This window comes from Helianthus annuus, chromosome 15 (genome assembly GCF_002127325.2).
Source record: "Helianthus annuus cultivar XRQ/B chromosome 15, HanXRQr2.0-SUNRISE, whole genome shotgun sequence".
NCBI lineage: Eukaryota > Viridiplantae > Streptophyta > Magnoliopsida > Asterales > Asteraceae > Helianthus > Helianthus annuus.
Window position 1 is genome coordinate 51,211,287 of NC_035447.2, and position 144,179 is coordinate 51,355,465.

General features: G+C 39.3%; 8 protein-coding genes and 1 long non-coding RNA gene across 9 annotated transcripts in view; 5 read left to right on the forward strand and 4 right to left on the reverse strand.

Annotated features, from left to right (window-relative positions):
• LOC110911607 (APO protein 1, chloroplastic) overlaps nucleotides 1–4,369 on the reverse strand; it is a 5,991-nt gene extending 1,622 nt beyond the window's left edge. The window contains exons 1-3 of the mRNA XM_022156239.2: nucleotides 4,195–4,369; nucleotides 2,920–3,052; nucleotides 1,971–2,332 (exon numbers count right to left, since the gene is read on the reverse strand). Of these exons, the coding sequence (XP_022011931.1) occupies nucleotides 1,971–2,332; nucleotides 2,920–3,036 (479 nt within the window). The 5' untranslated portion in view covers nucleotides 3,037–3,052; nucleotides 4,195–4,369. The remainder of the gene's footprint in view (nucleotides 1–1,970; nucleotides 2,333–2,919; nucleotides 3,053–4,194) is intronic.
• Nucleotides 4,370–9,710: 5,341 nt separating this feature from the next.
• LOC110909659 lies at nucleotides 9,711–12,150 on the reverse strand. Its single transcript, XR_004882010.1, has 2 exons — nucleotides 11,297–12,150; nucleotides 9,711–11,204 (listed from the first exon to the last, which is right to left on the reverse strand). It is a non-coding gene; the product is annotated as an uncharacterized LOC110909659 (long non-coding RNA).
• Nucleotides 12,151–12,947: 797 nt separating this feature from the next.
• LOC110911608 (peroxisome biogenesis protein 22) lies at nucleotides 12,948–16,338 on the forward strand. Its single transcript, XM_022156240.2, has 8 exons — nucleotides 12,948–13,208; nucleotides 14,208–14,426; nucleotides 14,520–14,567; nucleotides 14,705–14,761; nucleotides 14,839–14,940; nucleotides 15,044–15,109; nucleotides 15,243–15,344; nucleotides 16,042–16,338. Exons 1-8 carry the CDS (start codon nucleotides 13,116–13,118, stop codon nucleotides 16,138–16,140), a joined length of 786 nt encoding a protein of 261 aa, XP_022011932.1. The 5' UTR covers nucleotides 12,948–13,115; the 3' UTR covers nucleotides 16,141–16,338.
• Nucleotides 16,339–20,865: 4,527 nt separating this feature from the next.
• LOC110909660 lies at nucleotides 20,866–24,717 on the forward strand. Its single transcript, XM_022154497.2, has 4 exons — nucleotides 20,866–21,299; nucleotides 21,840–22,155; nucleotides 22,556–23,089; nucleotides 24,460–24,717. The coding sequence occupies exons 1-4, from the start codon at nucleotides 20,884–20,886 to the stop codon at nucleotides 24,562–24,564; spliced, it is 1,371 nt and encodes a 456-aa protein (XP_022010189.1). The 5' UTR covers nucleotides 20,866–20,883; the 3' UTR covers nucleotides 24,565–24,717.
• Nucleotides 24,718–33,044: 8,327 nt separating this feature from the next.
• LOC110913686 lies at nucleotides 33,045–40,550 on the reverse strand. Its single transcript, XM_022158510.1, has 4 exons — nucleotides 40,538–40,550; nucleotides 39,683–40,420; nucleotides 39,428–39,565; nucleotides 33,045–33,109 (listed from the first exon to the last, which is right to left on the reverse strand). The coding sequence occupies exons 1-4, from the start codon at nucleotides 40,548–40,550 to the stop codon at nucleotides 33,045–33,047; spliced, it is 954 nt and encodes a 317-aa protein (XP_022014202.1).
• A 2,337-nt stretch (nucleotides 40,551–42,887) lies between these two features.
• LOC110913687 lies at nucleotides 42,888–43,232 on the forward strand. Its single transcript, XM_022158511.1, has one exon. The coding sequence runs from the start codon at nucleotides 42,888–42,890 to the stop codon at nucleotides 43,230–43,232; it is 345 nt and encodes a 114-aa protein (XP_022014203.1).
• Nucleotides 43,233–45,916: 2,684 nt separating this feature from the next.
• LOC110911609 (mavicyanin) lies at nucleotides 45,917–47,013 on the forward strand. The gene is made up of 2 exons (XM_022156242.2): nucleotides 45,917–46,111; nucleotides 46,462–47,013. Exons 1-2 carry the CDS (start codon nucleotides 45,937–45,939, stop codon nucleotides 46,872–46,874), a joined length of 588 nt encoding a protein of 195 aa, XP_022011934.1. The 5' UTR covers nucleotides 45,917–45,936; the 3' UTR covers nucleotides 46,875–47,013.
• A 2,193-nt stretch (nucleotides 47,014–49,206) lies between these two features.
• LOC110913688 lies at nucleotides 49,207–98,959 on the forward strand. Its single transcript, XM_035984320.1, has 4 exons — nucleotides 49,207–49,708; nucleotides 49,809–49,879; nucleotides 98,719–98,739; nucleotides 98,945–98,959. The coding sequence occupies exons 1-4, from the start codon at nucleotides 49,207–49,209 to the stop codon at nucleotides 98,957–98,959; spliced, it is 609 nt and encodes a 202-aa protein (XP_035840213.1).
• A 2,718-nt stretch (nucleotides 98,960–101,677) lies between these two features.
• LOC110913714 (extensin-like) lies at nucleotides 101,678–102,166 on the reverse strand. The gene has a single exon (XM_022158537.1). The coding sequence runs from the start codon at nucleotides 102,164–102,166 to the stop codon at nucleotides 101,678–101,680; it is 489 nt and encodes a 162-aa protein (XP_022014229.1).
• Nucleotides 102,167–144,179: the final 42,013 nt, after the last annotated feature.

The window sequence follows — 144,179 nt, forward strand, 5'->3', positions numbered from 1 at the left end:
TTTGGACGAATGTCATAAAACTGGCCAAACCTTAGGGACGAAAATGGCATTTTACTCTATTGCAAATTTTAGGAGGATTTAATGCATTTGTATACTTGGAATGACTTTCAACATGTATGACCCACCCTTTAACTAAAACCATTGACCGGTTAGAAAAAAAAAACATAACTAAATCAACCCATTTATACTCGGGGGCCCTTATAAAACGCCCATCCAAATTAAGGATCAAATCCATGACAACGTTCAAACCACATGAAGCATTGGTGTATTCTTTTACACTTGGGGACCAAATCATAAACTTTTGGCAAACTACAGGGGCCATTCTTGAAATGCTCAAAATGTTCACTAATGTAAACAAAATTGTCATATTTTAACAAGAGAAAAATGCCCGGATAGTCCCTGTTGTTTCACCTTTTTTCACTTATAGTCCCCAACTTTCTAAAACTACCTGAATAGTCCCCAAGTTTTCGTTTTTTGTTCCCGGATAGTCCCTGGGTCTAACTTCAGTTACTTTTCTCTGTTAAAATGATGTGAAATGACAAAAATACCCTTCCTTAAAAGGCCAAACCATAGGGACTATCCGGGCATCTTCTTCATTTTTAATTATAAAACCCCACCACCACACTTCATCTTCAACCTCCACCCACCATCACTCTCATCACATTAATGAAAGATACACTTTCTTAATTTTATCCTTAGGGTCCTAAGTTTTGTTTTTTGTTTTTTACCTAAGGACGGCCCTGACGCGGAACACACTTGCTATACGTACCCTTGGATAAAAGTATGGTTTCTCGACATCGGACCCTCGCTAGACCCTACCAAATAAGGTTAGTCTAGATGTGATACACTGATACTACTCAGTATGGTTATCATTTGTTGTTTTGTAAAGATGAGCAGCACCATTGCACATGGCTCGCATATTCTTTCATGTACAGGAGTTCATAACAAAAGAATTCATAAATACAAAAGTTATATCAATAACATGACAGTGAATTAAATGAATACAAAAATAATGAAAGAATAGCAAAAATAGTCGTAACAATAATGAACAAAATAAATACGAAAACCTCTCCATCATATCAGATCTCTACAGAACCAAAGCCGCAGCAAACACAACCACGGCGACAGATCCAGCAGCAACTCTATTAAACGTAGCAGCACTAGGTGGCGAAGTAGTCGGCGATCCGGTCGGAGTGGACGGAATAGACGATGGAGAAGACCCCGGAGAATCACCGGGAGAAAGAGAGGTAGGTGGAGCCGGTGGAGAAGCTAACGGAGCTTCCGTTGGTGCAGAACTAGGAGTGATTGTTCGAGAAGGAGGTGACGAAACCGGAGAAGCCACCGGAGATACCGTCGGAGAACCGGTGGGTGATATGATGAAAGTGCAACAGATGACGAGGTTTATATACGAGGTTTTGGTCGATTTATGGAGAGATGAGATTAGATCACAGCCATTGGTTATTTCTGTAGGTTTCCGCGTTAGGTTAACCCAGCTTCAACACCGATTTACACGTTTCCACAAGGAAAGGAAACAATCTCAGCACAGAAACAATCTCAGCATAGCACGTGAAGAAGATGCCCGGATAGTCCCTGTAGTTTGCCTTTTAAAGGAAAGGGTAAATTGGTCATTTCACAACCACTTAACAGAGAAAACAAACTGAAGTTAGACCCAGGGACTATCCGGGAACAAAAAATGAAAAGTTAGGGACTATTCAGGTAGTTTTAGAAAGTTGGGGACTATAGGTGAAAAAATGCGAAACCACAGGGACTATCCGGGCATTTTTCTCTTTTAACAATATCATTAATGGGTTCAACAAGAATGTCTCTTTTTCAGATTAAAAGGAATCAACAGTATAGGTTTTGCATTATTTAGTTTAAAGCCACAAACGCGAAGTTAAAACAGCTGATGCATATTTTTTTCTATGGAACACAAAAATCAAAATTAGATTTATATATTTCATTTACAATACCTGCAAGCATGGACTGGAACGACATGGAGAAGTTGTGAAAGTCCTTTGATCAAGATTTTCCAAGCGTCAAGCACATCATAAGCAACGGGAATGAGTTCAGGAACTAGTAGGCCGTTTTTTGGAGGCTCGAGTGGCTTCTCTATGCCCATTTCCGCAAGCTTTTTGTCAGCCCTCGAAGTTTGCAATATCTGTTTTAGAGGGATTGGATACGGTTTTTTCTTATTCTTAGGTAATACAGGAGGAAGATCTGTATTTTGAGGGTGGGTAAACCGTTTCTTGCTGTAACGCCTGTTATGAGCAGGTGTCTGACAAGCGAAAATAGAAAATTTTGATGCTTGTGGCCGATGCCGTTCTTGTGTGCCCTGCAAGTAAACGGTACGTGTTAGCTATCGTGATTGCTGGAACCACTGATCACCGACACCTGAATGTTCTATAAAAATAAAGGGATGAGCAAATGGTACCAGTACCGAATTTCCCGAACCGAAACATTTTCGGTACCGATTCGGTACTGGTATTTATCGGTTTTTACACTCAAATACCGCTACCGTAGCAGTACCGAACCGTACCGTACCATACCGGGTATTTTCGGTACCGGTACCCGTTTTTGGGTATTTTTGGTACGGTACCAGTTGGTACCGAGCTCATCCCTAAAATTAATCACCCCTATATCATGTTCAAGACTAATATTCACACAAAAAAAATTGTTATTTATTGCCGATCAACGATCAAGACGTGAACTTAATATAAACTAAGAATAAACATAAGCATAATTGCATAATTCTTATTGGCTAATATATGCATCTTTGACCGATAAAACTAGTTAACATACAAACATGAAGAAAACTGAATCATCATGGTCAACTAAAGTTAACACCAATGTTCAAAAGTTAACTGAAAAATCGAGGCAAAAGTGGAAAAATAACAGTGAATCATTCATGGTTAAGAGTACCTGGTGACATCTATCAAAGAAGAGGGAAGAAATGCTATCGTTTGCCTGCTTCCAACGTGTGGAAAATGACCCCAGAATTGTTGGGGATGGACCACCTAAGCTTAGAACATGCTCCATTTTTTTTTTCAATAATCTTCATTGTATATCACAAAAAGGAAGAAACTTAGAGCTCATACACGGTAAATAAAGGTAAATGTGAACAACAGTTACTACATCATAACAAGATTTCAAATTGGGACTTCAATTTGTTATGTGGAAGATGGATGGTATACAAGATTGATGCTTTTCAGCTTCAATTTTAACTAATAACTTCTCATTAAACAGACTGCTTATCAAATTCAACAAGCAATTCGATATTACAACAAGCACTCAAAATGAAATAAACCCTAGAAAATACACATCAGTTTTGCATAGGGGTGCAAACGAGCCGAGCCGAGCCCGAGCTTGACCAGGCTCGAGCTCGGCTCGATTCGAGCTTTGTTTTCAAGGCTCGAGCTCGGCTCGTTTGTATTTTCTCAAGCTCGAGCTCGGCTCGGACTCGGCTCGTTTATTATCTATTAATTAATATATTAAATAAAAATAATATAAATAATAGACTTTTTAGGCTCGCGAGCTCGATAAGTGAAGCTTGGGCTCGGGCTCGGGCTCGTTTAATAAATAAGCTTATTTTTAGGTTCAAGGTAGGCTTGTAAACAAGTTTGAATAAGCTCGGCTCGACTCGGCTCGTTTACTCTAAGGCTCTCGATAAGGCTCGACGAGCCTAACGAGCTTCACATGTGAGGCTCGAGCTCGGGCTCGATAAACAAACGAGCTTTATTTTAGGCTCAAGCTCGGCTCGGGCTCGATAAGGCTCGGCTCGTTTCGAGCTTTTTCTCGAGCCGATCTCGAGTAGCTCGCGAGCTGCTCGGCTCGTTTGCACCCCTAGTCTTTTGCATATGGAAATTACTAGAAAAATTAGTTCAGCTATACCTAGATACATACAGCAGGTTCAAATCTGAATCAGTAACTGCGAAAAAAACAACTGACTACTAATCAAATCCAATACTATAACAAGCACCAAAATGAAACAAACCCTAGAAAATCCACATAATTTTGCATATAGGGTTAACATCTGTATTAGATATTCAATTTTTTTCTAGAAACATGAATTATTCAACTATACCTAAATAGATAGAGCAGCTTCAAAAAATATCATATTAGGAGAAATGGAGAATATTTGCGAATCAGTAACCGCGAAAAAACAACATCAAAGTTTGAAAAAAAAAAAAAAGTTACCGGAAGAACGGAGACGCCGGAGATGGAGAAAATATGTGAGATTTTCCGGTGAAGAGAAGAAGAAGGGGCCGGAAATTTTCTGGTTTGAATGAGCTAGTGGTTAATGGAGTTGTAAAAATATGGATTTGATGTTAATAAGGACCTTATATTATGAGAGTAATGAAATTTAGACCCATGTAGTGTAAGGATTGGGACATATGATACCTTTATAGGCTCATACATTTGAGTAGTAAAAATGGATTTGACTGAATTGGATGAGAAAATCAATTTGGTTTGGTTTTGGGTAGGGTTGTTTAATGAACGAGCTGATTTGAGCAAGTAATGTTTCAGATTTGAACTCATAACAATATGAGCTGAGTTGGGTTTGATTGTAACGTTTGCGCTGAGTTGGAAAACTAAGTTTGTATACGTTTTGTACATGTTAACTCTTTGATTAGTGACTTAAATTGTTTATATTTTTATAATTTTATACATGTCTCAAGTAACAACTTAGTGAAAATCTCAAATTATACAAGTTTTTAAAGCACATCGCCACATGGATGAGTGACGATTACTAGCAATTCTTGCTTCATGCAACCGAGTTGCAACATGCAACAAACTTTTGAGGGCAGATTTATGGAATTAGCTCACTCTCGCAAGATCGCAATCCCTCAACATCAATTACCAATATATATGAAAAACGATCGATATAAATTTATCTGAGTAAGCTACTGCCTTCTCAAACTTTATTAAAATGTTTACATGAGCTAAGTAGCTTGAGTCTAGGTACAAGTGGGTTGCGGATTCTATATTAAACCTAAATAAAAAATTTCTTCAAGGGGATATACTCATATCCGGTGGTTAATTGATGTAATCCACGACTAAAAACTAAGAGTTCAAATTTTGTATAGTGCAGGTTGTGGTGTTTATCGTAAAAAAAAATAGGATTTGTAAGGAAGAATAAACTAAAATTGTATTTTAATTTAAAGGGTTAAAGTTGTCTATTCATCAAAGAAAGCAGTTAATATTTTAAAGGATGAATTAGAAGTTTTGTCATTTATCTTGATACATTTTTTAGGTGGTGTCCTTTTTCAACGAATTTTGACAGGTTTTGTCTTTTATAGGGAAAATTGTTGCACGTCTTGTCCTTTAGCTCTAACCTAGTCAATTTTGTTTGTTAAATCTGATCATGTGACTTGCATGTGAGGGCATTTTTGTCATTTCATCTAAAAGGACTAAATATGTAAATAACTTAAATACTCAACCATTGTAAATAAATCAAAATGTTATCTCTCTGTCACTTAGACTATCCACCACCACCATCTCAACCACCCACCATCCGCCTGCACTGCCACCCCTAACACCACAACCACCCATCTGCACTGTCGCCCTTAACAACAAAACCACCCACCCACCATCAACCACTCACCCTCTACCAAATCCTGCAATCACCCACTTCCCTCAAAATTGAACAAGATCTAGTTACTAATAACTCGATTTGACATAGAGCTTTTAACCTAATGATTATACAAAATGAAACATATGAAGAATAATTACTGATTGCGAAGAACATAAGTTGTTTTGTTGCTTGGTCGGAGATACGGTTTTTCGGCGAAATTCCAGCATGAATACAAAAGTTTAATCGAAGGAATTGAGGGTGATACGATGAGTGGAAAAGATTATTTAAAATGGAGTTATTGAAGGGGAAAGGGTGGGAATAGAATGTGTGGCTGACGCCGGGCAATTGGGATTGGTTTGTAACAACTCTAAAAAATATTATCATGATAACCCGTAATCAAAACCTAGAAGTGTGTGCAACGAAACTTGTCTACCTAACTTAGCGGTTAAGAAAACTTAACGGTTGATGAACCAACCCACACAAAAGTACCCCTATTAGACTCACAACTAAAAATCGAACCAATTGGATCAAGACCCAAGCATACGCGATAAGTATCGGCACGAAAATCGAGAAAAACGCATGATTGGGCGAAAAAGGCGGCCGAGGACACGTAGCAGACCTATGCCAGGTCGACCCTCCCGGCGACACGCGGAAGAGGACAGGGATTCTACCGCGACGTGCAGGAGAGTCCAGTTTTGGCTATATAAAGGCAGTCTGGGAGAAGTTCAGTTGCACCGTTCTGCTCGCAAAACGATTCTCATACTCTCTCGTTCTACTGTTTCTTTACCTGGAGCCCCTAAACCCCGAAACTCCGCCCCGTTATCAGGGTAATAACTCTAATCACTGGTACGGTACTTTGTCCAATCGATTGAAACTGATCCAACGGATGTTTAAGTGATGCCTGTATACGGCTATACTTTGTCATTTGTTGTGGGTTTTGATCTCATGATTTATCGTTAAAGTTTGAATTGGGTTGATACACTGATACGTGCTGCATTGTGTTTATTAGGAACCCAAGCTTAATACCAGGAGGCTATGATAATAAACCCTAAATCTGCAATGTGAGTCATTCTCTTTTCTCAGATGCTTTCAAAACCCTAAATGTTTTATAGTTGTATTTACAGTGATTAAGTCTTTGTATTCCTACTGGGAAACTACTGTCAGAATGTGGGGTTTTGTATACATTACTTGATAATCTTCGCTATTGGACAATGGGTTAGCCAATGAGTGATATGACCACAGTCACAGGAACTGCCACCGAGTGACAAATACTCTTTAAAATAGTTTCTTTACTATTAGACAATGAGTTAGCCAATAGTAATTTGGTAAGATAAGCAAATGTAAAAACTCTAAATGCTGTAATTATAAGAATATGTTTTATACAAATGAATGAACTCACCGATATTTCTTGTTGACCAAATGTTTTTAAAACACGTTTCAGGTAACTTACTGTGAAAGTAAAGGAACATGTTATGAAGCATTGAAGGCTTAAATAAAGTGGCTATGTCACCAGATCAAAGAACGGAAATTATGTTTTGTCAAAATAGGGTTTATCCCTATAAAAACCTTTGTTTGTAATGTGGGTTTTATCCCAGTTGTTTAACGTTAAAAATGTGGTGTTTTACAAACTCTGAAATTTTCCTACCTACGATCCTGATAAAATTTTTTGCTGCGAATTTAATAAACACCGGTACCATCTGACAGTTCACGACTCCCACCCAGGGTAGGGTCGGGGGTCGTGACATGGTTGGTGTGGAGGGCTTGGCCGTTTGGTTGAATTTCTCATAAGTCGTCCAGTTCTGAGTCATTGAAGATGAAGGAGAAACCTGTGGTGTTGTCGGCAGAAATGATGGATACCGTGAGTAGAAGTTGTAGTGGAAGAAGATGGGGTTGGATCAAAATCATAGTTGAAACTATGAGAGTAGAATTGGTTGTTGAAATGGAGAAAATTTAATTTTACTAGGGTGCTGATTTAGATATTATGATTTGAGTTTGACTCAAGGAATCATTGGGGTGAAGGAATCATTAGGGTGATCGAAAACAATGAACTCTTCCAGTTTGACCCGTCTATGCTCCACGCAACCAATCCCATCTAGTTCGATTTTGAGGGAAGTGGGTGGTTGCAGGATTTGGTGAAGGTGGGTGGTTGATGGTGGGTGGGTGAGTGTCTGGATATGGTGTTAAGGGCGGTAGTGTGGGTGGGTGGTTGTGGTGTTAGGGGCAGAAGTGCAGGCGGGTGGTTGAGGTGGTGGATGGTCTAAGTAATAGAGAGATAACATTTTAAATTATTTAAAATGGTTGAATATTTAAGTTATTTACATATTTAGTCCTTTTAGGTGAAATGACAAAAATATCTTCACACAATCAGATTTAACAAATTTTTTTTTTTGAATGAGCTTATAAAAAACAAAACCTGTCAAAACTCATTGAAAAGGACGTGTATCAAAATAGACACAAAACTTGTAATTTTTCCCATTTAAAACTGGAGTTAATTGCTCGGATGGTCCCTGTGGTTTTTCATTTTTTCATGTTTAGTCCCCAACTTTTCAAAATAGCATGTTTGTTCCATGTGGTTTGCTCACCTGTTATTCGGATAGTCCCTGGTTGGATGACAGTTAGTTTGCTCAGTTAAGTTTGTGTGAAATGTCTTAATTACCCTTTATACTATATTAAAATACAAAAAAATAATTAATAAACAGTGTAGGGCCCACTCCAAAACTACCCAACCCTTTTCTTCTCCACTCAAACCCAAACCTGCAAACCCAAACCTTCCACCTCCACTTCAAACACCTTCCACAAACCTCTGGCCACCACCCTCCCATAACCTCCGGTCACCACCACTTCAATCACCATCGTATCACCACCCACCACCCTCCCATAACCTCCATTCTCCCACAACTTTTCTCCGGCGAGTTATCTTCTCCAACGCCAACGTGAACTACAACCACAACCGACTTCCGTGAAAAACCTTAATCACCGCACCCCACCTACCAACCCTCCCCTCCCTATCATCATTGTCACCCACCATAAACAACCCCCTACAAAGACACTCATCTTCAACCTCCTGTCCTTCACCTTATACCGTCGCCGTTGAAGAATTCCGGTTTAATCGCTTTGATCCCGTCATAACTTCCTTCACAACTAACAACAACCTTGGACATATATTCATACAACCCAATTACAAAACCAATAAGTTTTATATAATCTATAAATTCCTACAATCTACAAACTCTTTTAAATCAAATTTGAAAAGGAATATAACATATATTCCAACAAAGCTAACTTTCCCTCCAATTTGGTAAGTTGTAACATTTGCATTTAAAGTGAATGAAAATTTAGATCAATCCTCACTTGTTCTATACCTGTTAATTTTAACAAGAGAGAAAAAAAGAGAGGTTATGGCGGAGATGGAAAGCAACACCGAATTGATTCAGCTCCAAAACTATGGTGTTGGTGCGGGTGACTTGAATTTTAACGAGATCCAACAGTGGTTCTTGAATTCAGATTTGTATTCATAATCGCAATCAGGTTCGATTTTACACGCACATGTTTTATCATCCTGGTTGCCGGTGTAACGCCTGTCATCGGTAGACACCATTGACTTCATCGAGGGGCCAGACTCCAATTTGTTTCAGTGTTAGCGGATTTTGATTGTTGTTTTGTGAGGCCAGACTCGGTAGTTATGTAGCGGTATTTTCGATGGATGATGGTTGTTTTAGAGATATGGATCAACTAAGTTTAGGTGATCGGAGATTGGTGGTGGTGGGGAAGACAACTGGGGAGTGGGTCTGGCGGTGAAGAAGAAGAAAAAAGGGGGTTGGCTTTAATTTTATATTTAACTAGGTTAGAACCCGCGTGTACACGCGGTTTAACAAATAAAAACACTTTCAATTTGTTCAGATTTAATCAAAATTAATTTAAATTAAAATAAATTCAATGTAAATAAAATAAACTTAATAATACATAGGATAGGTAAAAAATACAACAAATATTTCAAATTTCACTAAAAATTTGCTTGTACACCATATTTGTTGTTGAGTAATTGACCGTTAGTATGACCTGCAACTAATGACATGACTGAAGCACAAATATCGACCGTGAGCAAAGCAAAAGCATCTTTGAATACACAAATATGAGATTTCACTAAGAACTTGAGGTTAACAATAATAGAAACACCGTCTTCATACATCTCAGCTTTAAAATATAACAAAGCTAAAATGTATTGAAAAATAAAACCTAAACAAACACAGTAGTGTTGAGTTTTCCCCTAGTACAACTTCAATTTTGCTTTGACTCTTACTCTTTGGAGACTGATCACAAATTACTGTAACACCATAACAATGAAGCTGGTAATTTGTATAAACAACTACAAAAAATGAGATAGTATTCGCCTGAGTATATGGTCTCTGCTATTTCTAATTGCTTGTACATCTTAACACACACGCATTTTAAAGGAAAATAGACCTGCAATCGGCTGGAATCACATATTCTGCACATGTTCCAACATCACCGATAGTTCCATACGGTTCCATATTAATTCAGATTGGGATTGAGGATTATTCACATCTCCACTTTCGAGTGCTTGTTTAATCATCTTTATACCAACATTAAGAACTGCATGAAATGACGGACCTAAACCTCTTCCACTAATAGTATCAAGCAAAACTCTACCCTGTTAACCATTAAAAAATGATTAATTTATATAGTTTGCTAAAGAAACTCAGTATTAACACCTTAACAATAGATTGACATAGTACTTTCACAGCTCCAAGCCTCCAACATCAATTCTTTCCAAGCCTCCAACATCAATTCTTTCCCACCTGATACAATTACTAAATGAATAAAAATAATACCATACAAAAAGCAATATTAACACTTGGTGTCTCACCTGGTACAATAACTAAATGAATAAATAATACCACACAAAACCCTCCAAATCATCTTATTCAGTTGCCCAGATTTTTTATATGGTTTATAGATACAAACACAATACCTCACCACCAGATTATCTATTGAACTTTTGGAATTCATATAAATTTTCTTTAAGAAGTTCAGATACGATTAACAAATGATCCTGAAATACATGAAGATAAAAACATATTAAAGCAAGAATCATACCAAACAATGATGAAACAATATAAGCCAGTAGCAACAATATGTTCACTTACTCTGAGAAGATGGTATCGATCACCAGGATCCTGCTTGTTGACAAATTTCAGAAACTTTATTTCATATCGGCTTTGGTAAAAAAAATTCTTTATTATTTTCAATAGTTTTCACACACAAATCCATGCCGGAATTAAGATAGCATGCTTGAATAGCTTTCCTAAATGCAGCAGATCAAAAATACTCGGATACATGATTACAACCAGCAATTACCATATTGAAAACTGTTTGTTCAATTAGGAAACCCATGCAAATCGCCTCACGGCATCTGCAGTTCCATGGACTAATTCATTCCAGTTTCACCATATGTTCGAGTAGCAGTGAAAACCTACAACAATCACACAATTCTATAAAACTCTTAGAATGTACAATCATTTATGTTGGCATCAAGTACATAGGACCTACAATCACATTCTTACTCCTGATATTTGAAAATTCTTGGAACATACCTCCCCAAAAGTTCACACTGGTGCCAAAATAAGATTTGAATCATTAATAAACATTCAACAAAAAAAGTGACCAATAAACTCTTTGAATAAAAAAAAAGAAGAGAAGTACCTGAAGAGAGGCCGATACCAGAAAAGAAGATGGATTACCGTGTACTACACGGGCTAGACCATTTAATTTATATAGATCATAAGTGTATAAATAAAATAGATACAAAGAAAGTACATATTCCTAAAGATAATTGTATATGATGTTAACATATTAAATATGTGTCGAATTACACGTATAGCATCTACATAAACAAAACTAAGCTTAAAAATTGGTACATCCATAAAGCACCGAATTCTTCTTTGATTCCCAGCTTCCATAGCGTCTTTGATTTCCTGCAAAAGAAATTGCATACCCATGTAATCATTAATGACAATAATATTCGCACTAACCCATTATATAGATCATATAGTATGATATATAATCACTTACCTTTTTTGACCCGTTCCACCACTAATAAAACTGAGAAATATGTTACTCTAGCACTTGAACTAATAACTCATTATATTTTCTTCTAATTACACTTACCTTAACACAAGCCAACAAAACCCACCAGCGACATTAGGCTTTATGTACTTATATAAACAATATAAACCACTAAAAAGACTTGCTTTCTTGTATACTAAAGGGATGTGTGTACAAAATAACTCAACCAATCTTCTTAATAACAAAACATAATTTTTAAAAATCTGAATATAGAAGTGATTGATAAGCTTGGTAAGCTAGTAATAATATTAGTTGATGATAAAGTGAAGTGCATTAACATTTGAGTAATGTTTACTTAAGAAATAAATACAAAACTGGTCAAAATATAGATACCATAAAGAAACGGGTTAAACGGGTTAATTCGGTCAAAATATAGCCTATTCTGAATGACTGTGTTACAACCTGCTAATTCAAATCTGGATGGGCATAATAATTGTGGGGCCTACTTGTTTTAAGTTATAATCAGATTTTTTTTTTATTTATTTATGTTAAAAGGAAGAGTAGTTAAGTTATTTCCCACATAGTTAACTGAACAAATTAACGCCCATCCAGTGTGGGGACTACCCGATAGGGATGAGAAATAGTACCGGGTACCGGTACCGAATTTATTGAACCGGGTACATTTTCGGTGCCGATTCGGTACTGACTTTTGACATTTTCGGTACCGGTTCGGTACCGGTATTTATCGGTTTTTACACTAAAATACCAGTACCGTACGAACAACAAGTGAGCAAACCACAAAGAACAAACATGCTATTTTAAAAAGTTGAAGACTAAATATGGAAAAATAGCAAACCATATGGACAGGGTGTACCTATCTACACACCCATTTCACTATCTAAACACCAAAAAAGGTGTTTTTTGTCCTTACATGCACACCCTACAGTATCGAACTGTGGCTAAAACGCGGCGTTTTGGTCCGGTTAACCAGACAAAGACTGACGGGTGTCTGACGGGTCTGTTGACCGGACCAAAACGCCGAGCTCCGGCCGCGTTTTGGTCCTGTCAACCAGACAAAAGACTGACACCCGGTCTGGTTGACAGGACCAAAACGCGGCCAAAGCTCGGCGTTTTGGTCCGGACAACAGACCCGTCAGGCATTTGTCTGGTTAACCGAACCAAAACGCCACGTTTTGGTCACAGTTCGACACTGCAAAGTGTGCATGTAAGGACAAAAAACACATTTTAGTTTGGCCCCTCTAAAAACTGTGAAAATATAGCTCCTATTTTCATTCACATTTCTTCCTGCACATTCTATCGGCATTCTGCCACATTATCCACCACAATTCGTCAATCAAAACCCTCGATCGAACGCCTCTTTTAATCAGGAAAACCCTTGAGATCATAACATTTTGGTACTTCAATCAAGCTTTCAAGAGTTGTTGTACATACGGCCATGGCTGATAACTCAAAACCCGATTTCTTACAGCTTATTAAGCGAATTGGGGCTTATCTATCCACCAAGATCTCAAAAATATTCGTCACACAGGTTCCCAAACTTTATTTTAGTTATGTCAAGAGTGGATGATTTTGTTATACTTGATTTCCAACCGTTAGTTTTACTAAATTAGGGTTTAATACTTGAATTGAGTTGCTTTTATTTCATTCTGATCATGCTTTGAATAATTATAGAATTTTTTTTTTGGAAAATCTGATTAGGGTGTGTGAATTAGGTTATGGTTGGAATTCTCGAATTGATGTACCTTTCGGTCGTCAACTTAGTAACCCATGAAGCAGAACTACTAGTAAGTAGGGTTGATCACAGTCCGGTTCGGCCGGTTTTGACAGAAATTTTGGGCCCAACCTTCATACTGTGTACATACAATATACTCTTAAAATGAAAAATAAGTAAATTATAAGTGTGAATAGGCTAGTTCCAAGTTTGGGTAAACCTTCATACCATTTAAACCGGCATACTTTCTTCGGTTTGGCCGACTTTCTACTGGTGAGGCATTGCTTTGGGATAGTTGTGACACGGCGCGACCTGAGAGATACGTAGTCATAAGGCAGGCCCGACTTTAAATACTAATAATGCGTTTTGTGAGATTTGACTATGGAATGCATTGACCGTGGATGAGAAGAAAACTCCAGAGTTAAGCATATACGTAGGTGGGAGCATTTAACTAGGGAAGTTTTCACTCGGGTAACCACAAACAAAACTGTGACTCTGTGAGCTCCTAGTGGGAAAAGCAGACACTATTGATGATAACGGCCATTAACGGGGGCCGAATGTTACCTAATAACCAAACTCTTTTGTAAAAGTTTGTGCTCAACTGCTCATCCAAATGTTACAGTATAGCTTGTATAAGTTGGACAAAGAAAGTATGTATTATGGCAAATTATTTAAGCCATAGATACACTGCAAACTGAAGTAAATCATATGTTTTAGAAAAATAGAATATAATGAGTTTGTAAGTTCTTAAATTTTCAATGATCGTTATCTTTATAATCAAGTTAGATATTTTAATATTATAAAATCTGGTTTCAGGATTTTCGATCTGTTTGGGCTATAGCAGGATTTGCTGTTGCAGTCATTTTCACATACAGAGCGTTAAGAACACCTAATGGATCTCGAAGAAGACAAACCAAAAGTCAACCGCCCTCACCTAGCACTTCTGGATTCAATAGTCATCCAAATGAAAACTCGTTACCTTCTGAAGATTTAAGAGCACAAAGTACAACCGCTGGGCCAATCCAACCTGCAAATGTATATTCAGATTCGATAAAAAAAGTTTACTTTTTTTTTATTTTTTATTTTTTTTCCCCATGTAATATTGCTTCTTTTTTGTTGCTGGTTCAGCTTACTTTGGGACAAATAGTCAGGCAGAGACTAAGTGACGGAAGAAAGGTATGATTTTAAAATCACTTCATCTCGTCATACCTTATACGCATGTGATTGCAAGTCTATAATCCTGATTTAACCTTTTTCTTATTAGCAGTTCTTACTTGATCATGTTTTTAATAATATTGATGAATTTTGTGAAGGTAACTTGCCGGTTGCTTGGTGTTATTCTGGAGGAAACCACTCCCGAGGAGCTTCAGGTTGTGATAGTTAATTTTTCTGCATACGTTAAGATCCGAATCAATCGATTAATTCTGATTTTGATCATGTCTGGCAGATTCAAGCGACGGTGAAACCCTCTGTTTTGGAAGTTCTAATAGAGATCACAAAATATTCTGACCTCTATCTCATGGAAAGAGTTTTGGATGATGAAAGTCAAGTATGTATGATCGCATACTTCCATTTTCAGAATCTTTTATAATAATTGTTTTAACAATTTTTGAAATTACTTTTATTTCTCCTTTTTAATCATGTCATTGCAGGAGAAGGTTTTAATGGCTTTGGAAAATGCCGGGGTTTTTACATTCGGTGGCTTGGTTAAGGACAAGGTAATAACCAACAACTTATTATAATTATCAATACCTTGTTGACCAATGGGATAAGGTCAAACGCAGCTTACTGTTGCATTACTGGATATATTATTGATTTGTTAATAATTTATATTTAAATATGTAATTGCAGGTGCTATTTTGTAGCACAGAGAATGGAAGAATGTCTTTTGTTAGGCAGCTGGAGCCAGATTGGCATATAGATTCAGATCCGGAAATTACTTCTCAGTTGGCGGTATGTATATACACGTTGTTACAACCAAGTTTTAACATATTCTCTGAAATATAAGTATGATATTCTATTTATTAAAACATATGATACGAGAATGTTTTTAGGGTCAAAAAGTCGTTACCGTATCGCTAGTAGGGGTGTATACAAGCTGAACCGCTTGTGAGCTACTTGAGACTGGCTTGCTAAAAGCTTAAACCGAGACAAGCTTATTTGTTCTTAAGCAGCTTGATCTCGAGCCTAAATTGGAGCTCATGTACCGCGCTTTGATTAAGCTAGCAAGCCTAAACAAACTCGTTATCTGTATAAATATAATTTATTTTATTTAATATGATTAAATAGAAAATTGTTGTTCCATGCATAATTATGATAAAAGTAACTAAATAAAGTAAGTAAATATTTAATAAATAATGAACGAGCCCCGAGCTTAGCTCAAACTTGAAAATTGCTCACTAGCAGAGCTCGAGCTATAGGCTTGACTCGACTCGTTTACACCCCTGTTAACTAGTATTAAATTTGAATTATTTTGGAGATAAAAAGACCGTAAACATCTAAATCTTATTTGAATTTGTTAAGCCATTTGTTTGTTTCAATCTGGTAGGTATTGCCGTATTGGATGTTTATATTCCTAAAATACATGAGGTGTACAAGTATACATACTGATACCGACTGATATTTTATCTTGCTTTTTCCTTGCTCACAGAGGTTTATCAGACACCAACTTCACATTTCGATGAAAACGGAACGAATTGCTTCAAATGTTTACAGTTCTTCATCGTTGGAACAGTTTTTCATGGTTTGATTTTAAAAAAAAGTCAACACACGCACAGCTGTTTCTCGTCTCGTGTAATGAGCTTATATACATGTGCAATGAATCTGGTCCCAGATTATGTAACTTAAACTGGTTTTGTGTCTTGCCTGTAATCTCTTAGGTAGTTTGTATTAGACAGAGAAAGAACATGGTACATACCTTGATCAAGCAACCTTATTTTTGGATGTTTCCTGATCCCAAAAACTTTTTAGATGATGTTTTAGGACTGCGTGGTTCGTTACTAATTCGTATTTCTCGACATTCTTGCTATTAGAGGTTGTTACGTTATGCGCGCCACACTCCTTAGATGCTCGATATGGTTGAAGGTTTAACTGATTGAATTAACAATGGACCAAAGCAACATCACATATGAAACATTAAGGGGCATTTGGTTCGTTAGAATTTAATAGAGCTAGAATCTCAGTTATATTCGTAATATGTTTGGTTCACTTTGTTGGTTAAAAAAATCATTATCTTTTTTTTTTTTTTAACAACAAACAGAAACTTCATTATTCTCATCAAGAAAAAACATCCCACAATAAGTAGCTATGCGGACATAGATACAAACTCAAGAGACCAAGGAAAGAAAAACTGGAACATACATCAAGAGAAAACCAAACCAGGGAGCCTTATACATCAAGGATCGAAAAACTTCTCCACTCATGCCAGGTTATCCCTTGTATCTTTGATCTTCTGCTAATCTAGTCGAAAGTTTCCTCCTTTATCTCCTCAACTAATTTGTTTACCTCCATTGTCGCGCCGTTGAACACTTTTTTGTTTCCATTCTTTCAAAGGTTACATGTGGTTGAGAGATAAATGGCAAATATCACTTTAGCTTTCTTCCTAGGCCAATCTGTTCTATCCAATTCTTTTAACGACTCCATGTGATTTCTTGTTGTGATTTTAAGCCATAACCAGATTTGAATCCATACCAACCTCGCAAACGGGCAATGAACAAACACATGCTCAGCCGATTTAGATGATAGACCACACACTTTACATACCTCCAATGCTATTTGCACCCCTCTTCTCCTTAAAGCTTCAGCCGTGGGTAGCTTCTCGTCGAAAGCTCTCCATATTAATAAATTCGATTTAGGCGTTGCTATTCTGCACCAATCCAAACTATTCGGTGCAACGTTTATATCAACAATTCCCCCCATCTTTTTCTAACTTCCTTTACCGAGAAACCGTATTCTACATTTCCCTTCCAACTCCATTGATCTTCCCTTAACCCCATCGATTGTTGCAGTAATTGGCTGTTTAAGCTATTAATTTCAGTCTTTTCCTCGTCAGAGTTCGGTAACCTTCGCCATTGCCAGTCCCATATTACGCCACCTCCTCCGTATTTGTAATTCTGGAACACTGAAGCCATTTTGTTTTTCGCTAACCGAAAGATAAGAGGGTATTCCTCCTTTAATGGTCTGCATATTGCCCATGTATCTATCCAGAAGAGCGTCTTATCTCCCCTCCCAACTTTGCTTTTTAAACACTAAATGACATTTATGCCTTCCTTTTTAAAATCTTCCTCAACTCCCACAATTGCTTTCCAAACCCCGGGCAACGTTTTTTTCACTGGAATGCTTGATGTTACGCTTCTATTATGATGTATTGATTCAATCGATTTGACCCACAACTGATTTGGCTCTTCTTTTAGCCTCCACCGCCACTTCATTAGTAGCGCTAAATTCATCTCACGTATCCCACCTACACCTAGTCCACCCATTTTCTTTGTCGCCACAATTTTTTCCCATTTTACCCAACGAATTTTGTTTACACCTCCACACCCGTCCCAAAGGAAACGTCTTCTAATACCCTCCAATGTTTTTATTACCGCTTTCGGCGCTTTATACAATGATAAATAATGATTTGGAATACTACCCAATACCGACTTTATTAACGTGAGCCTCCACCGCAAACGAGAGGAGCCTTGCCTTCCAGTTCGAAAGCCGCTTATTAAACTTGTCGATCACTTCCTTCCAATTTCTAATTCGGTATAGTTGGTCGGAGAATGTAGGGGTACTAAAAAAATTTCTCTCAATTTCCTTGGAATAAAGAAATTCAACATTCCTTTTAAACAGTGAATAAATTCAACCAAAAGAATTGGAATCTCTGAGTCCCTTATCACCATCCTACCATTGTCACCTCTGTCTCCCCCAGTGGCGGATCTAGGATTCCGACCAAGGGATAACGTTTTATAAATAAGCCGTAACGAAATCGAAAAAACGTCAAATTTTTCCAAAATTTACACTAATTTTTCCAAATTTTTTCCAACCAAGGGGTAGCGGGGGTTACCCCTACCAAAGAGGTAGGTCCGCCCCTGGTCTCCCCGCCAACATGACAACTAACGTTTACGTGGTGACCACTGCTGCCAGGACCTGAGATTCGGCCTCACCGTGGCGCAAAAGTGAAAACAATTTTTTTTTTTTTTTTTTTTTTTTTTTTTTTTTTTTTTTTTGTGATCCAAGGGCCTAGAAGTGCAATGGCACTAGGGGAATGAATGTGCATTCTATGAGCTAATATGATTATCTTAGGTTTGTACTTTGTTACGTATTTGATATTTAACTTAGACATCGTTTATAATATTTTTAATAAAAAATAAACAAAATTAAAACTCAACCCTCCCATCATCTTTCACTCTACTATATCACCATTCACACAAACCTTACACTATCATTCGGTGTCAAAACCAACCAAAGATCCTCCTTCCCCAAATTTATACTCATGATTCGTATTTTGCCTTTTTGTATCCCCTATATTTGATATTCTCTTTGCATAATCCTTTGTAGTCTAAAATTCTTGGGCGACACTGAGAAGGTGGTAAGCGTCTATCTTAAAACAAGAACATCCAACAAGGGTTCTACAATGTGGGAACATGGTCGACATAGAGGCTTGAATATATAGTTTTATAAAGAGATATAAACATATGACGCTAATTGACTAGGGTTCTACCAACAACGATTTGATATAAGGATACAATGTAACTTGTCATGGTCTCTATGTCGTCTTCGATATTAAGAACTAACAAAAGACCACAATAGTGAGGTGCAAAAGCAAAGGTGAGCAAGGAAGCAGTTGATGATGATTGTTTCCTTAATATAGGAGAAAAAGGATTTGCTATTAACTTTTTGTTTAATGATTGTTTCCTTAATGTATAGGAGAAAAAGGATTTGCTACTAACTTTTTGTTTAAAATGAAGGAAATCAATATTATGTTATTATAACTGACGAAAAAACAAGTTGTTGCTTTATGAATGTACGTTTACGTTTATTAAAAACTAAACGTAAAAGAATCACTAAATTAAATTTGATAAAACATTAATATATTAATGTCATCTTAAACAGGATTTAATAAATTCATTAATATTTTTAAAATTGTTTAATTCCTACGTAACAAAGGTACCGCAATGAATTAACAGTTTAATACATTTTAAAAATCTGGTCTATTGTATTTTTGTATTTAGTCAGCGGTCTCCATTGATGTTGACTTTTCTTTCTCATCAGCATTGATGTTGATTAAGTCAATTTAATCAAGTTTTTCTTTAATATAAATACTAAATAAAAAGTTTTTATAAGATAACTATTTAACCAAAGTTTAATTATTTTCTATACCCATAAACCTTAGTTTATATTTATAAATATTTTATTTATATCCCACCGACGGACCCTTTTTCAGGTGTCACTAACTTTTGGTACTCGGATTCTATCAACTTGATTAAATATACCTCGGGTCGGATTGGGTCAGTCAAACTATTTAACTCAAAACCTAGCATTATTTAAATTCAAGATCCTAACCAACGGTTATATAACTTCGGTTATGTGAATAAGTTTAGTTTATAAAGATGTTTAGACAACTTCTTTATAGGTGTCTTTATCAAAAAACCTAGAGCGTCACTCGGGTTTCAGCTCTATATATTATTTTCCATCACGACTCCCATCTCGTAAAGGTGGGTTTGCCCCTCCTATAAACTTTACCCCAATGAATGTCATCGACTATTCAACTATATGACAACATTGGGCGGTACAAAACAAAGATATACATTTCAGCTGATCGAAACATAACATATGTTAGTGTAAATGAAGATTTCTAAAAGTTTTTAACCCCAATACATAGAACTTTGACCAATAGAAAGATGACACACGATACCATGATACAAAATTTGAAACTCAAAATCTTTTCAATAACGATTATCTAGTCGTGAACCCCACCAATAACAGTCTCCATGTTTAGGTTGATTTATACTTTTCATGAAATTATTTGCAACTCTTAAGTAACTTTATTTTTATAGATTTAATAAACAGTTTCAAACATTAAATCAACGCTATATTTGGATTACTGACGGACCACTAGAGTATCATCGTGTTATCAGTGGATCCACCCGAACATATTTATCTTCACTAGGCAATGATGTCTATACACCAATTTTGAAGGAAACCCAATAAATCTGTAACCCCCCCCCCCCCCCCCCCCCTCCTCTTATGTAATGATCCTAAGCCTTATCCAGCCTCTAAAATTATTAGAAAAAAAAAAAACACTAACTAAATCACCACCATTGACTTATATTAACTACTCTATTCTACCTTCAACTCTACTTCTCCAAATAAGCATGTTCTCAATCTCTTCATCTACACTCCATAACTTGAAACAGTTGAACCCTTAAAATCATATTATAAATCAACCATTAACGCCATTCACAAACAGTTGAATCTGTACGTCAATCTTCATACCCATTTCACCATGTTCAATTATCGACTAATAAACCTCATTTTCACATGTTCTTCTCTTGGTTTAATCCTTTATCTCTTCTTCTCATCATTTTTGCTTCTACCCAACACCCGAATCTTGTCGCACGCAGCTGATCAGTTCTCGTATCCCACTTCCATCGATCACATCGTGTTTGGGATCGCTTCGAATGCAAAAACGTGGCCTGAAAGCAAAGAATACGTTACAATGTGGTGGAAACCGGATAACATGCGAGGTTGTGTCTTTCTTGATGTTCCGTTGGATGATAGTAACACCTCGCTTCTCCCGCCTGTTTGTATATCCGATGATACTTCGCGCTTTCGCTATACTTGGCGTGGGGGTTTCCGGTCAGCCATACGGGTCGCTCGGGTCGTCTCCGAAACCGTTGCATTAAACCATACAAACGTCAGGTGAATTCAAGAGTAAGAAGTAAACGTAAAAAATGTTTTTTTTTTTTTTTTTTTTTTTTTTTGAGGCGGATAGAATATATAAAACCAGACTAGCAAAAGTTAAGACGGAAAAAGATTAAAAAATGCTTATAATTTTTTAACGACTTATAGAATATATAAAAGTCGGACTAGCAAGAAGCTAGACGGAAAGAAGTAAAATATACGTCTTCTTTTAACTGCAAATAAAATGTATAAAAACATGACTAGCAAGAAACTAGATGAACATAAGTAAAACATGCTTATTTTTTTTAACGGCAGATAGAATATATAAAAACCCGACTAGCAAGAAGCCAGACAGATAGAAGAAAAAAAACACTTATATAGAATATATATAAAAACCCGACTAGCAAGAAGCCAAACAGATAGAAGAAAAAAAAACACTTATATAGAATATATAAAAACCCGACTAGCAAGAAGACAGACAGATAAAAGAAAAAAAAACGCTTTATTAATTAGCATTTAAAAACGTTTGTGATTGATTCTTCGGTACTATGTGTTCAGGTGGTTTGTTTTTGGGGACGATGATACATTGTTCTTTCCAGAAAATTTGGTGAAGACGCTATCGAAATATGATCATGATCTGCCATATTTCATTGGGTCGAACTCGGAGAGCTTTGTACAGAACAGACTCTTCTCATTTTCGATGGCGTTTGGTGGAGCTGGATTCGCGATCAGTTATCCGTTAGCAAAAACGTTGGCGAAGGTGCTTGATTCGTGTTTGGAGAGATACCCTCATTTGTATGGAAGCGATGGGAGAATTTATTCGTGTTTAGCTGAACTCGGAGTTGGTATTACTAGAGAATCTGGTTTTCATCAGGTAAAACCTTTTCGTAAAATTGAGGCCCTTTTCGTAAAAATAAATAAATAAATAAAGAAACAAACAAACAAACAAAATTGCTTTAGATCCTATTATTCTTATATCATGTTTGTGTATACATCAATCTTAAAGACAAAATAACCTACATATAATATATTTTTTAGAGTTTGGTGGGGCCTAAAGAAACGGGAGCCCAAGGCCCTAGTTTTATTTCACTGCCTTGAGCCGGCGCTGGTTTTTGGAGGGTGTTCTTATCCAAGAACACCTTCCAAAAAGGAAAGCGGTGTGCCGCATATTCTTTTTGGTGTACAATATATATAGGGAGGGATGAATTGTTAAAAAAAAATGGTGACGATGCGACAATTTTTATAGGTGTTTTTGAGTTTTCTTATTGTTTCAGATGGATATGGCGGGAAATCCATTCGGAATATTGGCAGCACATCCAATGGCACCATTGGTAAGTCTTCACCATACCGATTACCTAGACCCGATTTTCCCAAAAATGACGAATAGAGACGCGATACGCCATTTGTACAAAGCCGCAGAGTTAGATCCTCACCGGATCTTACAACAAACAGTTTGCTACGATCGTTGGTTTTCATGGACGATTTCAATCTCATGGGGATACGCGGTTGAGGTGTTTGATACCCATGTGCTCTTGCCGGACGTGCTTCGAGTCCCTGAAACCTTTAGACCGTGGCGAAAAGGTAGCTTGTTGAGCACGTTATTTAGTTTTGACACGAGGGAACATGATGAAGATCCTTGTAAAAGACCAATGGTGTTTCATATGAACACTACGGTTCGCGATGGAGATGAGACTATAAGTATTTATAGAGCAATGGAAAAGGGGAATTGCACAACCACCCTTGGATCTCCAAGAGAAATTGAATTGGTCAAAGTGCATGCTCAAAAATTGAACCTTAGCATGAAACAGGTAACATGAACTTACTTATAACCTATGTATGACTTGAGAGTCTTCATAAACCGTTGAAACTAAAGAAAGTCAGTCAGCTTGTCTCGTTTCAGATTTATGTTTTGACCTACGGTTCGGCGTTTCATGAACTGGTTTTATCCAGGGGCGGAATCAGAGGGGGGTCAAGAGGGTCCGTTGACCCTCCGGTCACCGGAACTTTTTGAATTTATATTTATAAATTTTGAGTTTTTGAAGAACAAACTTAGAGATGGACCCCCTAATTTGAACCAATGTACAATATAAGCTTATGATGATGACCCCCTAACTAAATCGTTCTGGTTCCGCCACTGGTTTTATCATTTTGAAGAATTTAACAAAAACTAACGATTTAAGAAAAAGTTTTAAAATTAGGTTTATTTGTAAAAACCGAATCGTCAAATCGCTGAAACCAGTCAGTCCGATCAACCCACCCAACCCTACGGTTTGGTTTGTCTGTTTTCTCAAACAGTAGTTAGTCAGGGCCGCCCTTGAAAATCCCTAAGAATTCGAGAGTGCTGACATGGGGGAATATAAAAAACGGGCCTCTAGTTGGACTTTTTTCTTTTTGTTGACGCCAAGTTTTGTTTTATTAATGAGTTTAAACATAAATTTAAATGTTTAGTTTACAACATTATTGGGCTAATGGGTAATTGGGTTCAATTTAAAAATGGATTTGATGGTCTAATGGGTCTAAAGACTAAACTAATTAAAAAGTTAATGCGTTTAATAAAAAAAATGGTCTTTAAATATTGTAGTGTTTTATTTAATAAAAAACTATATACATAATATAAAAAAATATTAAAAAATATAATACCATACCCCCCTCCCTCCGGAGAGTGGGGGCTTTGGGCGATCGCCCACTTAGCCCCTCCCATGGGTCTCCGCTGACAACAGTTAGCAGTTTAAGGCAATATTTTTTTTTAATCAATATCAGTGAATCGGATCGTAAACTTTCTTAGCTAGGATGATAGAATTACGAACTTATGGTGCCATTATACTTCATTTAGTTGCACTCTACGCATCATAAGTTGTATCATCTATATTGGACTAAAAATAAATGAACTAACTAATTTGAATTACAAAAAGAAAAACAATTCAGATCGCTTAACTGCAAAACTGAACTGTTTTGCATGCTTAAGCCGACCCAAGCAACTGACTTGTTTAGTTTGTTGTTTTTTAAACCACAGTCAACATATCAACCTAAGATTGTCATGACTTCACTAAATCGAGCCGCACCAGACCTTAAACACCCTTGCTAATACAAATACCAAGTTGCTATAAAATGAACAAAAAGATTGGATATTATAAAAAGAATCACTATAAATATGATTATTTGGGTTGTTTTTTAATAGTTGGTGACGCCAAGACGACAGTGTTGCGACGTGTTACCATCATCGTGGCGTGAAGAGTTGGAAATTGGCATAAGGGAGTGTCATGAAGATGAACTGATTCGGTAGTATTCATTTAATAATATGTTATGTGTTAATGCAAGGGTGTTCACGGTCCAGTTAAAAAGCGTAGAACAATTCAAATTAGTCATTAGGTTGGTCTTGTAGACAATTTATTTTTAACACTTTTGAGTGTTGGCTTGAATATTTTTTAAGCCGTCCTAACCGGTTTGAATTGTGGCTTATACTGAAACCTGCTGAATAAATAGCAAATGATCGATCAAACAAATCAAGAATGGATTACTAATTTATCAGAGTGGGGGAAAAATAATATTGAAAAGGTTAAAAGTTTGATGAAAATAAGAGATATAATAAAAAGATGAAAATAAAAAAATAGATTTTTGTAAAATTGATTTAAATTAAAATAAAATTAGGTGTTACATTGATAAAATTAAAAAGAATTGAAGGGTATTTTAGTCATTATATTGATAATTTTGGTGTTAGTACCCAAAGGTGTTTCAAAATTGAAACCATAAAACCTAAACCTTTTAAAAAAAAACTTAGTACCTAAAGGCGAAACTAGATATAAACCATAGGACCCATTTGTGAAATTAACTCTTTATTTAATTACTTGTTTTTTCATTTCTATGAATTAAGAGAAAATTTTGTTTTAAGAATGATTTTTTTTACTAAGGCTTAGCGGGGTGGGTTGGGCTCAGGACCGGCGAGCCAGGTCGGGCATCGTCCACACCGTCGCCAACCGCGTCGTCCACGTCGCCAACGTCCTCCCTCGGCCTTGCTGAACGGGCCAATCTCTTTTTATCTCAAACACACACATATGTCATTATTTAATTTACTTATAAGGCCAAAATTTTATAGTACCAAAATATCTTTTTTTTTCTACTTTATAAAGAGTGTCACATGTCAATATTACAATCCTTTTTATACTATTTAGGTAAAACCCATTTTTTAGTGGATCCTTCCACTATTTTAATGTTATGTGATCTTAAGTCTTTACAATATTTTAATGTAACGTAGTCTTTACGGTATTTTAATGTAACGCGATAATACAAGATACTTTTGTTGATAACCTACCTGGAAATAATCATGGGCTTAGGGAGGAGTACGATACTTGTAATAGTGTCTAATGTTAAAAAATGATATAAATCATATGATTATGAAACTCCGGTTTTGGACAGAATTATTCATAATAGACTTGTGTATCATATGAGTTGAATAAAGAAAATATTAAATGGTTAACAATGAAAATATATGAATTTTATTATCAAATAAAAAACACACGAAAAAAATTAATTATAGAGTAAAAATTTGCATATTGGTAAAAATAAATCATATTATCTTGAATACTATATATAATTTATCACGTATAATTTTTTAAATTCCTTTTTTACCTCTAAACTTATGGAGACGCCTCTACATACAAATTTGGTTTTACCATGAGTTTACCATCATCATTGAAGGGGTATGGTCTCAAAAACCCGCGCAACCCTTCCTCCAGGTCGGCGCGACAGACCATACTCCTTAATCAATTACACTTCCGATCTCAATCCCGCACGGGCTGAGCAGCACTCGCCACCGTCGCGCGCGGTCCAAACGAGACAAACTAACAACTTAGCATCTAGAAGTGGAGCCTCCAAGCGCCCATACCTTGCGCAGGCCAGTTCCATGTGAAACATGAGCCGCGCAAGGACGCGGCGTAAAGACATCTTAGAGTACAAAAGGTACAAGTGTCAGATGAAAAGAGCCAATCCATATCATCCAGGCTCTGCTCAATCGTGCTCCACGATCATCTGACATGCAGGAGACAAAAGGTACTCAAGGACGCCAACGTGGCACCAATCACGGGGCAGAGACACCTGCCCCACGATCTCCACTAACTGGCTGATGACAGAGACCGACAACAGCGACACGTGGCTCTACTCATGGTGCGCCAACACCGAGAGGCGTCCAGAACACACTAACGGTCGACACCAGTGAGACAAAAGGCATATCCGTTCTACTGTCGTCTTCCGGCCCAAGGCCCATCAACCCACATCCTCTACACCACTCCGGCTATAAATAGAACACTTCATTCACAGGTTAATTCATTCTATTCCCTCCACTCTCACTCATTACTCACTTTAATCTCCTCGAGATAGTTACTTATTCTCACGCCGGAGCCTGGTTAAGAGGGAAACCCCCACATTACCCTCTTAACGAGCTAACAGTGTTTTGTTTTGCAGGATAATCAGTCATTAAGGAGCTCAAGAAATCAAAGAAGATTAATCCTTATGGTAGAAACATAAACCAAACTAATTAACCCAAGATTAGTTCCGTGTTTCTTCATTGGCGCCCACCGGTTTTTTCTACAAACCACTTTCATCTTCTTTTCTTTGAGCTTTTTGCTGTTTTTCCTCCGACCACGGCTGGTCAAGGAATCGTTCCCGAATTTGGATTCGGAGCAAACGCACATGTGACAGTGGGGGAGGACAATCAGAATGTCCAAACCCAGCAAATCGAAAAAATTGGTGAAATCGAAGTCACCAACACTGGGGACCTCGCGCGAGTCTCACTCGCATTATTCAGTCAGCTACCCCAGGAAACAATGGTGCTGGATCTTCAAACCCAGTTACACCCCAGAACAGTGCAGCGCTACTAGGGCTACCCGAGGGTGACACTCCAGCCTCGTGGTATGCCAAACAGACTACCCCCATCGATGCGGCGAATCAATCTTCGTGCGCGAATCAAGCAATCCTAACGACAGAACCATCCTCAGAGATACACATGGTCAACGGACCAAGATATAGCGCGCGAGATAAAGGCAAACGTCCTCTTGACCCAGCATGGCAAGAGCAACAGGTCATCTTCCCGGTAGTGCGCGGGGGGCCGCGCGCAACGCGCCCTGTCGTCATTACCGGTATTATTGGTCACTACGAAACAGATTTCGTATTCATTGACCCAGGGAGTACAGCGGACATCATTTATGAGCAATGTTTTAATCAGTTCGATGACGAAGATAAAGCAAGACTAGAGCCAGTTGATCATCCTTTGTCAGGATTCTGCAACGAAATGATCTTCCCTTTAGGCCAGATCAGCTTCCCTCTCACACTTTCTGATGGGAAGCATTCAAGAACAACAATGGTAAACTTCATGATAATGCCTGTGAAATCAAGGCAAGATATTTTGATTGGGAGAGAACCCAAGGAGAGCTCAACATGGTGACTTCCACCCCTCACTCAGCAATTGGTTTTCCAACCGAAACTGGGGTGGCAATTATCTATGCAAGGAAGGGAGTAATGTCAACAGACGACATGCGTCCAACCAAGGCGCCGAAGGTTTCCACAACAGAGCCAGAAAAGTGGATACTTAACCGCAAATACCCCGAACAAACGGTGACGATAGGCCACGCCGTCTCGCCAAACATCAGAACACACCTAAAGCAGCTCTTGTTCAGAAACATGGATATTTTCGCCTGGACCCCGGCAGACATGACCGGTGTCCCGCGCGATGTTACAGAACACTGTTTAAACGCTTATCCATCCGTTGAACCAAAGGTGCAAAGAAGGCGCAGTCTGGGAGCGGACAAGACAAAGGCAATGAACGAGCAAGTTTGTGAGCTCTTAAAAGCGGGAATCCTCCGAGAGGTACGCTATCAAAGTTGGGTGGCAAACCCGGTAATGGTGGAGAAGTCAAATGGGGGATGGAAAATGTGCGTCGATTATACTGATCTCAACACATGTCCCAAGGACTGCTACTCTTTGCCTGAGATTGACAAAAAGATAGACTCCCTGGCACCATATAGATGGAAGTGTTTCCTAGACTGCTACAAGGGGTACCACCAGGTCCAAATGAAACTCGAAGATGAAGACAAAACAGCTTTTCGAACCGACCTTGGTATCTTCTGTTACACAAAGATGCCGTTCGGCCTCAAAAATGCTGGCGCCACGTACCAACGCCTGATGGATAAAATCTTCGCTGATGATATTGGGAAGCACATCGAGGTTTACATCGATGATCTGGTGATCAAGAGCCCAGAGGAGGACCAAATGCTGAAGGATATCGAGAAAACATTCAACTCGTTGAGAAACGTGAACATGAAATTGAATCCTGCCAAATGCTCCTTTGGTATGGAAGAAGGGAAGTTTTTAGGCTTCATAGTCACAAATGGCGGTTTCAAAGTAAACCCAGAGAAGGTTCAAGCAATAGAGCGAATGCCTTCGCTAAAAACAATCAAGGAGATGCAGCGGTTAGCCGGCCGCTTAGCCGCGCTCAACCGATTCCTATCAAATCACGCCGCAAAGTCATACCCTTTTATCAGCACCCTGCGCAATTGCGTAAAGAAACAAGAGTTCAAGTGGACGCCAGAGGCAGAAGCGGCGTTCCAGCATATGAAAGAATGCTTGATCAAACTCCCTACACTGACCGCGCCGTATGAAAAGGAACCACTCTTACTATACTTGTCTTCTTCAGATAAGGCAGTAGGGTCGGTACTCATGGTAGAAAGAAGCGGAGTACAAACTCCAATTTATTATGTCAGTAGGGTGCTCACCGACCCAGAAACAAGATATTCAACAATGGATAAGTTGGTACTAGCGCTGCTTCACGCCTCTAGAAGGCTGCGCAGGTACTTTACAGGACACGTAATCACAGTTCTTACCAATTTTCACATCGGCACAATATTGCAAAAGCCAGAGACGTCTGGGCGATTAGCAAAATGGGCGATAGAGCTGGGGGGCCACAACATCTTGTACAAGCCGCGCCCGGCTATCAAGGGGCAAGTCCTTGCAGACTTCGTCACTGAAGTTCCGGTGGAAAAAGTCAAAGAGTGCGAAATCATTGAGACTCCCACGAAAGATACATCTGACGGGGTATGGTTGTTGTACACGGATAGGGCATCAAACGAGGACGGCGCAGGAGCAGGACTGCGCCTCGTGAGCCACGAGAAGCACGAATTTACATACGCCATCAAGTTAGACTTCAAGAACACCAACAATGAGGCGGAATATGAGGCATTTCTGGCAGGCCTGCGCCTCGCCATAAAGATGGGAGCGCAAAATCTACAAGCACATGTCGATTCACTCCTAATCTCCAGTCAAACCAATGGAATTTACGATGCAAAGGGCGAGGTCATGGCCCTATATTTAGAACAAGCGAAAGAGTTACTTCATCGCTTCAAGACATACAAGGTGGTTCACATCAACCGCTCTGAAAATAAACCAGCAGACGCTTTGAGCAAGCTCGCTTCAACTGTCACACCCCAACCAATGGCGGAAACATCGGGATGAGACGAAGTGTGAAGATTGCTCGAGACATCATAACGCTATTTGTGACAATAATTTAATAATCCAAATTTCATTTCCCAACTTCAAGTAGTCATCAATACAAGATCCCAAATAACAACAAGTTTAATCAAAATATCAAACCAACATAACCAAAATTCGATACAACATATTAAACCTAACGTCTAAAGTGTGTATCTAGGCATCGTGCTACCTCTTTCATTTCATCATCATCAACCTGTAACATGTTTAAAATACAATTCAATGCAAAAGCAAAGGCGAGTATACAAGTTTGGTACATACATAGCATAAGATAAAAGTGTGAACAATTCCTCATAGCAAGCATGCGATTCAAGATAAACATTAAATATGGCATGTGTATAACATATCAAACCAAGAAAATGCAACTTGCTCATGACATAACCAAAGTTTCAGTAGAGGCGGGTCGTTAATCCTATAGCGCTACATATGTCAAGGTTTGGCTCGTACGAGGTTAATGATAAGTTCAACACATAAGAATCACCCAAATTTAAAGTATCAAGTCATCACATATACAAGCATGTTATAGGAATGTTCATGTGTTTAGACAAAAGTTCATGTGTAAGTTTCAATAGGTAAACATGTTACACCCCAAAAGTAGTAAAAATAAAAGGGGGAAAGTACGAGTATACTCACGGTTTACAAGTGGTGACTTGAAATTCCGAGAGCAAGTTTGTAGATGAATTAGTTCGGAGCACCTTGTCCTTCTACACGGGAAAGCAAAGGTGTGTGAGTTTGGCGTATAACGGAAGATTATAGATTCGGAGTTTTTAAAATATATAGAAAGTAGCATAGGTGAAAATAATCATCTTGTACACATAACTCTTGTTCTTGACACTATTGAAACTCAAAAGAGTTGGTATGATTTCATGGATTCTAAGATCCATTAGAGTCGTAACAAGGGCATGGTCATAGATGATGTAACGTCCACTTAACAAATAACTATTAAGTCATCATCAAGTCTTAGTTACTTAGATGTATACATATAGAATAACTTAGATATTATATAGTTTACAAGTCTTATGATTCAAGCATGAGGTAGGAGATTAATGTCTCCATTTAGGTACCTCTTTGTGTCATAGAATACATACATGAGGTAGGAAGAACAAGCTTCCATTTAGGCACCTCTATTGTTCACCACTACACTTGTTGTTATAAACAACAAGGAGGGTCATGAACATACAAGTATTAAGGTAATAACAACAACTAATCTATAGAAAAACATCAAGTAATGAGCGGATTCTTATGAAGGATAGCCTAGGCTAAACCAACCATCACACATACATCAAGTTTCACACTTGAACACTACTTGTGGGTAAAACCCTAATTAAAACAGAAAGTTTATGAGGTTTTAACCTCTGATTTAGATGTCTCAACCATGTTTTTAAGCTTAACCAACCATAAGAGGGGTTGTAAGCATTAGGACATTGGTTTGAGATGTGTTAGACACAAGTTGGATAAGAAATAACATGTCATTTGAATAATATAAAACAAACAGAAAGTTTTAGTCCATTTTAGGGCAAATCCAAGCATGATTCTTCCAAAGAAAAACCAAGGATTCGAACCCAAGGACATAACAAAGCATTAGGAAGAAGAACCAAGTGATTTGGTTGAGAAATGACCAAGTTACACTCACTTTAGTAAAGCTTCACGAATCTGTCCAAAACTCAGATTCTCAGATGATTAGAGAGCAATTTAGTGAAGATTTAGGAGTTGTGAAAGTGTAAAAAGGGTTGGAGAAGGTGGGTATTTATAATGGAAGAGTTATAAGGTGATTGGAGGTGATTATAGGTGGATTAAAGGTGATTGGGTGAGGTTGGTTAATGGGATTTCGTGCATAATCAGCCCAAGAAACACAATCTGCCGAAAACAGGGGCTCGCGTAGCGCGAGCATCAAGCCCCATACCCGTCGCGCTACGCGACGGGGTCCAATTTTCTGGATTAAGTTTGAAAAATGACAATTTGGCCCATGTAGTTCATAGTTTAGGGTTTTTTAAGAGTTTTTAGGGGATGTTCTTGTCATATAAGCATTGTTTAAGGGCAAGACAAGTATGTTTATCATAAACCAAGTATAATTGAGTGCATGAATGTCGAAATTAAGTATCGTTCTCGTTCAAAACACGTTCAATGCATAAGTTTAGTTTAATTATAAGTTTCGCACATAGTTTCCAAGAATAACAATTAGACATTGATTGATTCACGAAGTCGAACATACGAGCATACATAGAGTGTGTATAGCATAAATGTAACAAAATACAAGCTTCATTAATGATCCAAGTCTCGGTTTGATAATGATTACAAAGAAGGAACGATTACAAGACTACAAAGTTTCCAAAGATAGAAATACGAACAAAGCTTTCTATAAATGGAAAGTATAAAAGAGCCGTGCGTTACATCAACCTCCTTTCAACATCTAGCCAAAGATGTAAGGATTGAAGTACTCAAGAATCCATCAGTCTTACTACGCCAAGTAAATGTGATTGAAGTAGGGCAGCCATCCTGGATGACCCCTATAATTCAATATCTACAAGACGGGATACTCCCGGAAAGCAAAGTGGAGGTGAGGAAGATTCAAAACAAGGCCTTGCACTATGAAATGAATAATGGTATTTTGTACCGAAAATCCTATCTAGGGCCCCTGTTGCGCAGTGTAGACGCTCAAGACGCAAATTACTTGATCAGAGAGATCCACGAAGGGATCTGCGGCATCCATGCAGGACCGCGCATGGTTGTCGCAAAAATTATGAATGCTGGTTATTACTGGCCAGGGATGCATGTCGATGCCCTAAGGGAGTTGCGCAAATGTGACTCATGTCAGAGACACTCCCCGAAGACCCTGCGCCCAAAGAACGATCTTATCCCTGTATCCACTGCTTGGCCTTTCCAGCAATGGGGAATCGATATGGTGGGACCTTTCCCCGACGCTCCTGGAGCCGTAAAGTTCATAATCGTGGCCGTTGAATACTTGGGTTATAATCATTCATCAAGTAATGGTGACCCATATCAAGTTTATTCTTAAACTTGTTTTGACCCGTTTGGATGCCAGAATTTAGGCACCATTCAAGACATTCTAAGAATCCATTTCTATCACTTGTTTTGACCCGTTTTTACTTGTTTAAGACACAAAGTCACTTTCGTGACATATTGGTCTATCTTGTTTACCATGTTTCAAAATGACGACATAAAACTAATAAATAATCTTAATGTAATGAAACGGTAAATTTCGTACCTTTAGGGCACACCCTTCCCACGCGTATTTCCCCCGGCTTGTCCGCTTGATGATCCGGACTCCTTGCCTAGAGAGTTCAATTCACAATTGATTTAGAACTCTTTTATGATCATTAACGCATCATTACCAAAATAATCAAATCTGCGTTTTCATCCAATTTTTAACATTTTAATCTCTACTTAGGCATTTTATCAAACACCTAGCGGGTCAAATTTTTATATAAGCCAAACCAAGTTCATGACTTGAAATTAGCATCTAAATTAATTTCAATTAAACAATTCTACACATGTCTTAACATCAATATTTCTGAAATTACTTCACCAATTCAGATTGCGCTAGAACAAGAGTCATAATTCTAGTATTTATCAAGTTTCTTCAAGCTCATTAATCCCCTACTTTGTAAACCCCAAACCTTACAAACATGATGCAAGGTTTTCACAAGAAATCACCTAGGGTTTAACTCTAGACATCATATTACTTCAAGATTCATTCATGCATGACATATTTAGGCTCAATTTCAGTTTTTCACAATTAACCTAGAATTCATTATGGATCAAAATACCAAAATTTTACATACCTTTTGATCCCTACAACGAGGTGATCATTAATTTGTGTTTAGAACTTGATTTGGAGCAGATTTGCGGCTTCAATTTGTGAATTTTATGAAAATTTTAGGGTTTGGAATAAACCCCTGGTCGCCCTCCTTCTGTTCGATCGACACACACCCACCAGTGTGTAGTTTGTGTGTTTTGTTTTCTATTTCAGCATTTAACTTTCAGATTTGACTAGTTTAGTCCCTCCACTTATCATCTAGCTTTAAGTTTTAGTGTTTTAACCTTAGTGTAAGTTATCTCAAGACTTGTAATTAACTAGGTTAAAATTCCTAGCTGGTTAATTCTTGTTTATTTATACTTTATAATTCTAATATAAAGGTTTATATTTTCGGGGTGTTACAAGTCCACCCCCCTTAAAAGGGTTTCGTCCCCGAAACTGAATTACGTACCAAATAAAGTAGGGTAGAGCCGTTGCATTTCTTCTTCGGATTCCCATGTGGTATCCGCACCCTTCCGGTATTCCCATTTAACCTTTACTTGATTGATCTCTTTGTTTCTCAAACTCTTCGCTTACGATCTAAAATTGCAATTGGCTTTACTGCATAGTTGAGACTGTTATCCACCTCGATATCATCGTAGTGGACATGGGCAGTTTCGTCTGCTAAACATTTTCGGAGATGTGACACGTGGAATGTGCTATGTATTCCACTCAATTCCTCAGGCAGTTCGAGATGATATGCTACCTTACCAACCCGCTCGGTGATTCTGAATGGCCCAATAAATCTTGGGCTCAATTTTCCCCTTTTTCTGAATCGGATTATCCCTTTCCACGGCGATACCTTCAACATTACCTTATCGCCTACTTGAAATTCAATTGGCCTTCTTCGTTTATCCGCGTACGACTTTTGTCAGTCCTGAGTTGTTTTTAAGTGAGTTCGGACCAAGTCGATTTTCTCATTCGTAGTTCGGATTATATCGGTAGATGCTAGTCCACGTGGACCCACTTCTCCCCAACATACCGGGGTTCGGCACTTTCTTCCATATAACATTTCATACGGGGCCATTCTAATGCTCGCGTGTGACAACTCGAGTTTTCGACTTTCACCTTCGCATTGAATGCACGTTGACTTTGACTGTTTAAGTGTTTGACTTGATTGACTTGTAATGTACACATTGTGATAAATGAAAGGGTTTGTGATTGCATGAGTATGTGTTTGATTGTATAACTTGAAGTCGGTTGTTAAACTTAAACTGGTAACACTTGAACAACCCGACGAAACAAGAGAGTGATTCGCCAAGACATAGCTCGACGAAACAGGAGACCTGTTTCGTCAATCCTATCTCGACGAATCAAATGTGATTCGCCGGCCCGTTGATTCGCCAAGCCCATTAAGGGCCCAGAACACATATACACGTATAAGTTATACGGAACCGATCAGTTGTCACATTTTTAGCAAAACAGAAAACCCTAGAACTCTCTTGTGTGTGACGGCAGCTGCGTTTCCCTAGCCCCTCGAACGATCCGACTCATCTTTGCTAATATCTCGGTTAGTGCGTGTTTGTCATATCGGTTTCATGATTGTTTGATTGATCGATACTTGTGTGTGTATGTCTGAATTATGAAACGGCTGTGAAAATATATGATTTGTCATTTGTTTTTGATTGAGTTCTAGTGGTCGTGATCATATGATGAAGACTAGGGTTTCATGAATCTTGCAACAATTGTACATGCTAGCGATTGCTAGAATAGGATCTGATTAATTATCTTCGTATGATACTTGTGATAATAACCAACCGATCTTTGCAAAACAAGTGAGCATGTGGTTGATGATGTACGTTTTAGGGATGTGTTGAAACTGTTGTGCATAAACTTCAGGTTGTATACGTGATGAGCATTGGTTCCTGTTTTCGTATGATAACTGGTTGTTCATTGTTAGGGTGTAACGGCTGTTGTTGAGATTAGGGTTCTGTGATAATTCTGTAACTGATGATAATGTTTGACGTAACTGACATGTTGACGTAACTGCTGCCTTGACGAATTTGAATGTTTGACGAGATGGAATTCTTGACGAAAGAAGATTGTGTTTCGCCAAGAGTAATCGGCGAAACAGGATTTGTGTTTCGCCAAGGATCATCGCCGAATTAGAAAATGTGTTTCGCCAAAGGATGTTTGACGAAACAGAATGTGTTTCGCCAAAGGATGTTTGACGAAACAGAGTGTGTTTCGCCAAACCTGTGATTCGCCAATGTTGTGTTTCGCCGAATTGGGTAACTTACACAGTAACCTAGTTAGACTCTGTAGAAGTTAACTGGAATAATCAACTGTCGTCAAGTATAAACCAATACTTGTATGATCTTGAATACATGCAATGTGATACTTGGTGCTTATTGATGCGATGTTCACTATGATTATACCTACGTGCCAACTTCGTGACTATAAACTGATTATGTATACGTGCCTACTTTAGGACTTGACTGATTAAGTGTGAGCGAGTAGTTAATCTTACCGAGCAAACCAAGGTGAGTTCACTGCATTTCTCAAGCATGCGTCCCGGTGGTTTGGGACAACTAGTAAACGTTTGGAAAGGGGATCTTGGGTAAACAATGTAATTGGGTCTTGGTTAATGTACATGGGATCGATCATTACCAATGCTTGGTTAGGAGCATTGGGGTTGTTAAGGGGCACACTCCCCGGATACATATGGGCACACTCCCTAGGGTATCTAGCATGTTATGAGCAACATCGTATCGCAACGTTGAATCGCATTAACATACATCTGGTAACAAAGCATGTAACTAAACTTTGAACTCACCAGCGTCGTCTGACACACTTGTCTGCATGCTTGCAGGTCGTTAGGATTTGTGACTTGGACTTGCTATCTGGGAGTGCTGGAGTGGTCATGGATCGAAGCTATTGGACTACTTATATTAGATACATTGGTTTTGAGTATTATTATGAAACAATTGCTAAACAATTTATCACATGCTTCCGCTATATAACTCTTTGGGAATTGATATTATGGTTGACATTTAATCTTGGCAATTAATGACATGTTTTATTTAAATATTTATCATTGGTTCAATGTGATTGGTGGCTCAGACTCTGATGTGTAACACGTCTCGCGGAGTTTCCGCAGGTGGTATTTTAGGGGTGTTACATCGCGTGATAGTTGTTGTTATATGAAAATTCGACTAAGGGTAGATGGACATCCCAACTAACCCCGAAGTCGATAATGCAAGCACGCAACATGTCTTCTAACGTTTGTATTGTTCTTTCACTTTGCCCATCTGTTTGAGGATGGTAAGCAGTGCTAAGGAATAGCTTAGTTCCCATTTGCTCTTGGAATTCCTGCCAAAAGTCCGAAGTAAACTGGGTATCTCTGTCAGACACAATGGATATCGGTACTCCGTGGCGTGCCACGATTTCATTTGTATATACCTCTGACATCTTTTCAGATGTACAAGTCTCACGAATCGGGATGAAGTGAGCACTTTTAGTCAATCTATCCACATCTACCCATATAGCATCAAAACCATGGCTCGTTTTGGGCAGTTTGGTCAATAGGTCCATTGTAATTTGTTCCCATTTACAAACCGGGATTTCTAACGGTTGGAGTTTACTGTATGGCTTTTGGTGCTCCGCCTTGACTTGTAGACATGTCAAACATTTTTCCACGTATTTCACGACATCTCTTTTCATTCCGGGCCACCAATAGTTTTATTTTAAGTCGTTATACATCTTGGTCTCTCCCAGATGAATGGAATAACGAGACTTGTGAGCTTCATCAAGTAGAAGCTTTTTAACTCCACATGTGTTAGGAATCCAAATTCTATTGAAACGTGTCTTCAAACCGTGACTGCCTACCTCGAGATCTTTAACTTGGCCAACAATCCTTTCCTTTCTCCAGTTTTCCGTCTTTACCGCTTCATCTTGTGCTCCTCGGATTTGTTCTAGCAAGCCCGAAGTCACAATGAGCTGCAACGATTGTACCCGTATTAAGGTATAATCTGCCTTTCTACTCAACGCATCAGCCACTACATTGGCTTTCCCGGGATGGTAGTGTATATCACAATCGAAATCCTTGACCGTTTCTAACCACCGCCTTTGTCTCATGTTTAATTCCTTCTGATCGAAGAAATATTTCAAACTTTTATGGTCGGTAAAGATTGTACATTTTACCCCATATAAGTAATGTCTCCACATTTTTAAAGCAAACACTACTGCCGCCAGTTCCAAGTCGTGAGTTGGGTATTTCTTTTCATGAATCTTCAATTGCCTCGAGGCATAGGCGCTGACCTTGCCTCGTTGCATTAAAACACATCCGAGCCCCGAATGCGACGCATCCGAGTAAACCACCATGTCGTCAACCCCTTCCGGTAGTGTTAACACCGGAGCGTGAGTCAACTTTTCTTTGAGCGTTTGGAAGGCTTCCTCTTGCTCGATGCCCCATACAAACTTCTCCTCCTTGCGAGTTAATTTGGTCAATGGTAAAGCAATTCTGGAGAAATCTTGTATGAATCTCCGATAATATCCCGCGAGCCCTAAAAAGCTTCTGATTTCTGAGGGATTTCTTGGAGGGTTCCATTTTGACACAACTTCTACTTTTGACGAATCCACTAGTACTCCATTGGCACTAATGATATGCCCAAGAAACTGCACCTCACGTAACCAGAAGGCGCACTTTGAGAATTTTGCATATAGCCTTTCCCGTCTGAGTGTCTCTAACACTTCTTGCAAATGATGTACATGCTCAGCTTCATTCTTCGAATACACTAAAATGTCATCGATAAATACAATTACCGACTTATCCAGCATAGGTTTGCAAACCCGGTTCATGAGGTCCATGAAAGCCGCGGGTGCATTAGTCAACCCAAAGGGCATTACAACGAACTCATAATGCCCGTACCGTGTACGAAAGGCCGTCTTCGGTACGTCCTCCTCTTTGACTTTCAATTGGTGATAACCAGATCTGAGATCAATCTTAGAGAACCAACTTGCCCCCTGTAGCTGGTCAAACAATTCGTCAATTCTTGGGAGTGGTATCGATTCTTCACCGTGAGTTTGTTTAACTCTCGGTAATCGATACACATACGCATACTATTATCCTTCTTTTTCACAAATAGGACTGGTGCGCCCCACGGGGACACACTCGGTCGGATAAACCCTTTGTCAAGCAATTCTTGGATTTGAGACATCAATTCTTGTAGTTCTGACGGCGCGAGTCGATATGGCGCCTTCGCCACGGGTTTGGCGCTCGGAATCAATTCGATCCCGAACTCCACTTCCCGTTCTGGTGGTATTCCCGGTAATTCTTCCGGGAACACATCTTCATAATCCCGTACCACCGGCACGTCTCCAATTTTGAGGGACTCTTTCTCCGATTCGCTTGCGTATACCATGAAGCCCTTGCATCTGTGCTTCATAAGTTTGTGGGCTTCTAGTATCGAGCACACCACCGGGTTACCCCCTTTTTCACAGTATATCGTAACGTGCTTTCCGCTAGGAGACGTTAGTTTTATTTCCTTCCGGAAACAAACTACTTTTGCGTGGAATCGGGACAACCAATCCATCCCCACAATGACTTGGAATTCCCCCATCGACATCGGGATCAAATCTATCGTGTATTCTTCGTCATCAATGTTCAGTTTACAGTTTTCACATACATCACAAACAATAAAGCTCTTGTTGTTACCTATCTCTACTTCTAAAGGCATAGGCAATTTTGTTAGAACAAATGAAGGATGCCGAATAAATCCATATGAAATAAAGGATTTATTCGCACCCGTATCGAATAACACACGTGCGGGAATCGAGTTTACAGTAAATATACCTGAGACCACTTCAGGTTCGACTTTTGCTTCAGCAGCGGTCAATTGGAAAGATCTTGCTTTTGCTTTCGGGGCTTCACCTTTCAAGTCTTGCCCATCTTTCTTTCCAACCAGTTCCGGACATTCCGATCTTTTGTGACCTGGTCGGTAACAATTGTAACAAACAGTCACCTTCTCCGGGCATGATATAGCCATATGTCCCGTTTTTCGGCATATGGGACAAGGCTTATCCTTGAAGCGACATTCGCCTTTATGACCCTTCCCGCAAATTTTGCAACTTAGCGACCCACTTTTTGTATCCGATTTCTTCGCTATTTCATTTGTTCGTGCTTTCTTGGTAGGGCTTGGATTTACATCTTGTGCTTTCCGTTCACCCCGTTCAATGCTCTTTTTCAGTTCGATCTCCCTTTCCCGAGCAACATTAATGATCTCGGTAAGGGTTTCGTATTTTGAAGGGGTTATAAACTCCCTATATTCTGCACTCAACATGTTATGGTAGTAGTATATCTTTTGTTCTTTGTTTGTCACCAGTTCACTGCAGAACTTCATTTTGTCCATAAACATTGTCGTAATTTTGTCTATGGTTTCACCCTTGTGTCTAAGTTGCATGAACTCTTCTTTGATTTTATTCACAACCGCCTTGGGACTATGATGTTTAAGAAATGGCGTCTTAAACTCTTCCCATGTCATGACCTTAGCAGCTTCACTACCAATCTCTCTCTTTTTGTTATCCCACCACTCTTTCGCTTGACTCCTTAGTTGACTCGTACCATAGGCTACGTAGTCATCTTCATCACAATGGGTCCTCTCAAATACCCCTTCAATATCGCTTAGCCATCGTTGGCACACTATTGGATCAACCTCTCCATTATATATTGGTGGTTTACATGCCATGAATTCCTTGTATGAACAAGGCTTTCGTCCTCCGGGCTTTTCCTTTGCTAAATTTGAATCAACTTCCAATTTCTTGATTCTCTCGTCTAATATTGATAAAACTGTGTTTTGAATTTTATCAATAAAGCCCGACAAACTGTTTTCGATCGCCTTTCCAACCTCTTCGGCAATCAGTTCCCTCATTTGTTCGGTGACTCTTGGCACCGCATCATCTTTACCTCCATCCGTCATCTTTATTACTGAAATGTTTACATAGATTGTTAAACATTCCATTTATAACACATGCTTTACTTGTTTTGATTCAATTAAGTTCATAACTTGATTCAATCATTCTTGTTTCATGCATTTCTTGTGTTTGAGTGAGCTTACTCACTCTTTTTCATGCCTATTTGTTCATTATTTATTTCTATATTCTCTAAATTTACTTAAACGATTTACTCTTACCGGATGCTTGATCAAGCTTGAACCGAACACTTATTGACAACCTTGAGCTCTGATAAGCAACTTGTAAGACCCAGCTTAAAATACTAGATTAATGATATAAAACCTTGCATTTAGTACCAAAATTTAGAGTTTACAAAAACCTTGATGATTTAAAGACCATACCTAAACATAACATTCACGTTATGATCCTACTAAACAATATCCATGACACAACTAAAGTGTTTACATATCCTTAAAACAAAACATATCAAGTGCGGAAGCGTTGGTTTGTGTGTTCGGTTCGATTGCTTTTTGCTTGATCATCATCCCCCATACTTGGATTACCTAGAAACTAAAATTTTAGATAAATGTTAGTATTAACATCCTTGGAAATTAACATAATCGAAACTATGTTCAAAAACAATTTCAAGTAACCAAAAAAAAATAAAAAAAAATCAGCTTTTGTAACTGGGCGCTACCGTAACTTACGGTAGCCACCGTAAGTTACGGTGGCCCCTGGGCAACTGTGGTCTACCGTAACTCAGTAGAAAACCACCGTAACATTTTACTTGCTACCGTAAATTACGGTAGCCACCGTAATTTACGGTAGCTGCTGTACATTCTTTCTTGTTTTTGCAGTTTTGCCGATTCTTTTCTTACATCGCTGTAATTTAATTTTTGAACCCGTTTAACACATGACTGAGGCTAATTACTCATATTCGAACTTTACCCACTATCATGTTTCGCTTCCCTCTTGAGGGATCGCTTACGCAATAATCTACATGCTTATTTCCAAGGTTTCGAGCTTACCTTTTTACACTACTTGACATGCTTACAATTCCGAACTTTAACTCATGCATTAGGAGTTAAGTTTCTCAACTAGTTTAGCGTGTCCGCTACACGGCTTACGCTTGGGTTATAATCATTCATCAAGTAATGGTAACCCACATCAAGTTTATTCTTAAACTTGTTTTGACCCGTTTGGATGCCGGAATTTAGGCACCATTCAAGACATTCTAAGATTCCATTTCTATCACTTGTTTTGACCCGTTTTTACTTGTTTAAGACACAAAGTCACTTTCGTGACATATTGGTCTATCTTGTTTACCATGTTTCAAAATGACGACATAAAACTAATAAATAATCTTAATGTAATGAAACGGTAAATTTCGTACCTTTAGGGCACACCCTTCCCACGCGTATTTCCCCCGGCTTGTCCGCTTGATGATCCGGACTCCTTGCCTAGAGAGTTCAATTCACAATTGATTTAGAACTCTTTTATGATCATTAACGCATCATTACCAAAATAATCAAATCTGCGTTTTCATCCAGTTTTTAACATTTTAATCTCTACTTAGGCATTTTATCAAACACCTAGCGGGTCAAATTTTTATATAAGCCAAACCAAGTTCATGACTTGAAATTAGCATCTAAATTAACTTCAATTAAACAATTCTACACATGTCTTAACATCAATATTTCTGAAATTACTTCACCAATTCAGATTGCGCTAGAACAAGAGTCATAATTCTAGTATTTATAAAGTTTCTTCAAGCTCATTAATCCCCTACTTTGGAAACCCCAAACCTTACAAACATGATGCAAGGTTTTCACAAGAAATCACCTAGGGTTTAACTCTAGACATCATATTACTTCAAGATTCATTCATGCATGACATATTTAGGCTCAATTTTAGTTTTTCACAATTAACCTAGAATTCATGATGGATCAAAATACCAAAATTTTACATACCTTTTGATCCCTACAACGAGGTGATCATTAATTTGTGTTTAGAACTTGATTTGGAGCAGATTTGCGGCTTCAATTTGTGAATTTTATGAAAATTTTAGGGTTTGGAATAAACCCCTGGTCGCCCTCCTTCTGTTCGATCGACACACCCACCAGTGTGTGGTTTGTGTGTTTTGTTTTCTATTTCAGCATTTAACTTTCAGATTTGACTAGTTTAGTCCCTCCACTTATCATCTAGCTTTAAGTTTTAGTGTTTTTAACCTTAGTGTAAGTTATCTCAAGACTTGTAATTAACTAGGTTAAAATTCCTAGTTGGTTAATTCTTGTTTATTTATACTTTATAATTCTAATATAAAGGTTTATATTTTCGGGGTGTTACAAAAGTGGCTGAAGGAAATGAAGATAGAGCACACTTTCTCCTCCGTGGCGCATCCTCAAGCCAACGCTCAGGTAGTAAGTGTCAACAAAAGTATCGTTGACGGAATAAAAGCCCGTCTAGGCACAAGGAGAAGGGGATGGGTCGATGAGCTACCAAGCATCCTATGGGCGCACCGAACCATGCCGAAGACGAGCACTGGCGAAACTCCTTTTAGCCTGGTATACGGCTCAGAGGCAGTCATCCCAGCTGAAGTGGGACTCCCCTCACCGCGCTTGACGGCGGTCAACACGGTTGATAATGAAGCGGAGCGTCGTCTCGACCTCGATTTATTAGAAGAGAGGCGCAAAAATTGCTCAGATTAAAGAAGCAAAGTACAAAACACAGCTGGAAAGGTATTATAATGCGAGAGTCCGCATTTGTACCTTCACTCCAGGAGAGTATGTCTTCAGAGACAATGAAGCTTCAAACGCCGAACGCTCAGGGAAACTAGCACCCAAATGGGAAGGCCCATACTTAGTACACCAAGTGCTAGGCAAAGGGGCATACAAGTTGCGCACTCTGGATGGACACATCATCCCACGCACATGGAATGCGCAACAACTGCGCAAGTGCTATATGTAGCTACCCTTGGCCCTGCGCCTTTACTTTGGCCGCGAGCCTTTTCTAATTTCTCTGTTAGCTAAACACCCTATGAGTTTGCAATGTATGACGGCCTAAGCGCCTGTCTCTTGAATGAATGGAAGTTCTTTTAGCATGATGACTTCTACGTTACAAATGCATGTTAAACTTTTGATTAGCACGAAAACACTTCAGTAAATTACGAGCTATAGAGTTACACCTCCAAGGATAGCGAACATAGCGCGAGACCGAACAATTATATTAACACAAGAGCCACACTTACGTTTATTCGCGCTAACTTAACCAAAGTTTCTAGCAACAGTGCAATAATTGTAACTCGAAAACTGGAAAGCAAAACGTAAAAATCATATTCAAACGGCGAAAAAGCGAAACAATTACAATTCGTCAAACAAACCCAGCGCATTTCAAAACCAAAGGCAATGTGTCAAAAGATCAGCCCTGCTAGCCGCGCCGTAGTAATCCAAGCAATTACACGCGCGCCATCAACCAGGGTCAAGCAAACACCATCCGAGCATTTAACTTCTTTTTTCTAAGTCCAGAGCTCCAACCATTTACTTTGCGCATGGTGCAGCACTGGACTGGGGGGACTTGAAGGGGTATGGTCCCCAAAACCCCGCAAGCCTTCCTCCAGGTCCGCGTGACAGACCATACTCCTTAATCAATTCCGATCTCAATCCCGCGCGGCTGAGAAGCACTCGCTACCATCGCGCGCGGTCCAAACGAGACAAACTAACAACTTAGCATCTAGAAGTGGAGCCTCCAAGCGCCCATACCTTGCGCAGGCCAGTTCCATGTGAAACATGAGCCGCGCAAGGACGCGGCGTAAAGACATCTTAGAGTACAAAAGGTACAAGTGTCAGATGAAAATAGCCAATCCATATCCTCCAGGCTCTGCTCAATCGTGTTCCACGATCATCTGACATGCAGGAGACAAAAGGTACTCAAGGACGCCAACGTGGCATCAATCACGGGGTAGAGACACCTGCCCCACGATCGCCACTAACTGGCTGATGACAGAGACCGACAACAGCGACACGTGGCTCCACTTATGGTGCGCCAACACCGAGAGGTGTCCAGAACACACTAACGGTCGACACCAGTGAGACAAAAGGCATATCCGTTCTACTGTCGTCTTCCGGCCCAAGGCCCATCAGCCCACATCCTCTACACCACCCCAGCTATAAATAGAACACTTCATTCACAGGTTAATTCATTTTATTCCCTCCACTCTCACTCATTACTCACTTTAATCTCCTCGAGATAGTTACTTATTCTCACGCCGGAGCCTGGTTAAGAGGGAAACCCCCACATTCCCCTCTTAACGAGCTAACGGTGTTTTGTTTTGCAGGATAATCAGTCATTAAGGAGCTCAAGAAATCAAAGAAGATTAACCCTTATGGTAGAAAAATAAACCAAACTAATTAACCCAAAATTAGTTCCGTGTTTCTTCAATCATCCTCTTCTTGTTTGTTAAAAACATCTATTTTTATTGGTTTTTGTGGTCTAGTAGCATAGTCTTTGTCCTCACAAATGTGGTGCGACTTTGTGAGTTTAAATTGATAGCAAATACAATATGAGGCGGTGGTATTTAAGAGTAAAAATTTGATGTTAGAAAAATAAAAAAAATATTTAATTGCTCGCAATAAAAGGTATTATATATATATTTAGGTCTAGGTTGTTATATGATTTAAATATTAAAATCTACAACCAATAAATCAACGGCCAACTACTACAATCATAATTGGAGGCACGTCAAACAGATCATACATACACTTTCATCATCTCCTATACATGCTTTTGAATGGGTTTTCAAATTTGCATTCTAAAATGTAAAATGTATAATGTATCGATTATAGTATGTAAATATGGTCCGGACATCAAAACGTTAAATAATACCTTCAGTGGTTGCCGGTAAATATATGTTAGTGATCCATCAAATAAGTTGTCCGTGGTTCGTTGGTGAAGCATTCATTGGTAGTCCATCGACAAGATTTGTCGGTGAACTCTTTATCATTTCCGGTTTTCCCACAATTTCATCGATTAATTACCAATGGATTACTGATGGGTCTATACGTCAATGAAATTAAGTACCCCGATCGAAAGAGATGAAACTGAAAAATGCGATAAAATCAAAGAGAGAAATAGAGATGAAGAAAATGTTTTAAGTCATATATGTAATTATTAAATATATTAAATTTATTTTTAAAACTAACATATAAATAGAACACAACTATTTTAGTATTTTGTATATGGTGAGTTATAAAAGTCAGCTCAAACCATCTACCAAACTCAATATGGTGATCACAACTTTGGAATCAATCCATGTTCATGCAATAATTGAACATATAAACTAATATAACTTCGTGTATATAAATACGTAGGTTTACATCAACCCAAAACTCAACATTCGACCTATAGAACACATCGATGGCTCATGCAATGATGAAGGCAATTCTACTAAGCATCGTTGCTACAACGATGCTCTTTGAATTGGCTTTAGGCGCAGATCACGCAGTAGGGGGAACTGGAGGGTCGTGGGACCAGGTAACTGACCTCAAGACATGGGCTTCATCAGAAACATTTACAGTAGGCGATAACTTAGGTAACTTATTTATTTTATTTTCCCCGAATTGATAGTTACACTTTTACTCCCGGACTAAACCCGGGGGTCAAGAGTGTGTGTTGATCCGTCATGCAAATTTGTCATATTGTTTTCATGAAATCTAAGACCCCTTACAGAAATTTGTCAGATTACCCTTTTTCTTATGAGAACACATAAGTTTGTCCTTTACAATAGTTGGTAGAGAATATATTATATATGTATATGATGGCCCTGACCAATATGTTCTGGTTCTGCCACTGCTTTTAGCTGTGTTCCAAGCATTATCTCGTGATCTTCAAAATGATCCTTCAAACACCCTCTAAAACATTTTTTTACGTATTTGTTTGCAGTTTTCACGTATACATCGAACCACGATGTATTAGAGGTGTCCAAGGATGATTACGATTCTTGCTCGATAGCTAATCCTGTTACGAGTAACACTGCTAGCCCAACTACCATTGCACTTAAGGATGCTGGAAGCCGGTATTTCATATGTGGCACTCCTGGCCACTGTGATCAAGGAATGAAAGTTGAGATTAAGACAGTAGCCGCAAGTTCCGGACCACCAACAACCACCACTCCTCCATCATCTGATTCACCAACAACCACCACTCCTCCATCATCTGATTCACCAACACCACCCGTTTCCACCAAATCACCTCCAGCATCTAGCGGCGATGAACCTCCAAAGCCATCATCAGCGACAATAGTAAAGATGAGTGTTGTTTCTATGGTCGGAATTGGGTTCCTTATGATGATGTAAATTAACAATCTTTTTATTATTTTGTGTGTGTTTTCTTTGATGCATAATGTTGTGTTTTTTCTTGTATTGCAATTAGTTCTATGTTTCATATTTATTTACAGGGCTCGCTAATAAAATTATTTCCTTTCTTTAATGCAAATATGAATTCTACACATTAAAAAGTTACTTCAATTAAATTGATAAATTCAACAGAACAATTGAATTCAAGAACCCAAATTATATATATATTGTTAACAAGGACGATAAATAGTAACTTTATTTTTATAATAACTAGGGGTTTTGGCTGTCGCGCGTTGCGCGACGATTTAGTTCTTGTGTTTAAAGTGGATTAGTCATGTTTGTAATAGGTAATTACGGTTCAATATGTATTCAACATAGTGCTGCTTATACTTGCAGCCGACATAAATCAATATGTCTTGTACGGTTTATGATTAGTTACGGGCTGTATTTATGGTAATCTTTAACGCTGCCTTGGATGCCTTCAGCACTTTTGTTCATTATGGTTCGGGTTACCATTAGTTACAAGTTTTTTCAAGGTAATCCGTGTGGGACTTGCACTATGTGCAAGCTGTGCAAATTCTGTTGGTTATGGTTCGGTTTACCATTAGTTACAAGTTTTTTTAAGGTTATCTGTGTGGGACTTGCACTATGTGCAAGCTGTGCGAAAAACCGCTACTTTTTCCGGTTCTAAAACAACTTGGACGAGAAAGGGTTCTACCAGGAAACCATGGTTTTTCTTTTCGCCATGGGTTACTGGTTGAGCCACCTGAGTGGTATATCCTAAAAGGAAATGTTAAATCAAGCCGAGCCATCGTTAAAATGTGAACCAAATCCTTTACGTAAGCCATGCGTCTCTCAACCTTTGTTTAGTGCAAACTATTACGAAGTTAAAATCAACAAAGAAATGATATGGACTCATGTGCACTTTTCAAAACTCGACTTGTGCATCTGAAATGAATTATCAAGAATAACTGGTACCGAATATTTACTTTTTATTAAAATATAGCCGAATCGTTAAACACATCCAAAGGCATAGTGTTTACATATAAAACAATATAATAACATATGAATCTGCTAAAACAATCATACATTTGTGATGAAGACTTAGCTTGATTCATGGGAGCAGCTTTATGTTTTCTTCATGTTGTTCAATCTTTCTTCTATACACAGTTATGCCAGAAATCACAGTTCTCCCTACTTGCAATTAATATGAAAACAAACAAACTGGAATTAACTGAAGTAGTGTCCAATTGCGAGTAAAAGAAATTGGAAGCAGACGTAGTAAAATGAGACATACCTGATCGAAACCACAAACAAGCTAGTAATAATATATAGAGAACAGACTAAAGAGCCTCAAGAGGGTTTTAAACTTTAAATAAATCAACTAACCATGGCTGAAATAGAGGTTGAAGGTGAGCGCCTACCATCCCCATACATGCAACACCAAGGATAGACCTTTCCCCATCTACAACCCCCACTTATGTCTCTTACCCCCCACCCCTTGAATGTTGATATATATGTTGGTGGGTTTTCTCTTTGAGGTGCTTTATTTATCTTCATGACTAAATTATGAGCACAAATAGTCAATGTTACACTCATGTAATACATGCATTTCTTCTCAGTTTTCTTTACATACGTATACATGTTTTTTTAGTTCCAATATGATTCAATTGCGGCCCAAAATTCTTTTAAAAACTGACTAAACCCGACCTAAATACTTTTCTTACGAAATCATAAATAAAAAATGCAAAAATTTAATTAACCAGAAAACTCACCTTTGAGACTGGCTTTTACCGCTTTCCGACTGTTCGCAAATCTTAAAATCATGAATAAAATGCAAAAATTTAATTGCAGAATATGTTTTAATCTGCAATTAGGATAATTCTTTGGGTGTTCCATGAGTGGTGGAGCTCTGGTTCAATAATAAGAAATAGTTTCATCTCAAAAAGCATTAGACCGTGTGTAATGGGGCGTTTTTTTAAAAAAATTTTGCCCCAAAACGCTCTATAACGCCCATCCCCCCATTACAGGGGGCGTTTTGGGGCGTTTTAAAACAAAAATTTTGTTCCCGGCGTTTAAATTAAAACGCTTAATCCACAAACCAACAACCAATCAAACGGCTATATTCCTAACGGCTAGTTTGATTTATTTTTTTTTAAACCTATATATATATATATATATATATATATATATATATATATATATATATATATATATATATATATATATATATATATATATATATATATATAAACAACCAAAACTCATCCATTTTCAACAAAAACAATCTCAAAACCTCTCTAAAAAATCCCACAATTTTTAAAAAAACTTGATGGATTCTCCTAGTTCTTCATCCATGATAAATTTTTACTACAACGAGTATTTTGCGGATGGCGATGGTTCGACCGATGAGGAGCTTGAGCAAGAGGCGGTTACGAGTGCATGTCAACTAGCGGTGCGATATGTCAACCATTCTCGTCGGCCCCAAGCACAAAAAAATAAAAGAGGCTATGTTGAACGAGACCGACGCGCGGCACACGATCGTTTGATGAAAGACTATTTTGACGAGGCGCCGACATTTTCAAACGAATTTTTTAGGCGTCGTTTCCGAATGAGTAAGCGGTTGTTTTTACGCATAGTCAACGACTTGGAAGCCAACTACGATTATTTTAAACAAAAACCGGATGCGAGAGGGGCACTTGGATTTACCGGTATCCAAAAGTGTACGCCGGCATTACGAATCCTTGCTTATGGTAACACTACCGACATCAACGACGAGTATCTAAAAATGGCGGAGAAAACAACACGAGATAGCTTGGAACATTTTTGTCGCGGTATAATTCTTATACTTTACTTTTATTTTTTTTTAAACGACGAGTATGCTTAGAATATTTTTTTTTTGAATCTTATGTTTATCTATAATTTTTTCTAAAGGTATAATTGATGTGTACGGTGCGCGTTATCTTAGAACGCCTAAATGGGAGGACCTTCAAAAGATCTACGAGGTACATAATGCCGAGCATGGTTTTCCTGGTATGATCGGGAGCATAGATTGCATGCATTGGCGTTGGGATAACTGCCCGACTGCATGGCGAGGCCAACACACACGTGGTGACCAAAAAGGACCCACTATTATTCTTCAGGCGGTTGCTTCACAGGACCTTTGGGTTTGGTCGGCTTACTTTGGCGTGGTCGGGTCATGCAATGATATCAATGTTTTTGAACAATCGCCGTTGTTAGAGGAGTGGATTTCTGGCAAAGCTCCAAAAGCGTCGTTTTACGCAAATGGAAACTACTACCCCCATGGATATTATTTGAGCGACGGAATTTATCCTAGGTATTCGATTTTCGTGAAGACGTTTAGTGATCCTATTGATGACAAAAGAGCATACTTTAAAAAGGTTCAAGAGTCTTCACGAAAAGACATTGAGAGATGCTTTGGGGTTCTTAAACAACGCTGGCAATACTTGAGAAATCCTTGTCGTGCATGGAGCAAGCAAAAAATGAGAGATGCTATGTACGCTTGTATAATCATGCACAACATGATTTTGGAAGACGAAGGAAAGACGATATGCCAGAATTATGTGCCAGAAGCCGTTCAACAGGAGCATCCGCAGGCGTCAATGGAAGAAAGAGTGAATAATGCGCGAGAGTTGCGTTACGAACCGTACCATTCCCAGTTAATGGTTGATTTGGTACACCACGCATGGTCGGTTCGGTATGTACCACCTGAGGGAGGGGAAGAAACGGAGGACGAGGAAGACGAAGTTGGCGAGGGTGAAGAAAGCGAAGACGAAAACTAGTTTTTTTTTAATTTAATCGGATGTTTTTTTTTTTTTATTTCTAGTATTGTTTTTTTTTCAGTTTTTTTTTCAGTTTTTTTTTATTTCAAGTAATGTAATTTTTATTTTTAAATTAATGAAGTTTTTTTATGTTTTAAATTAAAAAAAATAATTGTGAAATGATTGTGAGATGATTGAATGGGGGTTATTGGCATAATGCCCCACTACGCCACTTTTGCTATAATGCCCCCTTGCTGACTAGGACGCCACGTGTCGTATAATACCCCATAGTGGGGGCATTATAACCTTCTACCACTACACATGGTCTTAGTGGTTGGCTCCCCAGTCCCCACAATGAAACAGTTTCAAGAAGAACCTGAGTTGTGAAAATCAATCATCCTTTCTAACTAAAAAAATGCTATCAAATTTTACATTTAAAAGAAACCCATAATTATACAACTTGGTTGAGAAGTGAAGTGCCATTGCTTCTGTTCTGGAAACATTTCTCATCTAATAACCTGCAGAGAGCCAAGAAATCTGCACCTTTGCAGCAATAATACATTAAATGTCGGTAAATATCCACTTTTAGATATAATTTCATCACAAAGAAGTCAATTGTATAAAAGAAAGGATAACATTCAAGTGAAAAGGGTTCACCGGAACTTGGTAGGAACCCTAGCCGCAATCACCGGAGATGGCGTCTGGCCTACCGAAACTCAACCATCGTGTTCGTTTCTTCTCCCAAAGGATTTGCTCTAGCATGTAGACCTTAACGCCACCAAAATCGCCTCCAGTGGAGGTCTTTTGGTCAACTGAATTCTAATAATCCCATAACCACAGTGACAAAATTCATTCGAGGGAATTCAAACCTAGACACCGTCGCTGCACATAGCCTTTGGTGGCCACCGTCTCATACGGTTTTCACAGCAAAACGCGCCTTCACGACTGTGTTTGAGAATGGGAGTAGAGGATTTGGTTTTTGGTAGTGGTGGCCACCGCCGGGGAACGGTCGGTCATCCTCGCTCTCTCTTTCTCTCGACTACTCCTTTGAATCTCTCTATTTTCATTGTTCAGCACAAATTTCTTATTTGAGATTTAGGGCTCAAAATTAACCTTCCGCCGCTGATTAGAGATCCGCCGGAGTTTATAACAACCGAAGGCCATGTCCCTTGTGCTCTCTCTGTAAGCCCTCAAAAACCTAAGCTCTAGAAGCGAGGAAAAAAAAGATGATAAAAAGAACATTGAAGAGTCTCGAACTTAGGCTTTGTAGACATAAGAAAATGCACCACAACCACTGTACCAACAGAATTTATTCTAAATTTATGCGTATTAAATAAGTTATAAACACAAATGAAGGATGACAGGATAAAAAAGGCAACATCAGGTGGACATGTGGACAGGTGGACACCTGATACTATTCATAAGATTCGTTTTTTAATATATGGTATAGGATTAAATAATTTATAAACACAAATTAAGGATGACAGGATAAAAAAGGCAACATCAGGTGGACATGTGGACAGGTGTCCACCTGTTACTATTCATAAGATTCGTTTTCTAATATATGGTATAATATATAGTTTTTCTTATTTTTTTATTTAATATACTAGCTTACAACCCCGTGTATTACACGAGTTAAATGACGAAAAAATGTAAATTGCAAACTTGTATATAATCCTTATTAATGAAATAACTTATTTAGATAAAATAGTTAAACAAAAGAATAGTTATATTTTCGCTATTCAAAATAATTTTCTAAGTTTTCACTTCTCTTTTGAGATACTACAATCCATTTTATTTTATGTCTTAAAAAGAAGTAACACTAAAAAATAATAATAATCATAAAATTGTAAGTATTTTTAAAAATAATTATAAGTTATTAGGTTATGGTAAATGAATTGTAATTAAATTCTACTATGTATATTACTGATATAAAAAATTCTTTGATATAAATACTATTTTTAGAAATATGGATCATGAGACAATATATGAATATCATCATTGTATAGAAAATATTACATTTAAAAAAATAATACTAAAATAAAGTACACGTTTAAAAAAATAGGACTAAAGTTTTTTAAACTATAAATTTGAGCGTCTACAATAACTTTTTAATTAGTAGTCGACATTTAAATATTCAAATTAAAATTTTTATAATATTATATAATGTCTTTATTTAGCAAGATGATAATATTTTTAGTTACGTAATATGATTGAAACTAAGTTTAATATTTAAAACTCAATGTTATTAGGAAGTTGGACCCTTTTTAAGATGAAAACATATTGATATTAAAATAAATTTAAAATTGGAATAAAATATTGAACACGTGTATTACACGGTTTAAGTAAATATAATGTTATATACTTAATAACCAAAAAAAAATACGTATTTTAAAAACCATTTAGTGTTCGCTTTAAAGATAATTTGGTACTTTATTTAGTTAACCCGCTTGTAATTTTAGTCTTCTAAGTTATATAATATAAGTACTTGTACATGTGATTTGATACTTTATTACATTTCTACAAGTTGTGAGAACTTAGAGAACTCGGTCTTACAAAAAGTTTTTTGAATTTTTTACAGGGGGTGTGTATAAGCGGTTAGAGACTAAGGGCGTTAAACTTTTTGATTTTAGATTCAAGTGGTTAAAACCACTAAAACATAGGGACTCAAAAAGTAATTTACTATTAATTAAACTTGAAATTATACGTTTGATCTCTAACTATATTAAATAATATTATACTTATTATATTATTTGATACATTTATATTTGTTATAGATAATTATTAATTAAATTTGAATTTATACGTTTATCTCTAAATATATTAATTAATATTATATTATATATTGTGTATAAAAATTAATATGTAATATTATTATTAAAAGGGAGGAGGCACCAGAGAGTGACACGTGTACAAAAAGATTTTTGTTTATTAGTATAGGAAGATTATAATAGTTTATTATTATATTTACTTTTAATAACATATATATTTTTTTTAAACCACATATTTCCTTTACCATTTTTAATAATTATTTTTTCTTTTTTGTGAATATATATTAATTTATCAATTAATTTGATACTTATTTAATAATTGATGTTTATAACATTTTCTAAAAACTTAATTTTTTGTGAATATATATATTAATTTATCAATTAATTTGATACTTATTTAATAATTGATGTTTATAACATTTTCTAAAAACTTAAATACGTAGTTGTGCTTGATTTTTTCTTTCGAAATTCCGTTATAAGTTTTATTAAAAACGAAGTTGTACTCAAAATAAAGTATTTATTTGGTATCATAAAAAGGTACGATGATAAACTAAACCGTTCTAATGGTCTGACTTTCTAAAAATATGTTTTATTTTTAAATCACGTTTGTTTTAGATTATCATTTGCTTGGTTTCGACGCAATGCGCGACGTAAAAAAAACTAGTTGATAATCAATGCCAAGAACCGTAATATCTAAAACTTTTTTTTTTATTTTCATATGTTGTATAATTGGTCTAGAACTCTAGAAGAAGTAATTTCAAAGAAATTAACAAATCTGAAACCCGAATTGAAATCGCAAAATAATGATGAAACCTGGATTAATCTCTGAATAGTATGAGAACTATCAGATAAACCTATTTTCGGATTACACGCAATGATTTATTGGATTAGACAGAGATCACTTGTTAGAACTGGATTTGATGATTTTGTGAATATTAAATGAAGAAGAACACCAATGCCCTTAACCGTACGTACCCTTCTTTTTTCTTCGATCAGATGTCTCAAAACAAAAAGCCTTGTTCCTTTGTTTTATTGGCCAATATGGAATCATCCAATTTCAATGGGCTTCAACCATTTTAGTTTAATTCATCCCATAATGTAATAATATTAATGGACTTTTAATCCAATACCATTAGGCTAAAGGGTGTGGGGAGCATAGGTTGGATCATCAATTCCACATAGGATCATTAATAAATTGCTACACCATCCCCTTGCCTCATCCACCATGGTTGGCATGGATTAAACCATGGCAATCATGAGCCTACTTTCCTTTTTAAATATTTCTTTTTCCTTTTTCACAAAAATAAATTAAAATAAGAAAATAATTGTTTGTGTCATGACCACACCCTTAGGGTAGTGGTTTTGGATAGCGGATTAGAAGTGGGTGAGATGACGCTGATGTGGAGGGTCATGGTGACCATAAGGGTCATGACCACACCCTATAGCCTTAGGCCTAAATTAATTATTAATTAAGCCTAACATATCAACAATTATTTTAATAATAGAATAATTACTAATTACAAGGCCCAAGTAGCATCTGTGTTAAACGAGCCCGCACTCCCGTGTCACCTAACTCGATTAATTATCTCGATCGACAAGTTAATCCAATACCTTAAAATCCGTTAATAACACTAAAATTACCAACATCATATATGGACAAATAATAAATATTCTATTTAGTGACATTTGTGATTTGACCCAATAATATATAGTTATTAGACTATTCATTATCACAACCCAACCCAACCCAATCTTTTATTAAAATACTAATTTTTCTCTCTTCCACCTACATAACCCAACCGAATCCAATTTTTCACCCACATTCACAACCCAACCTAAACTAAATTTTTATTATAAAGAAATAGAAGTTAAATAATAAAAAAAGGAAAAAGAATTAAATATTATAAAGAAATAGAAGTTAAATAATAGAAAAAAGAATAAAGAATTAATATTATGTTGGTTGTTGGTTGCAACCATTGGTTGCCATACCAACCTGGTTGTCTATAAATTTTAATTATTTAATTAAAATAATTTCCTACAATTTTGTCATATTTGCCATGTGGCAACCGTTTGTGGAATTTGGTCACCATAGTGACTAGTCTTATAGAAAGTTAGAAAAATATAAGCACATCATAAAACTGTTACAATCTTCAACCGGTCATACTTATTAACTTGCCAATCAAAACAAAGTAATTACTAATTCGGGACAACAAACTATAAGACTACCCCCAACGCTTCTTGTTGGGGGTTGCATTTACACATGTGGCATGTGCATTTGTAAGGGAAGCATTGGGGTGGGGTGCACTTAATGGGTCTTGCATGTAGTGAAGTGCCCTTAAGTGCAGAGAGAGAAAGTGGAGAAAGTGGGTTCAAATTGAGGAGAGAGAGGATGCATGTGGAAATGATGAGTTGGAGTTAAATAGAGGAGAGAAAGTGCATGTGAAAAAGATGAGTAAAAAGCTAATGTGACAGTGATGACTAGGATGCATGTAGTAAATGCAGGTCGTTGCATTGGAGACAGTCTAATGACCACAAGGTACCAACACAACAAGTATTAATAATTCTGTATTTATACTGGTTCCTACAGTTTCGACATTCTCACTATCTTATTTTTACACACTTAACTTTATACGGGTCATGTAGGGTTATACAATCCATATAAAAGAATATTGCACAAAAATAAAGGGTATAGAGTATTTCTTTTGTCTTGTCCAAAACGAGTCACATAACATTATACGGGTCATATAGGATCATATACGACCAATATAATGTTATACGGCCCAACTCTAATATTTTCTTGTGTTTTTAACCAGTTTTTGAGGGTTTTCAACATCTAGACGAGCCGTATAGGGTTATACGACTCGCGGAGGATTTAACGCCCCGCTTGCGGTATGCTCATATAATTTATATATGTGTGGACGCTCAGGGGCAAAAGTGAAAGTGCTTTAATTTTAACGTTATTTTACTAATTTCATGAAAATAACATTAAAAGAGGGGATGGTTAATCATGCATCATGTAGTGGCGTTGTGTAACACCCCGTGTTTTCGAACGTCAAATTCAAAGTCAAAGTCCAAGTCAAGTTTGACTTCTTGACTGTAAATAGTCTATTTTATATTTTGTATTATGTGGAGTAAGTATTGTTTATCAAAAGAATCGAAGTAATCGAATGTTTAATCGACGCGAAACGAATTACGACTGTGAATAGTAGGAAGTAACAATGCGATAAAGTTAATCAATCAATAATCAAGCTAATCGAATCATCAATCGAACTCGAGACTCGAATTATGCGAATCTGGTATTATGTTACGTGTGTGTGTGCCTTATTTGTTACCTGTGCGTGTTTACTTTATGTTATGTGTGGTGATCAATCGAATCAATCAAATCGAAACTCGAAACTCAATCGAAGTCGAAATCGAATATGGGATGTAGATGCTTGTATGAAGATATAGTGGTTGGGATTAAAAGTAATTTGAATAGGAAAATCTATCGTACTCGTAACGTCTTCAACCTTTAAACTAAGTAAACTAAGTATTTTTACTGATTATATCAGACCTGGAACTCAGAACGATATTTAAACTCTCTTATAACCTTTAAAATGACCAAAATACCCCTACGGGGCATAAATTGGTCTTAAACTCGTTTTGGGCATAATGGAAGGTATCCTACTGATATCACAACATATTTAAGGCATATTAACTTAGGAAACTTGTATATGACTCTTATGGTTACTCGTTATGCACTTTACGCGTTCGGATCGGCTGATGTAACTAGTTTACGCATATTAGCCGAAACGGGTCAAACCATATCATTTTTGTCTCAAAATCCAGAATGTGATTTAGTTACCCATATTAAACAAGTGTGCAAGCTTGTCGGGTCAAAACCACATTCTAAAACGGTCTTCGCCTTATCGTGCGTTTAAATCTTAATCTTCATTTAAAACTAACCGGTCTAAGCTTAGGCTAAATTAAAAGACCCGTTAGGATTCTGATAGGTTATTAAAAACCTTCGTTCTAGATTTAGGAGCCCAGTAAAAGCTATCTGTACTTGCTTGGTGGTATACGACTAGGATAAATTGTATAAATTTGCTCAGGTAAATACGTTTAACTTATTTTCCCTTATACGGGCTTGGGGTACGGTATATAAAATATCACTTGGTCGGGTAATTGACTTTAACCGGTCGGTGGTTAAGAGCAGTCAAATGACCTGTTTGAAAATGTTGTTTTGTTTGTTTAACGCCTTTGGGGGTTTAATGACCATGTCCCGGATATCCTTGGCATCATTCAAAGAATGGCCACGACCTTAGCACACGGGTGTAGGCGTACACCCGTAGTGCATCAAAATCAATAAAGTATAACAGTCGGTACGAGAGGAAATCTCGCGGCGGAACTATACTATGTGGTGTGTCTATTAATCTTTAACCCGGCACGACCCGGAAAACTGAACACAGAACAAACATGTAATTCTTTTACAAGATTATAAGCAAATAATTATCCCAAGTTATAAAAAAAATTTGTGCCGCGGGCATTCAAATCAATTTTCAAACTCTTTTCAAAATGAGTCAGTTAAATTGTATTTACTAGTGTAAACTGACGTATTTTCCCAAAAAGACTAAGTGCAGGTACTACGCGTAATAGGCTGGCCACTCCTTAGCATCAATAAAAGTCTCGCAAGCTTAGGATGCCTGAAGTCTGTTGAACAATGTTTTATTTTATTTGCGATCCGCCTGTGGATCTTTTACTTTCCGTTTGTAATACTTGGATATTACTTTATATCGGATTGTAATATATTTATCTTTTGCTTCCGCTGTGCATATAAATTGTGTTGTTTAACCATGATGATATCAATTACGTCACTATACCCCCACCGGTGACACGTGGCAAAATAGGGGTGTGACAGGAAGACATCCCCAAAACTGCTTTTCGAACTCGATATGGCCATTATGAATTCGTTGTTATGCCTTTTGGTTTAACTAACGCACCCGCGGTTTTCATGGATCTGATGAATCGCGTGTGTAAGCCATTTTTAGACCGTTTCGTCATCGTGTTCATCGACGATGTCTTGATCTATTCTAAGTCGAAAGCCGAACACGCGCAACATCTACGTTTGGTTCTCGAGCTACTCCAGGGGAATCAACTCTATGTCAAGTTCTCCAAGTGTGAATTCTGGCTAGAGGAGGTTCAGTTTCTGGGTCACATCGTTAATAGTCAAGGTATTCATGTCGATCCCGCGAAGATTGAAGCAGTCAAGAGCTGGATTACGCCCAAGAACCCGTCTGAAGTTCGTTCTTTTCTCGGACTAGCGGGCTATTATCGACGATTTATCGAATGATTCTCTAAGATCGCTATGCCGCTTACCGCCCTTACTCATAAAGACAAGCCTTTTGTTTGGGGAACTGAACAAGAGTTTGCCTTTCAAGCCCTCAAGCATATGCTCTGCAATGCTCCTGTTCTCACATTGCCCGACGGAAACAACGATTTCATTGTCTATTGTGATGCTTCCAACCTTGGTCTTGGCTGTGTTCTGATGCAACGAGACAGGGTTATAGCTTACGCATCTCGTCAGCTCAAAATCCACGAGAAGAACTATACAACCCATGATCTCGAGCTAGGCGCAGTTGTTTTTGCATTGAAGATTTGGCGACACTACCTGTATGGTACCAAGTGTACGATCTTCACCGATCACAGGAGTTTACAACATATCTTTAATCAGAAAGAACTTAACATGCGTCAACGCCGATGGGTAGAACTTCTTAACGATTACGACTGTGAGATTCGTTACCACCCAAGCAAGGCAAATGTTGTTGCCGACGCGCTCAGCAGACGGAGTTATTTGCTCAGTATCCGCAATACCCAAGCCCAGCATGATCTCGAAACCCTCATCCGTGAAGCCCAGCATGCTTGTTTTAACAAACGCACCTTGAAGAAGGAGAGAATCTATCACGATGGAGCTCAGCTTGTAAGCAAAGCAGATGGGATTTTCTATTATCTGGACCGAATTTGGATCCCTAAGCGGACCGATTTGTGAAAGATTATAATGGACGAAGCCCACAAATCCCGATATTCTATTCATCCCGGTGCCGATAAAATGTACCAGGACCTTCGTTACAAGTACTGGTGGCCGGGCATGAAATGGGATATCGCCCTCTATGTTGGAAGTTGCCTGACTTGTGCAAGAGTTAAGGCTGAACATCAACGACCTTCTGGCTTACTCGAACAACCTCCAATTCCCATATGGAAGTGGGAGAGTATAGCTATGGATTTCATAACCAAACTTTCGCCCACGCCATCAGGTCACGACAGCATTTGGGTTATAGTTGATCTTCTGACCAAATCAGCCCACTTTTTGCAAATACGGGAAGACTACAAGGTAGAACGACTAGCCCGAATCTACACCGACGAGATCATTTGTAATCATGGTACGCCTCGTGACATCATTTCAGACCGTGATGCTCGGTTTATTTCGAGGTTGTGGGAAACGTTTCAAGCAGCTCTTGGTACGTTGCTTAACTTAAGTACCGCATTTCATCCTCAAACCGACGGACAGACTGAGAGAACGATCCGTACTCTTGAAGACATGCTCCGTGCGTGTGTCATAGACTTCGGTGGTAGTTGGAACAAATACCTACCATTAGTCGAATTCTCGTACAACAACAGCTATCATGCCAGCATCCAAATGGCACCATTCGAGGCCTTATATGGAAGAAGATGTCGTTCGCCTATTGTATGGCACGAGATCGGTCACTCGCAACTAACCGGTCCCGAGTTACTACAAGAAACGACCAACAAAATCCTCCGGATTCGAGACAACTTGTCGAAAGCCAGGGATAGACAGAAGAGTTACGCCGATAGAAGATGCAAGCCCCTTGAATTTGACGTTAGCGACTACGTACTCCTAAAGGTATCACCTTGGAAGGGTGTGGTCAGATTCAGCAAGAAAGTGAAACTAGCGCCTCGATATGTTGGACCTTTTAAGATTCTGGAAAGGGTCGGCAAAGTCGCCTACAAACTCGAACTACCGGAGGAACTTAGTAACGTCCACCCAACTTTCCATGTGTCAAACCTCCAAAAATGCCTAGCTGATCATGATCTGATTATACCTCTCGACGACCTTCAAGTCAACGAAACGCTGCATTTCGTGGAAAAGCCTGTCGAAATCATGGATCGCCAAACCAAGCAACTCAGGCGCTCACGCATCCCTATCGTGAAAGTCCGATGGGAAGGCAAACGAGGCGCGGAGTTCACCTGGGAACTGGAAAGCGACATGAAGGCTAAGTACCCGCAGTTGTTTAAATGAAGATCTGAAGCGTGAAATTGGTAAAATCATTCACGGTGATGTGCAGCTTTATGCCTAATTTCGGGACGAAATTCCCTTGTCACACCCCAACCGATGGCGTCGGGGCGCGGCACTAGGCGAATCAGATTGCTCAAGAGATTCCATAACAACTATATTGCGATAATATTTATTACATTCGTTATCCCATACTAACAAATAATACAATCACATAAGTCATCACAGATTTCTTGTCCTCTCGAACAATTCAAATCCGACAACCTAGATTTTAGGTGGGTTTCTAGACTTCCTAGCTTGATTTGATGAGGACTTCAACTAAACCCGCAACATACGTTAAAATTTTGTCAATACAAAAGTATTGGCGAGTATACAGGTTTGATATGTAATAGTATAATAGATTAAAAGTACTGCGAATTTCCACAGGCATAAACGTAATACACGACATATATACTCACAAAACTGATACTACCAGCTAAGTCCTCGATGCTCGATTCTTCGATGGCATAACTAGACCCCGTCGAGCGCAATAGTACTATACTAGTCGTGGTGGGACGTCACGAGTATAAGTCCTAGCACATATGCAACTAGCATCACGTATATCTATGCAAACAGTTATTCGCAAGTGATAAATTGACAGATTAAATGATTCGTTGATGAGTTCGATTTATAAGGAATGTATGTTACACCCAAAATTCGATAAAAAGGGGTCAAGTATACTCACAGTGCGTATTTGGTTGGATTGACGGGATAATGCCTGAGAATGCCCTGATTTTAGACTGATTACATGAGTATTGGATTACGCGTTAAATGGTATCGGAATACACGGAATTGGACGAAAATCAGATCGAAGGTTGTCCCATTCGGATGGGCTGTCCGATCGAATAGACTGTTCGATCGGATGAGCAGCCCGATCGGTTAGGCTGTTCGATCGGCCAGCCTGTCCGATCGGCTAGCCTGTCCGATCGGTTAGGCCGCCCGATCGGCCACCCTGTCCGATCGGCTAGCCTGTCCGATCGGTTGGGCTGTTCGATCGGCTGGCCCGTCCAGATGTTTTCGACAATTTTACATGTTTTCTGTGGTTTTGGTCGAGACGTTTTGCTGTGATGTGTTGAACAACTGAAATTCCATTAATTCCGACTTGTTCTATCGGCCGGGAATCACCCCGTTCCATCAGGACTTGCCGTTCTTGGCGGTTTTCCTTTGTTTAACCCGAATTTGGTTGTTTCATCGCTAGGAATCAGATCTTTGACCAACACGACACTAAGAATGAGTAGAAGGTCGGTTTAAGTTCCGATTCCACCGTTTTTGAATACTTTGAGAGTAAAAGAGTTGAAAGAAAGTTGGAAAACCATCCTTCAATCCTTTTATTCGCGTTTATGTATAGATCTGACGTGAAAGCCTTGTTTATTCTTCTGGAAATCCCTTAGATCTGAGTTGTTCTTGGTAAAATGAGGCCAACACTTGAAGTTCATAAGAACTCCATGATGACATCACCCTAGAACACCTCAAATCCATTGATTTCACGGTTAAAAGTCGAAAATTGAAAGATAGAAAGGTGAAGGAATGCATATAGATCAAGGAAGTACAAGATTTGAGTTGGAAACTTACAAGAATCGCGAGAAATCGAGAGATAAAGGGGTTGGAACGTCTGGTCGAGCAGCAACAGTGATAACAAGTGTTTTGGGGGTGAATGAGGGATTTTTTAGGCAAGGAGGGAGGAAAGGAGGGCAAAATGGCCTGGATCGGACGGCCCGCTCGATCGGCCGGCCCAGCCGATCGGCTGGCCTGTCCGATCGGCCGGCCCTGCCGTTCGGCTGGTCTGTCCGATCGGCCGGCCCAGCCGTTCGGCTGGCCCGTTCGATCGGCCGGCCCAGCCATTCGGCTGGCCTGTCCGATCGGCCGGCCCAGCCGTTCGGCTTGCCCGTTCGATCGACTGGCCCAGCCGATTGGCTGGCCCGTCCGTACGGAGGCCTTTCGATCCTCGTTTTTGGTGCGTTGCGATAGCTTGGGCCATATTTTCATATATTTATATTATTATTTATTTATTTATTATAATTAATCACAAAAAGGGTCATATATACGTATCTATATATCCAATATTCGGTGCGATGGTCGAGTTACGCGTGCCTTCGAGTGCGTTCTTCGACGTGATGTGCCACAATGATTATCGGGGTACTACTTGCTCGTATTGCCATCATCGTTACGATGGCTGGAGACATGGTACTCTCCCGATAGTCTTTGTTAGCGTTGTTTGTGTACGTTTTGACACCTCATGGTTATCGAGGAGGGTAGATTAAGCCCTCACTCAACATCACCGTGAGTGTTATGATTTATGAAAATAGCTTTGTAATAGCGATAGAACATGCGTAATTATTCGATTATACTTCGATTTAGCGATATGTCTGATATAGTTACATCATGATCCGAATCTCTGGTGCTAGGCGTAACGAGTGTAACGAGCAGTAACAACGCACGAAGGTGCGGGTTGTTACATCCCTAAACAAGGGGAGGCTATAACACCCCGTGTTTTCGAATGTCAAAGTCAAAGTCAAAGTCCAAGTCAAGTTTGACTTCTTGACTGTAAATATCTATTTTATATTTTGTATTATGTGGAGTAAGTGTTGTTTATCAAAAGAATCAAAGTAATCGAATGTTTAATCGACGCGAAATGAATTACGACTGTGAATAGTAGGAAGTAACAATGCGATAAAGTTAATCAATCAATAATCAAGCTAACCGAATCATCAATCGAACTCGAGACTCGAATTATGCGAATCTGGTATTATGTTACGCGTGTGTGTGCCTTATGTGTTACCTGTGCGTATTTACTTTATGTTATGTGTGGTGATCAATCGAATCAATCAAATCGAAACTCGAAACTCAATCGAACTCAATCGAAGTCGAAATCGAATATGGGATGTAGATGCTTGTATGAAGATATAGTGGTTGGGATTAAAAGTAATTTGAATAGGAAACTCTATCGTACTCGTAACGTCTTCAATCGAAATCGAAATATCAGAAATCATCGCACCGAACACTCGAAACAGGCTGTGGATCGATCAGGCTCTTAGCCGATCGAACAGCCCAGCCGATCGGACAGACTGTCCGATCGAGCAGGCTGTCCGATCGGGATGCCTGGCCGATCGGCCAGCCCTTTCCTCTTTGGGAAGCCTATAAATAGGCCTGTCATTGTCATTCTTTCCACTTTTGGAAACTCTCTGACCGACCAGCGCGTGCTCCCCTTCTTTTCTCAGATTCCTTCCGATCTCGGTAAGTTTTCATCCTAAATCTTGTACTTTCTTGATCAATATATGCTCCTACACCTTTCTATCTTTCAAATCTTGATTTCTAACCATGAAATCATCAAGATCTAAGCATTCTAGGATGATGTCGTCATGGTGTTCTTCAAGAACTTCATGTTTTGGCCTCAATCCACCAAGAATCACTTAGATCTAGCCGATTTCCACATAAACAAACTAAGATCTATCATAGATCTAAACATTTACATGATGTGAAGGATTGAAAGAATGATTTCCAACTTTCTTTCAACTCTTTTACACTCAATGCCTTCAAACCGGTAGAAACGGAGCTTGAGCCAACTCACAAATCATTCTAATGATTGTGTGGTTCAAGATTCGGATTCTATCTACAAGGTTCACCGACTTCGGGTTAAACGTTAAACTACCGTTCCGAACCGTCCACCGGCCGAACTTGGGTGATTCTTGTCCAAGCTGAGGAAACAAGTAAGAACGAAAGTGTCATGGTTCAGCTCGTTGTCAAAATACCTCGATATAACGACAAACAATCAGAACAGCCAAGTGTTGGATGAACAGGCCGACCAGGTCAGGATGCTGACCGATCGAACAGGCTGTTCGAACGAACAGCCCAACCGATCGGGCATGTCAGCCGATCGACCAGGCCAGCCGATCGGCTAGCAAGTGGCCCCACACTTTGACAATTTCATGAAGTGTAGTGTTAAACGAGGTGATGTTCAATCGAACGAGCTGTTCGATAACATTACTCATCGGATGATGAGATACTATTCTTCAACACTTAATCGATTTTCAACTCGTTCGACGTATTGGAGTGCCACCCGATCGAACATGCTGTCCGATCAGGTGACATTCCACTAAGGACCCATTTCTGAAGTTCCTAACCGATCGGTTAAGCCATCCGATCGAACAGACCGTTCGATAAATCGACCTGAAAGGTAAGGACACTTCAGTGTTCTTAAATACTACAACGAAAACTTCAAAAGGACAAGCCATCATACACAAACACATCCTACTCAAAGGAAGAAACAAGCTTTGCGACTTTCGGTTCCGAACCGGGTCAAAACAGTAAATGGTCGGATCAAACAAGCTTAAACTAGTTATAATACTTATTATCATGTTATATGAGTGTCAAAACAGGTTACACGCTATTTACATTACTGATTATGCATAAAATCGAAAGTTAGCATTCTGTTAACTTTTTCTAAGCAACTTTGACCCGACATTTGGACTAGTTAGAGTGGGAATCAGAGATTGCCCTTTTAGGGGTTTAATGCCCACATGATTACCAATATATAACTACCTTTGTTTCGATTAATCGCTGGACCATTTGTGATTTATCGTTAAGTCAATCGTTAATTACGACGGATTGACTTTTAAGCTATAACTAAGCAAAACGTAACCAAGAAAGGGTGGAGCATACTTACAAGAGTCCTATGCACGACCAGGGATGAGTAGTGAGAGTTCTTGAGCTCCAGAAGTGATCAAGAAAGCAGTTGAAGGTGTGAAGAACAATGTTGCTACTTATGGTCCTTTTATACTAGTTTAGGATGCATAAGATCATCACAACAAGGCCTCCAAGTGTTCTTGGATGATCAACAACTGTCCTTGAGTGATAGGGGACGTTTAGGGGGCGCCCATGCTCTCATTATTGCTCAATAAGTCGGTTAAAACACTCAACAGTGCTTCTGTGCGACTTTTCTGCATCTGGGGCATTGACGCGGCCCGCGTAAGAGATCACTTAACTTTTACGCGGCCCGCCTGAATCCATATGTCAGAGCCCATATCTTTCCTGTCAATGCGGCCCGCGTAAAGTCCCTTAATACTTTTATGCGGCCCGCCTGAGACCAAAAAGTAAGATTTTTCAAATCTTTTCAATTATTACTGTTGGCCTTTGGCGATTCGAAGGGGTAACTTTGCGTTTTGGGCCTCGTTAATTTACGTATAAGGGCCTCGTGTCTTTTACCCTCGCCGTTAAATCCTCGGTTAACTTATTATTACCCGAAAAGTCCTAACTTTCAAAGTTGACGCTTTTAACCCCTCGCATACGAATTCGATCATAACTTTCTCGTTTTAAAACGGAACCTTGCGAAATTTATATCGTACATTCTAGTGAGCGTAATTTACTGTTACAAAGTCTCGAGTTCGTTAAAAGGGTCACTCAGAGGTATAACTTAAACATGTTGACACATTTAACCCCTGTAGTTTGTAATCTCTCACTTTCTTCCGCATTTCATCCCGTACGATCCATGATGCATTCGTTTGAAGGTACGAGCATCATTTAGGGTTACTGTACAGCATAATTATCCCTCGTTGACATTTTTAAACCCTCAGTTTCACATACTTTCAATGTTTGTCAACTTTAGTCCTTTATTTAGTATCTACTACCACGTGTAAACTTATGACACGTGTCAATACATTATAGGACGCAAAATTTCGAGGTGTTACATCCTCACCCCCTTAAAAGAAATCTCGACCTCGAGATTTATTGAAATAAATGAGGGTACTTTTCTTTCATCGTGGACTCTACCTCCCACGTGTACTTTGGACCTCTACGGGCATCCCATTTTACCTTCACAATCGGTATATACTTCCTGCGAAGTTTCTTAACCTGTCGGGCATCCCATTGTACCTCTGTATGCGGTATAACCAGTGATTCGTCAGCGAAACACTTCTTCAGGTTACAGATGTGGAACACATTGTGGATGCCACTGAGCTCTTCCGGTAAGTTTAATTTGTAGGCAACCGATCCGACACGTTCGATTACCTCGAAGGGTCCAATATATCTCGGGCTTAACTTGCCTTTCTTACCGAATCGCATCACCCCCTTCTAAGGTGATACCTTAAGCAGTACCTTGTCGCCTACTTCGAAATTGAAAGGCTTACGCTTCAAATCTGCGTAGCTTTTCTGCCTGTCTCGGGCAGCTTTCAATCGATCGCGAATTTGGACAATCTTGTCCGTTGTTTCAAATATTATATCAGGTCCTGTCATCTGGACATCTCCAACTTCTGCCCAACAAATGGGCGTTCTACACTTTCTACCATATAGGGCTTCAAAAGGTGCAGCCTTAATGCTTGTATGGTGTAACACCTCGAATTTTTGTGTCCAATGATGTGTTAACACGTGTCATTTGTTTACACGTGGCATCCATAATAAATAAAGGACTAATTTTGACAAACCTTGAAAGTATATATAAATTCGAGGGTTATAAATGTCAACAAGGGTAAATATACTGTATAGTATCCCTAAATAATGCTTAAACCTTCAAACGAATAAATTATAGATCGTACATAAACAAAACGCGGAAGAAAGTGAGAGATTACAAACTACAGGGGTTAACTGTGTCAACATGTTTAATAATACCTCTGAGTGACCCTTTAACGTTCCAAAGACTTGTAACGGTATTATACCCTCACTAAAATAATATATATGAATTTCGCGAAGTTTCGATATGAAACGAGAAAGTTACGATCGAATTCGTAGAAGAAGGGTTAAAAGCGTCGACAGTGAAAGTTAAGGCTTTCCAATATAATTAAATAAATAAACCGGGGACTTTATAATGCGGGTAAATAACACGAGGCCCCTATCGGTAAATAACCGAGGGCCAAACCGCAAAGTTACCCCCTTCAAACCCGAAAGGTCAGGTAAATCATTACGAAAGATTTCGTTATTAATGACCGGATTCTGTAATCATTACAAAAAGATTTTAAAATCCTGAAATCTTAACCTTAGGCGGCCCGCGTGAAGGTTAAGGATTAGTTGAGGCGGGCCGCGAGCCTCCTCTATTTCGCGTCTGTTATTTGAACTTTAGGCGACCCGCGTTAAAATGGCATGGAACTCCCATGCGGGCCGCGTAAAGTGCCCAGATGCAGAATATTGATGTTTTCTTGACTTTTGGAGTCTTGAACGATCAAAAACCAACAAATGGGGCATGGGCACCCTATGCTCAACCCATAACACTTAGGGGACACCTACCATCACCTCTGGTCTGATTGTAGTGCTTGTAATGATCAATGAGGCTTGACATTGGCTATAAATAGCACACCTTAGTTCATAACCATTCACACAACTCAAACTCACCTTTCTGATCATTCTAAAGGCTCCCAAGTGTTTCTTCTCTGCTCCATATTCAAGTACTAACTTCTGTAAGTTACCTTGATCATCCATAGTTCAGTTTATGCTTAGTTTTTAGCTAAAAACCAAACCGTCGTAACTACGGTTTGACTTTACAATAAATCAGTAATGGTTCAGTCTTATGACGAATCAAAAGTGGTTATGAGTTGGTATTTATGTGGGTAATAAACCTCTAAAATGGTTCCCCCTGATCACCACTCTAACTATGTCAAATGTCGAGTCAAACGTGCGGTTAAAAAGTCAACAGAAAGCTATTTTAGCGATTTATGCATAATCTGTAATATATATGTTATGGAACCTGTTTTGATAATCATAAAACATGATAATAAGTATATAAACCTGTTTGCGCTCGTTTGAATCGATCATTTACTATATAGAACCGGTTCGGAGCCGAATGTCGCAAAAGTTTGACTTTTGCTTTGACTTCAGTTCTGACCCGTTTTAGTGAGGTATAAATATACCTTAGGACTCTCTTAGGACCAGGTCACATGTTGGTATACGCCTCTGTGGTCGGTTCATGAGTTATCCGAGTCTTTTACGCAATTCCGTCATTCGCCTAAAAGTTGACCGTAACGGCCTTTTAAAATTAAAACGAGTATTTCGGACACGTGAACGGACCAAAACCTTACTTATTAAATTATAAGCATGTCCTTAAAGTTTCACGTCAATCCGAGGTCTAGAATGAGAGTTATGCTAAAAGGCGCACTTTTAAGAAAGTTTTGTAAATAACGGCGCAATTAGCATAACGCCCATCTAACCCTAGTTTTCGTCACCAAAACTTTTACCCACTGTGGTAAGATAATATTTTGGGAATTTTAAAGATTTTTAATAATTTTTACCTTGCTCATAACCTGCGGTTATGGCTACGGTTCGGTAAATACCGAATATGCCCTTTTTGGCCAAAACGGGAGTTCTACAAGGTCTTTTGACCCGATTCCAGTTGCTACTAGTTTTAAATAATAAATAAAGTATTTTAAGCTTTATAAACTGTTCGGGAAACTCAGATTTCCAGTAGAACTCGAAAATCCCTTTTAAAGTCTTTAAAATGACCGAAAAGCCCCTACGGGGCATAATACTAACTTAAACTCGTTACGGGCATCACGGAAGGTATCCTACTGATACCACAACCCATTTAAGGCATATTGACTTAGGAAATAAGCGTACGACTCTCATGGTTAACCGTTTCGCCTATTGCGCACACGGTTCGGCCTATGAAACTAGTTTTCATACATTAGCCGATACAGGTCAAATTATATTATTTGAACCCCAAAATCCAGAGTATGAACTATAAACCCATATAAAACAAGTCACTGAACTTGTTGGGTCCAAATCATACTCCATTCTCGGTTTTCGCCTCTTCGTGCGAATTAACCATATCTATATATCGGAATCAACCGGTTTAAGCTACGGCTAATACAAGGACCGTTAGGATTCTAAGAGGTTAATTAAAACCTTCGTTCCAGATTAGGAGCCCCAGTAAAAGCTATCGGTGACTTGATCTTAATTAAGGATTTATACTTGCAAAGGTAAATACTTTAACTTATTTCCCCTATATGGGCTTGGGTTACGGTATATTAATACCGCTTGATTGAGCATTATATAATTCCATCGCTTAGGTGGTTAATTGATTAAATATGATCGGCTCATTTAAACAGTTTTGTTGCTTATAAGCCTTTGGGGGGTTTAATGACCGTTGTCCCGGATATCCTTGGCATCATTTTACGAAATGGCCACGACCATCGACATCCCGGTGTAGGCGTACACCCGGTATAAAGTGTCGACATTAAAACTAAAAGACGTAGCCGTTGGTTTTTGTACTACGGTTTTACGCAAACGTGGTGTGTCTATAAATCTTTAACCCGGCACGACCCGGGCTACTGAACGCATAAAAGAACATGTAAAACGTTCACAAGATCATTATGAATTTTCCCAAGTTGTAAAAGAGTTTGTGCCTTGTGCATTCAAATCAATTTTAATAAACATTTTCAAATGTGTCAGTTGAATGTATTTACCAGTGTAAACTGACGTATTTTCCCCAAAAAGATTAAGTGCAGGTACCTAAACGTAATTGGCTGGTATTAGCTCCCTAGCGTCGGGATAAGCCTCGCAAGCTTGATTGCAGTATCTAATGGAACAATACTTTACCTTTATTTACGATCCACTGTGGATATTCAACTTCTGTAATACATTGATATTATCACCAGAGGTTGAAATATATGTATTTATCTTATGCTTCCGCTGTGCATTATATAATTGTGTGGTTTGACTATATTGTTGCCAACATTGTCACGGTAATCCCCCACCGGGCCCACCGGTGAGACACGTGGAAATCGGGGTGTGACAGGTTGGTATCAGAGCCAACATTGAGTGAATTAAACACTACCCTAATGTGTTTAATCTCAGTGACACAATTGCACATACTTGAGTCTAGACAAGAACTTAGGACAAATTCGGATTAATACTCCTTTTTGTCTTTATTTTTCGAATTGATTTTTAATAAGTTTTGGAGCAGGAAAATGCCACCTGTTATATTCCGAGGAAGAGGAAGGGGACGTAGAGGCCGAGGAGAAATCGTGACACATCACGATCAAGAAGCTGGACCATCTGGTACAAGACATCCTTCGATGACAAGGAGCGAAGAGCCACAACGACGAAGAGATCTTTACGAACCAGCGAGGCATTCCACTTCGCACAGCTCAACGCCATCCTACCGGCACTCCTTTGGGCCAGATTCAGAAAATAATCCCAACAACCCACAACCTTCCTTCATACCTCTACAACGTTCGGTTTCGCACCGGAATTATGACGACCCTACTCCATACTACGTAGCTCAGTTTAATCCGGCTGACTACATACAGGAACCTTCAGGTTTTGTTCCACTAGGGCCTCAAGACCATTTTTCTGAAGATCCCATGGAGGAAGATGAGGATCCAACTGAACCAGCTCGTGGTACGCCCACGCATCCGATAGAAGTATCTGATGGATCTTCATATCATGGTCCGCAGTATCAAGGCCCAGACAGCTTTATGGCCTTGTTCGACCGACATGAGTGGTACAACACACCATCTCATCAGACATCGCAACCGAGACATCCACAGGATCCCTCTGAGGATTCACGCTTTGAGGCAGTTACGCCACCACCTCCGCCACCGGCACAACCAGTAATACCTGATCCGCCGAGGCGTAGGAGGACCAATGCTCGTATGTCTACACGAGGAGGAGGGGGTATCCACTTCAGCACTCCTCGACATTCTAGTAGTAGCCACTATCCGCCGCTACAAGAAGAAGGACCTTCAAGTCCTATACAGGAGGCGAACTCCGCACCAACTGCACGAAATTCGCCACCATTTGGGTATGACCAACCCATACCAGCTTACACAGGTCCAACGGCTTACAACCCGTTTGAACCGTCACAAGCACAATACAACTATGGCTATGAGCGCGACCCATATGTGGTGTCGGCTAGATATAATGCGCGCTACCCTGACGGAGCACATGGAAACATGGGACCACCGGATTACTCAGCTCATGGGTATCCAATACCTCCCAGACCTCCCGTTCCGCATCAAGCGCAACAACCACGTTTTTCTCCTCCTGAACAGGAAGAAATACTCCATCGACTAGATCGTGTGGAGAGAGAGTTCGAGGAAGAGAAGAAAAGCCACCGAGGATTTCTCAAGGGCTTGGCGAACCTACTAAAGGGCAAAAAGAAGAAACGTGACCACTAGCCCTTAATAGTAGTACGAATGTAATTTCTATTTTGAAATAAGTCCCTGTGTGGACAACTTATCGTATTTCAGTCCCTACGTGGACTTATCTTTAGTCCTTGCATGGACACCTATCTTATATTAGTCCCTGCGTGGACTTGTCACTTATTTTAAAACCTCTCTGGAGGTATGTACTATTTGAAAGACCCGTTTAGGGCAATATGTAATTGTATTTGAGATTTTGAAATGTATGTTATGAGTTTTGCTTTAATATATATAAAAATAAATCAAAACCATTCCTTTTATATTGATCTGCCTAAATAAAGAATCTTAAAAGGTGAAACCTAGCTTGGGGTCTTTTAAGATCTAGTCAAGATGGTACGACCTAACTGAAAAGATTCTAGATTCCCTGTTAACCTCTGTACGCATGTTAACATTCATGGCAGATGTGATTCGTTAAAATCACGCACGTCATTCTTATACAATAATCCTTTAAGGATTTCAAAACCCAACTAAATGATATATAAATCGTGGGTTAAATCACCAATGAAGGTGATCAGTATTATAAAGACATCCATTAGTGATGCAGTGCCTACGGGCCAAAATTATTAAAACATCCATTAGTGATGTAGTGCCTACGGGCCAATATTATTAAAACATCCATTAGTGATGTAGTGCCTATGGGCCAACCATATTAAGACATCCATTAGAGGTGTAGTGCCTATGGGCCATAATAATTGTCTTATAAAGACAAAAGGCAGTGGTAGTCTATGACTCTCTGTCAGAAAGAGATAAAAGAACTGCGGTTCAACTCTCTATGCCCTTGATTCTCTGAAATCTCGGCTAACATTATAAAACATCATCATAATTAGGCTTTATGCCGCCAATACTATTTATATAGTTAGAATAGGATATATTCAGATCCTAATATTTAATGAAATAAAAAGTTAACCAAATATGGCCTCTGTACCATGGTTGACAAATTGTCATAAAAGACAATCATATAATAATCTCCTAAATTAAAATTTTGTTATCTTCTGTAACAGATTCAAGTTACAATGGCGGATCCCAATGGAGAGAACAGCCACACGAATGAAGATGACTATGACAATGCGTCAGTACATTTGACAGGCGCACAACTGAAGGCTCTGATTAACAATGCTGTCCAGGCAGCTATTGATCGTCAACATACTGAGTCTCAAGGCAGAACTGTGTCAAAACCACCCTCTAAACCAAAGACACACTCCAAACCACCCTCTGAACCTAAGAAAGATGACGACAAGCACTCGTCTACTGAGCACAGCGTTCATCGCGATAGAGAATATACTGATGCATCAAGTGCTAAGGGTTGCACCTACAAATACTTTGTATCATGTAAGCCCCGTGAATTTACAGGGGAAAAAGGTGCGGTTGACTGTATCACCTGGCTAGACGAGATGGACACGATTGTGGACATCAGCGGGTGCGCTGAGAGGGACGTGGTTAAGTTTGTGTCCCAGTCATTCAAGGGCGAGGCCCTGGCGTGGTGGAGAGCTCTGGTGCAGGCTTCAGGTAAGTCTGCCTTGTACAAGATGTCATGGGGGGAGTTTATTACCCTCATAAAAGAAAACTACTGCCCTCAGCACGAGGTTGAGAAGATTGAAGCAGATTTTGTCTCACTAGTGATGACAAACCTGGATTGTCAGGCATATCTGACAAGTTTTAACACTATGTCACGCCTGGTACCATATCTTGTGACACCAGAACCTAGAAGGATTGCCCGTTTCATTGGGGGCTTAGAGCCGGCGATCAAGGCCAGTGTGAAGGCCTCTAGGCCAACGACCTTCAGGTCAGTTACTGACCTCTCCTTGTCTCTTACACTTGATGCTGTCCGTCTGAGGGCACAAAGGAGCAAGGAGGCTGAAAAGCGAAAGCGTGAGGATGATACCTCACGAAATTCTGGGAAAAAGCACCGTGGAAACGGTGAAGGCAAGAGAGGGTCGGAGGCAAAGAAGGAGGGGCAAGCTGATGGAAGACCTCACTGCAAGGTCTGCAAGAAACCTCACTCCGGGAAGTGCAGGTTTGCGTCTGGTTCACAGTCGCAACAAAGGACTCCACCCTGTGGGCTATGCAAGTCCAAGGATCATAAGACAGTGGAGTGCAAAAAGATAAAGGATGCAACCTGCTTTAATTGTAATGAAAAGGGGCACATAAAGAGTAATTGCCCGAAGTATGCCAAGAAGGCGGAAGAAACGAAGAAATCAAATGCGAGAGTTTTTCGCTTGGATGCAAAGGAAGCGGTCAAGGACGACAATGTGCTTACAGGTACTTTTCTCGTAAATAATATATTTGCAAGAGTACTATTCGATTCTGGCGCCGACAAGTCCTTTGTAGACCAGAAATTTTGCCAACTACTAAATATGCCAATCAAAACCCTTGACGTGAAATACGAAGTAGAGTTAGCAGACGGAACGATAGAAACCGTCTCTACTGTTTTAGAAGGATGTGAAATATCCATTAGGAACCATTCTTTTCCTTTATCTCTACTTCCTTTCAAACTTGCGGGTTTTGACATCGTGCTAGGCATGGACTGGTTATCCCATAACCAGGCCCAAATCATATGCGGCAAGAGGCAAATAGTCTTAAAGACTCCGAGTGGTGAATCTCTTACCATTCGAGGAGATACGCAGTACGGGTTGCCCGAAGACGTATCTATGCTGAAAGCTTCAAGGTGTTTGAACAGAGGCTGTGTAATTTACATGGCTCAGGTGATAATTGAAGAACCAAAGCCGAAGATCGAGGATCTTCCTGTCATTTCTGAATACCCCGAAGTTTTTCCCGAAGAACTACCTGGTTTGCCACCAGATAGACAAGTGGAGTTCAGAATTGACATCATTCCTGGAGCAGCTCCGATAGCAAGAGCACCTTACAGATTAGCGCCAACGGAAATGAAAGAACTGAGGACCCAGTTGGATGAACTGCTGGCGAAGGGCTTTATCAGACCTAGTTCATCTCCCTGGGGAGCTCCTGTCCTATTTGTAAAGAAGAAGGACGGATCGATGCGGTTGTGCATCGACTACCGAGAACTGAATAAAGTTACCATAAAGAATAGATATCCTTTACCAAGGATCGATGATCTATTCGATCAGCTGCAAGGAGCGAGTTACTTCTCCAAGATCGACTTAAGGTCGGGCTATCATCAACTAAGGGTCAGAGATGAAGATGTACACAAGACTGCATTTAGGACTCGCTATGGTCATTACGAGTTCCTAGTGATGCCTTTTGGGCTCACAAATGCACCGGCTGCGTTCATGGATCTCATGAATCGCGTTTGCAAGCCATACCTGGACAAATTCGTCATAGTCTTCATTGACGATATCCTTATCTATTCCAAGAATCAAGCTGACCACGAGAAGCACCTCCGTTGCATTCTCGAATTACTACAGCGTGAGAAACTCTACGCCAAATTCTCGAAATGTGAATTCTGGCTACGAGAAGTCCAGTTTTTAGGACACGTTGTGAGTGAGCGTGGTATCCAAGTAGATCCCGCTAAGGTAGAGGCAGTCATGAACTGGCAAGAGCCAAAGACGCCTACCGAAATCCGTAGCTTCCTGGGGTTAGCAGGATACTACCGGAGATTTATTGAAAATTTTTCGAGGATTGCTGCGCCTTTGACTTCCTTGACCAAGAAGAAAGAAAAGTACATTTGGGGCCCGAAGCAGCAAGAGTCCTTTGAAATACTGAAGCAGAAGCTAAGCAACGCACCTGTGTTGACCTTACCTGAGGGTACAGATGAATTCGTAGTTTACTGCGATGCATCACACACAGGCATGGGGTGTGTGCCTATGCAGAAGGGCAAGGTGATTGCCTATGCTTCAAGGCAATTAAAGGTGCATGAAAAGAATTACACCACCCATGACTTGGAGTTGGGTGCTGTTGTATTTGCACTAAAGTTGTGGAGGCACTACCTTTATGGTATTAAATTTGTGATTTATTCTGATCACAAAAGCCTCCAACACCTGTTCAACCAGAAGGAGTTGAACATGAGACAGCGCCGTTGGATGGAAACCCTGAATGATTATGACTGTGAAATCAGGTACCATCCCGGCAAGGCGAATGTAGTCGCCGATGCATTGAGCAGGAAAGAAAGGGTAAAACCCATTCGAATCAATGCCAAGAGCATTGAAGTTAAAAATAATTTGATGGAAAGGATATTAGCTGCGCAGCGTGAGGCTGTGTTGGAAGCTAATTATCCAAATGAAAAGCTGGGAGTAACTGAGGAGCAGTTGACTCTTAGCAAGGATGGAATTCTTAGGCTGAATGGACGTATATGGGTTCCGATTTATGGGGGACTACGAGATGTTGTTCTCCAGGAAGCCCATAGTTCCAAATACTCAGTCCATCCTGGTGCTGACAAAATGTACCAAGACTTAAAGGCAAATTATTGGTGGATAGGCTTGAAAAAGTCTGTAGCCGCCCATGTAGCAAAGTGCTTGACTTGTGCTCAAGTCAAAGCCGAGCACCAAAAGCCGTCTGGCTTGCTACAACAGCCTGAACTTCCCGAGTGGAAGTGGGAATGCGTAACTATGGACTTCATAACCAAGTTACCCAAAACCAGGAAAGGAAACGATACAATATGGGTCATAGTCGATAGGCTGACTAAATCAGCTCATTTTCTACCCATCAAGGAGACGTATAGCTCCGATATGTTAGCCCAACTTTATGTTGATAAGATTGTAGCCTTACACGGCATACCTGTGTCTATTATCTCCGACAGGGATACTAGATACACGTCTCACTTCTGGAAAAGTTTCCAGCAATCTTTGGGCACGCGTTTAAACTTTAGTACGGCTTACCATCCCCAGACGGACGGCCAAAGTGAGCGTACTATCCAAACGCTAGAAGACATGCTTCGTGCATGCGCGATCGATTTAGGTGGTAACTGGGATAAAAATCTACCCCTGATCGAATTCTCCTACAATAATAGCTACCACACCAGCATAAAGGCCGCGCCTTTTGAGGCATTATATGGTAGGAAATGCAGATCGCCTGTTTGTTGGGCGGAAGTAGGAGAGGTCCAATTATCGGGACCAGAGATTGTTTTCCAGACAACGGACAAGATTGTCCAGATCCGGGAACGTCTCAAGGCTGCCCGCGATAGGCAGAAGAGCTACGCTGATCCAAAGCGTAAGGATTTTCACTTCGAAGTGGGTGAAAAAGTATTACTTAAGGTGTCACCCTGGAAGGGGGTGATGCGTTTCGGCAAGAAAGGCAAACTGAGTCCGAGATACATAGGGCCTTTTGAGGTCATTGAACGAGTCGGATCAGTTGCCTATAAACTGAACTTGCCTGAAGAGCTCAATGGAATTCACAATGTGTTCCACATCTGCAATCTCAAAAAGTGCTTCGCCGACGAGTCGTTGGTGATTCCACACACAGATGTGCATATAGATGAGAGCTTAAAGTTTATAGAAAAACCCTTGTCGATTGAAGATCGACAGGTGAAGAAGCTTCGCAGAAAGCACGTACCGATTGTAAAAGTCAAATGGGATGCTCGTAGAGGTCCTGAATATACGTGGGAAGTCGAAGCTACAATGAAAGAAAAATACCCCTATTTATTTGAGTAAATCTCGGGTTGAGATTTATTTTAAGGGGGTGAGGATGTAACACCTCGAATTTTTGTGTCCAATGATGTGTTAACACGTGTCATTTGTTTACACGTGGCATCCATAATAAATAAAGGACTAATTTTGACAAACCTTGAAAGTATATATAAATTCGAGGGTTATAAATGTCAACAAGGGTAAATATACTGTATAGTATCCCTAAATAATGCTTAAACCTTCAAACGAATAAATTATAGATCGTACATAAACAAAACGCGGAAGAAAGTGAGAGATTACAAACTACAGGGGTTAACTGTGTCAACATGTTTAATAATACCTCTGAGTGACCCTTTAACGTTCCAAAGACTTGTAACGGTATTATACCCTCACTAAAATAATATATATGAATTTCGCGAAGTTTCGATATGAAACGAGAAAGTTACGATCGAATTCGTAGAAGAAGGGTTAAAAGCGTCGACAGTGAAAGTTAAGGCTTTCCAATATAATTAAATAAATAAACCGGGGACTTTATAATGCGGGTAAATAACACGAGGCCCCTATCGGTAAATAACCGAGGGCCAAACCGCAAAGTTACCCCCTTCAAACCCGAAAGGTCAGGTAAATCATTACGAAAGATTTCGTTATTAATGACCGGATTCTGTAATCATTACAAAAAGATTTTAAAATCCTGAAATCTTAACCTTAGGCGGCCCGCGTGAAGGTTAAGGATTAGTTGAGGCGGGCCGCGAGCCTCCTCTATTTCGCGTCTGTTATTTGAACTTTAGGCGACCCGCGTTAAAATGGCATGGAACTCCCATGCGGGCCGCGTAAAGTGCCCAGATGCAGAATATTGATGTTTTCTTGACTTTTGGAGTCTTGAACGATCAAAAACCAACAAATGGGGCATGGGCACCCTATGCTCAACCCATAACACTTAGGGGACACCTACCATCACCTCTGGTCTGATTGTAGTGCTTGTAATGATCAATGAGGCTTGACATTGGCTATAAATAGCACACCTTAGTTCATAACCATTCACACAACTCAAACTCACCTTTCTGATCATTCTAAAGGCTCCCAAGTGTTTCTTCTCTGCTCCATATTCAAGTACTAACTTCTGTAAGTTACCTTGATCATCCATAGTTCAGTTTATGCTTAGTTTTTAGCTAAAAACCAAACCGTCGTAACTACGGTTTGACTTTACAATAAATCAGTAATGGTTCAGTCTTATGACGAATCAAAAGTGGTTATGAGTTGGTATTTATGTGGGTAATAAACCTCTAAAATGGTTCCCCCTGATCACCACTCTAACTATGTCAAATGTCGAGTCAAACGTGCGGTTAAAAAGTCAACAGAAAGCTATTTTAGCGATTTATGCATAATCTGTAATATATATGTTATGGAACCTGTTTTGATAATCATAAAACATGATAATAAGTATATAAACCTGTTTGCGCTCGTTTGAATCGATCATTTACTATATAGAACCGGTTCGGAGCCGAATGTCGCAAAAGTTTGACTTTTGCTTTGACTTCAGTTCTGACCCGTTTTAGTGAGGTATAAATATACCTTAGGACTCTCTTAGGACCAGGTCACATGTTGGTATACGCCTCTGTGGTCGGTTCATGAGTTATCCGAGTCTTTTACGCAATTCCGTCATTCGCCTAAAAGTTGACCGTAACGGCCTTTTAAAATTAAAACGAGTATTTCGGACACGTGAACGGACCAAAACCTTACTTATTAAATTATAAGCATGTCCTTAAAGTTTCACGTCAATCCGAGGTCTAGAATGAGAGTTATGCTAAAAGGCGCACTTTTAAGAAAGTTTTGTAAATAACGGCGCAATTAGCATAACGCCTATCTAACCCTAGTTTTCGTCACCAAAACTTTTACCCACTGTGGTAAGATAATATTTTGGGAATTTTAAAGATTTTTAATAATTTTTACCTTGCTCATAACCTGCGGTTATGGCTACGGTTCGGTAAATACCGAATATGCCCTTTTTGGCCAAAACGGGAGTTCTACAAGGTCTTTTGACCCGATTCCAGTTGCTACTGGTTTTAAATAATAAATAAAGTATTTTAAGCTTTATAAACTGTTCGGGAAACTCAGATTTCTAGTAGAACTCGAAAATCCCTTTTAAAGTCTTTAAAATGACCGAAAAGCCCCTACGGGGCATAATACTAACTTAAACTCGTTACGGGCATCACGGAAGGTATCCTACTGATACCACAACCCATTTAAGGCATATTGACTTAGGAAATAAGCGTACGACTCTCATGGTTAACCGTTTCGCCTATTGCGCACACGGTTCGGCCTATGAAACTAGTTTTCATACATTAGCCGATACGGGTCAAATTATATTATTTGAACCCCAAAATCCAGAGTATGAACTATAAACCCATATAAAACAAGTCACTGAACTTGTTGGGTCCAAATCATACTCCATTCTCGGTTTTCGCCTCTTCGTGCGAATTAACCATATCTATATATCGGAATCAACCGGTTTAAGCTACGGCTAATACAAGGACCGTTAGGATTCTAAGAGGTTAATTAAAACCTTCGTTCCAGATTAGGAGCCCCAGTAAAAGCTATCGGTGACTTGATCTTAATTAAGGATTTATACTTGCAAAGGTAAATACTTTAACTTATTTCCCCTATATGGGCTTGGGTTACGGTATATTAATACCGCTTGATTGAGCATTATATAATTCCATCGCTTAGGTGGTTAATTGATTAAATATGATCGGCTCATTTAAACAGTTTTGTTGCTTATAAGCCTTTGGGGGGTTTAATGACCGTTGTCCCGGATATCCTTGGCATCATTTTACGAAATGGCCACGACCATCGACATCCCGGTGTAGGCGTACACCCGGTATAAAGTGTCGACATTAAAACTAAAAGACGTAGCCGTTGGTTTTTGTACTACGGTTTTACGCAAACGTGGTGTGTCTATAAATCTTTAACCCGGCACGACCCGGGCTACTGAACGCATAAAAGAACATGTAAAACGTTCACAAGATCATTATGAATTTTCCCAAGTTGTAAAAGAGTTTGTGCCTTGTGCATTCAAATCAATTTTAATAAACATTTTCAAATGTGTCAGTTGAATGTATTTACCAGTGTAAACTGACGTATTTTCCCCAAAAAGATTAAGTGCAGGTACCTAAACGTAATTGGCTGGTATTAGCTCCCTAGCGTCGGGATAAGCCTCGCAAGCTTGATTGCAGTATCTAATGGAACAATACTTTACCTTTATTTACGATCCACTGTGGATATTCAACTTCTGTAATACATTGATATTATCACCAGAGGTTGAAATATATGTATTTATCTTATGCTTCCGCTGTGCATTATATAATTGTGTGGTTTGACTATATTGTTGCCAACATTGTCACGGTAATCCCCCACCGGGCCCACCGGTGAGACACGTGGAAATCGGGGTGTGACATATGGTAGTTGTTGTTATAGGAGAACTCGACCAAGGGTAGGTGGTTATCCCAACTACCACCTAAGTCGATCGCACATGCACGAAGCATGTCTTCCAACGTTTGGATTGTACGTTCACTCTGTCCATCTGTCTGAGGGTGGTAAGCCGTACTGAAGTTCAAACGTGTGCCCAAATATTGTTGGAAACTTTTCCAAAAGTGTGATGTGTATCTGGTATCTCTATCAGAGATGATAGACACAGGCACGCCATGAAGGGCTACAATCTTATCTACAAACAACTGGGCTAGTATATCGGAGCTATGAGTCTCCTTTATGGGTAGGAAATGTGCTGACTTAGTCAGTCTATCAACTATTACCCATATTGTATCGTTTCCCTTCTTTGTCTTTGGTAACTTGGTGATGAAATCCATCGTCACCATTTCCCATTTCCACTCAGGAAGTTCAGGCTGTTGTAGCAAGCCCGACGGCTTTTGATGTTCAGCTTTTACTTGCGCACAAGTCAAACATTTTGCTACGTAGGTGGCTATAGACTTTTTCAAGCCTATCCACCAAAAGTTTGCCTTCAAGTCCTGGTACATTTTATTAGCTCCAGGATGAACGGAATATCGGGAACTGTGGGCTTCCTGAAGGATAACGTCACGAAGACCTCCATAAACAGGAACCCATATCCTTCCATTCAATCTCAGAATCCCGTCCTTGCCATAGGATAACTGTTCTTCAGTTACTCCTAGCTTTTCGTTGGGATAGTTAGCTTCTAACACAGCTTCCTTCTGTGTAGCTAACAATCTCTCATTCAGACTGTTCTTGATTTCAATGCTCTTGGCATTGATCCTTATTAGTTTCACTCTTTCTTTTCTGCTCAAGGCATCTGCGACTACGTTGGCCTTGCCTGGATGGTATCTTATTTCACAGTAATAATCGTTCAGAGTTTCCATCCAACGTCGCTGCCTCATATTCAAATCTTTCTGATTGAACAAATGCTGAAGGCTTTTGTGATCAGAATAGATCACAAATTTAATGCCATATAAGTAATGCCTCCAAAGCTTTAGTGCAAATACAACGGCACCCAACTCCAAGTCATGGGTGGTGTAATTCTTTTCATGCACCTTTAATTGTTGTGAAGCATAGGCAATCACCTTGCCCTTCTGCATAAGCACACAACCCATACCGGTGTGCGATGCATCACAATATACGACAAATTCTTCCATTCCGTCCGGCAATGTCAACACAAGAGCTTTGCTTAGCTTCTGTTTAAGGATGTCAAAAGCTTCTTGCTGCTTAGGGCCCCAATTAAACTTTATATTCTTTCTAGTTAAAGAAGTCAGGGGTGCAGCAATTCTTGAGAAATTTTCGATGAAGCGTCTGTAGTATCCTGCTAGACCTAGGAAACTGCGAATCTCCGTAGGCGTCTTCGGCTCCTGCCAATTCATGACAGCTTCAACCTTGGCGGGATCCACTTGGATACCACGCTCACTGACTACATGTCCAAGGAATTGGACTTCTCGTAGCCAAAATTCACATTTAGAGAATTTGGCGTAAAGCTTTTCTTGATGAAGCAGTTTAAGAATACATCGAAGATGCTTCTCGTGGTCAGCTTGACTCTTTGAGTAGATGAGGATGTCATCGATGAAGACAATGACAAATTTATCCAAATAAGGCTTACAAACGCGATTCATGAGATCCATGAATGCGGCAGGTGCATTAGTGAGCCCAAAAGGCATCACTAAGAACTTGAAATGACCATAACGAGTCCTAAATGCAGTCTTGTGCACATCTTCATCTTTAACCTTCAATTGATGATAGCCTGACCTTAGATCAATCTTGGAAAAGTAGCTCGCTCCTTGAAGCTGATCGAACAGATCGTCGATCCTGGGCAAAGGATACCTATTCTTGATTGTAACTTTATTCAGCTCACGGTAATCGATGCATAGACGCGTCGAACCATCTTTCTTTTTGACGAACAGGATTGGTGCTCCCCACGGAGACGAACTGGGTCTAACAAAACCTTTGGCTAGTAGATCATCTAGCTGCGTCCTCAATTCTTTCATTTCCGTGGGTGCCAGTCTATAAGGTGCTCTTGCAATAAGCGCGGCTCCTGGAATGATGTCGATACTGAATTCCACTTGCCTATCCGGTGGCAAACCAGGCAGTTCTTCCGGGAAAACTTCAGGATAGTCAGAGATGACTGGGATGTCTTCAATCTTGGGTTTCTCCTCACCGATAGTCACCTGTGCCATATAAATGACACATCCTTTCTTCAAACATCTGGATGCCTTTAGCATAGATACCTGTGCAGGCAATCCATATCGAGTATCTCCCTGAATGGTAAGTGGTTCTCCAGACAGAGTCTTGATTACCACTTGCTTCTTGTTGCACATAATCTAGGCTTGGTTATGCGATAACCAATCCATACCCAATACTACGTCGAAACCAGCTAGTTTAAAGGGTAACAGGGATAAAGGAAATGAGTGATTCCTAATGGATATAACACATCCATCTAAAACAGTTGAGACTGTTCCCATAGTCCCATCAGCTAGTTCTACTTCATATTTTACATTCAAGGTTTTAACAGGCAATTTTAACAGCTCACAAAACTTATCATCCACAAAGGATTTATCTGCTCCAGAATCAAATAACACTCTTGCGAATACATCATTGATAAGAAACGTACCGGTTATGACGTTGTCGTTCTGGATAGCCTCTTGAACATTCATCTGAAAGACCCTGGCATTGGTCTTTTTCCCTTCTTCAGCCTTCTTCACTATCTTTGGGCAGTTAGTCTTGATGTGCCCTTTTTCATTGCAACTATAACAAGTTGCATCTTTGAGTTTCTTTCACTCAAGAGTCCTATGCTCATAGGACTTACAAATCCCACATGCTTTCGGCTGGGATTTCTGCTCATATCTGCACTTTCCGAAGTGGTGCTTCTTGCAAACATTGCACTTGGGTCTATCGCCCGACTGTCGGTCATTCTTCTTGGTCTCCGATCCCTTCTTGTGGTCACGATTCCCCCGGTGCTTCTTGCTTGACCTACGTGAATCATCATCTTCACGTTTCCTCTTCTCACCGTCAGCATTTCTCAGAGATCTCTGTCTTACTGCATCCAGCGTAAGAGACAGAGATATATCCGCCACGGATCTAAATGTAGCAGGCCTAGAAGCCTTCACGCTAGCTTTGATCTCCGGGGCCAGACCCTCGATGAAACGTGCGATCCGTTTAGGTTCCGGGGTCACAAGGTACGGAACCAATCTTGACAGGGTGTTGAAACTTGTGAGGTATGCCTGGCAATCCAGGTTCTTCATTACCAATGATAAGAAATCAGATTCTATCTTCTCAACCTCGTGCTGAGGGCAGTAGTTTTCTTTGATGAGAGCAATAAATTCCTCCCATGACATGCTATACAAAGCAACCTTCCCAGAGGCTTGAACCAATGATCTCCACCATGCTAGGGCTTCACCCTTAAATGATTGGGATACAAACTTCACCACATCCCTCTCAGCACAACCACTAATGTCCACCACGGTGTCCATTTCGTCCAGCCAGGTCATGCAATCCACAGCGCCCTTTTCCCCAGTGAAATCCCGGGGTTTGCAAGAAACGAAATACTTATATGTGCAACCCTTGGCGCGAGGTGCATTATCGAACACTTTCTTCTTAGGACGGACACTATTCTCATTTGATGAGTGTCGATCGTCATCCTTCTTAGGTTTAGACTGGGTCGAGGGTGGTTTGCTGTGATGTTCAGAATAGGTTTTTGGTTTAGAGTGTGGTGCAGATCGGGTCCTGCTTCGAGACTCGCTGTACTCTTCATATTGTCGATCTAAGGCTGCCTTGACAGCGTCGTCTACTAAAGCTTTCAATTCAGCGCCCGTTATATTAATTTGGGCGTTATCATTTTCATCCTCCTTTGATTGACTATTAACTCCATTTAGGTCAGCCATCGAGATCTTGATCTGCTACAAGGAATATGACAGAATTTTATTTAGGAGTTTATTATGGAATTGTCTTTTATGGCAATTCATTAACCATGGTAAACATAGACCATATTTGGTTAATTTGTTACTCACTTTTATTTAGGATTTGAATATAACTTATCCTAATTATAAACAATATTGTTAGTGGCACAAAAGCCTAGTCACAAGGACGTTTTATATATTATTAGCCAGGATTTCAGAGAATCAAGGCATGAAGGTTTGAACCAGAGTTATTTTACCCTTTTTCTGACAGGGAGTCATAGACTACAACTGTCTCTTGTCTTATATGACAATAAGTATGGCCCGTAGGCAGTACATCACTAATGGATGATTTAACCCATGATTTATAAATCATTAACTTAGGTCTTGGAATCCTTTGAAGGATTCTTATATAAGAATGACGCGTGTGATTTTAACGAACCACATCTGCCAAGAATGTTAACATGTTTACAGAGGTTAACAGGAATCTGAACCTTTTACTCAGGTCTCACCATCTTGGTCGGGTCTTATAATGACACCAAGCTAGGTCTCACCATTAAGATTCTTTATTTAGGTAGACTTAATTAAAAGGAATGATTTTTAATTTATCTCATATAATAATGTACTAAAATGACAAAAATGAAATTTATAAACTTAACATTCCATTAATCATAATAATGATTACACACTGCCCTAAACGGGACTTTCAATAGACAAATACCTACGCAGAGGTTTACAGAAAACAAGTCCACGCAGGGACCAAATACAAGGATAGATGTCCGCATAGGGACAAAAGATAAGTCCACGCAGGGACTGAAAGGCAATAAATGTCCACGTAGGGACTAAAACAAATAGATGTTCACACAGGGACTCGATTGAAATAGGAAATACAAAAAACATATAAAGACTAATGATCTCGCTTCTTCTTCCCCTTTAGCAGGTTTGCTAGGCTTTTAAGGAATCCACGATTGTTCTTACGTTCTTGCTCAAAGTCTCGTTCTACCTTATTTAAATGGTGAAGGATTTCTTCCTGCTCCGGTGGGGAAAAACGTGGCTGTTGCGACGGTTGTTGAACCGGAGGTCTAGTAGGTGCTGGATACCCATGAGCTGCGTATCCTAATCCCCAAGGATTTCCATAAGGTCCTTCGGGATGGAGGGCGTTGTAATTGGCCGCTACCAAATATGGGTCGGCGTCAGCATAATTATAGTGAGTGTGAGTCGGCAACTCAAACGGGTTGTACGCGGTGGAACCGGCCTACGCGGGTATCGGGTTATCATAGCCGAATGGTGGCGGAGGTGGTGCAACTGGTGCGGAATTCACCTCTGCAGGGTGGCTCGAAGGTTCACCCATTTGTGGTTCTTCAGGCAATGGCGGAAAATGACTTGCACTCGAGTGGCGAGGGGTGCTAAAGTGAAATTCCCCTCCTCGGGTGGACATCCGCGCGCCTGATCTCCTACGCCTTGGCGGATCTGGAGGTGCTTGATGAACTGGTGGCGGTGGAGGCGGTGGCGTAACTGCCACGAAAAGCGAATCCTCGGAAGGATCCTGCTGCTATTGCTGCTGGTGAGGTGATGAATGGTGAGAGGGTGTAAAGTACCACTCGCACTGGTTAAACCTCGCCTGGTAACTGTCGGGACCTTGATAGGGTGTTCCACGAAAGGATGACCCGTCAGAGATCTTGATAGGATGGTTGGGAGTACCTCTTGCAGGTTCGATGGGATCCGTGTCCTCATCCATATCTACCGCATCATCCTCGGAGAAATGGTCTTCGGGTCCTAAAGGGTTATAACCTATTGGTTCTTGGACATAATCAGCCGGGTTGAACTGGCCTTGGAAGAAAGGAGTGGGATCGCCATAGGAACGGTGCGAAACAGAACACTGGAGAGGTATAAACGAAGGTTGAGGGTTACTGGGCTCATTCTCCGAATTTGGTCCAAAAGAGTGACGGTATGAAGGTGTCGAACTGTGTGAGGTAGACCGTCTTGCGGGCTCAAAGAGGTTCCTCCTACGCCTCTGAGGTTCTTCACTTCTTGTGCTAGTAGGAGCTCGCATATGTGAAGGTCCGGCCTCGTGATCATTATGAGTAGTGATCGGCCCTTTGCCTCTTCTAATTGCTGGTGGCATATTTCCTGCTTAACAAATTTTTAAATCATAATAAACAATAAAAGACAAACTAGAATAACAATTCGAATTTGTCCTATGTTCTTGTCTAGACTCCAGTATGTGCAATTGTGTCATTGAGACTAAACACATAAGGATAGTGTTTAATTCACTCAACGTTGGCTCTGATACCAACCTGTCACACCCCGATTTCCACACGTTTCACCGGTGGGCCCGGTGGGGGATTACCGTGACGTAGTTGGCAACAATATAGTCAAACCACACAATATTTAAATGCACAGCGGAAGCATAAAGATAGATATATTTCAACCATCAAATGTAATATCCAAGTATCACAAGTAGTCGAAATAAATCCACAGGGGATCAAAATAAAATAGAAGTATTGTTCAACAGATAGTGGCATCCCAAGCTTGCGAGACTCTAACGATGCTAAGGAGTGGCCAGCCTATTTCGTGTAGAACCTGCATTTAATCTTTTTTGGGAAAATACGTCAGTTTACACTGGTAAATACATTCAACCGACACTTTTGTAAAAGGTTTAATAAAATTGATTTGAATGCACAAGGCACAAACTCTTTGTAACTTGGGATAATTAATCAATTAATCTTGTAAAAGAATTACATGTTCACTATGCGTTCAGTCGCCCGGGTCGTGCCGGGTTTAAGGTTAATTAACACACCACATAGCATAAAACCATGGCGGGAAAACCAATGGTCATACCTTTATAATTATGGACACATTTTCGGGTGTACGCCTACACCCGCGTGTCAAGGTCGTGGCCATTTCGTAAAATGATGCCAAGGATATCTGGGACATGGTCATTAAGCTCCCAAAGGCGTAAAGCCAACAAAACAAATTTTTAAATGGATCACATTGAAAATACCCAACTACTAATGAGTTGGAGTCAATTGCCCGACCAAGCGGTATTTTTATATACCGTAACCCAAGCCCGTATAACGGAAAATAAGTTAAAAGTATTTACCTGAGCAAGTAATAACCTCAATAAACAATGTAAGTATCTTTTACTGGTCTCCTATTCTGGAACGAAGGTTTATATCAACCTATTAGAATCCTAACGGGTCTTTAATTTAGCCTTAGCTTAGACCGGTCAGTTTCAAAGGACAAATACGGTTTAATCGCGTGAAGGGCGAAAACCGGGAATGGAATGTGGTTTGGACCCAACAAGTTTGAAGACTTGTTTTATATGGGTAATATAACCACACTCTGGAGTTTGAAGTAAAAACGAAAAGGTTTGTCCTGTTTCGGCGAGTTTATGTAAACTAGTTACATAAACAGAACCGTACGCGTAAAAGGCGTAACGGGTAACCGTAGGAGTCCTACACAGGTTTCCTAAGTTAATATGCTCTAAAGAGGTTGTGGTATCAGTAGGATACCTTCCATTATGCCCATATCGAGTTTAATCCCAATATACGCCCCGTAGGGGTATTTCGGTCTTTTTAAAGATTATAAAAGAGATTTCCGAGTTCTACAGGAAATATGAGTTTTCCGAACAGTTTATAAAGTTCAAAATACTTTATTTATTATTTAAAATCAGTAGCAACTGGAATCGGGTCAAAATACCTTGTAGAACTCAAGTTATGTCCGAAAAGGGTATATTCGGTATTTACCGAATCGATGCCATAACCGCAGGTTATGAGCAGGTTAAAAATAAATAAAAATCTTTAAAAATCCCAAAATATTATCTTACATCAGGGTGTAAAAGGTTTGGTGTCGAAACTTGGGTTTAGATAGGCTTTACGCTAAATGCGCCGTTTAATTACTAAAGTTTCCGTTATTGCGCTATTTAGCATAACTCCTATTCTAGACCTCAGTTTGACATGAAATTTTAGGGACATGCTTAGAAATCAGTAACTAAGTTTATTGTCCTTTCACATGTCCAAAATTCTCGTTTTAAAGTTAAAAGGGCGTTATGGTCAACATTTAAGCATATAACGGAAATGTGCAAACGACTCGGACAAAAAACGAACCGGTCACAGAGGGTTATACCACCATGTAACCTGGTCCTAAGAGAGTCCTAAGGCATATCTAAATCATACCATAACGGGTCAGAACTGTAGTCAAAGCAAAAGTCAAAGTTTTGCGACTTTCGGTTCCGAACCGGGTCAAAACAGTAAATGGTCGGATCAAACAAGCTTAGACTAGTTATAATACTTATTATCATGTTATATGAGTGTCAAAACAGGTTACACGCCATTTACATTACTGATTATGCATAAAATTGAAAGTTAGCATTCTGTTGACTTTTTCTAAGCAACTTTGACCCGACATTTGGACTAGTTAGAGTGGGAATCAGAGGGTGCCCTTTTAGGGGTTTAATGCCCACATGATTACCAATATATAACTACCTTTGTTTCGATTAATCACTGGACCATTTGTGATTTATCGTTAAGTCAATCGTTAATTACGACGGATTGAGTTTTAAGCTATAACTAAGCAAAACTTAACCAAGAAAGGGTGGAGCATACTTACAAGAGTCCTATGCACGACCAGGGATGAGTAGTGAGAGTTCTTGAGCTCCAGAAGTGATCAATAAAGCAGTTGAAGGTGTGAAGAACAATGTTGCTACTTATGGTCCTTTTATACTAGTTTAGGATGCATAAGATCATCACAACAAGGCCTCCAAGTGTTCTTGGATGATCAACAACTGTCCCTGAGTGCTAGGGGACGTTTAGGGGGCGCCCATGCTCTCATTATTGCTCAATAAGTCGGTTAAAACACTCAACAGTGCTTCTGTCCGACTTTTCTGCATCTAGGGCATTGACGCGGCCCGCGTAAGAGATCACTTAACTTTTACGCGGCCCGCCTGAATCCATATGTCAGAGCCCATATCTTTCCTATCAATGCGGCCCGCGTAAAGTCCCTTAATACTTTTACGCGGCCCGCCTGAGACCAAAAAGTAAGTTTTTTTTAAATCTTTTCAATTATTACTGTTGGCCTTTGGCGATTCGAAGGGGTAACTTTGCGTTTTGGGCCTCGTTAATTTACGTATAAGGGCCTCGTGTCTTTTACCCTCGCCGTTAAATCCTCGGCAATTTGTAATCTCTCACTTTCTTCCGCATTTCGTCCCGTACGATCCATGATTCATTCGTTTGAAGGTACGAGCATCATTTAGGGTTACTGTACAACATAATTATCCCTCGTTGACATTTTTAAACCCTCGGTTTCACATACTTTCAATGTTTGTCAACTTTAGTCCTTTATTTAGTATCTACTACCACGTGTAAACTTATGACACGTGTCAATACATTATAGGACGCAAAATTTCGAGGTGTTACACGCTGTGAGTATACTCGAACCCTTTTTGCTTTAGCACTTTTGGGTGTTACATACGTTACTTATCTAAATCACAATCGAACACACTACTTAATTACTTTAAACGCTAACCGATTATGCATGTATTACGTGACTAAATGAATGCTTGTTGATTGTGTTTACATGTGGAATGTTGTCTACCTGCCTTAACGACGTAGTACTATAGTTTGGACTCAGCACCCATTCACACGGGGGTTGTTAAGGACAATTACTTGCATGTATTATGGTGGTAATCATGTATTGCGAACTGTCTCGGACAGTCAACCCGCAGTCACTGGTATCGATAGATCCATGTCGATAATTAACATGCTTCGTTTTCCTCTGTGTACGTGCTGGTTATGCGTAAACTATTTCGAACTCTATATGCTATTATCAAACTTGTATGCTCACCTTTACATTATATGTATTGACTTTATTTTAACGTATGTGACAGGCAATTAGGATGCTTATCTGCTAGGAAGGCGAGCTAGGAATAAGCGTCTAGAGTATAGTTGTCTATAGATCTTGCAGATCGAGTCTCTAGAGGCATTTAAACAATACTTATTTTATTTAAATCCGAGTTGTCGGAACAGAATTACTTGACTAGTTGTTATCTGTAATAATTTATTGTGTTATTTGGGATACGGTATGGGACGTATGATTTAACTGAATAGTATTAATAGTTGTTGTGGAAACTTCTGGACAATCTGTTTCGCTCAGTGTCATGCCCCAATGATTCCGCCATCGGTTGGGGTGTGACACGTTGATAGCCGAAAGACAAGGGGTACATGCACTAATCGGAGTTTGTCTCAATTGCTGAGTGTTATGTGCCTTATGTCCAAGGTTTGATACAAAACTACTATCGAGCCGGGGGTTTTACCGGAAGCAGCCTCTCTATTCCTACGGGACTGTTTACATCTTACCCTCCTCAGACCCTACCTTAGCTTTACTATTGATGGGATATGATGATGACGATGATAGGTAATTTGTAAAATCGAAAACGTATAACAAGTTTTTGTTGATATACGAGTTTATTAGCGAAAATGTCAAGTGTTTGAAAACATATGACGAGTTTTTGTTGATATACAAGCTTATTAGCAAAAAAAGTGTCAAATTATACGGGGCGCATCAAAATCCTTCTCCTAAGCTGTAACAACTCTCACTAAAATTAATACTTAGTGTATTAATTATCTATTAAGGAAACCCTAATTGAGGAACCCAAGTATTTCCGCATAAACCCTAAAATTTTTAGAACAATCGGAATCAGGATCAGGGCCCCTAAAACTCAGGGGAGGTAAAACCTAGTTGATGATTATCCTTCGAATTCGTTGTCTAAATAGAATTTATCGAAACTGTTGACTCAGCAAAGCTAGGCAGGTGACTAACCTACCCTACCCTACTTTGTCACCCCAGGCGATACGCGGCACAGGCCACGTATTCTTCCGCGACACGCGGGAGATGCAAATTTTGGGTATAAATAGAGGGCCTTGGGACTTGAACAGAGAAGTTGAAACGACGCTCAGAAGTTCTATATACGTCAAATTAGAGCAATAATACTACAATTAACACACACGATTCACGAAGTGCTGCCGCAATCGGGGTAATAACTCGATCGCTATTACGATTCAACGTCCGATCGATTATAACTATCCAACGATTGTCCGAGTGCTGCTCAAATTGAGCTTGTACTTTGATTATTCGTCGTGATTTAGACTTGAATATTTGAGTGTTGTTCGAATTCGGACTATGCTCTGTTATTCGTTGTGAATCCAATTGAATTATTAAGTATCGCACTTGTTAATCGATGTGAGGGTTTGATCTCGTGAATTGACGTAACTGCTGAATTAGTTACTAACCCGGTTGTGTGTGTGCATTGTTATTTAAATTAGGTTAATCACAGGCAAATCAGTAGGCTTATATCTTGCTCGTTAAATCTGCAATGTGAGTCATTCTCTTTTTATCAACTGTTTTACAATACTCCAAATTATTTTCAAAGTGTTATAATTACAGGGACTAAGTCGTGGATATCTTGATTTATTGGTTAGTGGGGTATTGTGCACATTACTATTTCTCCCAGTTAGGTTCATTGACATACTAGGGAGGAACGTCACTATTAGAGTTCATTGACCTAATAGTGGTATGACCATCGTCACCATTGTGACTTGTCACCATTGTGACAGAAAGCCAGATAAAAATAAGATATGAACCATTGTAATCGCTCTTATGTTGTAATTTATAACTATGGGTCATTTCCTAAAACCTGAATGAACTCACTCAGTATTTCCCCGCTGACAAAACCTTTTTCAAACATGTTTCAGGTGATATGTTATGAGCAAAGAAAAGTGCCAGGAAGCACTACCAGCTTAGAAAAGTGGCTCAGTGTAAATAAATAAAGAATCATGTTTTGAAAATAAAGATTTCCCGGAGAAATCACATTATTGTAAATTATGAGATTTATCCCTCAGTTATAAAACGAGCTGTTTTAAAACTAAAAGATCCTGTTTTAAAAAGACTTCCGCTATCACCTAAAATTTAAATACCGCAGGATTTCTGTCCCGCGACTCCTGAAACGGGTCAAACCGGGTCGGGGGCCGTGACAGAAAAAGGTGGTATCAGAGCCACTTCTCAAGCCACTGATTTAAGCCAATTAAGTATTTAGAAAATACTTAATTTCCATTAATTGCTATTTCGTGATTATTTGTTTATTTATCTGACTAATTGTGTACAGTATGAGTAGATCTTTATATGTTAATCAATGTAGCAAGTAATGCAAATTCTTAAATAATTTGACTCAAGTATTAGTACCTTTATTATCTACAGTCTAGAAGTCTTATCAAGGAAATCATAAAATTTTCAAATAAAACCTCGTGTGATGTAAAATTTTAATAGTACCCAGTAGGAACTAATATTTAAAACGTTTTCTATAAATTTTATGAATTCTGACTATGTCTATTTTGCTAAACAGCATGAGTAACTTGTCTGAGGCCCTTCAGAATTTAAATCTCTATCCAGTAAGAGTAGAGGTTTCCAGAGATTTCAATAGATATATACCAGACATAGAAGAACCTATAGAATTTGATGCTTTACCTCTCAAGAAACTCAAGCCCAAGAAAATAGAAATTGGGGAAAGTTCTAGGCAAATTGAAAAGTTACCATCTCAGGAAGAGTTAGATTCTATAATGGCAAGCTATAATACTATTAAGCCTGTTAATGAAAATATTTTTAATCGCTCTCTTGAAACACAACTACCAATGAACTTAGAACCAACTATTCCAAACCCTTCAATCCACTCGCAAATAGACGAATGGTTGATTAACGAAATACAGTTACAAAACCATCCCTATAAGCTTTTTCCTCAAGTCCCATCTAGAACCTTCACCAAATCCCCCAATAAGTAATAAGAATATAACTGAACTCCGCCACTTTGACCAAAAAAACTATTGAATGTTGGGAATAGGATCCAAGAGATTGGGAAACAGATCTCCTGGAAATATGATAAGAGGGAACACCGTTACTAGAATATCGTTGACAAAAGGATAGGGGATTTATGAAACTGTTATTGTGTAATAGTAATAGTAAAATCAGTATGTGTAAGATAAATAATAAAACGGTTGTATATAGAAGCATGAAATTTTAGAAAATTTACAAATTTTGTTCGTATACATGATTATGTGCAATTAAGTGTCATATTGGATTATTTCTTGTATACTAATTATTTATCTATAAATTAGTTATCAAATGGAAAACGCTAATAATGAACCAGTTAATGATTCTGAGCAACAACCGGGGGATCAATATATGACTAGGCAGGATATAGAAAATATCGTTGCTCAAGGGATAGCCAACACTATTCCAACAATGATAGCTCAAGGGATAGCCAATGCTATTCCAGCAATCGTTGCTGTTGTTAAAAATCCAATAGAACCACAACAACTCGTTCCTAGCAAACGTATTTCTGAAGATAACTTCAGTAATAGCGTAAACGGAGGCAATGATCATGTTAATCATGACCATGAACCACAACAAGCGCCGCTCCCTAAGAAAATGAAAGTTGCAACGCCTGGTTGCACTTACAAGGAATTTCTTGCTTGTAAACCATCTGAGTTTGCAGGCAATGAAGGAGCAACTGCGGCACTACGTTGGTTAGAGAAAACTGAGGCAGTAATTGCCATAAGTAAATGTGCTCAGAATGATCAGGTCATGTACGCGTCAAATCTTTTCAAAGAAGGGGCGCTAGAATGGTGGAATACGGTGTTACAATCAAAAGGAAGAAGGATGGCGTATGCTATGAACTGGGAAGAATTTAAGAGCTTGGTAGAAAGAAAATTTTGTCCCGAATATGAAAAGGAACAAATGACAAACAAGTTTTTAACCCACCGAATGGTGGATGTAGATTGTCGAAAGTATACTACGACATTCTTCGAATATGCTCGAGTTGTACCAACCCTGGCTTCGCCAGAGCCGGTACTTATTTCTCGATATATTTGGGGATTGATTTCTGAAATCCGTAACATCGTCAAGGCTGCGAAACCTCGCACGATTGATGATGCTGTGGATTTAGCCAATACTCTGACTGACGAACTAGTACGGACAAGAGAAGAAAATAGAAGGAAGGAAGTAGCCCAAAAGATTACCCAGGTAATCCGTTCGGATAACTATAACGATTTCAAGAAAGGAGGGAATGGGCAATCTTCCACTAGTCCATTTTGCAATTTTTGCAAAAGAAAGCATTTTGGAAGATGCAAAGGATACTGCAATTTTTGCAAAATTCCGGGGCATCAGGAAGAAGACTGCAGGAAGAAGAAATTTTCAGTTTGTTACAACTGTGGAGAAACAGGACATCTTAGGCCAAATTGTCCAAAACTAAACAAACCATCTGACACTAAAACCAAACCTGTAGAAGAAGCAAAAAGGAATGCAAGAGCCTTTTCATTGACTCCTCAGGAAGCAGAGCTCATTCCAGATGTAATAGCCGGTACGTCCTAGGTTACAACGTTTACACAAAAAAAAAGTATTATCTGACTCTGGTGCAAACCAAAGTTTTATAAATACTTTATTCTGTCAAACTCTTAACTTATCATTAATCGAACTTAGGCAAATCTTTACAGCCGAAACAGACAAAAAAAATATAGAACTCTCAGGTCATAGAATTCTTTGCCAATTTAATTCCTATGAAATTAGCCGAGTTTGATGTTGTAGATTGGTTAGTAGCCACCCTGCTCGAATTCTCTGTGATAAGAACTTTATAGAAAATCCAGGCACTCGCCGGAAAAGTATTTATGATTACAGGAAATAAACCACGTAAGGTCACATGATGAATCATGAAGATATTCACTTAGATCCTGCTAAGATAGCAGCAAATTACTAAAATAGAAGATTTCGCAAATCCCTAAATGGAAATTAGGAATTTTGTAAATTTAGCCAGATACTATAGGCATTTTATTAAGGATTCTCTTAGATAGATATATCCTTAACTAAGCTAAAACAATTAATTCTAAATAAGAACCTAAACAAAAAGAAGCCTCTAGCATAAATTAACAAATATTCCAATCCTAGCCTTACCAGAAGGAACAGAAGATTTTAAAGTATACAGTGATGCTTTAAAGCTAGAATTTGGATATATGGTAATGCAACACGAAAAGGTAATTGTGTATGCATCAAGGCAATTGCAAAAGCACGAAGAAAGCCATACCACTTGTAAGCTTAAAAATTAGAAACCACAAGTTACCCTTAAGATTAGGAAACATTATCTAAGTAAGTTTACTATTCATTCGGGTCATAAGAATTTAAGATACATATTTGAGCAACAAGAATTAAACATGAGGAAAAGGAAATCCTCGGTGACTACGACTGTGATATTTAGTATCACAAAGGAAAGACTGAAGACGGTTAGAAGAGTATACAAATAATAAACAAGAGCCGTAGAAGTTCGAGTTGGAGACAAAATGCTATTGAAAGTATTTCCTTAGAAAGGAATTTAAGAAGCTAAGTCCAAGATACGTAAGACCATTTCCAGTAATACAACGAATAGGACCCGTTGCTTATTGTTTACAACTACCAGAAGAACTATGGAGTATATGATATATTTCATATATCCAATCTCAAGAAATGTTTATCAGACAAATCCCTGGTAGTACCTCTTCAAGATGTAGAGGTAAATAAAAAGCTGAATTTGTAGAGAAACCACTATAAATTGAGGATAGAAAGATCAAGTTTCTCAAAACCCAAACGATTAGTGTTAGTTCAAGTAAAGTGGGATTCAAAGATAGGACCCTAATACACTTGCAAACGGGAATCAGAAGAGAAGAGAAAGTATCCTCAACTATTCCAATAAATCTCAAGGACGAGATTTTTCTTAAGGTGGGGAGGATGTAACAACTCTCACTAAAATTAATACTTAGTGTATTAATTATCTATTAAGGAAACCCTAATTGAGGAACCCAAGTATTTCCGCATAAACCCTAAAATTTTTAGAACAATCGGAATCAGGATCAGGGCCCCTAAAACTCAGGGGGGGGTAAAACCTAGTTGATGATTATCCTTCGAATTCGTTGTCTAAATAGAATTTATCGAAACTGTTGACTCAGCAAAGCTAGGCAGGTGACTAACCTACCCTACCCTACTTTGTCACCCCAGGCGATACGCGGCACAGGCCACGTATTCTTCCGCGACACGCGGGAGATGCAAATTTTGGGTATAAATAGAGGGCCTTGGGACTTGAACAGAGAAGTTGAAACGACGCTCAGAAGTTCTGTATACGTTGAATTAGAGCAATAATACTACAATTAACACACACGATTCACGAAGTGCTGCCGCAATCAGGGTAATAACTCGATCGCTATTACGATTCAACGTCCGATCGATTATAACTATCCAACGATTGTCCGAGTGCTGCTCAAATTGAGCTTGTACTTTGATTATTCGTCGTGATTTCGACTTGAATATTTGAGTGCTGTTCGAATTCGGACTATGCTCTGTTATTCGTTGTGAATCCGATTGAATTATTAAGTATCGCACTTGTTAATCGATGTGAGGGTTTGATCTCGTGAATTGACGTAACTGCTGAATTAGTTACTAACCCGGTTGTGTGTGTGCATCGTTATTTAAATTAGGTTAATCACAGGCAAATCAGTAGGCTTATATCTTGCTTGTTAAATCTGCAATGTGAGTCATTCTCTTTTTATCAACTGTTTTACAATACTACAAATTATTTTCAAAGTGTTATAATTACAGGGACTAAGTCGTGGATATCTTGATTTATTGGTTAGTGGGGTATTGTGCACATTACTATTTCTCCCAGTTAGGTTCATTGACCTACTAGGGAGGAACGTCACTATTAGAGTTCATTGACCTAATAGTGGTATGACCATCGTCACCATTGTGACTTGTCACCATTGTGACAGAAAGCCAGATAAAAATAAGATATGAACCATTGTAATCGCTCTTATGCTGTAATTTATAACTATGGGTCATTTCCTAAAACCTGAATGAACTCACTCAGTATTTCCTCGCTGACAAAACCTTTTTCAAACATGTTTCAGGTGATATGTTATGAGCAAAGAAAAGTGCCAGGAAGCACTACCAGCTTAGAAAAGTGGCTCAATGTAAATAAATAAAGAATCATGTTTTGAAAATAAAGATTTCCCGGAGAAATCACATTATTGTAAATTATGAGATTTATCCCTCAGTTATAAAACGAGCAGTTTTAAAACTAAAAGATCCTGTTTTAAAAAGACTTCCGTTGTCGCCTAAAATTTAAATACCGCAGGATTTCTGTCCCGCGACTCCTGAAAAGGGTCAAACCGGGTTGGGGGCCGTGACATAAGCGCCTACCTAAATACTTGTGCGCCTTAAATTGTTCCCTCACATTGGTTGTATATAAATATTGTAATTTGTAAACCTTTTTCAATTGTTACAATTTAATGTTAAAAACTTTGAATATTTAAGATCAAACTTGAGAAATGAATGAAAGGCTCGATAATTAGAGCACAAGGGGCGGTGCGAGATGGTTATAGTTCAACGCGTTATACACCACCTTCAACGCGTTATACCCACCGTCACTCCTCACATCACGCGTAATAGTACCACGGTAAACCCATTTCGTTATTTTTTTTAACGGCGTGATGGTTTTTTTTGTGAGGGTAATTGTTGGTTGGGGGGAAATTGTTGGGTGTGGTGGTGAGTGATGACCATTGCCACCAAAAAAGGTTGTAAGTGATGAAAAAATGGTTGTTGACATGGCGTAACATGATTGGATATTGTTAGTGATAAAATTCTATCACTAGTGACCACCCCCACCCTACTTAGAATAAGAACTAAAAAGGGTTTAAGAATACATGATTTGTTATTTTTGAGGTTGTATAAAACATGTCTACTTAGCTAAAAAGTCCAATTAATGAATAAGATGGTTATTTTGCTTAGGCTATTATTATACTATAATTTTGTAATATTTGTTGGCTTTATAGGTTGTACTTTATGCTTTATGGGTATGTTGTGCATTAGAGTCTTGTATGTTAATGGTACAAGTTCTACAACAACTCATAGTTATGTATTGTACCACATGTTAAAGCACATGATACATCCTCTTGATGCAGCTTTTCTTGGTTGCTTGACACGTTTTTTCCACGTGTCCCTGACTTCTTCTCCTGTTACCAAGTTGATTGATTTTTTTTAAGTTTTGTATTGTCATAGGTTTTACATGGTTAATGTTTGATGTCATTTAACCTTCACCACGACAACACGGGAGCTTCCAACTAGCATTTTTTACGTTTTGTCTTAATTTGTAAGTAGCCGGCCGCAACGCGACGAGGTTCCATCTAGTTAGACACCCATTACCTTTTCATATGTGAAAAAATTGCCACCTCAGTTTTCACGCCACTAACACACGATAAAGAAAATGGTTTCGGATTCCATTTTTTTCTCAATCCTCCTCCATTGTTTCACTCATGTGGAAAACTTTACACCATAGCTCCATGGTGTGGATCACCATACCCGACATGGTGTTCCACGCATGGAACCATGGCCACCTCTGCATCATGCGTGGATCACCATACCCGACGTGGTGTTCCACACATGGACTCAAAACAGGGTCGGATTTGGGCCTGTGCGGGAGGTGCCACCGCACAAGGCCCAAAATATCTAAGGGCCCAAAATTGTTTAAAAATATATTTAGTTTATATTTTCAGTTAGTGTAGAAAAGCATACACAAATTCATCCTTTGGTTGAATGGTTGTGGTAACTCTCTACTTAACCTGCCATGCCGGGTTCGAATCCCACTGTCATCATGCTGATTATAGCGGAAAGCCCCATAAGTTACATTCAAATTTTGGCCTTGTTTATTAGTTTTAATTTTAATTCTTCACACTTAAATTTGGGCTTCAATAAATTTGTAATTTATTTCAAATTTTTTCTTCTCATTTAACCATTTACATAATAAACTTTACATGTTTTATTATCTAAATTTGTACGTTTTTTATTTCTCATTTAAACATCTACAATATAAATTTAGAAGAACTCGATATCTAGTTCGGTTTATTTTATTTGTATGAAAAGGTTCGTGTTGCCAAATTAGTTTGGATATGTCTACACATATTACAGTTCTTTCTCCACAAAGGATTCAAGTGTTAGTTATTTTTGCTTGTCCAGAGGATGTTGAAACTAATGTTAGGTGTATTAATATATTTGTAACATAAAACTAGGATTTATTGTTTTTAATTGATGCTAGCATTCACTCTAAGAACATGGATAATTATAATGCATTGAGATATTGAGAGAATTGGCATGGTTTATAAATACTTGATCGGGAACTTTACATTCAAAAATGGTAAAAAAAACCTCACGATTCGCTTAAGTAATTAGTAAGTTTGTTCATATTGCTACACTACTTTTGTTTTGTTTATTTTACAACAATTATCATCGTATTGTGGTTTTTATATATATGATTGATGAGTTTATATTATAGGAAGTGGGCCCAAATTTTTTGTCTCGCACGGAGCCCAAAAGTTTTAAACCATTCTCGGAGACGGCCCTGACTCAAAATCAAAAAGTAATTTACTCTTACATATTAACACAAACAGTACAATAATTTATAGATATGCATTTTATTGTTGTTCACTTGTTCTTTTGTTACATGTTGATATAATATTTCAGTTTGTGTTTTAGTGTTACAAACCATAACTTAGCGATGCCGTTTGTAGCATGGGGTTCTTGTTGGTCCCATCAAATATACATGAACCGCTAATTCATATAATTTGGATTTTCAACCAAACGTTACGTGACCCAATCTAATATGACATGTCTGAACTGACCTATATGTGTAATGCAATTTACGCTTCAACAAAGTATAAAACGACATGTTTTTTTTAAGAACGAATTCACCACTACAATCATCTAGAATAAAAATATATGTTACTCCAAAGACAACCATTAAACTTGACCGTCATAGCTTAATCTTTTGACACACTTGTAAATATACAACATTCTACTATTTTGAACATATTGTTGGGCTCGAGTCACGTTCATAACATCGGTGAATCTGGTGCCATTAGTGTCCTCCAATAATCATTATATTCATTTTTTCACAAAAATTAGGTATTACTATTCCTTTAACCTTGATTTGATTATAGGTAACTCCATGAGAGTGACCCTACCACAACAAACTAGATTCCCTTTTCTATGTAATATAAATCATCAAAACTTGTTGGTTTACATTCTTATTTCTAAACTATATTTATCATAAAGAACATTTTTGAGATGAATATAAATTTGATTCATAACCTTTAATATTTTTCCGCCCGGTCCAGCTAACCCACCCAACCTAACCGGTTTAGTTGTTCCTTTGCTAATTAAAGTTAACTGTAATTAGATTATTTTTTGTTAAAAAAAGTGATTTAACATAACCATAAACACTCACTCGTTACAATTAAAAATGGACCAAGATGGTAACATGCATCAACAATAAAATGATAAAATAATAGTCAAAACGTTCTTTTTTCATTTCTGCATTGAATTCAAGTTTCCGTCAGAAAAAAAAAAAAAAAAAAGGTGATGATTCCTAAGTAATGCATCCTTTCATATCAACAATATTCAAACAACGAATCTTAACATTTCAAAGTCAAATCCTTAAACCTCCATCATCAAAATTCAAAATTAATAAATAATGCACGTGAAAACGGAGTAAACTAAGAAGAATTCATCGGACCTGGAGCCACCGTAACCTCCTGCGACGGAGCCGCCGTAACTGCCGCCGAGAAATAACTACAGTAACCGGAACATGAGAAAGAGGCGGGGATTGATTTTTAACAGACGAAGGTGGCAGGGAATGATTATTAACTGACGGAGGTGCGGTGGCCGAAGAGAGGTTTCCGGTGGATTAGGTGCGTTAGGATCAGGTACGGAGGAGAACGGAATCTGTAACGGTGAAGATTAGGAAGAATTCGTCGGACCTGGAGACACCTTAACCGCTTGCGGCGGAGCAGCGGTAACTGTCGCCGGAGGAGTAGTTACAGAACCCGGAACATGTGACGGAGGCGGCGGCGATTGCTTATTAACCGACGGAGGTGGCGGCGATTGCTTATTAACCGACGGAGGTGGCGGCGATTGAAAATCAAGCGACGGAGGTGACGGCGATTGGTTATTAAGTGGTGGAGAGGTTTCCGGTGGTGGTGGAGAGGTGGCGGAACCGACAGTTGAATCAGGTGGGTTATATGCATTAGGCTCAGGTACGGAGGGAAACGGAAACTGTAACGGTGACGGAGGAGAGTAATCGGAAAATGAGCAGTCTTCGCCGGAGCAGTTACGAGACTTAGGGTTAACATTCCGGCCAAGTATGCCGAGTCCGACAACAAGGCCGGTGACGACAATAACCGCAACGATGAAGATGAAGATCTTCGTTGCTTTACCGATGTAACACATTATTCCCTCTCACTCTCTCTCTCTCTCTCTCTAAGAAATTTGCAGAAGCTTGGAAGAAGTAACAATGGCGGATTTCAGTTTGTTATCAGTCATGGTTGATAGTTTGTTTAAAATTCTTCCAGAGCTGAATTTGATGAGTTTAGAGTATTGTACAGGTTGTTATGCATAATGTATAAGTTTTTATAGCGTGGTGGTTTGGATACTGAAAAGTGGTGGTGAAGTGGCAGTGGTGGTGAAGTGGCAGTGGTGGCACGTGATGCCAATTTAGGTATTCTGGGTCAGGTTTGGGTTTTTAGTTTGGGCCCACGATTAAGCCCAAACCACTGTCATATTTTTAGATCTTAACAGCCTAACTCCCTCCGTTCTAAAATTTTAATCCTTGCCATATTAATTTATATTTACATCCTTTAAATTTTAAAAATTATAATTTTAACCCCTAGACTATTGCTTCATTTTACAACTTTCTAAATTTGCATCTTTAATCCGTGCAGTATTACTTTATTTTACCCCCTCAACCTTTGAAGTTTGTCTTTTTAACCCTCATGTTTGAATTCCAAAAACACCCCCTTGACTTTTAAACTTTGCTTTTTACGTCCTTGCACTATTATTCCATTTTTAACGCCACTACCCCCTCAAGTTTTCAACTTTGCGTATTTACTCCTTGTACTATTACTCTATTTTTACTACCACCACCCCGTCAAGTTTTAAACTTTACGTTTTTACTCTTATTATTACTCTATTTTTATACCTCCTCAACTTCGAAAATTTATATGATTAATGCATCACAAAATGCTTGGACTAATCCATTTGATGTTTGTAACGTACCCGCGCCGCATCGCGTCTAATTACTAGTTATTATTAAATTAGATGAAACCATTACCCAGAAGAGGGTGACGATTGTGAGCTTTCGTCATCGAAGCTCGAAGGAGGAGAGTGTGTGTTCACGCGCATGACATTGTTGATATGTGACGTAGGTTTGTAGTTTTGAAAGGCCTTGGATGACTTTGAAGTATGTATGGCTAACTCTTAGATTAAAGTATTTTGATTTACTTTTAAAATCTAAATCGAATAATTCAAAGAAAACAAGATCGAGGTGTGTTTTTGTGTTTTGATTTACAGTTGGGGTACAAACATAACGTTAGTTAAAACTGCTAATGACAATTATTACTAAAACACATTTAATGTTGGCCACCCAGTTACTAGTTAGTAGTTACTACTTGTGATAATAGATTTTTCGCTCAGTGTGGACGATACTCGTGTGATCGAAAATCCAAAACTCCCCAATGTGGGCTTAACCCCTTGGACCCAGCTTAATCTCGTGAACCCTTGGGTTTATTAGTGCAGGAAAATTAGAAACTGTCTTGAACAAACACACAGTCCACGTCTCATAACATGTTAAGTAAATCCTACTATTTAAAATAGATTGATGACTTAAGTCCCTAACAAAATATGCCATGCGGTCTTAAACGGGTGTTTCGACACAACACGACTAACATGACCAGTGGCAGAGCTTGAATGAAAGATCATTGGGGCCGGACTCTAAAATCCAAATCAGCGGGGTCGGACTCTTAAATTACACCTACGAGTGAAAAATCAGCTGGGGCCGGGGCACGTCACCTGTGAGCCTATACGAGTGAAAAATCACCTACGCGCGTGCGCCATTTGGGCTCACTGCCATGCGCTCATGCGCCATACTGGCTCAATTCCATGCGCACCTGCGCGCGTGCGCCACGTCACCTGTGAGCCTATACGAGCACGCCACGCAGTCGCGTCGTATTGGCTCACTCTGGTGCGCCGCGCACGTCACCTCAGTGCCCATGCTCTATGCGCGCCACTATGCCATGTGTACTCGTGCGCCACGTCATGCGCCTGCATGCCACATCACCAACCACTTGGTTCGTGCAACCCTTGTGCTCCACCACGCGCACGCGGTCAAAAATACAAAGGCGGCTCTCAAGCGTGCAAAGTGCGCCATCAAAGCGCCACATTGCGCCTCATCGCCCACGCCACGCGCGCGCGCGCCTGTGCAAGTGCGAGTTAGGGTGCTCCGCACCCTTCGCGAGTACACTTAGTGAGTGCTTCCATGAAACAATAAGGATGGAGAGTTCCCACTTAAATACCCCTTTAAGTTTCATCTCTCCTCCTATGTGGGACAAGATGCCACTTTCCCACATTTTTTAGCATTCAAGTTTCAAACACCAAACTTTGAGCATCGATATCTCATTCATCTTAGCTCCGTTTTGGACGTGATTTAGTTCTTTGCGAAGCTCTTCCAACATAGAACACAAACTCACAAATAAATATAGAGTAAATTTCAAGTTTTGTCCTTTATATTTGGACCAAATTGCAGGAGGTGTCCGTTACCTTTAAATTTGACGAGTTTTGTCCTTAACGTTTCAAAATCCTGCACGTTATGTCCTTTAGCCCTAACCCAGTCAGTTTTTTTGGTTAAATATGGTCATGAGCCTTGCACATGAGGGCATTCTTGTCATTTCACCTTCTCAGGGGCTATTTTGTGAATAATTCTTATTCAGGGACTATTTATAAAAAACTTAAAGAAAAAAAACAATTATAATCTCTTTCTCCTCTCCCTCTCTCTCTAATCTGAAATAAACTTGCATCCACTCTTTTTGTGTTATCATCATCATCTTCCTTCCTCCTTGAACTCTCGAAAAACACAGTCAATCGAAGGTGAAACAGCCCAGAGATTATAATCTCTATTATCCGAAACCCTCAATAACCTCCACAAACCCTCGATAACCTCCACAAACCAATCCATCTTCATATGGTTCTCTTTATCCCCCTCTCTCTTGAAGAGAGAGAGAGATTATAATAGTTTCAAATTTGGGGGTTTGCTTTGAACACACACAAACGCACATCTATAACCATCAGGTTACCTTGGCCACCACTGCCACCGCCGTTTGCGACCATCACCGCCCCCGAATAACCACCTAATCCGGCACCATCTTCACTGCCGTCTGTAACCACCGTCGCCGAAAACCTTAGATCCAAGCCGCCATCTCCCTCGTCTGAAACATCCCCAACCGATGAAGACCCCTAGATCTGGTTGTCAGGCCGCCATAGAAAACCCAGATTGAAATGATTCGTCGCCTACGCTCTTTTTCGGAGAAAGAGAGAGGGTTTAGAATTTGGGGGTTTGCTTTGAAATTGTAGGTCATCAAAGTGGGTTGCTTTGAAATTGTAGGTACTAGAAATTAATTCCCACATAAAACAGATTTTTTTCTTTAGTTCTTAGATGATTATGTAACAAATTTGAATGATTTGTTTTTTTTTTCTTTGGTTCATAGATGATGTGATTGAAGATGGTTTGAATGATTTAACTTTTTTCCCTTGGTTCATATACGATGGGGTTGAAGATGGTGGTGGTTTGTTTGTGATGATGGGGTGGGAATTAGAACACAGTATGGCGGAGATGTGGTGTTTGCCGACAGTGAGAGAGAGAGAGAAATGGATGAAGTAGTGGATGCAAGTTTGTTTAAGATTAGAGAGAGGAGAGAGAGAAGAGAGAGAGAGATTATAATTGTTTTTTTTAAGTTTTTTTATAAATAGTCCATGAATAAGAATTCTTCACAAAATAGCCCCTGAGAAGGTGAAATGACAAGAATGCCCTTATGTGCAAGGCACATGATCATATTTAACCAAAAAATCTGACTAAGTTAGGGCTAAAGGACATAACGTGCAGGATTTTGAAACGTTAAGGACAAAACTCTTCAAATTTAAAGGTAAAGGACACCGACTGCAATTTGGTCCAAACATAAAGGACAAAACTTGTAATTTACTCATAGATATATAAAACTCGCTCATTTTCTTATATTTATTTCTAGTCCAAAATAGGAAAAAAATCATTTTCCTATATTTGTGAAAAATGCTATTTTCACAAATTTCCAACACAATTTGCGTCTATAAACCTATGGAATCAATTACGTTCTGTTGTTTGATGAGTTAGTCTTCAATTTTGTATGGATCTAACAATTTAATTTTCTGTCGTTACGTTAGTGTGTAATGGAATTTCGTATGAATTGTCCACTTCAATTTCATGTAAATCTATGAGTTTCAATTTTTCGTCCATTTTTTTGTTGTCTACGTCAGTCAATACGTTAGTGTGTAATAGAATTTCGTATGATTTGTGCGCTTCAATTTCATATAAATCTAAGAGTTTCAATTTTCCCTCCATTTTTTGTTGTTTACGTCATTATGTGTGTAATGGAACAGAGTAGGCATGTGATTTATAAATATAACAGTTTCACATTCTATTTCATATGCTTATATTGCAGGCGGAGAATCAATGGACCAGGCATGTCATTGACCAAGGGATGGTGCTCGCCGTTATTACCTTATCTTGTATGGGCTCAAACACGGTTACCCTCACCAAATTGAAATGCATTGCTTCACTGCTATTGCTTTCTTATGCTTTTTGGTAGCGAAATATAAGCTCGAGGAGACTGTTGAAAAATGTTTAGCTACTGCAGGGTTTACCGCCACCAGCATACTTGTGTGCATCGTTATGATTCTAAACAGTATCACATCCATATACCTGGGGGTGTCTGTTGCTTGTACATATATCCTCCTTGTTTTCCCGTTTATTTGGGCTTTACGCACAAAAGATGTCCATGAGAAACACAATTGGGTTACGGATGAGGACTGGAAACAAGCTTGGGCAGTCGTAGCGGTTACACTTTTTACCGTTGTAGGGGGAGAAAAAGTAGCATCCGACATATGTGCCGCTATTCTTACGATGTATGGAGGTGTAGCTTACATGTTTTTGCTTGAGGTGCTCTTTATTGATAGCACAAATTTGGCAGCCTGGAGTGTCGTATGCTTTACAAGTTTCCTTCAAGTGCCCATTGTAATAGCCACCATGTTTGTTAAGCAATTCAAGGACAATGAATTAAACAATACGTTATCGATACTTGGTGGGTCGTTTATACTAGGTAATAGCAATACATAAATCAAGGAATTGAAAATCCTTGATTTGTTCTCTAATATTCTTTCCATTCATTTGTAATCAATGTATTTCCTTTTATACATATTTGTAAGCTGTATTTATTTTCAATCAATGGTTAATAATATTCATCTTGGAAATTATTTTACCTTAACATGGTATCAGACATATCGATCTTGTTTCCTTAATCCAAAAGTTCTGTCCAATCCCTACCCTTTTTTCTTTTCTCACTACCGCCCAAAACCATATTCTGTTAATCATATTCTGTCCATCCCTCTTAAACAAATTCCATTTTTTTGTTACCATTGTTCTTTATTTTTTTCCTTTACCCAAAATCTGTTTCTTCTTCCCATCATCGTCCCTCCCCTGTTATAGTCACCATGTCCACATCAGGCCAACAACAATCCATCCCTCTCCATTCTCTTTTACACTTCATACCCCTAAAACTATCCTCTTCTAACTACCTACCTTGGCCCCATCAGATTTTCCCTGTTTTGTCCATGATAAAACTTACTGGTCATATTGACGGCACTGTCGTCCTACCGCCTGAAAACCTTACAGCCGACGACAAAATCACTCCAAACCCAGCCTATTCCACATGGCAGGAAGCGGACCAATCTGTTCGCCTTCTCATTCAATCGTCGCTCTCGGAAGAGGCGATGTCCGAGATCATCGGTTTAACCTCTGCCTGGCAAATATGGCTTGCTCTCAAGGCTGCCTTCAGCCACCGCTCCATCGACAGAGTTCACACGCTTCGTGACACTCTTCGACAGTTGACCAAAGGTTCGTCTACAGTAACCGAATATGGCAGAAAATTCAAATCTTTGTGTGATGAACTAGCCGCCATCGGCCACCCTGTGTCCGAGTGTGACAAACGCCACTGGTTTCTTTGTGTCCTTGGTCCCGCCTACGAGAATTTATCTACACCTCACCGAGCCCTAGGCATGTGGATGGCGGCAGTGAAATGGGAATTCCGAACCCTAGTTAACAACTGGTTCACTGTTGCTGTAACTAGGATAAAGAATCGGTTTAACATTGGGTGGTGTTGAATCCAAATCAATACGGCTTGCGTTACTAACCTTGAACTCATCGAGATCCGGTTTAGGTTCCTCCTCTCGTTGTCATGACGACGGTTCCTCTTGTGGTATATCGAGTTTGAGGGCACTCTTATGCTCAAGTTAGTATCGTATCTGTCATGATAAAATTGCATATGAATATAAGCATGTGTTGTAAGGCTAAAGGGTGTGGGGGTCATGGTTGGGACATGATTCGCCACCTAGGAACATGAATGGAAGGCTACACCACCCATTTGCTTGATCCACCATGGTTTGCATGGATTAAACCATGGCAACCATGGTCCTCCTTTCCATTTTCAAGAAATCATTTCCTTTTTCTTTAGACAAAGATTAATAAAAATAAATTAGGGGCTAGTGGTTTGGGTTAGGACCACACCCTTAAGGTAGTGGTTTTGGATGGTGGATTAAAGGTGGGTACATGACACTAATGTCGAGGGTCATGATGGTCACAAGGGTCATGACCACACCCTGCAGCCTAAGAGAGATAAGGGAAGAGAGAGCCCCAAGTGGAGAGGAGAAATAAATTGCCTCTTTGAAATGAGAAGTTTTCTTATATTTATTTCTAGTCTAAAATAGGAAAAAAATCATTTTCCTATATTTGTGAAAAATGCTATTTTCACAAATTTCCAACACAATTTGCGTCTATAAACCTATGGAATCATTTACGTTCTGTTGTTTGATGAGTTAGTCTTCAATTGTGTATGGATCTAACAATTTAATTTTCTGTCGTTACGTTAGTGTGTAATGGAATTTCGTATGAATTGTCCACTTCAATTTCATGTAAATCTATGAGTTTCAATTTTCCGTCCATTTTTTTGTTGTCTACGTCAGTCAATATGTTAGTGTGTAATAGAATTTCGTATGATTTGTGCGCTTCAATTTCATATAAATCTAAGAGTTTCAATTTTCCCTCCATTTTTTGTTGTTTACGTCATTATGTGTGTAATGGAACAGAGTAGGCATGTGATTTATAAATATAACAGTTTCACATTCTATTTCATATGCTATATTGCAGGCGGAGAATCAATGGACCAGGCATGTCATTGACCAAGGGACGGTGCTCTCCGTTATTACCTTCTCTTGTATGGGCTCAAACACGGTTACCCTCACCAAATTGAAATGCATTGCTTCACTGCTATTGCTTTCTTATGCTTTTTGGTAGCGAAATATAAGCTCGGGGAGACTGTTGAAAAATGTTTGGCTACTGCAGGGTTTACCGCCACCAGCATACTTGTGTGCATCGTTATGATTCTAAACAGTATCACATCCATATACCTGGGGGTGTCTGTTGCTTGTGCATATATCCTCCTTGTTTTCCCGTTTATTTGGGCTTTACGCACAAAAGATGTCCATGAGAGACACAATTGGGTTGCGGATGAGGACTGGAAACAAGCTTGGGCAGTCGTAGCGGTTACACTTTTTACCGTTGTAGGGGGAGAGAAAGTAGCATCCGACATATGTGCCGCTATTCTTACGATGTATGGAGGTGTAGCTTACATGTTTTTGCTTGAGGTGCTCTTTATTGATAGCACAAATTTGGCAGCCTAGAGTGTCGTATGCTTTACAAGTTTCCTTCAAGTGCCCATTGTAATAGCCACCATGTTTGTTAAGCAATTCAAGGACAATGAATTAAACAATACGTTATCGATACTTGGTGGGTCGTTTATACTAGGTAATAGCAATACATAAATCAAGGAATTTAAAATCCTTGATTTATTCTCTAATATTCTTTCCATTCATTTGTAATAAATGTATTTCCTTTTATTCATATTTGTAAGCTGTATATATTTTCAGCCAATGGTTAATAATATTTATCTTGGAAATTATTTTACCTTAACATGGTATCAGCCATATCGATCTTGTTTCCTTAATCCAAAAGTTCTGTCCAATCCCTACCCTTTTTTCTTTTCTCACTACCGCCCAAAACCATATTCTGTTAATCATATTCTGTCCATCCCTCCTAAACAAATTCCAGTTTTTTGTTATCGTCGTTCTTTATTTTTTTCCCTTTACCCAAAATCTGTTTCTTCTTCCCATCATCGTCCCTCCCCTGTTATAGTCACCATGTCCACATCAGGCCCACAACAATCCATCCCTCTCCATTCTCTTTTACACTTCATATCCCTAAAACTATCCTCTTCTAACTACCTACCTTGGTCCCATCAGATTTTCCCTGTTTTGTCCATGATAAAACTTACTGGTCATATTGACGGCACTGTCGTCCTACCGCCTGAAAACCTTACAGCCGACGACAAAATCACTCCAAACCCAGCCTATTCCACATGGCAGGAAGCGGACCAATCTGTTCGCCTTCTCATTCAATCGTCACTCTCGGAAGAGGCGATGTCCGAGATCATCAGTTTAACCTCTGCCAGGTAAATATGGCTTGCTCTCGAGGCTGCTTTCAGCCAACGCTCCATCGACAGGGTTCACACGCTTCGTGACACTCTTCGACAGTTGACCAAAGGTTCGTCTACGGTAACCGAATATGGCCGAAAATTCAAATCTTTGTGTGATGAACTAGCCGCCATCGTCCACCCTGTCTCCGAGTGTGACAAACGCCACTGGTTTCTTTGTATCCTTGGTCCCGCCTACGAGAATTTCTCTACACCTCACCGAGCCCTAGGCATATGGATGGCGGCGGTGAAATGGGAATTCCGAACCCTAGTTAACAACTTGTTCACTGTTGTTGTAACTAGGGTAAAGATCAGTATCGTATCTGTCATGATAAAATCGCATATGAATATAAGCATGTGTTGTAAGGCTAAAAGGTGTGGGGGTCATGGTTGGGACATGATTCGCCACCTAGGAACATGAATGGAAGGCTACACCACCCATTTGCTTGATCCACCATGGTTTGCATGGATTAAACCATGGCAACCATGGTCCTCCTTTCCATTTTCAAGAAATCATTTCCTTTTTCTTTAGACAAAGATTAATAAAAATAAATTAGGGGCTAGTGGTTTGGGTCAGGACCACACCCTTAAGGTAGTGGTTTTGGATGGTGGATTAGAGGTGGGTACATGACACTGATGTGGAGGGTCATGATGGTCACAAGGGTCATGACCACACCCTGCAGCCTAAAAGAGATAAGGGAAGAGAGAGCCCCAAGTGGAGAGGAGAAATAAACTACCTCTTTGAAATGAGAAGTTTTCTTTATATAAGGGGACTCTTGGGCCTTAACCCTAATGGGTTGGCCCAAGAATGGGCTTAAATTAAAAACCTACCTGAGTTAAAGAAACCCAGAAAACTTCATCTCCACCATCAATCTTTTGTGATCAATGGTTACTATTAAAAAGTGTACAATAAGTTAGTTTTTCAGAGAATGTTACAATCTGATAAAAAGTGTAACAAGTTTACACTATTCTCTCTCCTCTCTCATCTGACACAAAAAAGCGTGACAATTACATTGTTACATAAAAATCTCGTTTTAACAAAATGTAACATGTTTTTTACGCATATTACAAAATAAAATCTTCATAAATTATAAGTTATAAAATCCATACACTTCATATAATCTAAAAAACTGCTGTAAAAACAATAAAAAGTGTTATATGTGAGTTACAAAAAATGTGAACAGTTGAAAAAATGTAACACATTCTCTCTTCTCTCCACTGTTACGAAAGTGTGTCAGTGTTGAGGGATTTGCTGGACACGTGGCGATTGCGGGCTCCTCGTGTTGCCGGCTCAAAATTGTAGGAGCGTCAGGTTTGGGTTTTTGGTTTGGGCCCACGATTAAGCCCAAACCACTGTTGTAACACCTCAAAAATTCACGTCCTATAATGTCTCGACATGTGTCATAAGTTAGAACGTGAGAAAGAATACTCTAGAGGGACTAAAGTCGACAAACATAGAAAGTATGTGAATTCAAGGGTTCAAGATGTCAACAAGGGATAAATATACATTGCAGTAACCCTACATGATGTTTATACCCTTAAACGAATAATTCATGGATCATACGAAGCTAATTGTGAAAGAAAGTGAGAGATTACAAACTACAGGGGTTAAATGTGTCAACATGTTTAAGTTATACCTCTGAGTGACCTTTTAGCAAACCCAAAGCTTTGTAACGATTAATTATGCTCACTAGAATGCACGACAAAAGTTTCATAAAGTTTCGTTATCATACGAGAAAGTTATGATCAAATTCGTATAATAAGGGGTTAAAGCGTCAACGTCGAGAGTTATGACTTTTCGGGTAAACATAAGGTGACCATGGACTTAACGTAGTGGGTAAAAGTCTTGAAGCCCTTATAAGTAAATGTAAAGGGGTCATAGTGCAAGAAACAAAGTTAAACTGACCTTTCGAGGAGTCAAGAGCCATCATGCAATAATTGAAAAGTGTGGAAATCAGATCAGAAGGCCCACGCGGGCCGCGTAAACAGTGAAGGCCTTACGCGGGCCGCCTGGCTTGCCCAGATGCAGAAAATCGTTGGCAGCAGCCTGTTTGAGCTTCTAACCGACTTATATTGCCCTTAAACACTTCCAAGAGCTGCCTAAACAAATCCTTAGCCTTAGGGACACTTGTTAATCATACATGGCCGTTGCTAGCATGATTTGTCAATGATCTAAGGTGATTAAGGCACTATAAAAGGGCCTTGTGTTGCAACTTTGTAACCACACCTTCTATCTGCATTTCTGATCAATTTTGGAGCTCCAAAGCAGACTCAAGTGATCACTAATCGTGCATAGGACATCAGTAAGTATGCTTAACCTTAGTTGAGTTTTTATCTAGTTTTAGCTTAAAAGTCTAACCGTCGTAATTAACGGTTGACTTATCGATTAATCAATAATGGTTCAGTGGTTTGTCGAACCAAAGGTAGTTATAAGTTGGTAATCATGTGGGCTTTAAACCCTTAAAAGGGCACCCTCTGATTCCCATTCTAAGCAGTTCAAATGTCGGGTCAAAGTTGCCTAGAAAAAGTCAACAGAATGCTAATCTTCGATTTATCGCAGAATTAACAATGTAGAAGGCGTGTAACCTATTTTATCACTCATATAACTTGGTAATAAGTATAATAACTGATCTAAGCTTGTTTGATCCGACAATTTCCTGTTTAGACCCGGTTCGGAACCGAAAGTCGCAAAACTTTGACTTTTGCTTTGACTTCAGTTCTGACCCGAATTAGATAGGTTTAGAAATGCCTTCAGGCTTCCTTAGGACCAGGTTACATGTTGGTATAACCCTCTGAGCTTGGTTCGTTGTTTACCCCATCCGTTTACGTGTTTCCGTTAATTGCCTAATGTTGACCAATATGCCCTTATGACCATAAAACGTGAATTTTGGAAAAGTGAAAGGACAATAATCCTTATTACTAATTTATAAAGTTGTCCCTAAATTTTCATATCAGTTGGAGGTCTAGATTAGGAGTTATGCTCATTAGCGTAATTATAACGCCTTTTAGTAATTAAACAGCGCAATTAGCATAAAGCCTATCTAAACCCAATTTTTGACACCAAACCTTTTAGCCACTGATGTAATATAATATTTTGAGATTTTTAAAGATTTTTAATTAATTTTAAACTGATCATAACCTAAGGCTATCGCCTTAATTCGGTAAATACCGATTATACCCTTTTTATGTATAAAACGAGTTCTACATAGTATTTTGACACCAATCCAATTGCTACTTATTTTATATAATAAAATGTAGTATTTTGAACTTTATAATCTGATCAAGAAACTCAGATTTCCGGTATAACTCGGAAATCGCTTAAAATGACTTTCTACGCGTATTAAACGCATAGTTTGGGTTTAAAACCATTTTGTGACATAAGACTTATCATCCAACTGATGTAACCTGTTAAAATAAGTTATTTTACTGATGTATTCAAACCCGAGTTTCAGAACTATAATTAACCTCCTTTATAATTTTTAAAATGACCAAAATACCCCTACGGGGCGTATTATGAGGTTAAACTCGTTTTGGGCATAATGGAAGGTATCCTAAGGATATCACGACATATTTAGAGCATATTAACTTAGGAAACCTGTATAGGACTCTTATGGTTACCCGTTACGCTAATTACGCGTTTGGTACGGTTAATGTAACTAGTTTGCATAAATTAGCCGAAACGGGTCAAACCTTGTCGTTTTTATCTCAAAATTCAGAATGTGTTTAGTTTACCCATATTGTACAAGTCTCCAAACTTGTCGGGTCTAAATCACATTCTATTCCGGTCTTCGCTTAATCATGCTTTTTGAACCGTAAACCTTTCCTTAAAACTAACCGGTCTAAGTTACAACTTAAATAAGACCCGTTAAGAATCTAATAGGTTAATAAAAACCTTCGTTCCAGATTGAGATGTAACACCTTGAAAATTCTTGTAACAACTGTCATTAAAACCCGTAATTAGGATAATAATTATCCAATAAGAAAACCCTAATTAAGACACCCAAATAATTTGGCATGAACCCTGAAATTTCCAGAACAATCGGAATCAGGATCAGGGCCCCTAAAACTCGAGGGGGGCAAACCCTAATTGATAATTATCTAATTAAAATCGTTGCTAAAGGCTGATTGGCTGAATTTTTGACTCACCAAAGCTAAGACCCGAACTCAGCTAGGCTAGGAAATAGGTTGCACCCTTTACGGACCGTAAAGGTTAAGCCTTACGGACCGTAAGCCTACCGGTCAGCCTTACGGACCGTAAGGGTTAGGTCATACGGTCCGTAAGCGAGTCGAATTTCTGGCTATAAATAGCCGACCTTGGCACTTAACTGTTGAAACAAAAGCGACGTAGAATCACTGTCTGTACGTCGAGTTAGATCGATTACAGTCCACTACACACACACGATCACGAGGTGCTGGCGCAATCAGGGTAATAACTCGATCGCTATTACGATTCAACGTCCGATCGATTATAATTATCCAACGATAGTCTGGGTGCTGCTCAAATTGAGCTTGTACTTTGATTATTCGTCGTGATTTCGACTTGAATATTAGAGTGTTGTTCGAATTCGGACTATGCTCTGTTATTTGTTGTGAATCCGATTGAATTATCGAGTATTGCACTGATTAATCGTTGTGAGGGTTTAATCTCGTGAATTGACGTAACTGCTGTATTAGTTACTAACCTGCCTGTGTGTGCATTGTGTTAAACTAGGTTTAATCAAGGCTAATCAGTAGGCTTATCTATTGCTCGTTAATCTGCAATGTGAGTCATTCTTCTTTTTAAACTGTTTTCTCACAGTTTGTGAGTAAGTATTACAAAACTCCCAGTTATTTTCAAAGTTATAATTACAGGGATTAAGTCTATGTAATCACGATATTACAGCCGGTATGTGGGGTTTTGTATACATTACTTGTTTCCCGTCACACTTGGACAAACGGGTGGCCAAGGGGTGATCTGACCACAGTCACAGACACCATTGGACAAATGGGCTAGCCAATGGTTGGTCGAGTGACAAGTACTGTGGGTAGTTGGTTTGATATCAGAAACATTGTAATTCCCCTTAATACTGTAATTCATAACTAACGGGTCGTTTTAGAAAAATAGACTGATTCACTCAGTATTTCCCCGCTGACAAAACCTTTTCCAAACATGTTTCAGGTGATCTGTGTGATCCAGGAAAAGTGCAGTAAAGCACTACAAGCTCAGAGAAGTGGCTCATTGTGAATAAATAAATAAAACATGTTTTAGCAAATAATGATTTCTGTGTGGAATCAACGTATTGTAAATTATGGGAATTTATCCCTAAAACTTTGTATAATATATTAAACGAGCATTTTACGGTGAAAAGATCCTGTAATAAAAGACTTCCGCTGTCGCATAAATCAGATACCACGAGTACCACTGGACTGCTCGCGGCTCCCGATTTCGTCCAGGGTGGGTCGGGGGTCGTGACAGAAGGTGGTATCAGAGCTAATAATTAATAACTACTGAGCCACTGATCGAGCCACTGATTTAAGCCTATTACGGAATTAAGTATTTGACAAAATACTTAATCCTACTAGTTATCATCCTGTGATTATTTGTTGTATTAACTGATTATTTGTTAGTTACAGTATGGGTAAACAAAAGCTGTCTGCTATCTACCACAAATTAGATATTGCATCTTCTTCTAAAAACCCAGTAAACCTAGAAGAAGGAATCTTTGTCCGCAAGGCAAACTATGAAAATCCTCTTTCCCCAGAGAAAAGGGATTCAATACTTAAAAAGAGTCAGGAGAAAAAGAAACCCCGAACCAAGAGAGTTAGGTTTAACCCAGAAGTCCAAGAGTTGGGTAATAGTACACCTTGGGAAGATAAAATAGACAAGAAATGGGCAAATCTCTATATGCTAGCTACTGTAGCAGAAAATGCCAACCTCTAAATAATCCGATAAGTTGGGTCTAGTAAGAGAAATCACAATCCAATAAATAAATAAAATCCTAGTGTGTTTATTTCTGTTGTCCTTTGTATAAATTAGTATGCAATAAAACTTCAGTGTTTGTTTGTTAAACTTTGTTCCAAAGTTTTAACATTGCATTCTTGTATTTTGCATATATACTATGCAGCATGAATGAGATATCGGAAGCATTTCAGAATCTCAACCTATATCCAGTGCCTATCGAAGTCTCTTATGACTTTACTGGTTACATTGCTGACATAGAAGAACCTGTGGAATTCAAAGCTCCACCGCTGGAAAAAGCTAAACCTAAAAAGAAGAGAAGATACGTAGGGTGGAGGAAAGTACGCCGTAGGAAACCAGCCACTAGGAGACTTCCTAAAATAGAAAATCCTGTGAGCATGAACAAGGGAAAGGAAATAGAAACTGGAGAAAGTTCGAAACCACGAGAAAAGGAATTAGGAATAGACCTAAAGCAAAAGGGAATAGAGATTGGAGAGAGTTCAAAACAACCAGAAGAAATCATGTTCCAAGACGAAATAGACCGTCTACTAGAAAACTGTGAGGTCATAAGCCCGATTCACAATAATTTGTACCCTTACCCGGCTACAGTCCAATTTCCCTTAAACGTAGCACCAACTATTCCAGAACCTTTAATCCACACCCGACCACTGGGCGAACTGGAGGAATGGTGGACAAATGACTGGCAATTCCAGAGCATAGTTAATAGTCCCTATAGTTTTCTCCCACAGTTTGATCCAGAACCTATCCCTAATCCGCCAATGAGCTATGAAAATTTAGCTGAGTTACGTCAGTTTGGTGAAGAACTGATAGGCACCGGGAATAGGATCCGGGAAATGGGGGAGCAGATCTCTTGGAAGTACGACGAGAGGGAGCGTCGTTACTGAAACTGCCAGTGGACCAAAAGATAGGAAGGGCTGGAAAAAGTTTGTCTGTATTATAACTAATGTAGTAAAACTGATTCTGTAAAATGGGCAATAAAACCTTGTAAGATATGGTGTGTATGGAGGCATATACAATATACAATAACCAAATGAAAGTCGAGAAATCGACAATTTTGGTTATGTTTGTATGTTGTAGTAATTTATGTGTTCATCTGTGCTAATTTGGTTATTAAGTTAGACACTAACAATTCCTACTAATTAGCAGATGGAAAACGCTAACAATGAACCAATTAATGAAGTAAATCAATCTGAGCAAGAACCGGAAGATCAATATATAACCCGACAAGATATTGAGCACTTTATCGCCCAAGGGATAGCCCATGCTATTCCAGAAATCGTGGCTGCTGTTCAAAAACCTGCCGACCCACAACAATTAAATCCTAGTAAACGTACTCTGGAAGATAACGGCAGTAACAGCATAAATGGAGGCGGCAATCATAGCGATCATGATCCGCAACAAGTCCCACTTCTAAAAAGAATAAAAGCTGCAACACCTGGTTGCACTTACAAAGAATTTCTTGCTTGCAAACCCACTGAATTTGCAGGTAACGAAGGGGCAACTGCAACACTGCGCTGGTTAGAGAAAACCGAAGCAGTAATTGCAATAAGCAAATGTGCTGAAGAGGATCAAGTGATGTATGCATCAAACCTGTTCAAAGAAGGAGCACTAGAATGGTGGAACACGATCCTCCAGGCAAAAGGAAGAAGGATAGCCTATGCCATGAGTTGGGAAGAATTTAAGAGTCTTGTAGAAAGAAAATTCTGTCCCGAATATGAAAAAGATCAAATGGCAAACAAATTCCTAAGTCACCGCATGACAGGGGTAGATTGCCGGGGCTATACTTCGACATTCTTTGAATACGCAAGGGTGGTGCCAACACTGGCTTCGCCAGAACCGGTACTCATTTCCCATTACATCTGGGGGTTAATTAGTGAAATTCGAAACATCGTTAAAGCTGCAAGACCTCGTACCATTGACGATGCTGTAGAATTAGCTAATACCCTAACGGATGAATTGGTGCGCACAAGAGAGGAAGATCGTAAGAAGGAAATAGCTCAAAAGATTACCGAAGGATTTCGTACGGGAAGTACCAAGAAAAGAGGAACAGGGCAATCCTCATCACCTCCTTTCTGCAGAAATTGCAAAAAGAAGCATTATGGACAATGCAATATAGTTTGCAATTTTTGCAAGGCAAAAGGACATCGTGAAGAAGACTGCAGGAAGAAAACAAGAATTTGTTATAACTGCAGAGAAAGGGGACATTTCCAATTCGAATGTCCTAAGCTAGCTAAACCAGTAGACAACAAAGCTAAACCAGCTGAAGGAGCAACTAAGAAGAATGTACGCGCATTCCAGCTAACCACTCAAGAAGCTGAACTCATTCCCGATGTGATAGCTGGTACGTTCCTAGTACATGACGTATTTGCAAAAGTATTATTTGACTCTGGTGCAAACCAAAGTTTTATCAATACTTCATTTTGTCAAGCTCTTAAGTTACCTTTAACCACTCTTAGGCAGATCTTTACAGTCGAAACAGCAGAAGGAAATTCTGTGAAAATAGATAAAGTCTGGCAAGAAGGAAAAATAGAACTATTAGGCCATAAGTTTTCTGCAAATCTGTTACCAATGAATTTAGCCGGATTCGATGTAGTATTAGGAATGGATTGGTTAATAGCCAACCATGCACGAATCCTATGTGATAAAAATGCCGTAGAAATTCAAACTCCTTCAGGAGAGATAATTTTAATTACTGGAGATAAACCTCGAAAGCCACTGAAATTTATTTCAGTAATGAAATTGGCAAGTTATTCGAGAAAGCAGGAAATGGTGTATATGATTTCAATAATCATTAACACTAAAGATAAGAAACTTCAGGATATCCCGATAGTCTCAGAATACCCCGATGTTTTTCCAGAAGAATTACCTGGATTACCACCTGATAGGGAAGTAGAGTTTAGAATTCATTTAATTCCAGGTACTGCACCAATAGCCAAAGCACCATATAGATTAGCACCTACCGAAATGCTAGAATTGAAAAAGCAATTAGATGAATTATTAAGCAAAGGATTCATACAACCTAGTTCATCCCCTTGGGGTGCACCAGTGTTATTTATGAAAAAGAAAGATGGATCGATGAGAATGTGTATCGATTATAGAGAATTGAATAAGGTTACGATTAAGAATCGATACCCGCTACCTAGGATTGATGATCTTTTTGATCAATTGCAAGGAGCTAGGTACTTCTCAAAGATAGATTTAAGATCCGGATATCATCAGTTGAAAGTACAAGAAGAAGACATACCTAAAACTGCTTTCAGAACTAGGTATGGTCATTATTAGTTTACAGTCATGCCCTTTGGATTAACAAATGCCCCAGCAGCATTCATGGACATGATGAATCGAATCTGTAAACCATACTTGGATAAATTTGTGATCGTTTTCATCGACGATATACTTATTTACTCCAAAAGCCAAAAAGAACATTGCGAGCACTTACACGTACTCTTAACTTTGTTAAGAAGAGAAAGGCTTTATGCCAAATTCTCGAAGTGTGAATTTTGGCTGCAAGAAGTACAATTCTTAGGACATGTGGTAAATCACGAAGGTATCCATGTAGATCCTGCTAAGATAGAAGCAATTACAAAGTGGAAAGTCCCACAAACAGCCATGGAGATAAGAAGTTTTCTAGGCTTAGCTGGATACTATAGACGATTTATCAAAGATTTTTCTAAGATAGCCGTACCATTAACTAAGTTAACCTGTAAAGCTGCTAAGTTTGAATGGGGACCTAGACAAGAAGAAGCTTTTAAGATTTTAAAGCAGAGATTGACGAATGCACCAATCTTAGCTTTACCCGAAGGAACAGAAGACTTTGAAGTATATTGTGATGCTTCAAAATTAGGATATGGATGTGTGTTGATGCAACGCAAGAAGGTAATTGCGTATGCTTCTAGGCAATTGAAAAAGCACGAAGAAAATTATACGACTCATGATCTAGAATTAGGAGCCATAATTTTTGCCCTCAAAATATGGAGACATTATCTGTATGGAAGTAAGTTTATTGTTTATACAGATCATAAGAGTTTAAGATATATATTCGGGCAAAAAGAATTAAACATGAGGCAAAGAAGATGGATGGAGATGCTGAGCGATTACGACTGTGATATTCAATATCACGAAGGAAAGGCAAATGTAGTTGCAGATGCCTTAAGTCGTAAGTACCATGAGAAACAGAAACGATTCCGTGCTCTGAGGTTAAATCTACAAGTAGATTTAATGGCACAAATCAAAGAAGTTCAGAAAACAGCAATCAAAGATGATACTGAAGGAATGAAGGGTTACCTAAAAGAACTAGAACAAGGAAATGATGGAATTTGGAAATTCCATAAGAAACAAATTTGGGTACCTAAGAAAGGAGAATTAAGAAATAAGATTTTAGAAGAAGCTCATAAATCAAGGTATACTATGCACCCAGGAAATAATAAGATGTACCAAGATTTAAGAAATAATTTCTGGTGGATAGGAATGAAAAAGGATATAGCCGAATACGTATTTAAGTGTTTAACTTGTTCACAAGTTAAGGCTGAACACCAGAAACCTTCAGGATTACTACAACAACTAGAAATGCCTGTATGGAAATGGGAACTCATAACAATGGATTTTGTTACTAAGTTACCCAAAACCGGAAAAGGTAATGATGCTATTTGGGTAATTGTGGATCGATTAACCAAATCAGCTCATTTTCTACCAATAAAGGAAACCTTTAGCATGGAAAGGTTAGCCAAGTTATATGTAGATGAAGTAGTATCCTTACATGGAGTCCCACTCTCCATTGTATCGGATAGAGATAGTCGTTTTACTTCCCGTTTCTGGACAAGTTTCCAAGAAGCAATGGGAACTCGACTTAATTTAAGTACCGCATATCATCCTCAAACGGACGGACAAAGTGAAAGGACGATACAAACCTTGGAAGATATGCTCCGAGCATGTGTAATTGACTTTGGTGGTAATTGGGATAGCCATTTGCCATTAATTGAATTCTCCTATAACAATAGTTATCATTCGAGCATCGAAGCTGCACCATTCGAAGCACTGTACGGACGTAAGTGCAGAACTCCAGTATGTTGGGCAGAAATCGGAGAAAGTCAATTATCAGGTCCTGAAATTGTACAAGAAACTACTGACAAGATTAAGGAAAGATTGAAAACGGCTCGAGACCGTCAGAAGAGCTATGCAGACAATCGTCGTAAGCCTTTAGAATTCCAAGTAGGAGATAAAGTACTTTTAAAAGTCTCTCCTTGGAAAGGAGTAGTACGATTCGGTAAGAAAGGAAAGCTAAGTCCAAGGTACGTTGGACCATTTCCCGTGATTCAACGAATAGGACCAGTAGCTTATCGTTTACAATTATCAGAAGAATTAGCTGGAGTACATGATGTATTCCATGTATCCAATCTCAAGAAATGTTTATCAGATGAATCCTTGGTAGTCCCTCTTCAAGATGTAGAGGTAAATGAAAAATTGAAATTCGTAGAGAAACCATTAGAGATCGAAGATCGAAAAGTCAAATTTCTCAAGCATAAACGACTGGTGTTGGTCAAAGTCAAATGGAATTCAAGGAGAGGGCCAGAATACACTTGGGAGCTGGAATCAGAAATGAAGCGAAAATATCCTCATCTATTCCAGTAAATCTCGAGGACGAGATTTTTCTTAAGGTCGGGAGGATGTAACAACTGTCATTAAAACCCGTAATTAGGATAATAATTATCCAATAAGAAAACCCTAATTAAGACACCCAAATAATTTGGCATGAACCCTGAAATTTCCAGAACAATCGGAATCAGGATCAGGGCCCCTAAAACTCGAGGGGGGCAAACCCTAATTGATAATTATCTAATTAAAATCGTTGCTAAAGGCTGATTGGCTGAATTTTTGACTCACCAAAGCTAAGACCCGAACTCAGCTAGGCTAGGAAATAGGTTGCACCCTTTACGGACCGTAAAGGTTAAGCCTTACGGACCGTAAGCCTACCGGTCAGCCTTACGGACCGTAAGGGTTAGGTCATACGGTCCGTAAGCGAGTCGAATTTCTGGCTATAAATAGCCGACCTTGGCACTTAACTGTTGAAACAAAAGCGACGTAGAATCGCTGTCTGTACGTCGAGTTAGATCGATTACAGTCCACTACACACACACGATCACGAGGTGCTGGCGCAATCAGGGTAATAACTCGATCGCTATTACGATTCAACGTCCGATCGATTATAACTATCCAACGATAGTCTGGGTGCTGCTCAAATTGAGCTTGTACTTTGATTATTCGTCGTGATTTCGACTTGAATATTAGAGTGCTGTTCGAATTCGGACTATGCTCTGTTATTTGTTGTGAATCCGATTGAATTATCGAGTATTGCACTGATTAATCGTTGTGAGGGTTTAATCTCGTGAATTGACGTAACTGCTGTATTAGTTACTAACCTGCCTGTGTGTGCATTGTGTTAAACTAGGTTTAATCAAGGCTAATCAGTAGGCTTATCTATTGCTCGTTAATCTGCAATGTGAGTCATTCTTCTTTTTAAACTGTTTTCTCACAGTTTGTGAGTAAGTATTACAAAACTCCCAGTTATTTTCAAAGTTATAATTACAGGGATTAAGTCTATGTAATCACCATATTACAGCCGGTATGTGGGGTTTTGTATACATTACTTGTTTCCCGTCACACTTGGACAAACGGGTGGCCAAGGGGTGATCTGACCACAGTCACATACACCATTGGACAAATGGGCTAGCCAATGGTTGGTCGAGTGACAAGTACTGTGGGTAGTTGGTTTGATATCAGAAACATTGTAATTCCCCTTAATACTGTAATTCATAACTAACGGGTCGTTTTAGAAAAATAGACTGATTCACTCAGTATTTCCCCGCTGACAAAACCTTTTCCAAACATGTTTCAGGTGATCTGTGTGATCCAGGAAAAGTGCAGTAAAGCACTACAAGCTCAGAGAAGTGGCTCATTGTGAATAAATAAATAAAACATGTTTTAGCAAATAATGATTTCTGTGTGGAATCAACGTATTGTAAATTATGGGAATTTATCCCTAAAACTTTGTATAATATATTAAACGAGCATTTTACGGTGAAAAGATCCTGTAATAAAAGACTTCCGCTGTCGCATAAATCAGATACCACGGGTACCACTGGACTGCTCGCGGCTCCCGATTCCGTCCAGGGTGGGTCGGGGGTCGTGACAATTCTTGTCCAACGAAATAAAGACACGTGTCATGTGGGACAAATGTGTCAGAAACCGGGTCAAATACAAAGATGCGTGGTAGGATTTTAAGAGGGCGTCATGTTATTAAAACACCTCTGAACAACCCAAGAGCGACATGTTATTAAAACACCTCTGAGCGACCCGAATTTATAAATCCCAAGATCCATAAACTATTTGATAAACATCTTGTATATTTTACCGGCTAATTCTAAATAAATAAAACTCCATCCTTTGTAAGGAAGTTGGATTATTAATAAGTGCTACTACAATAATTTCTGATTTTAAATCCTAATCTAGTGAGAAATGGGAGTTGATGAGAATTCAAGCTTTCCTTGTAACTTTCGTCAATTTGCAAGTCCCACAAGAATCCAATTTAAAAAGGGGACATGTAAGAACCATGCAAGCATGCAATGGCTGAACAGATGGTCCCACAACTGAAAAAGATGGCTTGGATTCGGGTTTGTTGATTGCATGGTCAAGACTTGGAAAGTTTACAAATTTTTGTCCTCTGGCCATCGGTTACGGACCGCAAGGCCCTAGGCTTACGGTCCGTAAGGAGGGTACCTGGGCGTGTTCAGCAAAGGTCGGTTACGGACCGCAACAATCTGAGCATACGGTCCGCAAAGGCTGCATACGGACCGCAAGAGTTTATGCTTACGGTCCGTAAGCCTGTCGCTGGCAGCAGGATTTGGACAGCTGCCTGTTCAGCCTGTTACACCGACTTAGAAAGGTGGTTTTTGAAACAATGGCCTTGCTAGGCAGTATTTAGCCCTCTAGGGACATCTGGGATGATCTTGTAACTATCCTAGACTACCTTGGCATGATCTTGAGCCTCTTGGTTCATTATAAAAGGGACTTGAGTGGTGACCATTTGGACTTACTTATTCACATTACACTCAAGGCACTCTTGGAGCTTCTCTGGACATCAACCAAGATTTCCTTAAGCCTCTAATCCTTCTTAGGACTCTTGTAAGTGTCCTTAACTTCCCTTAATTCGTTTTAGCTTAGTTAATTAGCTAAAAGTCAAACCGTCGTAATTAAGGTTTGACTTCGTGATTAATTAAATTATGCTCTGTCAAATCACGAATTAAAAGTACCTTTAAGTAGGTAATTATGTGGGTAACAAACCCTTAAAAGGGTATTTCCAGATTCCCACTCTAACTATGCTAATTGTCGAGTCAAAGCTTATTATAAAAAGTCAACAGAATACTTATTTGCGAATTAATGCATAATTAGCAATGTAGGGTACATGCAACCTGTTTGATCATTAAAATAACTTGGTAATTAATGTAAGAACATGTTCCAATATGTTCAACTCGACAATTTTTAGTTTAGGCTCGGTTTGGAACCGAAAGTCGCAAAGTTTGACTTCTGCTTTGACTTTCAGTTCTGTAACACCTCGAAAAATTTCGTCCAATAATGCATTGACACGTGTCATAGACTTCCGGTATGTGAAAATAAACTTTAGAGGGACTAAAGTTGACAAACGGTGAAAACTATGGAACGTAAGGGTCCAAAGTGTCAACAATGGAAAAATAGACTCTATAATAACCCTACATAATGTTATAACCTTAAACGGATGGATCATGGATCATACGAAGCGGAAATTGCACAAAAGTGAGGAATTACAAACTATAGGGGCTAAAAGTGTCAACATGTTGAATTTATACCTCTGAGTGAACTTTTGGCAGACCCGAAGCTTTGTAATGCTAAAATATACTCACTAGAATATGTGGTAAAAATTTCATGAAGTTTCGTTATCGTATGAGAAAGTTATGGCCAAAACCGTACTTGAGGGGTTAAAAGCGTCAACGTCGAATTTCATGACTTTTCGGGTGAGCGCAAAGTTATCCGAGGACATTACCATGTTGGTAAATGTCCCAAGGTTCTTAAAAACCAGATTTGAGGGTTTACGAGTCAAGATTCATAGCCAAAACCTCGCGTGCAAGGACAGGGACCAAAACTGCCAATAATTAACAAAGTTTGGCAGCTGCCAATAAACCCAGGTGCAGCAGATCGCGACCAGGGGCTGTTTAGTCCATTTTTGAGTGGGAAACAGCTGGGATCACCTCCAATTCTCACCAATAGATGGCCATGCATGTCTAGGACACCTGGTGCACTCTTACAACTCCTGAATTCTCCATAAATCAGATCATTTCTTCCTTTTTTTGAGGCACTTGTGATAGTAACAAGAACACCCACAACTTGCAAGAACTCTCAAGGCTTACCAGGAGCAATCTGATCGACAAGGCAGCCTCCAAGTGCTTTCTAGGCTTCATTAGGACCTTTGTAAGCATTCATATCATCCTCTAATTCGTTATAGCTTTGATTATTAGCAAAAAGTCAATCCGTTGTTCATATAGTTTGACTTTTCGATTAAACGAAATTGGCTCTGTCATTTCTCAAATTGAAACCACTTATAAGTTGGTATTTATGTGGGAAACAAACCCTCAAAAGGGTATTCTCTGATTCCCACTCTAAGCATGCTATTTGTCGAGTCAAAGATGTTCTTAAAAAGTCAACAGAAATCGTTTTTGCGAAATATAGCATAAATGGTAATGTAGATGACATGCAATCAGTTTGATCATCATAAATAACTTATAATGAATATAAGAATGTGTTTTATCATAATCAACTCGACAATCTTTAGTATAAACTCGGATCGGAACCGAAAGTCTTATAAAACGACTTTTTCGTTGACTCTCGATTCGGATCCGTGCATGCATGTTTGAGATCTGTATTAGAGTTTATTTTGACCATTTTTATTTATGTATAACTTTCTGGAATTTTTACATCTTGAGTCTATGCTTAACCGATTCATATGCATGTTTCCGATTATGCTTAAAAGTTGACTATTTTGCCCTTTTTGATATAAAACGTGATTTTTGGAAAAGTGAAAGAGTAGAAATCTTTATTATTAATTTATAAACTTGCACCGAAAATTTGAGATCAGTTGGTGGTCCAGATTTTTAGTTATGGCCGATATCGTAAAACTATATCTTTATGTTAAATAAACGGCGCATTTAGCGTATAACCTATTTAAGGCCACTTTTCGATATAAAACTTTTTACCCACTGATGTTATATAATATTCTGGGATTTCTGAAGATTTTTATTTAATTTTTGGCTGATCGGATCATACGTCGCTAAGTCGATTCGGTTAATGCCGGTTTTGACCGTTTAAGCCATAAAATGAGTTTTATACATCCTTTTGACCCCAAACCTTTTTCTACTGATTTTATTTGTTAAATAAATTATTTTGAGCATTCTAGAAATATAAAAATCTCAGCTTTCTTTTAAAAACCCGGAAACGGCTCTAAATCGCATTTTTAGCGTTTTTAGCGCATAGTAAGCGTTATACTCATATTAAACATATAAGACTCATACCTACTGATGTATTTAGCATATTTTCATGTAATAACAGTAAGTATAAATTTTTGAACTCAGACTTCCAGTTTTGACATTTTTAGCCCTTGTGAAATTACTAAAATACCCCTACGGTGCATAGTTTGATTCTAAATGATAAGTTTTGTATACGGGTCATACCCTACTGTTATAATATGGCAAATTAAGTATATTTACTGTATAAATCAGACCTGTAACTCAGATTTCCAAATTAACTCTTTTATAATCTTTTAAATGACCAAAATGCCCTTATAAGGCATAAATTGAGTTCAAAACTATTCGGGGCATAATAGGACATAACTTGCTGATATTATATCATATTTAAAACATATTATCTCAGGGAACTTGCATATGACTCTTTTGCCTACCCGTAACGCTCTTTTAGCATTCGGTTCGGTTTATGTAACTAGTTTGCATAAATTGACCGACACGGGTCAAACGTTATCATTTTTATCTCAAAATCCAGAATGTATTTAGTATACCCATATTATACAAGTATTCAAACTTGTCGGGTCTAAATCACATTCTATCTGGTCTTTCGCTTAATCGTGCGCTTGTACCGTATCGTCCTTAAAACTAACCGGTCTAAGCTAAAGCTTAAATAAAGACTCGTTAGGAATCTAATAGGTTATTATAAACCTTTGTTCCAGAATAGGAGGCCCGGTAAAAGCTATCTACACTTACCAATTGTGATTCATACTTACTCAGGTAAATACATTTTGACTTATTTTCCCTATACGGGCTTGGGGTACGGTATATAGAATACCGCTTGATCGAGCGTTCAAATCTTGCACCCTTGGGTATGCAATTGGAATAGTTTGTCCGGCTCGTTTAAACAGTCTTGTTTTACTTTAAGCATTTGGGGGGTTATTGACCGTGTCCCGGATATCCTTGGCATCATCTTACGAGATGGCCGCGACCTGAGCATGGGGTGTAGGCGTACACTCGTCATGCATAACTCATTATCCCAAGTTATAAAAATATTTTATGCCATGTGCATTTAAATCAATTTTCAATCATTTTCAAAATGAGTCAGTTAATTTGTATTTACCAGTGTAAACTGACGTATTTTTCCCAAAAGGTTAAGTGCAGGTACTATACGTACTAGGCTGGCTGTTTCCTAAAGAGCGTCCACAATAGTCTCGCAAGCTCGGACGACAATAAACTGTTGAACAATATATCTTATTTTATTTGATCCGCCTGTGGATCCGTTTCAACTACTTGTGATATTTATTATTACATTTTAATTAAAGTTGAAATGTATCTATTTCTGCTTCCGCTGTGCATTATTATATTGTGTTGTTTGTCTATGACGATGCCAACTACGTCACCATACCCCACACCGGGCCCACCGGTGACACGTGGAGATCGGGGTGTGACAGGTTGGTATCAGAGCCAACGCTGAGTGAATTAAACACTAGTCTTTTGTGTTTAATCTCAGTTACACAATTGCACATTCCTCGATTTTCGAGTCTAGACAAAGAACTTAGGAAATGTTCAAATTCCTTTTATTTTTTTTATTTTCTAACTTTGTCTTATATATTATGTTGTGCCACTTGTTTGATTTTTGACAGGTTCAAGATGCCGCCACGTGTACGAGGAAGAGGACGAGGAGCATTCGCCACCTCACATGACCATGAGGCAGGGCCTTCGCATAGGCGAACCCCATCAGCATCCCATAACGCGGATGCCCGTAACCTTTGGGGATCGTTCGCTGAACCCGCTAGGCACTCACTGAGTACCTCACCTTCCCTACCACACTCTTTTGGGCCTCATTCTGAAAATGAGCCCCACAACTCCCATGGATCCTTCATTCCTCTACCCCAGTCACCTTATGATTACCCAGCACCCGTCTATCAGGGCCTGTACAACCCTGATGCCTATTTGGAAGAACCAGTGGGTCCTAACCCACTTGGACCTGAAGACCACTTCCCGGGTGGCAACGAGATGGAGGTCGATGAGGATACCGATCCTTCCATGCCACCGTCCGGTACACCGAACCACCCCATTGAGATATCAGATGGGTCACCGTTCAGGGGATCACCTTACAACGGTGTTGACAGCTACGAGGAGAGGTTTAAGTAGCACGACTGGGTGTATACCCCTAGCTACCATAACTCTCCCATGCACCAGTCCTACCACAGCTCTCCTGTGCACTCTCAGCATCACTCCCAGCAGCAGCAGCTTCAGCAGCAGCCTCAACAGCAGGACCCTTCTGAGGGATTCTAGCGCGACGTAGTCACTCCGCCGCCGCCGCCACCTCCGGTTTTGCCTCCTCCGTCTCAGGGGCAAAGGAGGAACGCCCGTATGTCTACGCGAGGAGGGATACGCATTGGCACCCCTCGACATTCAGGTAGCAGCCGCTACTCGCCGCTTCACGAGGAGTCAGAGATGGGAGAATCTCAGCATCCCGTCTCAGAGGTTACTTCTGCGCCTATTGCGCCACTGCCACCGCAGAACTTTGGAGAGCCAATCCCTGCGTATGCTAGCGCAGCACAGTTCAACCCTTTCGAGCCGACTTTTCCCCCAGGATATGATTATACGGGAGATCCCTACTGGTTAGCTTCAGGCTACAACCCTCTCAACCAGGAGAGTGCTTTTGGAGGTCCCTGGGCTACGGGACAATCAGCTTTTGGGTACTTACCGCAAGGGTACCAGCAGCCGCAGCCTCCACAGCCACCGCAGTATCAGCCACCGCCGCCGGTGCCGATGATGTCGCCACCGCAAGTCCAAGAAATCCTGCAAGGGATAAACGACGTGCGACGTGAATTGCGACATGAAATGCGGGAAGATCGCCGACACAACCGCGGAATCTTTAAGAAGATGGTTGACTTAATCAAGGGTAAGGGTAAGAAGGATTATTAAATCCTTTGTTTGTTAGCTCATTTACTCATGTCCCTGCGAGGACATTTATTCCTGTACTCTACCCCTGTGTGGGTATATTTCTCTTGTTCTACCCCTGCGTGGGTATGTTGTTTCTGTTTAACCCCTGCGTGGGTTTGTTTTGTTTTGTTTGTTGTTGTCTGTTATTTGGTTTAGCTCCTGCGTGGGCATGTTATTTGAGCAGAAGTCCCGTTTAGGGCAAAGTTGTACTAGACTATTTTATTTAAAATGGTTAATTTAAGTTTTTTCATTTTATCTATGTGCATGAATATAATATTTAAATAAATGAAAAATATCAATTTTTATTTTGATTTACCATTTTAGCAAGGATCTTAAAGGTAAAACCTAGCTTGAATGTCTTATTAAAAGGCCTGGCCAATATGGTAAAACCTGGTTAAAAAGATTCGATTCCCTGTTAACATCTGTAAACATGTTAACATTCTTGGCCAAGCGTGATCCGTAAAATCACACAAGCCACCCTTTTAATAAATTATCTACAGATTGTATCTGTATACAAGTCTGATTATGACTTGATGCCTACGGGTTATGACTATGTCATATAAAACAAAAAGGCAGTTGTGGTTTATAACTCCCTGCCAAGCAAAGGATTATTTGTTTAATTATACAATTTTTAATCCTATAAAAATCTAAATTTAAAATTTAGAAGTTGTCCGAAGTGACTAGGCCTATGGTGCCAATATATATATATTTCATTCTATAATATAGTTGCTAATAAAAGTGTTGAATGAAATTAAATAAATTAACTATTATGGTTATTAATACCATGGTTAATAAATCGTCAAGAACGATAATACTGTTAGGTTTCTAAATAGACCTTGTCTTTACTTTTATGTAGCTTAAAGCTACATGGCAAAATCGGAAGAAACAAACAGTCGTTCTGAGGAACACCCTGATAACACCAAGATTCATGTAACTGGTGCGGAACTGCAAGCACTGGTTGAAAACGCTGTTGCCAAAGCTATGGATAGGCAATTCAGAGAATCGAGCGGGACCCGAAGTAGGACCCGGACCGCATCGCACGCCAAGCCCAAGACTCATTCAGAGGCTCATAGCAAGCCGCCTTCTAAGAAGAATGAGCCGAAGAAGGATGATGAGGATAATCACTCCTCCAACCACAGCAGTGTACCGAAACAAGAAATCAAGCAGAAGCATGATACGCACAGTAAGTCCTGTACGTACAAATATTTCGTTTCATGCAAACCCAGAGATTTTACTGGGGAAAAAGGAGCAGTTGACTGCATGACGTGGTTAGATGAGATGGATACGGTTGTTGATATCAGCGGGTGTGCTGATAGGGACGTAGTGAAGTACGTGTCCCAGTCGTTTAAAGGAGACGCACTAGCATGGTGGAAATCACTCCTACAAGCTGCCGGTAAGGCCACTCTGTACAGCATGACATGGGATCAGTTTGTAGCCCTGATCAAAGAAAATTTCTGCCCTCAGCACGAAGTCGAAAGGATCGAATCAGATTTCGTATCCCTAGTGATGAAGAACCTCGACTGTCAGGCATATCTCACTACCTTCAACACCTTATCTCGATTAGTGCCATATTTGGTAACCCCGGAGCCAAGAAGGATCGCTCGTTTTATTGGGGGTTTGGCACCAGAGATCAAGGCAAGCGTTAAGGCATCAAGGCCTACGACGTTCAGATCAGTAGCTGATCTATCCCTCTCCCTCACTCAAGATGTGGTCAGATTGAGAGCCCTTAAAAGCTCGGAGGAGAACAAAAGGAAACATGAGGACGACACCTCACGAAGATCGGAGAAACGACACCGAGGGAACAACGACCAGAGGAAAGGGTCGGGATTCAAGAAAGGAGATCATCAGTCGGGTGAAAAACCCAGATGCAAGGTTTGTAGGAAGCATCATTTTGGGAGATGCAGCAGGAGTCTAGATCCCAATCTCAGCAGAAATTATGTGGGATTTGTAAGTCCCCAGATCATAAGGCATTGGATTGTAAAAGGCTTAAGGATGCAACTTGTTATGGTTGCAATGAGAAAGGGCACATCCGACCAAATTGCCCAAAGAACGCAAAGAAAGCCGATGAGGGAAAGAAGACCAATGCAAGAGTCTTCAAAATGGACGCGAAGGAAGCAGTTCAGGACGACAACGTCATTACAGGTACTTTTCTTGTAAATGATGTTTTTGCTAGAGTTCTATTTGATTCAGGAGCTGATAAGTCATTTGTAGATGATAAATTCTGTAAGTTATTAAACCTACCCGTTAAAACCTTAAGTGTGAAGTATGAGGTGGAATTAGCCGATGGAACCATAGAAACCGCCTCGACTGTTCTAGATGGATGTGTTATATCCATTAGGAATCATTCTTTCCCGTTATCCTTGCTTCCCTTTAAGCTGGCCGGATTCGATATTGTAATAGGCATGGATTGGTTATCGCGTAACCAAGCCCAGATTGTGTGCAACAGAAAGCAAGTGGTAGTTAAGACTCCGTCTGGAGAGTCACTTACTATCCAGGGAGATACCCAGCATGGATTGCCGGAGCAAGTATCCATGCTCAAGGCATCCAGATGCCTGCAGAAGGGATGTGTCATCTATATGGCACAAGTCACTATTGATGAGCCAAAGCCGAAGATCGAAGATATCCCTGTTATCTCAGAATATCCTGAAGTATTTCCTGAAGAACTCCCCGGTTTACCACCGGATAGGCAAGTGGAGTTTCGAATAGACATCATTCCGGGTGCAGCGCCTGTAGCTAGAGCACCATATAGGTTGGCACCAATGGAGATGAAGGAGTTGAGGACGCAATTGGATGATCTGTTAGCTAAGGGTTTTATTAGACCTAGCTCGTCTCCTTGGGGAGCGCCAATCTTGTTCGTTAAAAAAAGGATGGATCGATGCGTCTGTGCATCGATTACCGTGAGCTTAACAAAGTCACTATTAAGAATAGATATCCGTTACCCAGGATCGACGATCTGTTCGATCAGTTGCAAGGAGCGAGCTACTTCTCAAAGATTGACTTGAGGTCAGGCTACCACCAGTTGAAGGTCAAGGATGAAGATGTGCGCAAGACAGCGTTTAGGACTCGTTATGGACATTACGAGTTCCTAGTGATGCCTTTTGGGCTCACTAACGCACCAGCCGCATTCATGGATCTCATGAATCGCATCTGCAAGCCTTATCTGGATAAATTCGTCATCGTCTTTATCGACGACATCCTTATCTACTCGAAGAGCCAAGCCGACCATGAGAAACACCTTCGTTGTATTCTCAAACTCCTGCATCAGGAGAAACTTTATGCCAAATTTTCGAAGTGCGAATTTTGGCTTCGAGAAGTCTAATTTCTTGGACATGTGGTAAGCGAGCGTGGTATCCAAGTGGATCCCGCTAAGGTAGAAGCAGTCATGAACTGGCAGGAGCCGAAGACTCCTACCGAGATTCGCAGTTTCCTTGGATTAGCAGGATACTATAGGCGATTCATTGAAAACTTTTCAAGGATTGTTGCGCCCCTAACTTCGTTGACTCGTAAGAAGGTTAAGTTTGATTGGGGCCCTAAGCAGCAGGAATCCTTCGACATCCTGAAGAAGAAGTTGAGCAATGCGCCAGTGTTAACATTGCCTGATGGTATAGAAGAATTCGTGGTATATTGCGATGCGTCACACACTGGTATGGGTTGTGTACTCATGCAGAGAGGCAAGGTCATTGCCTACGCTTCACGTCAATTAAAAGTGCACGAGAAGAACTACACCACCCACGACTTGGAATTGGGTGCCGTTGTATTTGCATTGAAGCTATGGAGACATTACTTGTATGGAACCAAGTGCATAATTTATTCGGATCACAAGAGTCTTCAACACTTGTTCAATCAGAAGGAATTGAACATGCGACAAAGGCGTTGGATGGAAACTCTAAATGATTACGACTGTGAGATAAGATACCATCCAGGCAAGGCCAATGTAGTTGCCGACGCCTTAAGCAGGAAAGAAAGGGTGAAACCGATCAGAATCAATGCCAAGCGCATTGAAATAAGGAATAATTTGAACGAAAGGGTGTTAGCTGCACAGAAGGAAGCTGTATTGGAAGCTAACTATCCTGAAGAGAAGTTAGGAGTAACTAAGGAGCAGTTATCCTACAACAAGGATGGAATGCTAAGACTAAACGGACGAATATGGGTTCCAGTTTATGGAGGACTTCGGGATGTTATCCTCCAGGAAGCCCACAGCTCTAAATATTCCGTTCATCCTGGAGCTGATAAGATGTACCAGGATCTAAAAGCAAACTACTGGTGGATTGGTTTGAAAAAGTCAGTAGCTGAGCATGTAGCAAAATGTTTGACTTGTGCGCAAGTCAAGGCTGAGCATCAGAAGCCGTCAGGTTTGCTTCAGCAACCTGAAATTCCCAAGTGGAAATGGGAAATGGTGACAATGGATTTCATTACCAAGTTGCCGAAGACGAAAAAGGGAAATGATACCATATGGGTCATAGTAGATAGACTGACGAAGTCAGCTCATTTTCTACCCATCAAGGAGACGTATAGCTCCGATATGTTAGCCCAATTATACGTTGACAAGATTGTAGCGCTACATGGTATACCTGTATCTATTATCTCCGATAGAGATACTAGATATACGTCGCATTTTTGGAAGAGTTTCCAACAATCTTTGGGCACTCGTTTGAACTTTAGTACGGCTTATCATCCTCAGACTGATGGTCAGAGCGAGCGTACTATTCAAACTTTGGAAGACATGCTTCGTGCATGTGCGATTGACTTGGGTGGTAGTTGGGATAAGAACCTACCACTAATTGAATTCTCCTACAACAATAGCTACTATTCCAGCATAAAAGCTGCGCCTTTTGAGGCCCTATACGGTAGAAAGTGTAGATCGCCCATCTGTTGGGCAGAAGTTGGAGATGTCCAACTATCAGGACCAGATATCGTATTTGAGACAACGGACAAGATCGTTCAGATCCGCGATCGTTTGAAAGCTGCCAGGGATAGGCAGAAGAGTTATGCGGATCCTAAGCGCAAAGATTTTCACTTCGATGTAGGTGATAAGGTGTTGCTTAAAGTATCGCCCTGGAAAGGGGTGATGCGATTTGGTAAGAAAGGCAAGCTAAGCCCGAGATATATAGGACCTTTCGAGATTGTCGAACGTGTCGGGTCAGTTGCTTACAAGTTAAACTTGCCTGAAGAACTTAGCGCTATACATAATGTGTTCCACATCTGTAATTTGAAGAAGTGTTTCGCTGACGAATCACTGGTTATACCGCATACAGATATACACATAGATGAGAGTTTGAAGTTTGTGGAAAAACCATTGTCGATCGAGGATCGACAGGTGAAGAAGCTTCGAAGGAAGTATATACCTATTGTCAAGGTCAAATGGGATGCCCGTAGAGGTCCCGAATATACGTGGGAAGTGGAATCCACGATGAAGGAAAAAATACCCTCATTTGTTTCAGTAAATCTCGAGGTTGAGATTTCTTTTAAGGGGGTGAGGATGTAACACCTCGAAAAATTTCGTCCAATAATGCATTGACACGTGTCATAGACTTCCGGTATGTGAAAATAAACTTTAGAGGGACTAAAGTTGACAAACGGTGAAAACTATGGAACGTAAGGGTCCAAAGTGTCAACAATGGAAAAATAGACTCTATAATTACCCTACATAATGTTATAACCTTAAACGGATGGATCATGGATCATACGAAGCGGAAATTGCACAAAAGTGAGGAATTACAAACTATAGGGGCTAAAAGTGTCAACATGTTGAATTTATACCTCTGAGTGAACTTTTGGCAGACCCGAAGCTTTGTAATGCTAAAATATACTCACTAGAATATGTGGTAAAAATTTCATGAAGTTTCGTTATCGTATGAGAAAGTTATGGCCAAAACCGTACTTGAGGGGTTAAAAGCGTCAACGTCGAATTTCATGACTTTTCGGGTGAGCGCAAAGTTATCCGAGGACATTACCATGTTGGTAAATGTCCCAAGGTTCTTAAAAACCAGATTTGAGGGTTTACGAGTCAAGATTCATAGCCAAAACCTCGCGTGCAAGGACAGGGACCAAAACTGCCAATAACTAACAAAGTTTGGGAGCTGCCAATAAACCCAGGTGCAGCAGATCGCGACCAGGGGCTGTTTAGTCCATTTTTGAGTGGGAAACAGCTGGGATCACCTCCAATTCTCACCAATAGATGGCCATGCATGTCTAGGACACCTGGTGCACTCTTACAACTCCTGAATTCTCCATAAATCAGATCATTTCTTCCTTTTTTTGAGGCACTTGTGATAGTAACAAGAACACCCACAACTTGCAAGAACTCTCAAGGCTTACCAGGAGCAATCTGATCGACAAGGCAGCCTCCAAGTGCTTTCTAGGCTTCATTAGGACCTTTGTAAGCATTCATATCATCCTCTAATTCGTTATAGCTTTGATTATTAGCAAAAAGTCAATCCGTTGTTCATATAGTTTGACTTTTCGATTAAACGAAATTGGCTCTGTCATTTCTCAAATTGAAACCACTTATAAGTTGGTATTTATGTGGGAAACAAACCCTCAAAAGGGTATTCTCTGATTCCCACTCTAAGCATGCTATTTGTCGAGTCAAAGATGTTCTTAAAAAGTCAACAGAAATCGTTTTTGCGAAATATAGCATAAATGGTAATGTAGATGACATGCAATCAGTTTGATCATCATAAATAACTTATAATGAATATAAGAATGTGTTTTATCATAATCAACTCGACAATCTTTAGTATAAACTCGGATCGGAACCGAAAGTCTTATAAAACGACTTTTTCGTTGACTCTCGATTCGGATCCGTGCATGCATGTTTGAGATCTGTATTAGAGTTTATTTTGACCATTTTTATTTATGTATAACTTTCTGGAATTTTTACATCTTGAGTCTATGCTTAACCGATTCATATGCATGTTTCCGATTATGCTTAAAAGTTGACTATTTTGCCCTTTTTGATATAAAACGTGATTTTTGGAAAAGTGAAAGAGTAGAAATCTTTATTATTAATTTATAAACTTGCACCGAAAATTTGAGATCAGTTGGTGGTCCAGATTTTTAGTTATGGCCGATATCGTAAAACTATATCTTTATGTTAAATAAACGGCGCATTTAGCGTATAACCTATTTAAGGCCACTTTTCGATATAAAACTTTTTACCCACTGATGTTATATAATATTCTGGGATTTCTGAAGATTTTTATTTAATTTTTGGCTGATCGGATCATACGTCGCTAAGTCGATTCGGTTAATGCCGGTTTTGACCGTTTAAGCCATAAAATGAGTTTTATACATCCTTTTGACCCCAAACCTTTTTCTACTGATTTTATTTGTTAAATAAATTATTTTGAGCATTCTAGAAATATAAAAATCTCAGCTTTCTTTTAAAAACCCGGAAACGGCTCTAAATCGCATTTTTAGCGTTTTTAGCGCATAGTAAGCGTTATACTCATATTAAACATATAAGACTCATACCTACTGATGTATTTAGCATATTTTCATGTAATAACAGTAAGTATAAATTTTTGAACTCAGACTTCCAGTTTTGACATTTTTAGCCCTTGTGAAATTACTAAAATACCCCTACGGTGCATAGTTTGATTCTAAATGATAAGTTTTGTATACGGGTCATACCCTACTGTTATAATATGGCAAATTAAGTATATTTACTGTATAAATCAGACCTGTAACTCAGATTTCCAAATTAACTCTTTTATAATCTTTTAAATGACCAAAATGCCCTTATAAGGCATAAATTGAGTTCAAAACTATTCGGGGCATAATAGGACATAACTTGCTGATATTATATCATATTTAAAACATATTATCTCAGGGAACTTGAATATGACTCTTTTGCCTACCCGTAACGCTCTTTTAGCGTTCGGTTCGGTTTATGTAACTAGTTTGCATAAATTGACCGAAACGGGTCAAACGTTATCATTTTTATCTCAAAATCCAGAATGTATTTAGTATACCCATATTATACAAGTATTCAAACTTGTCGGGTCTAAATCACATTCTATCCGGTCTTTCGCTTAATCGTGCGCTTGTACCGTATCGTCCTTAAAACTAACCGATCTAAGCTAAAGCTTAAATAAAGACCCGTTAGGAATCTAATAGGTTATTATAAACCTTTGTTCCAGAATAGGAGGCCCAGTAAAAGCTATCTACACTTACCAATTGTGATTCATACTTACTCAGGTAAATACATTTTGACTTATTTTCCCTATACGGGCTTGGGGTACGGTATATAGAATACCGCTTGATCGAGCGTTCAAATCTTGCACCCTTGGGTATGCAATTGGAATAGTTTGTCCGGCTCGTTTAAACAGTCTTGTTTTACTTTAAGCATTTGGGGGTTATTGACCGTGTCCCGGATATCCTTGGCATCATCTTACGAGATGGCCGCGACCTGAGCATGGGGTGTAGGCGTACACTCGTCATGCATAACTCATTAATGTGGTGTGTCAATTAATCTTTAACCCGGACAAGATCCCGGGCTACCAAACGTACGAGTAGCATGTAATTCGTTCACAAGTTTATATTGCATAATTATCCCAAGTTATAAAAATATTTTATGCCATGTGCATTTAAATCAATTTTCAATCATTTTCAAAATGAGTCAGTTAATTTGTATTTACCAGTGTAAACTGACGTATTTTTCCCAAAAGGTTAAGTGCAGGTACTATACGTACTAGGCTGGCTGTTTCCTAAAGAGCGTCCACAATAGTCTCGCAAGCTCGGACGACAATAAACTGTTGAACAATATATCTTATTTTATTTGATCCGCCTGTGGATCCGTTTCAACTACTTGTTATATTTATTATTACATTTTAATTAAAGTTGAAATGTATCTATTTCTGCTTCCGCTGTGCATTATTATATTGTGTTGTTTGTCTATGACGATGCCAACTACGTCACCATACCCCACACCGGGCACACCGGTGACACGTGGTGATCGGGGTGTGACAAGTTCTGACCCGTTTAAGCCAAGATTAGGATTGCCTTAGAGCTTCTTTTGAACCTATTTACATGTTAGTATAACTCTCAGAGATTATACAACTTGGTTCATTAGATATCCTATTCACATGCATGTTTCCGTTAATCGCTTATATGTTGACCATTATGCCCATTTGACCTTAAAACGTGATTTTTGAAAATGTAAAAGGGTAGGCACCTTAGCTACTGGATTATAAACTTGCACCCAAAAATTTGTAGTCAGTTTGAGGTCTAGATTAAGAGTTATGCTCAATAGCGTAATTAAGAGCTTCTTTACTAATTAAATGGCATAAATTACATATAGCCTATCAAAACCCAAATTTTTATACCAAACTTTTTACCCACTGTTATAAAATAATATTTTGGGAATTTTGTAAATTTTTAGTTATTTTTAGGCTGAGCATAACTTAGGGTTCTAAGATTTATTCGGCTTATGTCAGTTTTACCCTTTTTAGCCATAAAATGAGTTTTACAAAACCTTTTGACCTCAAACCAATTTTTACTGATTTGTTATGATAAATAAATTATTTGGAGCCTTCTGGAATATTAAAATATCAGCTTTTTACAGAAAACCCGGAAATGGCTCCAAATCGCCTTTTTAGGCATTTTTAACGCATAAGTGTGCACTAGAACCTTATTAAGCTTAAGGGATTGAACCTACTGATGTAATTAGCGAATTTGTATATTTTAATCAGTAGGAAAATGTTTTGAACTCAGAATTCCAGAACTGACCTTTTAGGCACATGTGAAATTACCAAAATGCCCCTTCGGTGCATAGTAAAGTTAAAGATAATAAATTTCACATAGATTTGATACCCTACTGTTATAACTTAGTAAATTAAGTATATTTACTAAATTATTCAGACCTGTAACTCAGGTTATTATTTTTAACCTTTTTACACCTTATAAAATGACCAAAACGCCCTTATGAGGCATAGTTTTGGTTTAAAATCATTTGGGGCATAATGGAAGGTATCATTCTGATATCACAACATATTTTAAGCATATTGACTTCAGAAACTTGTATTTGACTCTTATGGTTACTCGTTACGCATTATACGCGTTCGGATCGGCTTACGTGACTAGTTTGGCCATTTTAGCCGAAACGGGTCAAACCATATCTTTTCGGTCTCAAAATCCAGAATGTGATTGTATTATCCATACTAAAAAAGTGTGCAAGCTTGTTGGGTCAAAACCACATTCTAGAACGGTCTTCGCCTTATTGTGCGTTTAAAACCGTAATCTTCCTTTTTAACTAACCGGTCTAAGCTTAAGACCCGTTAGGTTTCTAATAGGTTATTAAAACCTTAATTTCCAGATCTAGGAGCCCAGTAAAAGCTACGTGCACTCGTTATATTTGGTTTATACTTTGCTCAGGTAAATACGTTTAACTTATTTTCCCTATACGGGCTTGGGGTACGGTATATAACATACCGCTTGGTCGGGGAATTGACCTTAACCAGTCGGTGGTTAAGAATTGTCAAATTAACCCGTTTGAAAATGCTGTTTTGTTTGTTTAACGCCTTTGGGGGCTTAATGACCATGTCCCGGATATCCTTGGCATCATTCAAAGAATGGCCACGACATTAGCACTCGGGTGTAGGCGTACACCCGTAGTGCAGTACAACGTGTATAATCGTCGGTACGAGAGAAGTCTCGCGGCGGAATTATATTTAGTGGTGTGTCTATTAATTTTTAACCCGGCACGACCCGGGCTACCGAACGCAGAATAAACATGTAATTCTTTTACAAGATTATTAAGCAAATAATTATCCCAAGTTATAAAAAGTTTTATGCCGCGGGCATTTAAATCAATTTTAAACATTTTCAAAATGAGTCAGTTGAATTGTATTTACCAGTGTAAACTGACGTATTTTCCAAAAAGACTAAGTGCAGGTACTACGCGTAATAGGCTGGTCACTCCTTAAGCATCCATAGAAGTCTCGCAAGCTTAGGATGCATGAAGTCTGTTGAAATGAAGTTTCCTTTTTGTTTGATTCTGCCTGTGGATTCTATTTCGACATTTTGTGATATTTGAATATTACAATAATTTAAGTTGAAATAAATCTATCTTTGCTTCCGCTGTGCATTATAATTTGTGTTGTTTGACTATGATGATATCAACTACGTCACGTTAATCCCCCACCGGTGACACGTGGAAATTAGGGGTGTGACAGGTTGGTATCAGAGCCAACACTGAGTGAATTAAACACTAGCCTTTTGTGTTTAGTCTCAGTGCACGAATTGCACATTCTTCGAGTTCCGAGTCTAGACGAAGAACATAGGACAAACTCTGTTTTGTTTTATTTTTGAGTCTTATTATTTTATATTGTTGTTGTTATCTAAAACTTGTATGCAGGTCAAAATGCCACCAAGATTTCTTCGCGGACGAGGCAAAGGACCAGTCACGGGTCACGATCACGAAGCCGGGCCTTCGCACCGGCGTACCCCATCCATTACCATGAGCACTAGTCCATAAGAGCCGTGGAGGCTCTATGTTGAACCCGGGAGGCGGTCAGTCTCCCTCAGCTCTTCACCTTCTTACCAGCATTCCTTTGAGCCTCAATCGGAAAATGAGCCCAACGAGCAACCACCCTCTTTCATACCGTTGCAGAGATCCAACTCTCACCATTCCTTTGGTGACCTAACCCCAGCCTTCCAAATCCAGTTCAACCCTGCCAATATTTTTCCAGAACCCGGGGGTTTTAACCCACTCGGACCGGAAGACCACTTCTCTGAGGACAATGACATGGACGAGGATACTGATCCCATGGAGCCTGCTACAGGAACGCCGAACCACCCCATCGAAATCTCGGATGGGTCATCTTTCCACGGATCACCGTACCGCGGTCCGGATAGTTACCAAGAGAGGTTCAAGCAGTGGGACTGGTACTTCACGCCCTCTGAGCACTCGTCCCCATATCAGCAACAGCATCAGCAGGATCCTTCTGAGGATCAACGATTTGTGGCAGTCACTCCGCCACCACCACCACCAGTGGAACAGCAGCCGCCTCCGGAGCCACCGAGGCGGAGGAGGTCAAACGCACGGATGTCTGTGCGAGGGGGTGTCCGCATTAGCACTCCCCAACCATCAAGTGGCAGCCATTATCCGCCACTCCAGGAGGAAGAAGAACCACAAATGGGGGGTCCATCAAACCCCATTATAGAGGTCAAATCAGTACCTGTGGCACCTCCGCCGGGTTTTGACAATCCAATCTCTGCTTATGCCGGTTCCGCAGCATACAACCCGTTTGAAATGCCGGGCCACAACAGCTTTAACTATGCCAACGTGGACCCGTATCAGGAGGCTTGGGATTACAACGCTCGACACCCTGAAGGGCCCTATGGTGGTCCTTGGACTACCGGGTACCCTCCATATGTGTACCAGCAGCCACCACCTCCTCAACCATTGTACCAACCACCGCAGCAGCAACTTATCCCACCAGAGCGCCAGCAGGAGGTCCTTGAGAGACTGGACCGTTGTGAACGGGAAATTCAAACTGAGCGCAGACACAACAGAGGTTTCTTCAAAGGACTATCAGATTTGATCAAAGGAAAGTCCAAAAGAAGGGATTAGTGAAGATTTTTTTTGTTGTAGTCAGTCCCTGCGTGGACTTGTTGTTTCTGTATTCAGCTCCTGCGCGAGCTTGTCGTTTGTATTCTGCCTCTGCGTGGGCATGTCTTTCAGTTGACCCATGCGTGGGTTTGTTTGTTTGTCGTTTATTGTATTTCGCCCCTGCGTGGGCATGTTATTTGTAGAAGTCCCGTTTAGGGCAAGCATTGTACTGTTAAATCTTTATTAGTGAAATGTTGCATTTAAATTTTCATGATTGTTGTTATAATTAAGTATATGAATAAACTTAAAATAAAAAGGTAAAAAAAATGAAAATAACATTTCCTAAAATGAAGAAGACCTACCATTAATATAAAATGGCAAAATCTAAAAAGGGACAAGACCTAGCCACATGTCATTTTAAGACAAGGCCAAGATGGTATCTCCATAATTAGATTCAGGTCTATAATTAACGTCTCAACTTAGGATTGATCTGCGTTATAAAGAGAATCTAAGGGGTAAAGCCTAGCCACGTGTCGTCGCAGACATGGCCAAGATGGTAAGACCTGTCTAGAAGATTCCAAATTCTGTTAACATCTGTAAGTATGTTAACATACTGGGCAAATTGTGACACAGTAAAAGTCACATAGGCCATCATTGAAAATTGGGCTAATTTAAAATTCCCTGTAAGTAAATATCCATTCCTTGGGAATGAAGTGCCTACGGGCAATAATTAATGTCAGTTAGGACTAAGAGACAGTAGAAGTCTGCAATTCACTGTCTAAAGGGGTAATGAACTGTGATTCAAACCCTAATACCTCGATTATGTGAAAATCCTGGTTATAAATTAAAACTTGTTTGCATAACTAGGCCTTTAGGTGCCAACATTAAAGTTATAATATAGGATTATAATAAAGATCCTGAATAATTACTTGATTAACAAATTAACCAGCAATGGCTATATATATAAAACCATGGTTAATAAAATATAAAATGTTGTATTAGCTTCTAAATAAAAACCTTGCCTATTATTGTCTATATGTAGCAATTGAAGCTACATGGCGGGGTCGGACGAAGTAAACAGTCGTCCGGTAGAGAATCATGATAATACGAAAATACAGTTAACTGGCGCAGAACTGAAAGCGCTTGTGGATGATGCGGTTACTAAGGCATTAGAAAGACAGTACAGTGAGTACAGTGGGACCCTTAGTAGGACCTTGTCTACACCGCATATCAAATCCAAAACTCATTCGGGAGGTCACAGCAAACCACCACCTACCCCACCAAAGTCTAAGAAAGATGAGTCTAAGAAAAATGAATCTAAGAAAGAGGATGACAGACATTCCTCCAACGAAAACAACATCCCATCCAAAAGGGTAGAATTGGAAGACAAGCCTTATGTCAAAGGCTGCATATATAAGTACTTTGTGTCTTGTAAACCCCGGGATTTTACTGGGGAGAAGGGGGCAGTGGACTGTATGATTTGGCTTGATGAGATGGAAACAGTAGTGGATATAAGTGGCTGTGCTGAAAGAGATATTGTGAAGTTTGTGACACAATCTTTCAAAGG

Coding starts and splice junctions, on each gene's coding strand:
- LOC110911608 (XM_022156240.2), top strand. CDS start 13,116: ATGGCTGATAACTCAAAACCCGATTTCTTACAGCTTATTAAGCGAATT. Junction 14,941..15,043: donor TTTTGGATGATGAAAGTCAA/GTATGTATGATC, acceptor ATGTCATTGCAG/GAGAAGGTTTTAATGGCTTT. Junction 15,345..16,041: donor AAATTACTTCTCAGTTGGCG/GTATGTATATAC, acceptor CCTTGCTCACAG/AGGTTTATCAGACACCAACT.
- LOC110909660 (XM_022154497.2), top strand. CDS start 20,884: ATGTTCAATTATCGACTAATAAACCTCATTTTCACATGTTCTTCTCTT. Junction 22,156..22,555: donor GAGAATCTGGTTTTCATCAG/GTAAAACCTTTT, acceptor TTATTGTTTCAG/ATGGATATGGCGGGAAATCC. Junction 23,090..24,459: donor TGAACCTTAGCATGAAACAG/GTAACATGAACT, acceptor GTTTTTTAATAG/TTGGTGACGCCAAGACGACA.
- LOC110913686 (XM_022158510.1), bottom strand. Junction 39,566..39,682: donor TTGCAAAATTTGCGGGAAGG/GTCATAAAGGCG, acceptor GTTACCGACCAG/GTCACAAAAGATCGGAATGT. Junction 33,110..39,427: donor CGAACCTGAAGTGGTCTCAG/GTATATTTACTG, acceptor TGAACTCTCTAG/GCAAGGAGTCCGGATCATCA.
- LOC110913687 (XM_022158511.1), top strand. CDS start 42,888: ATGAAGATAGAGCACACTTTCTCCTCCGTGGCGCATCCTCAAGCCAAC.
- LOC110911609 (XM_022156242.2), top strand. CDS start 45,937: ATGGCTCATGCAATGATGAAGGCAATTCTACTAAGCATCGTTGCTACA. Junction 46,112..46,461: donor TACAGTAGGCGATAACTTAG/GTAACTTATTTA, acceptor ATTTGTTTGCAG/TTTTCACGTATACATCGAAC.
- LOC110913688 (XM_035984320.1), top strand. CDS start 49,207: ATGGATTCTCCTAGTTCTTCATCCATGATAAATTTTTACTACAACGAG. Junction 49,709..49,808: donor CTTGGAACATTTTTGTCGCG/GTATAATTCTTA, acceptor TTTTTTCTAAAG/GTATAATTGATGTGTACGGT. Junction 49,880..98,718: donor ACCTTCAAAAGATCTACGAG/GTACATAATGCC, acceptor TTGGCTTTATAG/GTTGTACTTTATGCTTTATG.
- LOC110913714 (XM_022158537.1), bottom strand. CDS start 102,166: ATGTGTTACATCGGTAAAGCAACGAAGATCTTCATCTTCATCGTTGCG.